Here is a 144,179-nt window from a genome sequence, read left to right as displayed (position 1 = left end):
TCTTTAACAAATCTGTGGATCCAGACTATAAGCCCCATCACTGCCAAAATCTGATCACTTGGTCCTTGTGTCATTTCTGACCTTCCCTGAAAATTTCATCCAAATCCGTTGGTCTGTTTTTGAGTAATGTTGTAAACAGACAGACAGACAGACAAACCAACGCCGATCGTCACAACGTTCCTTGGTGGAGTAATGATTCAGGGTCTCCGAAGGCAGCCCTAAATACAATACGAGCTTTACCAAAAAGGGATGTTTTAGGACTAATCTTAAAATCTTATCTGCCTCCTGAGGTAAAACTAGAAGCAGGTTCCACAGGAGAGGAACGTCTGGCCTGATTTGACTTTTCATTGATTTTTTTTATGATCTTGCTATCCACGTGAAAAAGGTCACATGTGGCCACTGGGTCAGCCTCTTTATACATAAAGGTTTTATATTCAAATGAAGACACGTGCTTGCAAAGCCACAAACACATTTTTTTATGCTCAGGGTTGGAAATATTATCACTTAAAGGAATTCCACCAATGCCAGTAAACGTTGTTATTATGTGTTGTAAATATCACAGTGTTCTTTTAAAAAATTCTCCACACCCGACCCTGTCTGGCAGGTCAAGAATCAGGTGTGGCCTGAGTATGTCTTCAATTTGTCTGGAAGGATTGTGTCCATCAGTATACACCAGCCTTGCAAATGAAGAAGAGGAATTGAAGTAGTGATTAGTTGTAGAAGGATATGCAGCTAAAAGTAGTATGTGTCAATGTCCACACGTCATCTGCTCAAATGTTTACTCAAGTGTTGCATTCTGTTTTCTTTGTTGATACTGTGAGGAGCAAAGATCAAACAAAGGAACACACTTATTGATTCGCTTTTAAGTAGGACCCCAGAACTTCAAACAAAGATACCATAGTTTATTATCAATATGGATAATATGTATTTGCATTCGAAGGTGTGAGAAAACAAAAAATATATTGATGATCAAATCCAAAATCGTTGTTTTTACGAGACCCATGAGTGCACTTGTGGTCTCACAGTGGAAGATAGTGGCTGTGTGAGAGTTTGGCATGCAAGACTAGGAGGTATTGCATCATGATCACTGGCATACTTATTGCCCTGGGCTGTGTGTGTCTTAGGTCCTTCATTACAAGTTCAGTATAAATGCAGTTCATTTTAAGACAGTTGCACTCACACATATTTCTGTGCTGCTTTGCTTCCTTCTGTGGAAGTGCACAGCTGCACAAAATCGTTTTCAAATGTCTACATTGGCAATGTTCCCAATGCATATTTTGTGTAACTGTATAAAAACCAGGAGAAAGTGAACTAAGCTGATGGTACGGCTACAGCTCAGTACAAGTTGAGGGAGTGCAAGTGTTAACCTGTTCTTTTAACATACCAGTGCAATGAAAGATGTTCGTGTTTTATGAGGAGCAGCTCAGATTTTGTTTGCCTTTCTTGATATTCCACAGCAAACAAAACTAAACAAAACAAAACACTTTTATCATGTCAAAGAACACCACGGACATTTTATTTTCTTTAGGAGATGGAAGTAGCCTGCATTACATGTCAGCACAATTTAACTAATTATACACAAGAACTTCCTTCATTAAAATATTTAGCTTTGTCTCAAAATAGTAATTTTATGTGTTCATGACAAAGTCCTCCTTCCATGTCTGTAGGCTCTGCTGGCTCCCTGGACTGTCCTATCACTTTCTAAACAATTCAAGTAAGTCAAAATCATCAACACATTAACACCAGCAGTACAAAGAGGATACCTCAGGGTTGTCAAACCAGTTTTAGTTCAGTGGCCACATACAGGCCATCTAAAGTGGGCCGGACCAGTAAAATCGCAGCATAATAACCTATTAATAATGATAAATCCAGATTATTCCTTTGTTTTAGTGTAAAAAAAGTGCATTCTGAAAATGATCACACTTAAAGAACTGTCTTCTTACAAAACATCATGAACAACCTGAAATTTCTTAAGAAAAAAAGGTGCAGTTTCAACAAAACTAGGGCTCAGTTTATCATTTACACATTACAAGTTGCAGATCACAGTGTCTACAAAGGAACAAAACATTTAGTCAAAGGTACCTAGAACTGAACAGTGCAGTATTTTACTTTATGATCAAAATAACAAAAACTTGACAAAAAAAGACAAAAAAACAACAAGACAAAATAGTACAAAATGGTACACAAAACGACAAAAACGAGAAACAAAATGACAGAAAATTTGACAAACGACACGAAACAAAACAAGAGACAAAAACTTTGACAAAAAAGTTACATGCAACAAAAAAATGGACTAATGACAAAAACGAGACAAAAAAATGACAAAAGCAAGAAACAAAATGACAAAAAAATAGACAAACAACACAAGCGAGAAAAAAAAACACACAAACTGACACAAACGATACACAAAACAACAAAAACAGCGAAACTGACAAAATGACATAAATAAGACAAAAACCACAAGTGAGCCAAAAAGTCAAACACAAAATGACAAAAACGAGAAACAAAACGACAAAAAACATGAGACAAACAACAGAAGTCAGACAAAAAAAACAACAGAAACAAGACAAAATATTACAAAAATAAGACACAAAATGAAAAGAGAACAACAAGCAATCTAGTATTTTACTTTATGATTGAAGCAACTTGTCATGGTGTAGAAATTATGTTAAACTTACAGTTTTATAAATTTACAATTTGCAGCTAATGTCTTCTCTGTAATTTTTATCCTTTGCAAAGTCATCCCATGGACCACATGGGATGCTCTGGTGGGCCGGTTTTGGCCCACGGGCCATATGTTTGACACCCCTGCCTTAAATCATTCAGATCTTCTTTTTTTTTTTTGCAGCTGTCACTACGTCAGTTTGATACGTATTTTTGATTTTTTCACCAGTTTTTTTGCTGTGTATAAAGCTTTACATGTATTTCAACCCTCGCTGAATGCGTGCAGTAAACTTGTAAAAACATGCTGCAGTGTAAAGAGAGAATCAAACTACAATCATGTAGCATCACACACAAAAAACAGACATCTGATGCAGCAAAAGGTGCCGAAACTGTCTGTATGATGAATGTGTAGCTGGACCTAGGACCGAGCAAAAATATGCGAAATCATGGGAAAATTAGATTTTTGTTGATTCATTTGTTTAAAGTCAAGCTTCAGTTTTCTTCAGTTTTCTCTTTGTAATAAATTGAAAACGTGCTGGGGGATTACCACAAGAACCAGTAAAAGGCACAAGGTGGAAGGCATTTTGTTAATCATTGGTTTAAATCTTGGGTCGGACACACTGCATAATGTACAATCTAAACAGCAGCCTTTGTGATTTGCTTATTGCACTGATTTAAATCTTGGTTTTGATTTTAATTGATTAGTTGTTCAGCCCAAGCTTGAGGCAGCAGGTTGCCAAAGCTTAACATAAAGCTGGCTCTGTCCAGAAAAAACAGCTACCAGCACTCGAAAGCAAACTAATGAGCGTGTTATGTGTTGTTTGCTTAATTCATACAAAAAACAATGTGGCAAAAAGAGATGTTGCTATATAACAGAGGGTTCCTTGTCTAGTACTGAGCTAAACGTGTGGTTAGCTGTTTTCGCATCATTCCAAGTTTTTTGCCAGAATCTTTGTAGGCAAGTGTTGCTGCTTGGAAACTTCTTGGTTTCCACGGGCAGGTATTTCAGTTTTCCAGTTTAATGAGGAGAGAGCAATAATGACAGTTTTAATGGTGACCTAGACATAAAAACCAAGTTTGGTGACTTAGTTCTAAGATAAGAGTAGAAAAAGCTTTTTCCCAAAGGTTATTCTGCAGTGTCATGACACAGTGTTTCTGTCTCTTAGCTGGATGGTTCTCGGTTCAGTTGTTATTTTGGTTTTTGGGGACAGGATGGCATTACATTATTATTCTGGGCATTACAAAATTCTCTCAGATTTCTATTGAGGACTCGTTAACCCTCGTGTCATCCTGCCGGTCAAAACTGATCCATTTTAAAGTTTGAAAATGTGGAAAAATGTATATTTTCACCGTGAAACTTCTGGTGTCCACATTTCAACATTTTTGGGAAATCTTTGAACATTTTTTGGTGGAAAAAAAGAAATGCTAAAAATGTTTCTTAAGAACATTCACATAAAAATCAATCAAAATCCAGCGAATTTTGCTGGATTTTGGTTGATTTTTCTGTGAATGTTCTTAAAGAAAATATTAGAAGTTTTACTGATATATATGGAATCACTTTAGATATTTTTAGGATTTTTTTGGAAGATTTTTACTAATTTTTGAAAATATTTCCAAGAATTTTCTTGCCAAATTAAAAAAAAAAAAAAACTTTCAAGGGAAACTTTTAAGGAATTATTGGAATTTTCTTCCTGAAGGTTTTGCAAATTTTCCGAAATTTGGGGAATTTTTTTTCTGAATTTTTGGATTTTTTTCAAACAAGGAAACTATATTTTCTGGTGCCCCTAAATGAAGACAACAGGAGGGTTAAGCGGTGAGTCTGTTGCTTAGCTAATCCAGCTGGTTTAACAGGCTGCTGGCTCCAGATCCGTGTTTATCTTTTCAACTAACTTTCGGCAAGAGAGCAAACAAGGACACTTCCCATATGTACTTCCCATACTTCCCCATGTGTAACTAGTCTATAAAACTTAAAAATATAACATGCTTTTTCAACACCAGTGTGCAACGTGGCATAACCAGATAAAATGCTCCTCCAGATCCATGCAAAAGCATGTGTTTTTTAAACCAGCTGACTCAGCGCCGTGGTGGTTTCAGGGCCACTGGAAGGCAGGTCTACCAGTGACAGAAATCAGAGATGAACAGAGACACTTCTGTATGTTACATAACAACCATTGTTTTTTTAGAAACTTGAAAACGTGACCTTTTTACCTGCACAGGGTAAATTCAAAACAGAAGGCACTGGAAAACTCTGACAAAACAAAAATCCATTCTGTATCATTTAGAAATAATTGTTTGGGTTAAGAAAAGAGTATTTCATTGAGCTCATAAGCGGTACTTCAGAAACAACAAAAACATTATCAGTCACATGGTATTTTGGAGTTTTTTCCATGTGAATCAGATTCAGATCATTTAACCATCTTAAGGAGTACAAGTTTTGTGTTTTCACCTGCCGCTATAAAAGTGGCGAGAAGAGATGAATCTATTATAAATAGTGGCCTTTTGGCTCTGTTGGGCTGTCAGTATGTGTAGGCAAAGCAACAGCAGATGTTCAGAAACATTACAGAGGGTATCAAACAGCTGGTGAAAGCCATCATGGTGGTCTCTGGTGAAAAGCCCTTTGGGAAACAGGAGGACTTCCTGGTGTTCCGGCAGTTCTGATAAGAGAAGAGCCTCATCAGATAACATCAGACACATCCACTGTGGATACATTAACACGTTTCATTTGGTGACCAAAAGACTGTCTTCATTAAGTTCACGGGTTATTTTCATCATTACAGAAAAATGGTCATTGTAAAGTGAAACTAAAATACTGAAGTGCTTCATATCAAAACCAAACTTATCTGCAGATTCTTTCTGGCATGCTTAGTCTTTTCTTGGCATCACTACATTATTTGTCATGCATAGATGTCTATTCTGAAGCAGGAAGATGTCGTCTTTTTTTCATAGAGAAACTTAGACTAGCCAAGACTGCAGCAGCAAAACAAGTCAAGCTGTGGAGGTCAAGTAGTAGAGGACTTAAAAATACACTTTAAAAGAATGAATTCACAATCAAAGAGTAGGAGACCCTGCTTTGGGTTTATGGCTAATAGAGGACGTTCTACTTTGGAGGTAATCGAGAAATTTCACCTGAACTCTGGCTGTATCAGCTAGTATATTTAGTACAGTAAAGTTTATCTTCATAACAAGGACCGGAGAAACAGGAAGGTATTGTTCATAATACAGAAAAAAAGCTCAGTGATGTTCAGTCTTTAAAATCACCTCATAAGTGAATGAAGGGAACTTTCTGTGTATTAACCCTCGTGTCGTCCTGCGGGTCAAAATTAACCCATTTTAAAGTTTGAAAATGTGGGGAAAAAAAATCTATTTTCACAGTCAAACTTCTGATGTCCACATTTTCTATACTTTTGGGAAATCTTTAAACATTTTTTGGTGGGAAAAAAGAAATGTTAAAAATGTTTCTAAAGAACATTCACAAAAAAATCTACCAAAATCCAGCGAATTTGTCATATGTCATATCAGAAAACAGGTCCAAAAACTGCCCCCAGCTTAAACTGAACGAGCCTTAGATCCAGTTCCTCAGAACCAGTCAGAGGTGGTCTGTGTCTACGGCCACATTTTTCAGCAGTGTGTACTCAAATGTGTTCTGGACCTCCATGATGAACCCACTGACGTCTCCTGTGCAAGCTGGTACACAGTTCCTCAAACACCTAGGGAAATTACATTTTCCTGAAACATGGAATGTAAGAGATACACTATATTGTTCTGATTTTCCTTTTTTTGGAAGTGACAGCAACAACACTGGCTTTTCCAAACAAATATGATGTATGTGTTTATTTCCCATATAGAGCAGTAAGTGAGGTCCTGCATGTGGAGATGCATTCTACTGCCAGGTGTGAACAGATGTGCTAAAAGCTGTCCACTGGTGATCAGAATACCCAAGACAAGTGGTAACGCCTGGTGTGAACACTGAAGATGCAAACACAGAGACTGCATCACTCCACAGTAGTTTATACGTTCCATAGCAGCTGCACACTGTACACTGGCTACCATCACTGAGGGAGCTTCCAGTTAGGCTTTTGGTTCATGACCTAACTGAAGTGTTAAAAGCCTCCCAGTATGGAACAATTATGTCCAATGGTTGCACAGTCAGGAAACAGAAACCTGCCAACATGTCTGGTTGTTAAACAAAACCAAGGACATCAGTCTGCTTTACTGCAAAGCATTACAGTAAATGGTTTCACAATTACAGTAAAACAAAAATGATTTACAAAACAAAACCTGCACTTTCCAGAGAGGTCCACTGACAGAACAGGTTAGCAATAACAAACTGAGTTTATTAAGTTTCACTCTAACTATGGGATCATTCAGAGGATTCATGATTTACAAGGTGAACTGGTTCTGTTCTGCTCTGGTTTTGTTTTCACATTGCAAAACTGCAGAAACCTCAGTAGTAACATCAGTGCAGCACCTTGCCTTGAAGCTATCTGTAATTTACATTAGACTTAATAGACGTCTCCTTCTAGCATTTTCTCAAACGCGCCTAATCTGCTGATAACAAGGTATTAGTGTAATAGGAATTATTAGTTATAGTTCTAATATAGGATATTGAAAGTTTAAAGTAAGGTAAGAAGAAAAGTATTAGTACTATAGATCAAATATCTTATGCTAGATTAGTGGCTGAATACTCTGAGGAAATGAATGCATTGTATTGAAATATTTAAACAAATGTTTCTGCTTTTGTCTTTTTAATAAGCGTCCTTAAAAGTGAGACACAATGTTCTTTCAAAGAGACTCATAACACATTAAGAATAAATGACAGAAATATAATTAATGATTATCTCTGTTTCCAACATAAACTGGATCAGTGTGTGCTCAGACTGTCTGCACGGCCGTCAGCTTCTGGTTTTCAGTCCTCTGAGTTTCTTGTTTGGGAAAGCATAAAGATGAACACTAAAGAAAAACCACATACTGACCTCAAGCAAATTAGCTGACTGATTGTGCAGGTTTCCTTCCCACCGAGGAGCTCGGAAATCCAGCGAATTTCACTGGATTTTGGTTGATTTTTTTTGTGAGTGTTCTTAAAAGAATATTAAAAGTTTTACTAATATATATGTTATCACTTTAGATATTTTTAGGATATTTTTGGAAGATTTTTACTCATTTTTTGAAAATATTTACAAGAATTTTCCTGCCAAATTTAGGGATTTTTTTTTTTTTTAAAATAATACTTTTAAGGGAAACTTTTAAGGAATTACTGGAATTTTCTTCCTGAAGGTTTTGCAAATTTTCTGAAATTTAGGGAATTTTTTTGCTGAATTTTTGGATTTTTTTCAGACAAGGAAACAATATTTTTTGGTGCCTGTAAATGAAGACAACAGGAGGGTTAAGTAAACAGGGTGAAATAATTTCACAATGCTTTTGTTATTTCTTATTCAGAGAAGCCTCATTTGGAGAAAACCCAGAGGGTGACGTCACTGAATCCAGACTGAGGATTTAGAAGGAAACAATATTTTTGGTGCTCGTAAATGAGGACAGCAGAGGGTTAATTCCACCTTAAAAAGTGATCATTGCCTTTAAATCCTGTCTCAGGTTACATATAAACATTGAGTTGTTTTTTTGAGAGGAGAGACTACCTGTTGTTTGCATCACTATATCTGCAGCATTTCTGGGGCAGTTAAGCATCAAGTTTGTTTAACAGACTATTGCATAATCAGGTTACTCACGTTCAACATGTTACCAAGCATCTGCTCGACTGAACTGAACTCCTCAAGCAAAAAGCCTAACCCTAACTGCCTCTGATCTCTGACCTTCACAGGTACAGGTAGCAGCACACTTTCACATCAGTACTATTAATATGGCAGTAAATAATCGAGGTTTACTACAGCTGAGTAGAAGTTCTGGTTTTAGTGATAATGCTAAATATTTAAAAAGCACTGACTTTTCTCTCAATCACAGAAATGTCTGTTAATACTACGTTCTTCCTGTTTGTTAGGTAATATGGTGTGCCAACCTTTTTTAAAGGCTTATTTTTAGCATGTATAGTTGTGTACAGAGATTTGTCCGTGTGAAATGGCTGAAGAACTGCAACTGTTTCCTCGTCCCTTTGTTTTATGTTTGCGTAGTGGGTATTTCCGAGCTCCTCGGTGGGAAGGAAACCTGCACAATCAGTCAGCTAATTTGCTTGAGGTCAGTATGTGGTTTTTCTTTAGTGTTCATCTTTATGCTTTCCCAAACAAGAAACTCAGAGGACTGAAAACCAGAAGCTGACGGCCGTGCAGACAGTCTGAGCACACACTGATCCAGTTTATGTTGGAAACAGAGATAATCATTAATTATATTTCTGTCATTTATTCTTAATGTGTTATGAGTCTCTTTGAAAGAACATTGTGTCTCACTTTTAAGGACGCTTATTAAAAAGACAAAAGCAGAAACATTTGTTTAAATATTTCAATACAATGCATTCATTTCCTCAGAGTATTCAGCCACTAATCTAGCATAAGATATTTGATCTATAGTACTAATACTTTTCTTCTTACCTTACTTTAAACTTTCAATATCCTATATTAGAACTATAACTAATAATTCCTATTACACTAATACCTTGTTATCAGCAGATTAGGCGCGTTTGAGAAAATGCTAGAAGGAGACGTCTATTAAGTCTAATGTAAATTACAGATAGCTTCAAGGCAAGGTGCTGCACTGATGTTACTACTGAGGTTTCTGCAGTTTTGCAATGTGAAAACAAAACCAGAGCAGAACAGAACCAGTTCACCTTGTAAATCATGAATCCTCTGAATGATCCCATAGTTAGAGTGAAACTTTATAAACTCAGTTTGTTATTGCTAACCTGTTCTGTCAGTGGACCTCTCTGGAAAGTGCAGGTTTTGTTTTGTAAATCATTTTTGTTTTACTGTAATTGTGAAACCATTTACTGTAATGCTTTGCAGTAAAGCAGACTGATGTCCTTGGTTTTGTTTAACAACCAGACATGTTGGCAGGTTTCTGTTTCCTGACTGTGCAACCATTGGACATAATTGTTCCATACTGGGAGGCTTTTAACACTTCAGTTAGGTCATGAACCAAAAGCCAAACTGGAAGCTCCCTCAGTGATGGTAGCCAGTGTACAGTGTGCAGCTGCTATGGAACGTATAAACTACTGTGGAGTGATGCAGTCTCTGTGTTTGCATCTTCAGTGTTCACACCAGGCGTTACCACTTGTCTTGGGTATTCTGATCACCAGTGGACAGCTTTTAGCACATCTGTTCACACCTGGCAGTAGAATGCATCTCCACATGCAGGACCTCACTTACTGCTCTATATGGGAAATAAACACATACATCATATTTGTTTGGAAAAGCCAGTGTTGTTGCTGTCACTTCCAAAAAAAGGAAAATAAGAACAATATAGTGTATCTCTTACATTCCATGTTTCAGGAAAATGTAATTTCCCTAGGTGTTTGAGGAACTGTGTACCAGCTTGCACAGGAGACGTCAGTGGGTTCATCATGGAGGTCCAGAACACATTTGAGTACACACTGCTGAAAAATGTGGCCGTAGACACAGACCACCTCTGACTGGTTCTGAGGAACTGGATCTAAGGCTCGTTCAGTTTAACCTGGGGGCAGTTTTTGGACCTGTTTTCTGATATGACATGAACAATCAGTACAACAGTACTAAGTGGCTGCACAACAGGAGAGATGGGGGCTTGAGGTAAAGATATTTACACACTGCACGCCACCAATTTACACATCATAATCCATGAATATATTTTTGTGGCAACTGGGGCGCTTTCTAAAGTTTAGGAAAAATAAAATATGGGGTTCATCTTAATTTGGTTTTAGGCAGTGTTTATTACAAACTAGTGGGTGGCAGCATTTGTGGAAGTTACCCATTGACTGTATATTAAGATGGACGAAGCCTCTGTGACGTCACCCATTGGTTATTTCTTTTTTTAAAGTTATTTTTTGGCCATTTTTGGCTTTGACAGGTTAGTGAAGAGGCAGACAGGAAAGTAGGGAGAAGAATGGAGGGGAAGACCTGCAGCAAAGGGCTGTGAGCTGGAATAGAACCCAGGCTGGGACTATAACCCCTGGTCATGGGTCGCCCGCTCAACCTGTAGAGCTGTCTGGGCACCCAACCCATAGGTTTCTTTAACAGACGTTTTTAAGATCAGTGTGGTGCCTCTGGCCATCACCATCTTGGCAGTGTCTGGCTCATCCTAGCTCCCAGTTAATCCAAAAATAGGCAGCGAGGTGGAGATCATGAGTGGAGCTGAGGCAGCAGATCATGCAAGTGTCTTTGAGCCATGGACTGTCCTATGAAGTCCTCCACCTGTGAATCAAAGTGACCAAGCTCTTATTTGTGCAGAATTTTAAGCCTCAAAACAAATTCGGTGGATGAGTTACAGAAAAATGTACTCCTTGTGAATTTGTCATGAATGTGGAAATTTGTGGACTAGAGCTGTTCCTTGTGGTGGTCTTTGAACATGTCTATTTCTGCTGTAAAGATGGTCATTTTAACATGGGGAGGTGTTGGGATTGATTCCCGTTTTGGAGACAGCCTCAAGAGGACATTTGACGAACTGCAGTTTTTGGCATTTCTGTGTTTGTCTCAGTCCTGGTGTCACCTAAGCTTGATCCATAGTATGGACTAACACTCTTGGCTTCTGCTTAGGTTTAAATCATTCTTTATCTTTTGAATTGTTCTTGCACAGTATCCCCAACTTTACACAATGCAAAAGCAAATACATGCGGGATGCCTGAATGACAACAATGCTGGGAAGATAGACTGAATAGACTGATTAAGTGATGTTCCAGAATATTAAACACAGTTTTCATATCACCTGATGAGACAATCACCAGAATCCCACTCGTGTCCACTCCTCATATAGGGTAGTAAAAGTAAAAGTAGGCTGACAGTTGTTTCACTATTTGTTTCAAGTTTTAGATCTAATTTATCCAAACCATAATTCCAAACCAGTATTCAATATACCATATTCACGTTTTGGAAATGCTATTAAGCTATTTCTTCCAATTTTGGTTTATGTTTTTATGTTGTTGTTATTTTTTTTAACACGCCTCGCAAAATAAAATGTTTTTTAAAAATGTAAAGTGCATACCTACTAAGTGTAAGCCTACTTTTAACAAACACCGATGGTTCACTCTCTAACTTGTTGAACGGTAGCTTTAGTGTCCCTCATAGCAAAGAGAAACGAATCTGGACAGGGTCCATGTGAACTGTTTGTGAGTCGTCAAGCCAAACACAAAAAAAGTCAAATAATGTTTCAATTGATGTCAGTGTGACTGGTGTTAGCTTTAGGTTTGTAATGCAGAGACAACAAAGTACAAGCTGTTTCAGTTACACCAAGTACCTCTGAGAGCAACTAGCTGCTTTTTGTACCAAATAAATCACTGTGTTAAATACCTATTCACCAAATAAAGTAATGGAACCCCTGGTCCTCCCACAAATGGCAAGGAAGAGGTCCATCTAAAGGAGTATTTTGGATCAAGGTGTATATCACATGACTCTAATTTTACTCCCTTGTATCCTTCAATTCTAGTCAGTTGAAGGACAAAAGTCGTGATTACATATCAGCACATAGAAGGTCAGTCTATGAAGCACTTACCAGAATACCAGGCACTGCTGTTTCCTATAACAATGGAAAAATCATGTTATTTCACTCTAGGAAAATCTAATACAGATAAAGATGCTTTGCAAACATCACTATGGACCTATTCCATTGTTTTTACTATAGTGAGGTCCCTTGTGATTAGTGTTACAAAGATCCTTTTTGCTGGTTATTTTTAAATGATTTAAATTGATTCATTGCCTAAAGTTGTAAGCATTCCCTCCAAACTGGTGGCTGGGGAAGATTACAACAGGAAAGCAGGGCTGCTGACTAAACACCACAGGTTGTTTATGTTGCTGCTCTCTTCTCATGTACAGGCTTGTCTGTGCCGTACAGCGGGTATAAGCCAGAGAGGAAATGCTGTGGGATGAGCGAAGGCACGCCATTGGCTGGCTGAACAATCTCCACTTTCATGGTACATCAGTGCCTTTACTAGATCAACTGTTCCTGAAACAAAGATTAGTGTTTCCAGTGTATGAGAGGAGCTGGAGTCCCGGAACAAGCTCACAAAATCAAAATAGACTTCAGATTATATCAGAGTTCAAAGTTTACTTTCATTATCAGGAAATTTTACCACCGGATTTTATCATGTATATCATTTAATGGCAAGATTACATGACTGATTGTTCAGCAGTAAACCAAACACTGTCTTCATATTACTTCATATTTATTTGAAGTGTATTAACTAACTTCTCTGACCTACTTGACTTTGACAACCTCATTTTGTAGTTCTAAAAATACATTTTCCATGCATCAAACCGTCCTTTATAGGTCAAAAAGTACAGTATAGTTGATACAAAGCTTTCATTCAACAGTGACAATAACCAAGTTATAAACACAGCCAGCATTTTATTACAGACCCATATGACAACAGTCACAAGTTTACAAGCTTAAGAACAGTAACCGTTGTTCAGTATGTAGACATTCTCACAAATCTTTGCCCTTTAGTCTGTAATAGGCATGAACATGTGAGCCAGCAGCCCGTGGAACACACCCTTTAAAGATATACTCAATCTGGCCTTTATTTTGGAGTGTTTTAGTGACGCAAATCTTCATCTTTTCATGGGCAGACTGTATTGAAAATTAAAAAAAACATAAACAGTTTTACTTAATGGCTTTAAAAAGTTTTGTGAAACTAGTTGAGTGAAGGCGAGACACACAGTACTATCTTCTGTTAACCATTAGCTGCTCTGTAGTTGATTTTGCTTTTGCATTTACCAGCAACTCCAATTAAACAGTTTGCGAGTGTTAAAACAATAAACTTACACTTATAAAAGTTTTTAATCAATCGTACGGGTTTTAGATTGTGTCTGTTAACCAGGGTGGGGATTTTCCTTTGGTTATTTAACAATTACATAAAGGAGCCTCTGCATAGAGTTAATACTATCATAGTGTCACGCTTTCCTTGTCCTACCTTTCCATTTCAAACGTATATTCATTTAAGAAGCTCTGTAGAGCAGTGAGGCTGCACTCCACCATTTGTTCTGCACTCTACTGACCAACGTGCAATTAGAATGGTTAAGGGTAGGCTCAGAAAGACAAAGGGTTTATGGATAAAAGCTTGAGCTGTTCTGCGCCTTATTTAGATCCTCTTGAGATTGAGGTTTATTACATGATTAATCTGTGACACTCAGTTCAATGACCTTGTCTTAGGTAGTCAGGAAAACATGTTTAAACTCTGGAGCTTTGACAGATACTTCAGCTGTGTGGACTGTCAACAAGAATACACCCATTTGTGTTCAGTCAGGACTGGTGAGTAACATTTCAGGACAACTCAGTTTACAGTAACACACAGGAGCTAAATTTAGTACGTTATTTCTGAAACTTTTGACATGATTATAATTAGAGCTTGAAATGACCTCTCTATTAAATAAACTTTGATTTCAGAGACTATTAATGCAGCAACATATTTCACATTACTGCGTTTTTGTGTTCTAATTGTCGCTCTACTATGATTACACTTCCAGTTATATGTAATCTATTGTGCATTCTTTAGTAAGTCAAACACATCATGCAAACACGCTCACAGGTTCGCTGTGACACAGACAAACTCAGACAGACACTCTAAACACACAGGCTGAGATAAAAGTCATTTCTGTGTCCCTGCAACAGCACCCTATAGTGAATGACATGGAGTCTGTAGTTATCTGCTTTATCAGGGAGTGTGTAAACAGGCCACTGTTTCAGCCCAGTTAACCCCGAAAAATGAAGAAATTTATGGTTTTTGTTGAGGAGGTCAAGTCAAGGTTAACTTTTATGTTCTGTAATCCACAAATTATAGTCTTTTGTGTGTGTCGCAAACATGTCTCTGTTCTGTAATGTTCACTTAAGGGTGGTAGTAACAGACATAGGCCAATTTTCTCCATAGTGAGTGATAGAAAAGGCTTGTGTTTTAGAAGAATTCATCCATCCATCCATTATCCAGACACTGCTAAATCCTCATTAGGGTCACTAGCTGCAAGTAGTAAGGGACATATATGAATATCTGCCAACTAAATCGTTACCAAACAATTTCTTTACCAATATGTTTATACAGGTGTGTAATAACATTGTTTAAAATGTTGAATTTCAACTCCCGTGGGAAACCCTGATAAAATCTGCTCAAGTTCAGGTATCGAAAAGTGATTGTCGAAAGATTGATTTCAAGTCATGTTTTTTTCATGATTCTTTTTTAAAGTTATTTTTTTTTGGCCTTTTTGTCAGCTTTATTAGATAGGCGCAGTGAGAGAGAGACAGGAAACAGGGGAGAAGAGTCGGGGGAAGACATGCAGCAAAGGGCCACTAGCAGGAATCGAACCCGGGCCAGCTGCATCGGGGACCAGCCCTGTACATGGGTCGCCCGCTCAACGCATTGAGCTATATGGGCGCCCTTTTTTCATGATTCTGAGTTGATTGTCAGCATTTATATTTCACCACAAACACTCCTTTGTGGAGAAATAATTTCTAAATATATCTCACATTCTACTTTGCAGGAAATTGGAGCCTAGTATTATGGATGAAGATGTTACTCCACCTACGCTCAATTGCTTCATCTGTGCAGGCCCAGATACAACAGCTCAGAGGCTCATACAGGCAACTCCAAAGGGCTACTCTACTTTTTTGAAACATGCAAAAGCTGTCAAAAAATGCTACAGCTGTGGAACGTATGGAGGAGACTCAAAACGAAATAAAATTGAAGCACCACATGAAATGTAAAAATTATCTGTACAACTTTGTTGAGATCAGAAAGAAGTAAGCTCAAGCATCAAAGGCAGAGAAAGAGTCATCAAAGTTGAAGAGAAGACGCACTAGCTCTGAGTTCAGTGTATCTGCTGGCTGTAGTTCTAGAAGTTCACAGTCAGTTCACCTCCTCTATCAGGATCTATGCCTTCTTTGCAACCAACCCGCTCAGCTCTACAAAAATAATAAAGATTTGTGAAATATCTCATAAAATGCCCTTACTAAAGGCAACAGTGCTAACCACCAAGCCATTATTCATCCCTTTATAAGTATTTATTACAGTGTAAATTAATACCATGGTCTGTAGAAAGGTCTTGATTTCTACAGACATGCAAACTCCATGCAGAAAGATCCAAGGAAAGCAGGACGCGTACCGGGATTTTCTAGCTGCAAGTCGACGGTGCTAACCACCAAGCCACTGTGCAGCCCCAGTCCAGAAACATGCTGAGGTTAACAACTGGTGATTCTAAATTGTCCGTAGGTGTGAATGTGAGTGTGATTGTTTGTCTCTATGTGTAGCCCTGTGATAGACTGTTACCTGTCCAGGTGAACCTGTGATAGACTGTTACCTGTCCAGGTGAACCTGTGATAGACTGTTACCTGTCCAGGTGAACCTGTAATAGACTGTTACCTGTCCAGGTGAACCCGTGATAGACTGTTACCTGTCCAGGTGAACCTGTGATAGACTGTTACCTGTCCAGGTGAACCCGTGATAGACTGTTACCTGTCCAGGTGAACCTGTGATAGACTGTTACCTGTCCAGGTGAACCTGTGATAGACTGTTACCTGTCCAGGTGAACCTGTGATAGACTGTTACCTGTCCAGGTGTCCCCTACCTTCACCCTCAGTCAGCTGGGACAGACTCCAGCCCCTCAGCGACCCTAATGAGGACTAAGTGGTGTGTAGATGGATGGATGGAAGTTTCTGGACTATGGGAGGAAGCCGGAGTACCCAAACTCCATGCAGAGAGATCCCAGGCCCAGCCCAGGATGCAAACCGGGGATCTTCTAGCTGCAAGGTGACGGTGCTAACCACCGTCCACTGTGCAGCCCCTTATAAGAAATTATTACAGTGTAAATCAATGCCATGGTCTGAAGAAAGTTCTTGATTTAGCCATGTTGACATAGCTCTGTTGCTCTGCACTGTCATCTGTCACACCAACTTTGATCCAGACTAAAATATTTGATCAAGTTGTGGATGATTTGTCGTGGATTTTAGTACAGATAGTTATGGTCTTTAAATGAGGAATTTTACGATTCCTTAACTTTTTAAGTAGCGTATCATCAACAGTATGATAGCTGTGTACCATAGGCTTGCTAGGATTTGAATAATGGATGTATATTAAAGTCCTTGAAGAATATTCTTCTTTGTTGATGGCTTAAAAACTTCATGTAGAGAAAGTGATTATATGTCTGAGATCATTTCCACTCGTCCTTACTTTCACCATAACTTGCCCTTTTTAATATAATGTAAGGACATGTTTTGTGAAGACCTCCTCTAGTAAAAATCGCTCCTTTTAACCTTGTAAACACCAGTATTAGATCTTGCCATTGTGTAGAGGAGAGTGGTTTAAATAGAGTTGTAGGTGAGCTGGTGTGCTTGAGCTGCAGTTAATGGGGACGAACGTAGAACAACGTAGAAAGAAAGCAACAGTGAGACTTTCATTTAAGCCATTTGAGACATGCAGAAACCTCTAGATGTAGAACTGTGACACACAGAGATGAGTTTGTATGGGTTTGATCGGTGACTGGAGAAGGACATTGAACAAAACGACACCAAATGACTCAGCTTTTTACATTTATTGCTTTGACATACAAACTTATTGATGGAAGATTACTCATCATTTAGTTATGTAATACAACAACATCAAATGATTCTGCTTTTTACAAAGAGCAATAAATTCTTCTATCTCTAAGTAGTGTGTCAGGTGATCAGAAGATGTCAGAAACCCTGCCTCTGCTTGTCTGATGCCAGATATGGAGTCTCTGATTTGACCGTTCTAAGTTTGTGAGACTTTTACAGAAATCACAAATCCAGGATTCACACTTTTCTCATGATGGGATTGATCATCTGTGAGGCAGTGTGCCTTTTCTAAAAGCTCTTAATGACTCTTACCACAACTGTACAGGGACAATTCCTCATGTAAATCACCTGTTTAAATTGTATTAAGTTATGTATAATCACCACAGGATGGTTTATGACCCAGAGATGTTTAAATCGACCGCCTCAGCTCCACTTACACTCCACCTGTTTGCTCATTTTTGGATCAGCTGGGTGTCAGAATCAGACACAACCAAGGAAGTGAGGGCTGGAGCCACACTGAGCTCGAAAACTGGTCTTCAGGAAACCTATAGATGATGTCATGGAGGCTTCATCCATCTCTATATGTAGTGAGTGGGCTTCATGCTTTTTCCTTATTTTCTTTGATATCATGTCTTTCACCTCACTATGTTGACCAGCTTTTCACTCTTGACTGATGAAAGCTGACAGTTCTTAGAGAACGGATGTTAAATCTTTAGTTAAAAATGATCCTAGACTGCACTATGAGACATATTCACAGATGGAAATTTAGACAGTAATAGAAGTTTAGCACCAAATCCTCCCAGTGTAACAGCTGCTATGTCCAGCATCTACAAACCAACCAATAAGATAGTGACAAAAAAGTTTGTAAAGAGACTTTGAGGAGTTGCATTTTCCAAACAGTGGAAGCTCACATGGACGACATGAGCTGATGATGTGATCCTGCTTTCATATGCTTTTCCTTCTACTTGTATTAAAGCGCTTCAGTTCATTGCACATTCTGACATGTTTCAAATTTATATTGCTAAGTCAGACACAGATTGACATCAGCATAGCGTGATATTACACACACAGGATGACATATAATAAAGTTATATTATCACTGTTGTTGTGTATCCTAAAGGCACCTTTAAGAAGTCAGAGGCTGTGACATAACCCTTTAATATCTTCACCTGTTTTGTTCACTACTTTCACTTTAATTTATGCTAATAAACTGTCTATATAGTATATACTTTTTTTTTTTTTTTTTTTTTTTTTTTTTGTCTGCATTTGTTCTCATTGTTTAACTCCACAAAAGGGGAGTCAACATTTTATGAGATTGATGCATATTTTAGTCTTGCAGCCAAATATTTTAATATTTAGTGCATGTGTGTGACCATCACCGGCCCTCCCTGAAAGCTAAGCAGATATTCTTTATTAGAATTCCCTATTATGAGCCAGGGAGGGCAGTGCTACACCTCAGTGATGTGTGGGGGAAACAAAGACTGGACAGGACGAACAGGACGAACAGGATGAACAGGGATAGAAAATAACAGGCGTTGCTATTGCAATTAAAGATTGTAAGGTGGTGTGTTATGCCCAACTACTAATTGCCCATCAATAAAAAAAAATAAATAAATAAATAAATAAAAATTTGAAAAAAGAAAAGAAAACCAAACCAACACAAAAGAAAAAGAGATTCAATAATAAATGAACAAATGGTACTGAGCACCATAATTGTGGGTGTCTTGATAGTATAGAATAGAATAGAATAGGCCAGAAAAGGATACTAGTGCGAGAGAGAATGAGTTTAGGGTAGAGACTGGAGAAATTCTCAGCACATTCTGGCGGGACCCATCAATCGCTGAAATGGGACTCGGCAGTAGCTGGCAAGACCTGATCAAACATGCAAGTGTGAAGAACCCCGAAGCCCAGAACAGCAGTCACGGCAAGGCAGGGCCAAGTCAACAGGGCATCCCTCCCCCCAGGCAGTAGGAGCCACAGGGCGGCACCCCCAGAGAGCCACCGGGGCCACCGTGAACGACGCGAACCCGGAGAACAAGAGGGAGCAGCTACTGACACCCCCTGCGCGCCCAGACCGACCCAGGTGGCCCGGGGCACGAGGACCCACCCGCCACCCAAACCCTAACCCCGCCCACCACAGTCCCCACCAAACCCCCCACCCCACCACCCGACCCGCCCACCCCCACCCCCTCTCCCCCCCCCAAGGGGGCCAACGGCCCCACACAGCCAGGAAGCCAGACACAGGGGCCGAGCGGCCCACCGAAGGGATGGCAACCAGCCCATCACAAGGCAGGCCGCCACCGGGAGCCGGCCAGAGGAAATCGGAGCCGGGACCCGATGTGAGTCCAGAGGGTAAAAATGGACAGTGTGGTGGGGCCCGGCGACGCTGACAGGGAGGCACCCCGCATACCCGCCGCACCAGGCCCCAGGTGAGCGCAGTACACCCAGGGCCCCCACTCCCCGCAATGCGCCCTGACAACCCACCAGGACAGAGTCACCACATGCCACCAGCCCGCAGTACAGCCACAGTGCCCACCAGGACGGCCAATCCAGCCCCCGCAGCCCACCAAGAGCCATCGCACCTGCCCGGACCCGTCGGGCACGCAGGAGAACCCCCCCCGACCACAGCCCCCAGGTCCCGGGGACCCCCCAGCCACAGCAACACGGATGATGGTCCACCCCCGCCACCCCATAGCTATAAGGGGGCCGGGTCCCACCAGTGAGGCCATATTAGTGAGATCCCCCCATTACTCCCTGTTAATATGTCTCCCGATCCCAGACTGGAGACATTATCCCTGCACCGTGATAGTGTAACCCTGAGTGTCATGTGGTGCATTAAAAGTGGGGAGGCTGGGCGAGGCGTCCAGGGGGCGGGCCAGAGGACCACAGAGGATGGCTACTCTGCAGCCTACCCTGGCCCAAGTTCCCCGAGCCGTCCCAGACCTACCCCCAAGGTGTGAGTGTATGTGGTGCATTAAAAAGAAATTAGAGAGCAGGGGAGGCAAGCAAGAGGGTGATGGGGAAGAGACAAGGCCGTAGAGCCCTGCCATCCGCCCCACCACAGAGCCCATCATTCCTGCCCCCACCTGCTCTCGGGGCCCTAGCTGTTGTGTCCCTATATGTGCCTAAGACTAACTATATACAGTGACGTGTGGAGTGTGTGAAGTGCACAGTAAGAGGCAGTCTGGTGTGGATCCGGCCCATGAGGAGAGAGCAGCGGGGGAGACAGGTAGTAAGACCACCGGTACTGATGCAGAGGGCCCCCAGAGCCCAGAGGCAAGAGGCCAAGGTGAGCCCACACGAACCCGACCGGCCCGGCCAGCACCGAAACCCCCAGAAGTCGCAGCGCTAGAGCAGCGCCCCGGTAGGCGCCACAGCCCCACCACGGGCCAGCCGCATGCAGCACCCTGCCCCGGAGGGAGGACCAGGCCGCACCACTAGGAAGCAAGGGCCATGAGCCCCCACGCCCACCCCGGAGCCGGCACGTCCAGGATGCAGGGCGCCCACTCCGCAGCACCACCGAGACCCCACCCACCCCACTACTCCCCAGGACAGCACCGGGCCCGGACAGAAGCCCCCAGCCAGCAGAAATTTATCTCCAGTGGCGGCACACAGGCAAGTACCAAGGCCTGTGCCCGGATGAGCCAGAGCCACCCCCCCAGAGAGACCACCCGGCCCCCATGCCAGACCCCCAGGCAGCGGAGGGCCCCCAGCCCCCCCAGGGGAGGGAGAGGGACGAGGACGAGCGGCCAGGCAGGAGAGGAGGGAGGAGGAGGGAAGCAGAGCAGGAAAGGACAGGGGAGCGACCGGAGGGCCGACCCACCCCAAACCCCAGGGCCAGCCAGGGCGCCCCAGAAGAGACCAGCCGCCGCCACCCCCAAGGCCCCGGGAGAGCGCACAGACCCAGCAGACCCAGGGCTCAAAGGGAGAGACACCGGGGACACCCACCCCCAGGCAGAGGGGCCCGAGCCACGCTGGCCCCGCAGAGCCAGAGAGCAACCCCAAGAGCAATAGGGAAGGGACACCACCAGTGTATGCACACAGCCTTGAAGTCCATGGTGCCATCCTACTTAAAAAGGTAGAGGGTTAATAAGCTGAAATAAAGCAGAGAGAAGTCAGACCATACACACAGACAGAATAATAATTACAATTTTATGAGGGAAATGGCATACGCCCACATACAAGCGGAGGCTATAGATTAATATTTATTGATTTAATAAATGGAGACCATTTTTCTTTGAAGGAGTCCAAATGGTTTTTTCTGATAGCAGATATTCTCTCTAGTGAAATGTGTTCTGTGAGGAGGTTCAGCCAATGGGTGATGTTGAGGGCTTTCTTATCTTTCCAGTTAACTAAAATTGTCTTTTTGGCAATGGCGATAGCTGCAAGTGTGGGTTGGATATGAATGTCTGGAAGGGCTGTTTGCGTTAGATCACCAATTAGGCAAACGTTCGGGGAATGTGGAATCCCGCAGTCCAAAATATTGGAGAGTTTCTGCGTGATTGTTACCCAGAATTGATAGACGGGTGTACAAAGCCACAGAGCGTGAAAGTAAGTGTCAGTCATGTTTTGGGTGCATTGCGTACATGTGTCTGAGCGTGAGAAGCCCATTTTATACAGTTTATATTGCGTTATATGCGTTCTGTGAAGCACCTTAAATTGGATCAATTGTAAGTTGGTGTTTTTAGTCATTTTAAATGTGTTTTCACAGATTTGGGTCCAAAAATCAGAGTCAAAAGATTTGGATACGTCTTTTTCCCATTTTTGAGTTGGTAGGTGTATAGAGTGTGTCTTTGAGAGTAAACCATAAATTTTTGAGAGATTCTTCTTATTTCTTGGAGAGAGTTTCACAATGTAGTCGACAAATTCAGGTGGCTGTAAATCCGTTGGCTGTAAAGTAGTCTGAAGCGATGGAATTCTACTTGTAATAGTCTTCTTTACCTGTAGGTACTGAAGAAAATTTCCATTTCTTATTTCAAATGTTTGGAATAAGTTTATATATGTCCTAAATGTGTTATCATCCAGAAGGTGATGGAGGTGAGTGACTCCTCTCTCTGCCCATGTGCTGAAATAAAGAGCTATTTTGTTGTTTGCAAAATCAGGGTTGTGCCAGATTGGGGAGAGTATACTGGGTTTTAATTGGGAGCCTGTGGTTTCCAGTGCTTTCCACCAAGCAGACAAGGTGGAAGCGATCATAGGGTTCTTGAAGCAGGAGTGATGTTTAAGGGCAGAAGTGATAAAGGGAAGGTCAGAGATTTTGATCTGGTTACAATCTAACTGTTCTAGTTCCAGCCAGGAGTTATATTCTTCATGAGGATGTATCCATTTGGTGAGATATTGTATTTGGTTGGATAAATAATAATACATGAAGTTGGGAGCCTCCAGTCCCCCTTCGGATTTATTCTTCTGGAGGGTAGTCAAACTGATTTTAGCCTTTTTATTCTTTGAGTAGAATTTACCAATAGCGGAGTCTTATATAGTATATACTTTATGTTCTTCTCTGTTTTTTCTGATTTCCTTGGTAAGTAAAAATCCACCTTTTGAGGATTTAAACTTTATGTCCTACTTGATTCAAGACAAAATAACAAAATAAAATGTATCCTGGTAACGTGGTTTGTTGAAATCGAAATGTGATGTTAAATCACACTATGGATTATATTTATATACACTACTGTTCAAAAGTTTGGGGTCACCCAGTCAATTTCATGTTTTTCATGAAAACTCCCACTTTTATTCACGTGCTAACATAACTGCACAAGGGTTTTCTAATCATCAATGAGCCTTTCAACACCATTAGCTAACACAATGTAGCATTAGAACACAGGAGTGATGGTTGCTGGAAATGTTCCTCTGTACCTCTATGGAGATATTCCATTAAAAATCAGCTGTTTCCAGCTACAATAGTCATTTACCACATTAACAATGTCTACACTGGATTTATCATTCATTTAATGTTATCTTCATTGAAAAAACTGCTTTTCTTTCAAAAATAATGACATTTCTAAGGGACCCCAAACTTTTGAACAGCGGTGTTTGTGGTTCAAATATGAAACATTATGGAGCCCAAAGGATCTCTTACAGTATTCTACTGTAGCTGGGTGTGGACAGACATACGCTGCATGGCTTTGACCTCATCATGTGTACATATAGTCCTGTTTTGGCACAAGTGTCGTTAATAAGTACTGAGGCTAAGGTGAACTTTTGCAGTGTTTTGTGCAGGTCACCATGGCCGGGAATTGTTATTTACCTTCTGTTGTTGGACAGTTTGAGTGTGACCTTGCTGCTTGGTCCTCTGTTTGTTATAGCTGGCAAACATCCTGTCCTCATATGTTCACCATCGCATGTTTTGCATATCCTTGTAAAGCGATGCTGACGTAAGTGCATAGACAGAAACACAGGTGACCCCCAGCAGACAGTCACATGTGGGCAGACACATGTATGACCCAGCACTCAGACTCGTGTTTTTCAGTTCAATTCTGCTTCCTCATAAACTCTAGACATTTACTTGAGTGACCTGACAGAAGTTGGTGACGCAGTTTGTGGTGGAAGAATTCGGAATGATGCAAGTGAATGAAATATTGGACTTTAGAATTTCTCTGCCTTCTCTTCTGTTTGGCTAATGTGCTCTCCCTGCTAACTTCATCTGCGTGTTCCACTTTGTGACAGCATATGTTGTCAGCTCAGCACAAGTCTATCTGTCCGCCCACCTGATACAGTAATTAGTGGGATTTCTGTGAAGTGCAGTCGATGCTGCGTAAGGGAAAGCAAACAAGAAGGCTGGACGGTAAGTCAGGTTCAAAAATGCACACAAACAGAGGTTAAGCTGTGAGTCAGAGACGGGGGAGGTGGAGGAGAGTTAATGCTGAGCAGAAATTGTGTCATCCAAAGGCAGATCTGGGTGAGGAGGAGGCAAGAGGAAAATAAAGCCTGCGGGAGTTTCGAGGCATAATGTGCATGTTGTCCTCTCATTGGCTCAGAACACCAAGTTAAGGTCCAATGAGTGGGATGGAGAAGGACACGCATCAGGCAAACATATCAGTTGACTAATACTACAGCTGAAAGAGAGAATTTGACAGAAACCTTGAATAAAAAGAGTGCAAAGATGCATGCAGCAAAGTGTTCTCCCTGTTTGTTACATGCAGCATAAATGGTTGTCAAGACATGCCCCCAGAATTCCCCCAGTGAGCTGCATTTACTGTCTTTATCACTCATAACTTTATCATTGAAGCATTAGTCCTTTACAGCAGTAACATTTGAAATTGCAGTCCGAGTTCAGCTTTATTGTCCAGTTATCTCAGAGTAACTGTTTCTCTTTCAGCAGTGTGATCAGAGCATATGTTGTGCTTGTCAATGATTAATAACTGCTGGAATGTGGGGATGAAACTAGCTGCTGCTGATAAGGCGTTAATGAGGCAAGATATTTGAATTCTGACCTCAAGTGACCATAGTGTTGCATTTCTTTCATCATTCATGGTGTCACACAAAAGACAGAGTTTTGGGAACGTCCAACAGCCACTAATTGAATCTTTATGTAGAGCGGATGTGAACTGAATCCTCAGACCTGATCAATAGAGCTGCAATGTTGTTTTTTCATTGAAAACTGTCAGACATTACCAGAGCTACTGTAGTAGTAACTTTCCTGCAGTGAGTTCCTGTGTGCCACCAAAGTTCCGTCGATTGTACGTGTTACATAAAGCTTCAGGATCTGAGCAGCAGTTTGTGTGGAATGAAAAAAAATGCTTTGGGGTCACTTAGAAATGTCCTTATTTTTTAAAGAAAAGCATTTTTTTCAGTGAAGATAACATTAAATGAATGATAAATCCAGTCTAGACATCACTGACCCTCAGATGCTCCAGAGATTGGACCCTACACTCTTCCACAAGTGGGTCAAAAATGACCCGTATAAGAATCAATGTGTTTTTATGTCATTTTTTGTCATTTTGGTCAAGAATGATCATTTCTATTATTGTTTGTATTCTATTTTTGTCCACACAAGAATGATTTCATGTTTGAAATATGTTTCTTTTTCACTTGATAACAGATTTTGAACATTTTGATAACTGAAAAAGAAGATTATTACACAGAACAGCAGTAGAAGAATGTCAGCATCCATTTTCTTTTCCTCCAGCTGTTGCTGCTCTCCGTCCCTCCATCACCTCTGGATGATATCATCAGTAATATCATAAAAGAGGTGGGGTAGTAATACAAATATTATTGTTTCTTTAAAAGTATAAAAGGGGGGTTTAAAAATTGAAATGGAAAGATATGAAAAGCATATTTTTTGAAGAATAGCTGGAATATGAAATGTTACAAAACTTTTCATTACAAAGATATTGCAGGAAAACGACCTCATTTTCATTTTTGCCCCACTGATGCATCTCAGGGTTAATGTGGTAAATGACTATTGTAGCTGGAAACAGCTGATTTTTAATGGAATATCTCCATAGAGGTACAGAGGAACATTTCCAGCAACCATCACTCCTGTGTTCTAATGCTACATTGTGTTAGCTAATGGTGTTGAAAGGCTCATTGATGATTAGAAAACCCTGCAGTTATGTTAGCACATGGAGAAAAGTGGGAGTTTTCATGGAGAACATGGAATTGTCTGAGTGACCCCAAACTCTTGAACGTTAGTGTACATGTTTAATGTTAAATCCATGTGGTTTTTAATTTATTACAACACAGAGCCTCGATGTCAGTAATGGTGATTATGGTTCCATATTTGCACCCATAGAATGATTCATACGTGAAGACACAGGTCAAGTTACTTATGCTGAAGCATATAATACAATATTTATATAACAGTAAAATCTGCACCATATGGAGAGTCTGTCCAAAGCTTTAGTTGCCTGGCAGGTTTCCTATTTAAACAAAGAAGGCACGCTGCAAAAATCACTTCTTCCCTTTTAAAAAACAACATCCTCCAATGCTGTTTTCTGTTCTGGCATAAAAAGTCAGAGTTCACTAAACTGGTCGCACATAAGACTTTAAACACATGATGAGCAGACCAGCTAAGATGTCATGTGTGCTGCTCCTGGGTGCACAGAGGAGATCATGCACAGATGTCTGTATGAAAGACAGACAGTTAGCCCTAGCAGTGGCCTGCTGTTCCCTGCAGGGTTAGGGCTCTGATAGGCTGCTGTGCTGATTAGATAGATGATTAATCATCCAAAGCATCTCCCGAAAACAATAGAACACACTAAGTTGCTGGAAGGCAGTATGTAGCAGACACAACTACATGTTTCAAATATTCTTCTTGGAATTTACGATGTGTTATGTAAGTTAAAAACCACACGGTGATGAACCCTGTGGTGCATATGGCTGAAATTAAAGCTTTTGCAATGGTTTAAAATGTTACTCTTAACCCTCGTGTCGTCCTGCGGGTCAAAATTGACTCATTTTAAAGTTTGAAAATGTGGACAAAATATATATTTTCACAGTGAAACTTCTGATGTCCACATTTTCAACAAAATTTCAAAAATATTAGAAGTTTTACTGACATATATATAATCACTATAGATATTTTTAGGATTTTTGGGAAGATTTTTACTCATTTTTTTGAAAATATTTACAAGAATTTTCTTGCCAAATTTGGGGGATTTTTTTTTTTGAAAATAAAACTTTTAAGGGAAGCTTTTAAGTAATTATTGGAATTTTCTTCCTGAAGGTTTTGCAAATTTTCCAAAATGTGGGGAATTTTTTTGCTGAATTTTTGGATTTTTTTCAGACAAGGAAACAATATTTTTTGGTGCCTGTAAATGAAGACAACAGGAGAGTTAAGTAAACAGTGTGAAATAATTTCACAATGCTTTTGTTATTTCTTATTCAGAGAAGCCTCATTTGGAGAAAACACAGAGGGTGACGTCACTGAATCCAGACTGAGGATTTAGAAGGACATCCACTATTTACTAATCATTCATCCACTGCGCTCAACTAAAGAGCACCTTTTAGACAGAAACTGAAAGACTAAGGCTGCAAGGATTAGTTGATTAATACACACCACCAGTTAAAAGTTTGGACACACCTTCTCATTCGATGGTTCTTCTTCATGCTCCTGAGACCATTCATTTATGTCCTCTGTACTGGACATTTGTTTTTGATCTTTAACGCATTTCAGCTACCTTACTAATTCCCGATGTGCTGAATAGAGGACATCCTGGCCTTTCCAATCATATCTCCAGTGATTGGGTGGGATGAGGGGAATTTTGTTTTCATGCTGAGACAAAATGGAGACAGCAGCAAAATGTGGCTGCCAGGAAAGAGAAAAGTTAAGTCAAAAATAGTTAAGATATCATTGTTTTACCGATGCTAATCATTTATTTTCTTGGTTATGAATATGTAGGGAATTATAAATTGGGGTCAGAGTTCAGTTACAAGTTTTGTCAGGAAAAAGAATCTCCTCTGTTATGGACATGAGAATGATTTAATGGGGCTAGCTAACAGCTAACTAGCTGGCTAGTTCTTAGTTAATGTTCAAATTTCTGCTCAAAACACATTTGTTTGTGGGGTACTAAACACACTAAATGTAAAGTAATTAATGTAATAAATAAATAGTTATTTATTGCTATGTTAGATTCAACCTCTTCATTTTTTACACTATTGTTATTTAATTCAGTTTCTTAAAGTTTTATTAGAAAATGGATTGACATTCTTGTTTTCTTGTCTAAGTGTTGCTGTTTTGGTTTTTTATGGTAAAATTGTTCTGTTGTCTCTAAAATAAAAAAATATTTGTATAAAATTCTAAATTGTGAGTTGTTGTTTTAGTTCCAAAAAGGCAAGAAATCATAAAAAAGTTACATTGAAAGCTGTTTTTTCCCCCCTCAGTTCTCAGGAGGATATTTTCATTGTAGATTCTCACTGAAGGCATCAGAACTATGAATGAACAAATGTGGAATTATATAGCAAACAAAAAATAAGTGAAATAAGTCAAAACATGTTTTTTAGATTCTTTGCTTTGATTCCTGCTTTGCACACGCTTGGCATTCTCTGGATGAGCTTCATGAGGTCGTCAGCTGAAGCCACCTGGTAGTGTAGGTCTGTTGATTAAAAAAAAAAAAATGGATCAGTAACTGCTGTGGTAACAGATTAATGGTTTAGTGATGTCTGGCTTTGTTCAAGCAAAATGCCCACATGTGGTGCTCAGCTGCTTCTCTTTGGTAAATATGGCAGCGAATTTGAACATCTTTTGGACTGTTAGTTAAAGGAAAATGCTGTGGTGGAAGAACCTCTCTGGCATCAGCCGAAGTTTGCCTGAACTGTAGTTTTGAAGTTCAGTTTTTCTAGCCGTTACCATCATGGCAGGCCTGACACCCAGCTAAACCTAAAATAGAGGCGGAGCTGAGGAGGGCTATGCAGACGTCTCTGTGGCATAGACTGTCCTGTGACTGTACCACCTGCCACTCAAAGCAGCCACGCCCTTAAATCTGCATAATCTTAAGGCTTAATCTATAAAAAATTCACCCTCTGCACTGTTGTCATGAAGGGGAAATTTTGGTTAAATTTGATAAATAACTATCAAGACCAAATCCATTTTGTGTGACAGGCTGTAAACATGTTTATTTCTCCTCTCAAGTTGGGGATTTTCACAGGAGGGTCTATGAGGACTGATTTGAGATTTGAAGACACTTCAATGGGCTTGAAACTGAAATGTTTAAATGTGTTAGAATATAATGTATTACATACGCTACATGGTCACCCAGACAATTTCATGTTTCCCATAAAAACTCCCACTTTTATCCATGTGCTAACATAACTGCACAAGGGTTTTCTAATCATCAATGAGCCTTTCAACACCATTAGCTAACACAATTAGGACAATATTAAAACATTTTATGCTTCTTTACAGCTATTTTATGTGTCTTTGTACTTATTTTGTGTAACTGCATCTGTTGGAAGTCAATTTGTGTCTCTTTGTGGTAGTTTATAATAATAATAATAATAATAATAATAATAATAATAATAATAATAATAATAATAATAATAATAATAATAATAATAATAATAAATTTTATTTATAAAGCGCTTTTCCAAAAACTCAAAGACGCTGTACATAAAATACAATAAGATAAAACAAAACTGTTAATTAAAATCAGTAGATAGTAAAACAAGTTCAAGATAAAATACAGAATCACTTAAGGAAAGCAGATCTAAAAAGGTGAGTCTTTAAAAGGGATTTAAATGTGGTGAAGTTGGTGCAGTCACGGAGGGCATGGGGGAGTGGGGGAGTTTATCATCTAGTTATTGATATTTTAGGACAATGATAAGCCATTTTATGTTTCTTTGCAATCGTTTTGTGCCTCTTTGTGGTAGTTTTATCATAGATATTGTTATTTTAAGTCCCTTTTTAAGGTATTGTATACACCTTTGTAGTTATTTTCTGTAACTGCATCTACTGGAAGTCAATTTGCGTCTCTTTGTGACAGTTTTTCATCTAGTTAGACATTCCATTAAAAATCAGCCTTTTCCAGCTAGAACAGTTATTTACCACATTAACAATGTCTACAGTGGATTTATCATTCATTCAAGGTCATCTTCATTGGAAAAAGATGCTTTTCTTTTAAAAATAAGGACATTTCTAATTGAACTTTTGAATGGTTGTGTATGCATGCGTATTCAGCACCTTACTTTCAGAATCTTGTCCCTCTATGGACATCATGCACACAAAACCATTAGTTGATCAGACAGCGAGAGGCACCAGTCTCCTCACACATACTCAGTCCTCATTGAAGCGTGGTCAAACAGGTATGTGGCATTATATTGTACAGCAGTCACAGTCCTGTCACTCTCACTCTATTTCCCCTTCATTATTTCCACTACCCTCATAGAGAAAAAATCTTTACTGCCTTCCTCTGCTGTCTGGAATTTTGCACTTTCCCTCAAATATCTGCCTTTTTTTCACTAACTTCATTCTTCTGTCTTGCAATTCATCTCTCCAGCGCTTTCTCATTTTCCATCTTCTCATCCCTGCTGTGTGCCGTCTGTCTTTGTCATTCACTCCTCCTCAGTGATGCCAGACTTTCTCTATCTGAACCTCTAGAGGCATTTCTACCTCTGACTGTGTACAAATACTGTCTTCATCTAGTACTGTGAAGAGAAATACACAGAAAAAGTGCAGAAACAAACTTAAATCAGCACTGTACACATTTATTTGATGATTTAAAAAGAAACCACATCAGACAGAAACTGCTTTGTCGCTGAAGACTGTGCAAGGGTTTGTTTATATTCATTTGGATGAAGATGGAAATATGTATCAGTGTAGTTAGTTTGGCCTACTCAGTGTACAGCGTGTTCAGAATTTGCTACTTTGCTTCTAGTTTGAATAGATCATTTCTCCAGTGTTGGTACAGTCACTCCACCTAGTGGATTTCTACTGAGAATTCACCACAATACTCTACATAAGCTATAGATAGAACTAGATCACATTAAATCTGTAATATAAATATAAACAAAGCGGAAGCATTCAATAATGTACCAGTGTATAAACATTTGTAAATAAAATGATGTTAAAAGCAAGTGTTTACTGTCATTTATCAACATGAATTTTAGTTCATTCAGTGTTTTGTGTATTCAGATATTATTTTTTTCCTCACTTCAGACAGTGGAGCTGAAACACACACAGTCACAGTTCATCAGTTACAGTAAATCATTTGTTATCTTGTAGCTGTTATCATTACACAAAACATGAAGTGTTTAGGAAATCAAAAATAATCTAGGCCAGGGGTGTCAAACGTAAAGATGACTTTGCAAAGTGTAAAAAGTGTCTGAGGTGAAAATGAATCCTGACTGTGGAAATATTTAAAGACATTGAACATTGTGTGATATTATATGAGTCAGCAGCTTCAGTAGACAGAGTCTGGTTTGGTTGAACCCTATTGTTGATGTACTGCCACAACTTTTATATATTTGTATGTATAAATTTACAAAGCAGGGGGACAACTCAGCCTTCTTCCTTAATAGTTCCCACTTCAGTGTGTGTGGTGTGGTGTGTCAGGGTTACTACACAGATGTGGAAATAATTTCTAGATCTTGACAAGTTGTAAAATATTATATCATTCATTTCCAGATATCTGACTGAATGTTTTGTGTCTTTGCAGACATTCTGTGATCTGTAGGTTGTAATACACAAATGACAAACTGAGACTTAATATTGTTGAAATTTCACTTCTTTTTCTTCAGAAATTTAAGTTTGTTCATAATGTTTTGTATAAATATAGTTTATTAAATGTGAACATTGTCAGAATGTACTTTTTTGCACTAAAACAAAGTGAAAAATTTGGAGGTATTTATTTGTTATTATGTTGTGATTTTAGTGGCTAAATGTGGCCCCTGAACTAAAATGAGTTTGACACCCCTGATCTAGGCTGTTAGTTATTTGGACATAAAAAACATGATAAATTTGCTATCAGGGTAGAATTATTCTTTTGCATATTATTACATTAGACATCACTTGACGTTCTGTTCAGTCTCGAGAGAAAGACAAATGTCGTGCACACTGTGACTGTCTGAATGAAGACGTGAGGAACAGGACACAGAAAAGCCTGTCTGAATCATGGAATGCCGTCACTTTAATAAATTGATGAAGCAGCAATGGAATGAATCACGTGTCTGCACTTGCCTGTTCTTTGCCTAAGATTTTCAGGCCATTTAACTTGCAAATTCTTGCATTAAATGAAAATCACATTTTTACTGGATTCATGAAATATTTCCACTCCTCTAAATATTTCTCTGAGTCTAGTGTTTATGAATGCACATTTTTCCTAACAAGGCATGACAAACTACATCATTTTCCACAAAAAAAATCAACCTTTGAAGGTTTTTTAAGTACTTACATTATGCAAAGCAAATTATATTATTTACATACATTCTTAACTGACTGAAGCTAACTGACATCAGACATTTGGCAAAGGATTTGTTTTTTGGTCAGCAGAGTGAGCTATACTCCGAGAGGTCGAAGAGCAGCAGACACACTCAGTTTTCCACCATCCACTAAACAATGGACGGATACAAGGAACAAAATAAGTGCTGAAGCTGTATCTTTTCCTAAACTATACGGGGGGGGGGGTTTACGACGTCCTCAACCTATGGCGTTTCGTCATTATGTCAGAACTGGCTACGTGGAACTAGTTGGCGAGCGGTGTGGATGAATACGTCGTCACGCGGCACTGTCAGACAGCTTTGTTTACATTTGCTGATTGTGCTACATTCGCTAACCTTTTGCCCTTCATTATGGCTCCCAAGCGTAAGTCAGAGTCTTCTGACTTACGACAAAAATCGACTTCGGGCCGTTGGAACAAAACTCCAGCGTAAGTCGAGGACCAGCTGTAATCTCAGTGTTTTCTTTTACTATGTAAATTAACAAGAATCACTTCAAGCTACGGTTTTGGAAGCAGATTAACAGCATTTGGATACTGAATGCTGTCAAACAAACAAACCTGACTCAACAAAAATGAGTCATTTTAGTGGCAGGACAGAGGATAGTAAAACTATGGCACATCTTAAACCATCACAGACTGTCAGCATTGACAGTCTGGTAACACACACAGATATACAGCCTACCCAGATTTTCCAGATGCTGATCTAGACAGATAATCCATACCTACACTGACTCAGAGAAATCTTCTCCTCACTTTGCTGGTTACTGAGACAGTGGAGGTTTCTTGATCTCATCTTCCTTCTCCATCTGTGTCTCAGGGTTGCTTCCCTCTGGACTGCCCGAGTCGTCCCCATGCTTCTGACGTTCTTTGAAGTGGGCATTGAGTCTCTCCAGGATGTCAATAGAGTGGTTGATAACCAGGGCCAGCCAGGCCAGACCAAAGAAGATCCACATGGCCATGAGGACGCTGTACCAATCAGGGTATTTTTTGTCTGGATTGTTGTCTGAAAAGCACCAGATACTATTGGTAAGATGCATGCAAGAAAGTACAATTCTGACACTGACTATAAAGAATGGGTTTTCAGGCAGCTACTCTACCTGCCACAAAGTCTCCAAAGCCGATGGTGCTGAGGGTGATGAAGCAGTAGTAGATGGCCTGGGCGTGGGTCCAACCCTCATGCTGCTGGAACACAATCATGGGTACAACGAAGAAGAGGACTGATCCAGAGAGGTAAGAGACCAGATGGACAAAGAAGCGCATACACCTCTGCAGTAAGACATGGGAAGGAGGAGTGATATTAGTTATGTTTCACTGAAAAACGTTCCCACTTGAACAGGGACAAAAGTTAAGTTGATCCTATAAATACGTAGATTATGTGATCTCCTTACCCTTCGCCCAGTCTTCTCCTCAAGGAAGAGAGAGATGTTCCTCTCTATGGCTAGCATGTACTTGCCCACTCTGTTGAGTACCACCATATTGAGTGGGATTCCAAACAGTGCGAAGAACACGCAGAAGATCTGGCCAGCTGTAGAACTGGGACTCATGTTCCCGTAACCTGCAAAACTGTAAACTGTTAGTATGTCGTCTCCCTGTGATGGAAGGAAAACAGGCTCTCTGGAGGAGGAGCTATTCTTTAGTCAAGTGTCGCCAAGTGAGTTGTCTCTCTGTGAGAGCTTCAAATCTGTCCAATGAAAGGCATTCCTCTGGGGTTCTACTGAAGATTAAATGATAGACTTAGAGAAAATATTCAATTGCACTGAAATATTCAGCTATTTGACTGATGTCATGGGGCTGCACAGTGACTCGGGGGTTAGCACTTAGAAGATCCCCGGTTCTGGTCCCCGCCTTCCTGTGATCTTTCTGCATGCAGTTTCCATGTTCCAGGTTAATCCAGGTGAATTGGTAAGTCTAAATTGTACGTATGAATGTGGGTGTGATTGTTTGTCTCTATGTGTAGCCCTGTGATAGACTGTTACCTGTCCAGGTGTCCCCTGCCTTCACCCTAAAGGTACATGTTCACTAGATCTGGCAATTTCCCGCATCCCATTCATTGTCTATGTGAAACGCACCGCTTTGCGTGCTGGACCGGTTGCGGTGCGTTTTGAGCTGTGATCTGGTGCGTCTTCCTGGAGCGGGCAGCAGCTCATTTGCATAAAGTTGACTCGACTCCTACTTTATGCAAATTCAATGCGGCGTGCGGAGGCCCGATGCATCGCAAAACTTTGGTCAAACATCCAAACTAGTCGTCGGGGAACTAAAACCAGGACAGATTCAGCTGCTGCACAGCTTATTTTTTGCCTCAAATGCTTTCAGAAATACTTTTCGCTGAACTGTTTTCGTAATAAAAGAGAAAGTTTGTGACCAAGCCGCCATGTCGGTCCGGCTTGAAATCCAGGAGCAGACAGCTCCAGAGTCTATGCGTTAGTCCAATGAAGGGCCGGATAGTTGGAGAAGAAGGTCAACAGGAGTTAAACACCAGCTACTGGCCTCAAGTACACGCCCACCAAGCGATTTTCAGATGCAGCGCGTTTACATGCGGAAAAAACGCATCTAGTGGACACCTAGCATAAATCAGCTGGGATAGACTCCAGCTCCCCATGACCCTAATAATGGATGGATGGATGGACGGACTGTTGTCATTATGACAAGGGCAGGTAGAGGCAGGCGTTAACATAAGAAGCATGAAAGTAGGATGTGTTGGTACAGTGGTTACATGGAGGACTTTCAGGAGAGTGGAGTTTGAATTCGGGATGAAGCCACAAGTATCGACTTTTTGCTTGTTTTTCTTTGTGCATTTGAAGCTTGTGCTCATCTGATGGGATTGGCTTAGAACAGAGAGGAGAGGAAGAAGAGCTGCAAGTGAAGCTAATAATAAAGCTAACCTTCTATTTCACATCTCTTCACCCACAGATTTGAAAGTAGTAGTGTCCAATAACACACAAAGTCAGAATCTTTTTAACTTGGACAGATACAATTTTGACATAAATGCTGGTTTTGACTATTAATCACCACCAAACACAGCGGTACCATTATTCCAGGGCAAAATAAAAACTGGTCATATGACTGCTGGGTGAAAGTCTAATATTATCCAATTATACCAAAATCCAGGTACTTGTTTAAAAAATATTTCAGGTTCACCCAGTACTAGGTTACCTTTACCTTTACCCAGTAACAGGGGGGCAGTATTATTTTCATATTACTGTTGGGTTCCTGGACAGCAACATGAGCTCCTGAGCTCTGGGTAAACTGAATCTGTTGTTCAGTGCTACAGTTCATTGACCCTACTGTAGGCTGGAACATAGTTAAAATGTCTGGTGCTTAATTCCCAGATGTCTAACCTATAGTTGTGACCACAGTTGCAGCGAACACGGCTGAGCTGGTGAATTTCCAGAAGCCATCTGTGGTGTAGTTTCCTTTCAAGCTGAGGCCCACCTTTGCTGTATCTTGAATAACCTGAAATGAAAAAATTACAAAAACTTCTCACAAGTCATTTTAAAAATTGAAATAAAAGACTCTTATCGAACATGGAGTTGGGCCAGACTATGTGGGTCAATTCATGTAATTACCAAACATAGTGATCCACATTTTTTCAGGTTATTTAAACACCTTGAGGCTCTTCTGCTCAGTAAATTACAGCTGTCAGCATGACAACCTCAGCACTGTGTTCAGAACTCAGCACCACTGGGAGGAATGAGACCTAAAAAATACATAACGGCCTGAGACTGGTGGTTATCTAAGACTTAGTCTGTTATGATCAAGGTCTCCTATTTCTACTCAGATGTATTTAGTCTCATAGCCTACTCCCTCTGACTTCCATTCCTCTGCAAATTTTTCTTCTGTTTTTAAATTTGTTGAATTTCCTTCTTTTAAAAGTCTCTTACATCTTAAAATTTTATATTGTTAATGTCTTTTAACTTTGTTTAACTTTGTACGGTGCCCTAGGGTGTTTTGAAAGGCGTCTATGAATAAACTAGATTATTATTATTATTATTATTATTATTATTACAAGAAAACAGGCAGGGAATGAATAAAAACATTGTGTCTTAATGCTGCTTGACTGTGCTCAGACCTACACCAACCATTCCACCTCCACTGGCAGCTTGGATTTGTTTTAATAAAATACAAATCCAAGGAGTTTCTTTCAGACTACAACATTACAGAACAGAATAACAGATTACAGAATAAATATTATTTTCAAGTAACTGAAAATACAGTGCAACATAACGTACATTTTTTGAAGAATGAATTTCAAGGTGTAAATAAATCTTTTCCGTTTCTATGAGGAAGCTGCGTATCTTTGCTGCTCTGCGACCCGTAGGCAAAGTAGAACGTACAGCGCTGAAAGGCTGCTATTTGCATTTAAGAAGCTCAGTCTTTGCTACGTGAACATCAGTCAAGATTTTAAATAAGATCCAACAGTGCAAAAGACCTTTAAACATGTCCCACACCTGTTGATTTCTTCTCTGATTTATTGGCTAAAGATAAAAAGATGTTAAAATTGTTTTGTTAGCCACTATGGATGAATAAAGAATAAATTCAAATAGTGATTTATTAAGTGCACAATGTAAATACATCAGTGGACGTATTCACATCTATTTAACAGCTTTGTGTAGCCCTGCAGTGACGGACTCTTAAATGTGTGTTGCTGTAAACTCATAGTAATCCAATCTAAAACTGTTAAACCTTCACATGAAACTTAAACTTATTTTTCAAGCCACTTTATATTGTGTTGTTTCCAGTGTGGCAATACTGTATTTATTCATTTTACTTCTCATCCTTGTACAGATTGTTAATATTATTACTATTTTATTATTTTATTACTGTTACTATGTTTATTTGCTAAATGTGCTTGCTGTAATAATGTGAATTTCCCATGGCATGGGGAGCAATAAAGGATTATCTCATCTTATCTTATTGTGTGAACATGAAGGGCAGCTGAGTTTTCTTACCTGAGCCACAGTCTCCAGGCCTTGTTGGTTCAGACAGGGGTACATCGTCAGCAGCTTCTTTTTGTTCATCAGCAACGCACTGATGTCCTTCTCTCCGAGTTCTCCTTCCAACTTCCAAAAAACCACCCCCCCGATCAGCACATAGGCAACATAAACCACGCCGAGCATGAGGATGGAAGGAACCCGCGCCAAGTTGAACATTTCCTTTAGTCCCATTTTGGCTCCCGAGTCTCAGCTTCGGAATCCAGGGAAGGCCAAAAGCTCAACCTCAGACCGGGTCCGAGACGAGTGAAGGTTTTCCTCCTGGGTTTCTCGTCTTGTATTGCAGGCAAATAAGCCTCCTCCTGCACTACTCTTTACATCACCCCAATGGCCTGACATGCAAATCCAAAGGAGCAGAATAATGTGAGGGAGAGACAGTAGCACAGGCTGTATGTGGTCACTATAGCTAAGTCAAATGTTGGTATATTGTGTTCAAAATGAAGTACTTATAGAGCTTTCCAAGGTGTTTTTTGCTGAAGATACAGAAAATAGCATAGTAGACAGTACATATAAGAAGGATGAAAAACAAACTACAAAAACTTAAGCAACACACTGAAAGCAATGTTGAAGTGTGGATTTTGTCAGTTTTAAACAAGCAGTACAAACATGACAAAGAGATCCTCATTTTTTCCAGCACATCACACATCTTGATTCCTGTGTTTGTTTCAGATAACGGGCTCATGAACACACACAATATCCATATGTGACAAAAGAAATAATGCAAATCTGTGATTTCTGTCTGAACATCTAATTATGAGGATGAGTATTAAAAGTACATAAACAAGAGTACAAAAAAACACAATTCACAGCAAGTGTTCACAACAGTTTTTGGAGAGTGGAAAAAGTACACAATACCTACCCCACACAAGACTTTATTAAACATGTTATCAAGATTCTAACTCTTTGGCTTCATTGAGGTAGAACTGGAAAACAAAAGCCTTTAATGTTATTCAAATTTCAGAATCACAGAATGAATATACAGTATGTACATGGACACATATCATACAAAAACTGTATTTGCTAACAAACTAATAGCTGCTCCATCCATTTATGTTACTTTGCTGCCATTTTAATACAGCAAGTACAGAAAACAACCACAAAATATCTTCTAGCCAGTCAGTATTACTGGTAGATGTCTATCTACAGTCCAGCGTCAGATCTTGGATGAGTCTTCTAGTTTAGTGGATGGCACGTTCTCTTCCTCCTCGTGCTTCTTGATGCCTGGATGGGTCAGGAGAAACACATGCTCCATTATTCTGGCTCCCACACTGAAGATGAGAGCGAGCCAGGCGAGGGCGAAGATGATCCAAATCCCTGCCAGGCTGCGGTACACAGAGATGTAGTCCTTGTGGGGGTCGGTTCCTACAGGGATGGACAATGCTCTGTCAGAACATGTAGTCCCAGCTGGGTTTGTTTTTTCAGGCCTTTTAATTTGACTGAGGTGACGGCTGTGGTTTTTCCACAACATTAGTGCTTGTTTGCTCTCTCTACTCACCCACCACATAATCTCCAAAGCCAATGGTGCTGAGGGTAATGAAGGCGAAATAGAAGCCCTCTCCAAACGACCAGCCTTCTGCGTAACTGAACAGCAGAGGAGGGACGACCAGGAACAGCAGGCTTCCAGTGATGAAGAACAAACCCACCGCTATGACCTCGACTGCTTGCTAGAAACGACCAGCAGGTTAGACTACATATGGGTTACATAGTTACCACAGCAATGAGGCATTTTTAAAGCTAAAAAGAAAAAATCCTGAATCTGTGTGAGGCTCATTCCAGAACTGGAGGACATTTGGGATTCAAAATGGAAAAATAAACCTTCTCTTTTCCAGTTTTCTGCTCCATATTCATCAATAATAGGTATTGATTGGCTCAGCTTCCACATCAATGGTAGCATTTTTATTCCATGTTTTCTGTGTTGTTTGCTAACCCTACTCTAATCACAGTAACAGGGTTGCTAATCCATGCTAATGTGATCTTTTTCTCAGCAGTAGAAGCTAGATATTTAGCTGCTGTTACTGCTGACCAAGAGGACAAACTGACTGATGGAAAACAGTCCAAAGAATTAGTCTGATCCTGATAATATGAGGTAGAGTGAGACATTCAATCAAGGCTGACGATGTTATGAAAACATGAAAAATAGAAGAGAGGACATAGCTTTGCTCTACCTATTCTTTAGGAAAACTGTTTGAGGATGTAAATGACAAAAACAAGACACAAAATCACAAAAGCGAAATAGAAAACAACAGAAACGAAACACAAAATGACAAAAACAAGACACAAAAGACAAAAACAAGAGACAAAAATGACAGAATCGAGACAGCAAATGTCATTAACAGGAATGGGTCCATGTTGTTGGACATACGTTCCATGCAAAATAATTTTTATTTAAAATATTGTGTTGATTAAAAAAATGTTCTCACAATTACAAGAGACATCAATGAACAACATAATACAAAAAGGAGATTTAAATGTCATTTCAACTGTTTTATTAGAGATCCAGTTTGGACATCAGAGGGATGGGACAAGAGAAAAATGACATTTTAGGGGGAACTCCAGACTTATTTGGTATTTTAAATTATTTTCCAACATTCTTTTCTCCTATTTTTTTCAGATTTGATCTCAGGATAAGAACATTTACACAACAACTGCATGTTTTAGTATTTTCTACATGGATTATTTGAAATTTAAGGGGTGGGACGTTAAATGTCCTCCAATTCTGGGATGACCAAAAGAAAAATATGCCTGATACTTCCATCCTGGGGGTAAGAATGGACATTTGTCAGTACCTTATGGGGAACGACTGAGACCATCCCCCTCTCGAGTCGACCGAGGTGGACGGTGAGACACTTCCCCAGCTGTTTGAGGAACGCCAGGTTCAGTGGAATCCCACAGAGGGCATAAAACACACAGAACACTTGACCAGACACAGTGCTTGGGGAGAGGTTACCATAGCCTGTAAATCAGATGAGCAGAAGCTATCAGCATGCAGGTCACACTGCCTGATAATACATGTTGTCATGTTCTAAATGACACATGCTCACCTATGGTTGTGACTACTGTTCCTGCAAAAAAGAAGGAGCTGCTAAAATCCCAGTTGCTGGGATTCGTTGAGTTGCCTGAGGGATTCACTCCCGTTTCCCAGGCATGTAAAATCACCTGCACACACACACACACACACACACACACACACACACACACACACACACACACACACACACACACACACACACACACACACACTCTCAAATATTAAAAGTAGGTCACACTCAACTTTTACACATTCGACAGACAAAATCAACCCACTTCTGTCAATCATCTGAATCACCAGTTGCTCTGGAAAGTTCTGTGGATCACGTCACACTTATTGATTGATTGATTGATTTATTAGGTCAAGTTACTGTTGTACCATTTACTGTTCTGTGCCTGACCTCATTCAGAAACAGATTTTTGAGTTCCTCAGTGTTTAATGAGCCCTTTTCCCCAACATGTTTGCTCAGTGATTAGACCACTTCAGTATAAGTAGAGTCTATAACCAGGGGCTTTTAGCTGCTAATGCGTTTTATCATGTTACCATTTAGATCATAAAAGCATGCTGAGAAATTTAGCCAAATGAATGCCAGGAATTCCTTTAAAACAGTGTGGAAAAATGAAACCAGACCTGAACAAATTTCTCCAAGGCTTCTCCATCCAGACACGTGTAATTAGCCAAGAAGTAGAGTTTCTCCAGCTGGAAGTGGTTTCGGTTGTTGCTCTCAGCCTCTCGCTCCAGTATCTGGAAGACGATCGCCCCCACCAGCAGGTACGTCAAGTGGGCCAGAGCCAAAAGTGCCGTCCAGCTCAATCTGACGGGGACCAACTGGAACCTCGCCATCAACCTCCCCCACAACCAGAAAGGACACAACAGCTGATGCTCAAACTCACGACGGCGGTTACTCACTTCAGAAAGACAAAAGAATCAGAGCTGGGATCCAACACACAGAGCTCATGTGGTCTCCTGAGAAAATGTTCGTCACTGTGAACTGTGGCATTCTTTTCAGAGAAGGGCAGGAAACCGTCACAAATGGATTTGAAGTGAACAAGAGGCTGCTATAGGGTGGCCTTCCACCAGCTGTACATGGAGAGGCTGATGCTAAAGGTGTATCTCACTCTGACTGGAGAGGTAACATCCTTACTCTGATTGGTCACAGCACCATAGATGTTGATTTATGGGTTGCTTGGGTAACGATCAAACTCCTCTCCTCCATTAGCAGGACATCTGGACACACATACACTTTCGACTGTTTCCACTAATAAGGAAGCAGTGGCAGCATCTTGTCAGCAGAACAAAAGTTAATGTTTTACCCGACTGCTGCTTGTTTGAGTGCTGATGCCAGAGTGTGCAGAAGGATCTGCATTGTGGTGCTGGTTTATTCTTTTAATTGGAAACCTGTGGAAATATACTGTTGTTTAACCACAAAATATTAGATGCCGAAAGAGGCAGAAATAGCAGGAAAAACACTAAGTGTGCCACAATCTGAGCCATGTCAGAGGACATCCATTTTATTTCATCCAGTATGGACATCTCATCATTCTGAAAAGTCCATTTTTCTGACCCACAGAGATCTGCTAGAACAATTATCACATGCTTTCCTCCACATTCAGGAGCCAAGCCTGTTTCTAGTCAGATGGAGAGGAAGGAGATGACATTCTGGAGAGGTGCAGAGAGCACTGCTTGACTGTGAGCCATAAAGCAAAGTGTTGAAAGAAGCCTTCAGAGAGAACCTAATGGAGTTTCATGGCTTCAGTGTTTATACAGCTAGCATGTTAAACATGCCAAAGGATAAAAGAAAAGCATCAACCGTGGAGCAGATGGCAACAACTACAGCAACAGTCAACATAGAAATCTGCATTTCTGACCTGGTAAATTGGAATCTCAAAGAAAATGCTTGTCTGTTTGAAAAAAAACCTTCAACTACGGTTCAGTGTGGAGAACTAGAGTAACAACACGGTCAACACTGACAATCTGTAACGGTCACATAGAATAGAATAGAATAGAATAGAATAGAATAGAATAGAACAGAATGCTTTTAATTGTCATTATACACACACAATGTACAACAAAACCGAAGACAACTCTTATGGCGCAAACTACAAATAAGACCAAATAGACAAAAGTATAACTATATATACAAAAAGAGCCGATAAGACAGAAGAACAAGCATGACAACAAATGGCAGAGATAAATTGCACTGTTGACAAGTTCACTTCCCGTATTGCACTCAGGTAAAACGTGGTGGTGAATCTGGAAGTGCCGGCTTGAATGGATCTGTACTTCTTTCCTGAGGGCAGCAGTGAGAACAGGTTGTGTCCCGAGTGTGAACTGTCAGACGTGATGCTTCTGGTGTTCTAGATGTCTGACAGAGAGGACAGCTGTGCTCCTATGATGCTCTGTCCTGACTTCCTGACTCTTTCCAGAGCCTTCCTGTCAGCCTGAGAGCTGCTCCTGCACCACACTAAGATGTTGTGGGTGAGGATGCTTTCTATGGAACATCTGTAGAAGGACAACAGCAGCTCCTGGGACAGGTTGACCTTCCTCAGTGCCCTTAAAAAGTACAGATGCTGCCGTGCCTTTTTCACAAGGTTTTTTTATAGAGATGTTCAAGTTGACGCCCTGTTGCCTTTAGTGGACGGAGTTCAGGGCTGAACCAGGGGGAAGATGAGGTGAATGGAGTGTTGACAGGCTCTGCTCCTCAGCTCTGGAACTCACTTCCCCCGGATATCAGGAACTGTGACACCCTCCCAATTTTCAAATCCAAAATCAAAACTCACCTGTTCAGGGCTGCATACTCCCTCAAACCCTAACCTCACTGTGTCACACCTCTTTGTTGTTCTTTGTTTTATTCTTGTTATTGATTTTTTTATTGTATAGTTTTGAATTATTGTTGTTGATTTTTATTCCTCTGAAAAGTGTCCTTGAGTTCTTTGAAAGGTGCTTTATATAAAATGTATTATTATTATTATTTTATATTGTGGATTTTCTGGTATATCATGAGATTTTAGGTTATGTAGGTATTTTTGTGGATTTATTATTTTAATTATTTTGTGGTAAAATAAGCATTTTGTAGCCTAAAAAATTGAGAACGACATAAAAAATAGAAGAAAAAATAATCAAAACATATTAAAAGAATAATAAATCGACCGTAGCATCTGTTTCCTCTGTCTCCGTCTATAGCAGCATTCACCATCTTGTCTATTTCACACAGCCCTCTGATCGCTGCGCATAGTGTTGCTCTGTGGTGTTTTTGTGAAATTTTTATTAAATTTTCAATTTATTTCAAGCCCCACGACGTCGATCAAACGTTCTGCGCCTTCTAAGGCTTCTGGCACCGAACCCAAGCGCCAGAGAAGATGCTTACCATCGCAGAAAATTAGAAAATGATTAGAAAACATACCTTTAAGACTCTTGGAATACAGTGTGATGTTCATTTTGTAAATTGTGATTCCATTTAGAGGAAAACAGACAATGAAGCAGGACATGTTTTTAGGCAGGGTTACCTGAAGTTTGACCAGCCATTAACATGTCACCATGCATGGTCTGGAGTCCTCAGTCAGACCTGCTCCTCGCTCAATACATTCAGTTTCAAAATAACAAGATTTGATAGATGTTAACAAACTGACATCACATTTGTTACAGCCATCAGAATCAATTTCCAGTTCAAACATTTATGACTGAATTTTTCAGACACTGAAATAAACAAGAAAAGCACTCAGAGCATTCAGTACTCCGCCAAGGCTGCTCATTCCTCAATGTGTGAATTCAGAAATCACGGCAACATAGAATCTGGCTATTTAATATAGATTTACCCAAAAACTGAATGAATAAATAAAAATGTCCTTGTGCTGAGCACAGGTGTGTGTTATGCATGCATACATTATGTAATAATAGCTTTATTTCTATAGCACTTTTCATACAAGAAAATGTAGCACAAAGTGCTTTAGACTCAAAGATAAAACTCACAAACTCACAATCCAAACTCACAATCATTAGTTACGTTTAAAACAAAAACAAATAAAACTGAACTAATTAAAAACAATAACATAAATAAAAATACCTAAAATAGATGAAATTGAAAATTCAGTTTAAAGCCAGACTAAAAAGGTAGATCTTAAGTTTGCTTTTAAAATTATTAATATTACGAGTCACCCTCAGACCTTCAGGCAGGCTAGTCCATAATCGCAGGGCATAGTAATAAAAAGATGCTTCACCATATGTTTTGGTTTGTACTTTGGGTTCTGTTAAAAGGCCACTTCCGGAAGACCTGAGGGCTCTACTGCGTTGATATGGTAAAAGCAAGTTATATAAATACAGAGGAGCAAGACCATTAAGAGCGTTATAAACCAATAAAATAATTTTAAAATCAATTCTAAAAGGCACAGGGAGCCAATGCAGAGACTTTAAAATCGGTGTAATGTGGGCTCTCTTTCTGGTCTTTGATAGCATTGGAGCAGCTGAGTTTTGAAGTAATTGTAGTTGGAATATATTCTTTCTAGAGAGACCAGAAAGAAGAGCATTGCAGTAATCAATCCTGCAAGTAATAAAAGCATGAATGAGTGTCTCTGCATTGGCCTGAGAGAGACATGACGTACTCTGGCAATGTTCTTTAAATGATAAAATGCCTTTCTTGTGACATCCTTTATATGAGCCTCAAAATTCAATTCTATGTCAAATATTACACCAAGATTTTTGGCTTTTTGGCATGGGCTAAAAGAAAAGGCTTGTGGTTTGCTAGCCAGTTTCTCTCTCTGTTCCCCTGTACCAATAATTAAAACCTGAGTTTTGTCCTGTTGAGTTGAAGAAAGTTGTCTGCCATCCAGGATTTAATGTCTGAAATACAGTTAAAAAGGACATCAAGCGGTCCTGTGTCATCAGAAGACACGGCGGGATGTAGGGATACCGAATGATGTAGGAATTATGTAGTGGTTGGTGGGAATTGATGCAGGCAGCTGACAGCATAGCATAGCATAGTCATGGTTACAGTGACACTATGCCGCTATCTCACAATGATACAGAAATCTTTAACCAATCCAGACTATAAGCTGCATCACTGCCAAAATCTAATCACTTGGGCCTTGTGTCATTTCTGACCTTCTCTGAAAATTTCATCCAAATCTGTTGGTCTGTTTTTGAGTAATGTTGCTAACAGACAGACAGACAGACAGACGCCGATTGTCACAAAATTAATTATGTGGCGGAGTAATTCTAGAAGTTTTGCCAAGTTTGAGCAATAGTGTACTGTTTTTCAAAAAATACTGTCGATTTCAATAAAGACACATTGGGATTTATGTTACATGTCTACAGCTTACAGTTCATAGATTTTAAAAGAAGAATTTGTAAGAGACAGGTAACTACAGTTGTAGTTAATATTAATCACAAGGGAAACACTATAAATATAACATTTTTGGAAAGTCTAGTTACAGTGTTAGTCCTGACTTCTCCAAATTAACGCTCAGAGTTGTCTCTCAAGTCAAAGTTTTACTTGCGAAAGGAATCAATATGCACAAAACACAGTCTGAGCAAGTGACTGATAAAGGCGAGAAACAGCACAGCTTTTCTACAGGCACACAAGCATGACTTTCACATCTTGGTATGTGTTATCTCGAGTTGGCTGCCAGTTAGGCCCTGGTTCCTCTTTACAGCGTTTCATAGAAAATTACTGAGCACAGTTTCATGAGTTACACACCACACAGTTATATAGTATTACAATCAATAAGAACATTTAATCATAAAATACAATCATTTTCGTAACAACTGTCCTGGGTTCAGCATCACCCAGTATGACTTGAACAAATATGAACAATCCAGTGTTTTTTTCCTCTGACAGCAGAATGAGAATGAGGTGCAGTCACACTATTCTCCAGCATTAACACAGCATTGAGGCCAGGTCTGGTGTGAGACGAAGTTTCTATCAACTCCTGAGGAACATACGTGTCTCCTTAGCTGCTAAATGCTTCACTATGCTCACCAGCTAGTCGCTAACTGTGTCTGTCTTTTATTTGGTGGAACTTTAATCAAGCAAATCCTGCTGGAGCCACAATGGCGAGAGTGATAAGAGTGAATCAAAAGAGTGCAGCTGTCAACCAGAAAGTGAATGAGTGAGCTTAAACATGCTTCCTAAAGTTCAGTAAAGCTGACCAGAGCTGCAGATGAAGGTGATAATTCTCTGTAGACAAATATCCAACAGGAATCTCTTGTTAGAAGCAACCTCTTTCACAGTTACATCATTTTAACGTTGACATTTTTAGAATAACATTGCTTAAAATGAGTCAAAACTGCTTTAAAAGGTTATAGGTTTAAATATGAAACGTTTGATTCTGAGAAGGTGCACAAATATAATAGAATGAATGAAGTGCGCTGCTGTTTAGAATGATGAGACGTCACTGATGATGACTTGCTCAAAGAAGGATCTTTCTCCAAGGCAACTCAGCCTGGATGCAAAGTGTGCAGCTGCTTGTCATCTGTCAAACAAATCAATGCAAAGACATGCAAACAGGTCGACAGGATGTCTGTGATTGGGTGGACATGTAGCTGATGGATGCACTCATTGTCAGGGACTAAGTGTTGCTCATACCTGTGAGTCTCACACAAAGATGACAGAGGATTAAAATGCTACATTACAAGCCTCGTTTGAATTGTCCAGTTCATTGTTATTAACCAACTTCATGTACCTTAGTGCGACTGATGTTTTATACGCAGAACTATCAAATAAAATCTTACCAACAGTGACTGCATTCATAAATGGCTATTCACCACAATAATCACGTTTGTTGCAGTATCTGATGATGAAATACAGTATAGAAAAGAAGCTCTGCACAGACTGCAGGCCTCCAGAGGGGCTTCCCTTGTCTGGCCCAGTGCATGCTGGGAGAATCTCCACCTCCATGTGATGTTCACAAGCAGTGAGCTCAGATGGAGATGTTAGAATCATATGATCATTTGTAAATCTGCCGTAAAATAACTGATTTGGTTTATATAATATATACAAATATTTCAGGAGAGCAGAGAGATACAGTCAAGTCATCATCACAGCTTTCAGAAATGTTCCAGGTGTGGTTTCCCACTAATGCGGACTACATTTGACTGCTAATGGACTGTAATACCAGTATTTTTACTACTGATGCAACCAGGGCTTTGACTCGTCCTAATGGCCTTCATGGCATGACAGAGACCAAGAAAGAAAGAAAGAAAGAAAGAAAGAAAGAAAGAAAGAAGTCCATTTTGCTTGGTAATTTTCCAGTTGAATTCTACTGGAAAACAAAACACAGTAACAGCCATAGCACAGATACAAGAAAGTAGCTGTGAAGAAAGAGATTTGAGAAAGGAAATCGTTATTGGGTTAATATATAATTGCGTGACTTTTTGTATCATAGTTGACATTTTTGCTGTTTTCAGTCCTAAAATCAACATGGCTGCCTATAACCAAACACCACATGGCATTTTTAGAGAAAGATTATTCTAAATATTATATGTACAATTGAGTAGTAAACGTGTTGACACTTGACTCACACACTACTTTATATTAATTAACTCAGAAAGCCTTGGAGTCTGGCCAGTCTTTTCTTCAGGAGGAAATGACATCATGTGGAGCAGGTCATGTGATCTGGAATTAACACACTTCCTGGAGAGGTGTTTTTGTAATGGGGAACTTAGTGGAAAGTGATTTCTCAGACACAGATACAATTTGTTATTTTCCATATAAAATTTGATATATTGCCAAAAAAGAAATATCTGTCATGATTATCTCAACTTAATAAAAAGAAAACAATCAAACTATTTCTGAATCAGCTCATTTTTATTATTGTTTAGCTCATTAGGAGGTGGTTGGTATTAAATTGGGACGGTTATTTAGTTGACATTTTAGTGATATTCAGTCATTTTTTATTAATAAGTGATTGTTGCCATAATAAATAATTATGGAATTTGTACAGACATGATCATAATAAACATAAAAAACATTCTTTTTGTCACTTTTATTAAAAATGTATTTAAGATATATCCCATGGACTTCAAAAGTCCCTCAATTATAGATTGACCCTATTAATGACAAAAGGAAACAGATGTTGTGCACCAGCTGTAGACAGAATGGACACTATGTGAAGAAACTAAGAAATAACTTTAGCTATAAGAACAAAACACAGTAATAACGTGTGTTAAAGCATCTCACAGTTAGTTTATTTTTGGTTTGATATTTAGTGTAAATTTAATAATGATAATAATAATAAAAGAATACTCCTGTACAAACAAAATATGACACATTTACAACATTTTATATGTCAGAATGAAGTGAATCCAGATTAAAACATCAAATGCATTTGCTGACCGTTTCCAAAGTTCTGATTTATTACATTGAAACACGTACTGGAGCCGACTGGTTTCTGGTTGCACGCTCCTTCCTCTGATATCTTGAGAAAACATTTGTTCAGATCAAATGGCCGGCGCTGGCTGTGATTTACAATGATGCCCGTAATATCACTGGCATCCTCTCCAGGAAGTCAATAAGTGTGTGCATGTGCGGTGTGCGGTGTGTGTGTGTGTGTGTGTGTGTGTGTGCGTGTGCATGTGCATGTGTGGTGTGTGTGTGTGTGTGTGTGTGTGTGTGTGTGTGTGTGTGTGCGTGTGTGTGTGTGTGTGAGTGTGTGTGTGTGTGTGTGTGAGACACAGAGAGAGAGAACAGCACTGCATGTATGGAGTCCTTCTGGCACAAATCTAATGCACATTTGGATCATTCTTTCACCTGGCAGGTATGGAGGTTGAACAAGCAGTCACATGTTAGAAGCTTCCTCAGAACTGAGGATCACTGTTAAGGAGGGCCTGAAACACATGGAAGCACAAAGCTGATTGGTCATCCAGTATGTAGAAAACAAGAAAGAACATATACAAGTGAAGGCACGTTTCCTCAAAGAACTTTATATTTAGTAACAACCCTTGAAAATAATATAATCTATGATTTTAAATACAATAACAGCCTGCACTTTGAAATGATGTTGTCCACTTATTTGTGCCAGGTTTCTATTAGTTCCCAGCATTCATCATGGATTTAACAGCTGTTTAGGTGGGACGGAGAGCACCGTACAGGAGTTAGCAAACAACCAGGGAGGAGGCTTTCCTGTTAAACACACTCACTATCCAGCTTCATAGTGCCAAGAAAGAAAGAAAGAAAGAAAGAAAGAAAGGAAGAAGGTGTACTTCAGCTGGACTATTTTCTCTCTGGTGTCTGCAGATTTGACCATCACTCTGTCTGTTCACATGACCTCAGCTGCGCTGGAGATCTAGTGGCAAACCACCGGACAGCCGAGTCCACTTTACTGTCTGCCAAAGGAAGCAGCTAAAGAAAGGTCAAAGGAGGAAGAAAGAAGAAAAGACAGAAAGTGTGTGTGGTTGAGAGAGAAAAACCACGCAGGAATTACTACTATCTGACACTTTCTCTCCACTGGAATCATTTTCTGAAAATCATCTCATATCAGATATCTGGCACATAGCTTTTGAACAGGAGTACATCTTTAAAAAGTAAAACCTTTATCCCTCCTCTGGTGCTATGTGTCATCACAACACCAGAGGGCAGTGTTGAATGCACGGGACACCGATCATTCACAGCATTCTGACCACTGACAGGTGAAGTGAAAAACATCCATCATCTTGTTTTAATGCAGCGTTCTGCTGGGAAACCTTGAGTCCTGACACTCCTGTGGATGTTTGACATGAACCATCCACCTAAACCCTGCAGGTCAGCAACCCCCCCATAGCAACAGTAGTCCTCCATGCCAGCTGTCACCCTCAGCAGGACAATGCACCCCGACACACCACAAAAACTGCTCAGGAGTGTTCAATTTCAACAATATTATGCCTCAGTTTATCATTTACACATCACAACTTCCAGATTACAGAGTGTCTACAAAGGAACACAACATTTAGTCACAGCTATCTGGAACTGCATCTGAGCTAAGCAACAAAAGTCAGACAAAAAAAGAAAAAAAAACAACAAAAACAAGACAAAATATTACAAAAGTGAGACACAAAATGACAAAAATGAGACAAACGGCATAAAGCAAAACAAAAAAAGAGACAAAAAAATTAGACAAAAAAGTTACAAAGCAACAAAAAACGACAAATGACAAATTTCAAAAACAAAAAAATTAGACAAATGACACAAACGAGACAAGAAATGACAAAAGAGAGAAACAAAATGCCAATAAAATAAACAACACAAGCAGGACAAAAAAACCCCCACAAAACAACAAAAATGATGCACAAAACAACGAATAAAGCGAAACACAAAATGACAAAAAAGGGCAAAAAACACAAGCAAGACAAAAAGGAAACACAACATGACAAAAACGAGAAACAAAACGACAAAAACATGAGACAAACGACAAGTCAGGCAAAAAAAAAGACAAAAGTGAGAAACAAAATGACAAAAAATGAGACAAATGACACGAAAAAAACAAAAAAGAGAAAAAATTTGACAATAAAGCTACAAAGCAACAAAAAAATGGACAAACGACAAAAACGACAAAAAATGACAAAAGAACGACAAAAAAATAGACAAACAACACAAATGAGACAAAAATGAGAAACAAAATGACAAAAGAACAATGAACAATCTAGTATTTTACTTTATGATCAAAACAATTTAAATTTATTGTTTTACTAATTTAGAATCTGCAGTTAATGTCTTCTCTGAAATTTTAACTCTTTACAAAGTCGTCCTGTGGGCCGGATTAGATCCTCTGGAGGGCCAGTTTTGGCCCGCAGACAGCATGTTTGACACCCCTGATCTAACGTCCTGCTGGGAATAAAGTTTACTTTGACATGTCCCATTCACATAAACTATGTTGTAGACCAAGCACATGGCTTCCCCAAGTCCAGTGGTCTCCCTCAGCAGGACAGTGTATCCTGCCACACCACGAAAATTACACCGGAATGGCTCAAGAAACACAGCAAAGAGCCCAAAGTGTCGACCGCTAGCTACCAGGTCCCAGTCTGCTCAAGTGTTCTTGTCCCGATGAGTCCGAGGTGTTTAGGCAGCATGAGAGGACCGACATAAGGCAGGTGCTTTTATAGTTCTCATTGATTTGTGTAACTGCTAACCAATTCATCACTGAGTACATTAAGTTGGTTTCAGGATTTTATATTGGACTGCAATGAACAATCACTTTTTGCTGAACAGTTTGAATATCAAGTCTTCATTTAGTTGATAAATGTCAGAAAATGGTGACAAATACACGTTGCATCTTCAAATGACTAATTTTATGTAAGGTTGAAGCTTAGTTCCTTAGCTTTAATGTAAATGCTTGGAAGGATCTGGCTCATATGCATTCAGGATTACAGTTAAACATTACACCTTGCATCTCTGCTGCCAAAACAGCATGAGGAGGTCCTGCACAGTATTAGAGAGGTGGTGCTGATCAGTGTATTTCTTGCTCTGTGTGTGTCTTACCTGCCCTGCTAAAGAGATTTTGCCTGGCCCTGATGAAAGCCAGAATGTCAGCATCAGTTTGCTGGTCTCCAGTCAGTGGAAAAGAGGAGGATGAGATTGTGGAGGTGGCAATGGCCCTGAAATGGAGAAACAGTTACTGTAGCATGAAAACCTGAGCATGAACTGAGACACAGATATGATAGAAAAGCACCTGCAGCTGTTTAGTGTTTGTGTCAGGATGTTGGGGAGGTACCACTGTGAGCACCACTGCTGTGAAATGTCCCCAAAGTTTCAAGCAAATACACTAAAAACTCTAATAGGTAACAGCCTTTCACATGATAGAGCATCTGTATGAAACAATATAGTGTCTGTACTAGTGGCTGTAGGAGAGGAACAAAAGCAAACATGTAATACACTGAGTGTTTTACTGTGGCTGGAAAAAGCTAGTTTCAGCAGCGGTGTTCAAGTGAGACCCAGAGTCTTTGATTTGTTAACAGAGTTTGTAGACATTACTTCACAAAGGTATAAAAATTTATGGCTGTGTTCATAAGTGGAGAGAAAACACTTCACAGCTATAAACTCTGCAGGTCCAGACTGTATGTATAGATTTAAGAGCTAGAGCAAACATATGGAATAGGCTACTGTACTGTGTGCATTTCTACATGCCTTTAAAAATGAGGTAAACACAGATGAGGTACCTGGGTAGTTGAACAGGTTGAGCAGATGACCCCTAAACTGGGGCTATAGTACCCAGTCTAGTGCCCAGTTAGTCTGTTTTAAGTTTTTGGTGCCATGTTCAGAGGTAATAAATCCTCCAACGCCTCACAGACCTGATCTTATTGAACAGAAAAGACTGATTTCTCAGGTTCAGTATCAACCACAGCGTTTTCCTATGAGGATGTTTACAAAATACTTCTTCCAAGACCACTGTTAATCTTCAGAAGTGTTTGTCAGGGTCTTAGGTGATTGTGTGCCGTCTTGCTTCGGTGGTGGATTTTTTGGGTCTTTGTATGGGGAGATGTTCTGTGTAGGCTTGGCTGGTTTGAGAGCCTCTCCAGAACCAGTCATCTCAGCTGATGAGTCCGGAGCTGAAAACTCCAGTCTTTGTTCTACCCGCCTCCTGACCCGTCTGATTGGACCACCACCCAGTTCCCTCCACCTTCATCCAACCGGCCGCAGCCATCATCACACCTGGAGATAAATCCACAACCAAACTCTCAGTGGAGGCGGCTGGGATTTAACGTGACCAGTTTATCCTGGTGCCTCTTGAGTTGTTGTGTTCTGTATGTGTTCCAGGTGGGTGATCGGAATAAAGCTTCTGTTAGTGAGGAGTTACATGTCTTGGTGAAGACTGTAGCTTCTGTTAGCAGCTGGTTAATCTAGTGAGAAGTTACCTGTCTCTTGTGTGTGTCCTGTAGCCACTGAGGGTGAGTTATGTGTTATGTTTTGTTGGAAATGTGTGTTGTGAGGCAGCAGTTTTATTTAGTTAATTCTGCACACTTGACACTCATTTGTATTGTAATAGTTTCTGATGTCTGTGGTGGGTGTTGCTACTGTGTTTAGGTTTGGTTAAGGAGTTTAGTTGTTTTGCTTTTGTTTAGCTAGTTTAAGAACTCTGTTAGCCTGTGGGTTTATTTGGTTCTTGGATTTAGGGACATCCACCAGCTCTGTTTTCCTGTATTTGTGTTACTTCTGTCACTGAGCAATAAATTGTTTTACCTGACCAATGACAGCTGGTTGTTTTTGATAAACCCAGTTGACCCTAGCGGCTGGGTCGTAACAGTGTTGAATTATTTATATTTATTAAATCCATTTATTAAAGAGTCTTGATGCTCCCTGGAACCCCGTTAGTTGCCAGGCCAGTGTTTCACATACCTCCACTCAGACAAAGGAGTGCAGTCGGTCACTTTTCCATCCAGGGAAATGTTATTCCAGGCTGGTACACTTCTGGGGGTGATGCTTCTGAAATTCACAGAAATGTCACACTTTTCATTTTATGTTGACCAGGACATATAATGACACACAGTATGAACCAGTAGTAGACAAGCAGAAGATCAGATGGAACTTTGCTGACCTGATCTCTTGACCAGAGGAACCGGGACGGTCTGGATTTGGGTCTCCTGCTGGAGAGCCTCTCATAGTACTGCTCAGAGCAGGAGCACTGTGTGAGTTACGACAGAATTACATGAAGAATAATGCATTTAGAGAGCACTTTTAAATTCAAAGGTTAACACAGTGTTTTGACAGACAAAGCAAAAGGATGATACCCAGAAGGCAACACAACAATTATGTTAAAATGAAAAAAAAGAAGACATCCAATGCAAAAACATATCTAAATGCAAATAAGATAACAGCAATAAAGCCTTAATAAACAAGGAACACCTCTATATGCAGGGAAAAAAGAAACTGCATCACAGATTATGTCTATAAATTTGGGTTTTAAGAACGTTTGTGAGCCTGATCTCCTCAGGAAGGTCGTTTCAAAGCTAAGGGTCCTGATGGCAAAAGCTCGGTCACCTTTAGATCTCAGCCTTGACTTTTGAACAGCAAGAAGGCCCCACTCGAGGATTTACGCCCATGAACTGACTCATATAGGGTCAAGATATCTGGAATGTAACTTGGAGCCAGAACATCAGCTTTAAAAGTCACAAGTAAAGGACCAAATCTAAAACAAACAAGGAGCCAATAGATGGATGCCACAACTGGACTGATGTTGTCTGTTATACTCTGATAATATAATCTCACAGAACTAGACCTTCATACACTACTGTTCAAACATTTACATGTACCCCTATGTAGATATTCCATTAAAAATCAGCCGTTTCCAGCTAGAATAGTCATTTACCACATTAACAATGTCTACACTGGATTTATCATTCATTTAATGTTATCTTCATTGAAAAAAACTGTTTTTCTTTCTTTAATAAGGACATTTCTGAGTGTCCCCAGACTTGAACGGTAGTGTTTGTAGGTTCAAAACAGCATCAAGTCCACATGGAGCAGTTCTTCAGTATAAACATGGTCTCACGCTGGTCTCAACCACTAGAGGGAGCAACAATACAAGGTAGTTTGCATTGCAACATTTTCTGCACACAGTTTCTGCAGTTTGCCAGGTGAAACTTGTGACTTTTAAGACATTTTAAATACAGCATAGACTGATGTATAAAACAGTTTTTATGATCATTCCATACTGGCTGAAGTGTGACAGTAAACTGATGTAATTATGTTTACTAAATACACCCAGGTTTGTCATTATGTGAAGACTTTTTTTTTTCAAAATGCTCCTTCTGTGAAGGCCAGTAAGGTAGTAAGATCTGGAACAGTCTTCTACTCTCCATCAGCGAGTGTTCCAAGATACCAACCTTCAAAAGTCACCTTAAATAGTAGCTGGAAGTCAACCAGTCTGGTGACCACTGACCTTTAACTTCTTCGTGGACTTTTTGTAGTGTGCTTTTATTGTGACCTATTGTGCATTGTTGGTATAATCTGCTATATTTACATGTATTGCTGCCTAAACAGACATTCATTTATGTGCGCTGTCCCTATCAAATAAAGAAATTAGCTAATTAACATGCAGTGATGTTTGTGTTAACATCAGACAGTACTGCAGCAGGCAACAGAAATAAAATAAAACTAAAAAGACTTCTGTAAACTAAATGTATGACTTTGTTTTTACTGTAGTCTGGCCTGTGGTCATTCTTTCTGTGAAAGTGGGTGAAATATTTCTGTCATAAAAGTCTCTGTCATGGCAGATTGTGGCAGGTAAACGATGTCATATGCCTCCTGTATTATCGATAAATGGAAAATTATGGCATGAGCCACTTTGCAAACAGAACCACAGATGGTGCAGCAAACAAACGCGTGACATTAAATTTGAACATTTATTCGATACTTGTTCCATGGAAACGGTCACTGAGGAGCTGCAGGTTGTTGGCCGGTAATCAAGAGTTATTCAAGCACAGATGGTGAAAGGGTAAAAATAACGTTAATGAACTGAACAGAAATGAGTCAGTAAGGAGAAGGTGTTTCTCCTCGAAGCATGGCTAGGTTCTCTATGTAACCAATGAACTCAGCAGAGACTCACAATCTATGTGTAATGACATGTCCACACTTCCATAGGGGTGCATTTACATCTGCTGCCAGCTTGGACGGATGGAATGAGACAAAAAAAAGGCACCTCTCAGACAAAATAGCTCACCGAAATCCTGGAGTGCCAGGTGAGGATGGCTGCAAGGCTCCATTTGGGGACCCCACTGGACATCTGGCTGTGGCCCCTGACTCAGATTCCTAGTCACAATTATAGAGAAATTACTGAAATATTTATAGACACTTCCCAGTAAAAACACACCATAATGTGCTCACAATCAGCAAACACACTGAGGCCATATGTCTCTTATATGGACCGAACAGAGGACCTCAGATATTCTTGTCATACATCTTATTCAGAGCTGAAGTGATTACACGTGTGCTGTGCAAAAACAGAACAATAAATGTGTGAATAAAACCGTTGGATGTGCAGTATACAGGCTAAAAAAAAAAGGATCTGCTTCCTGCTTTGAGGGCCAAAACTGCTCATGTAAGGCCCGTCTGTCAGACTTCCTTCTCATTTGTCATTCAGTGAGACATTCCCAGACCTTGCTCAGATGTGAGAGAAATATTCTTCTCCATTCATAGGATCAAAACCAAAGAGCAGAAGGCAGCGGAGTCTGTTCGTCAGATGTTGTTGCTGAACATCTTCTTTGTGGTTGGTTTCGGAAATGAGCACAACAGCCATCAAGACCAGGAAAAAGAGAACGTAAGTCAGTATTAAACCAGAATTTCCAAGTAATCTTTTTCTCCCAGCTTTTACAAGCATCGCCTTACATCATACTGTAAAGCTTCCTTAAGCACAAACTTATTATTTCCAACTGAAATAGACACTGACTCACATCTTACCCCCACTGTGTTACTGTGAAACCACTTGGACTTTTTTTTTTCTTTTCTCAGTAAGACCAACTGCTGAGACTATATATTGATGCTCTTGCTATCTTGCCTCTAAACTGCCCTCCAGGCTCTTGTTTAAGTCACATGGAGTTCTATAGAAATGGGTTTCTGTGTATTTGCCTGCTACATATCTTCCCACCAGGGCCCATTCAACATGATGTTGAACAGAGGCTGCAAGGGTCACACTGGTGCCATAAAAGCCTCCAAAGTCAGAGACATGTGCACATCAGCTTACACACACACAGTAACATGCCCAAAGAGGCCGGTATTCAGAAAACATACAAAAAACATGCATAAATACTGAAACAAAAAAGAAGACGCATGGCTAATGTCAGAAACATACCTTTGACACGCTAGACAGGCTGTTACATCACAGAAGCTTTATGTGCTGTTGTCACATAGATAGGCAGGGAAGGTGAGGTCAGTCACCTGTAAACTAGAGGCCTCCTGGCTCCACCACTGATGGAAGTCCTTGTGGATCTTGATCTTTGCCCTTTCCAACAGCAGCTGCAGATGTTCCATCTCTGTCCTCAGTGCTTTAAGATGGTCAATGGTGCTCTTGTAGCTGACAGGAGATATTAGCAACACCAAATTCATCTTTAGTCCATGTTACACAGCATCTGCTGTGTCCAATCAATCTAAGCAGGCTCTTGGGAGAAAGTAGGAAAACATTTGGTATGGTAATTCATTAAAACGCACTACAACTCACGCCAGCTTTTCTTGCTCAATGTGTTTGCGCAGGTTTTCTTCCACAGGGTCGTCCTCCTCCTCAGAGTCTTTGTGATTCCCCATGACACCTATGGCACAGTTAGACAGGAGAAGGACAAAGGATTTAAAAACAGGGAGGAATGTGGGCATATTTTATATAAAATGGCAAATACAGTCATTATTATACTACAGTTCAAAAGTTTGGGGTCACCCAGACAATTCCATGTTTTCCATGAAAACTCCCACTTTTATCCATGTGCTAACATAACTGCACAAGGGTTTTCTAATCATCAATTAGCCTTTCAACACCATTAGCTAACACAATGTAGCATTAGAACACAGGAGTGATGGATGCTGGAAATGTTCCTCTGTACCTCTATGGAGATATTCCATTAAAAATCAGCTGTTTCCAGCTAGAATAGTCATTTACCACATTAACAATGTCTACACTAATGTAGTCTTCAGTGAAAAAAAACTGCTTTTCTTTCAGAAACAAGGACATTTCTAAGTGACCTCATACCTTTGAACGGTAGTGTATGCTTTTTAAGTTCAGAAACTAGTGAGTGCACTTCCTCCAAAGACAGCATCTAAACTTTTGGCCCTGGATAATAAAAACCAGGCTGCAGTGAAACATTCTCTGATGCGGGACTCAAAATAACAAGAAAAGCCTTTGACGCCTGAATTGGAGGGAGACGTTTGTCTGCTTTACAACCAGATTTCCCCATCAAAGCATTTATGTCACTGATCAAAACAGTCAGAATAGAGTAAATGAAGGAGTTTTGGAGTTGCACCGCCCAGTTTTTGGTCACTAAGCCTTCAGTCAGGGATGCCTACAGAGAGAGCTTTGAAGTGGCCACGGATTCCTATACAGTATGAGAGCAAACACAATGTCTTCAGTGTTTATCAGCCCATTCTGAGAGGAGTTTAATATTAAAAACATGATAAGAAAAGGTGAAATTAAGGAGTCAACCGTCAGAGTATAAAATCTAAATCTCAGTCATTCCAAGCAACTAATGTGGAGTTATTTGTACATGTGATGTCTTTCATTGCGTCGTTGATGTGGGCAGACAGAGTTGAAAATGATGCTACTCTTCTATAAATATGTGCTTACAGTTTTGATCTTACCGTGAGCTGCCCTCTGTCTCCTCCGCATCTCTAGCTGCTTCTTCAACTCAGCTAAAGGAGAGGGGAAAAGGGAGATCGTGTAGGACAGATGTTTAAACATTTTCCCCGAGAAACATATGTAACAAAAATACAAAGTAAAGATACAGTTTTGTTTTAAAAGGTGTTACTCATTTAACTCTCTGCCGCAATCCTAAAAGAAACCTAAAAACAGTTAAGTTTACATCAACCACCTCTTCAGCTTTATACTAGTGCCTGCACGTCTTTTTTCTTTTTTCTCCATATTTTATTTATAAGTTTTCTTGTTACAAAGACAGAAAACAAGGGCAAAATAAGCAACAGTGAACACATATGTCCATCGATCCACTGAGCCCGAAAGAAGACAATAACCATAGTGGGGCAAAATTAAAAAGATTGCATTTAACATTACAAAAGCAAATTTGTGCAAAAAAAAAATCTAAATAAAAATGCATCTTAAAAGAGCATTTCCTATTTCAGTGACAGAAATGTTGCACAAATATTGACCAGTCTGTCAAAAACTAACACTGTTTAAGGAGGTTATTCATCACATTGTGATTAAATTGGTAACCCAGATTCTTCCTCGTCTGTGGTCATTGCAAAAAGGAACATTTTATCCCTCTGGAAAAACGAAGATGTCTCCTCATTTAAGACTTGGTTATAAGAGATCACCAACTTGTTAAGTATGGAAAAGATCAGATATACAAGTTCTCTCAAATCAGCAGTCTTTGATATAATGTTTGGATATTATTTATCTAAAACCAGCTGATTCTTGTGGTGCAGTTCTGTGTTCATATCTCTGGAATGTAAAACTGTGTGTATACAGACTGTATTGACCAATGTTATATGATCCCAGTGCTTGCACATCTTTGCCTGTCCAATGTTGACATTAAAAGATGATATCGTAAACCAAAATGTACATCTACTGTAAACCTGCTTTGAAGAAAAAGGCCTTAACAATTTTTCCAACAAAGCATTTATCTGAGAGAAACATGCAGACATTCATTGCTGATTTAATATTAAAATTTAAGCTTTGGAAAGGTGAGTTCAACCAGAACAAAAAACAACCTCTCCTTTTGATCCTGCTCATCTATGTGTTTAACATGCTGTGTTTTGCCCAAAGTGGATCATATTAACAACCTCTACACCATAATCCAACCCAAGAACCTTTTTTGAGACTGACAGCAGTATCAGTGTTTGGAAGTTTAAAAAAAAAAAAAAATCTGATAACAAACTTCTAGCTGAAATTATTTATTGTGAGAAAACACTGAGGAAGAAATTGACACGGATGCTTTTTGTTCTTTCAGAAATTGTGTCAAAAAAGAAGCGGCATGGTGGAGAAGTGGTTAGAACTGTCGCTGTACAGCAACAAGGTTCTGTTTATACCTGCTGGTCAGCTGGGTTTTTCTGTGTGGATTCTACAGTCCAAAGACACACATTGTAACTCTTCAAAAGACTGTCATTTTTGAGACTTTTAGTTTTAAGTTAGTTATTATTTTCTGTCATTATTTCATAAATATTTGAATTCATGTGGTCATTAAAACTAATAAAAGCACAATAAATAAGATGCCAAGAAAGGTAACTTTGACAATGTACACCTTTAAAACTGATGTTTGCTCTAAAATGTAATGTTGTTTCCGGGTCACACCTGTGGGATTGTGGGTAATGCAGTATGGCTGCAGAGGGAAAATGCCAACATTGCCAGAGAGGAAACAATTTGGCCTACAAAGCAGAACTATTCTTCACGGTCTAATTGTGACTTTTAAGTTCTGTTTCATGTTTGTTAGCACTATTTGTTAAAGTGCTGTGTATGGCCGGTTTTACTATAATGACAGAAAGCTAGTCTCACAGACTTACTTTTGGAATCTGTCTAATTAGAGATACCTCAAATGTTTCTATGTCCTTTATTTTCATAGTTTTCATGGTGCTGGCTGACTGGGGAGAAAATAAATGTTAAAAAACATCTGTATGATGCGTGGCCTTCATTGTCGGACTGGAGTCATTTCAAATTTACTTTAGTAGTTCAGTTTCTTGTCAGCCAGCATACGGCATATATAATACAGATACACTACTGTTCAAAAGTTTGGGGTCACCCAGACAATTCCATGTTTTCCATGAAAACTCCCACTTTTATCCATGTGCTAACAAACTGCACAAGGGTTTTCTAATCATCAATGAGCCTTTCAACACCAGTAGCTAACACAATGTAGCATTAGAACACAGGAGTGATGGTTGCTGGAAATGTTCCTCTGTATCCCTATGGAGATATTCCATTAAAAATCAGCTGTTTCCAGCTATAATAGTCATTTACCACATTAGCAATGTCTACACTGGATTTATCATTCATTTAATGTTATCTTCATTGAAAAAAATGCTTTTCTTTCTTAAATAAGGACATTTGTCAGTGACCCCAAACTTTTGAATGGTAGTGTATGTCTGCAATAAATAAATATCAGTTGATACACTAGCCTGGATTAGATCTATTCCACCTTAGCATCAAATATGCAAATGAAACTTCTCACAGGAGCCCTTTAAGCCTCATTATTGTCATGGCTGGTGCACCAGCTGCACTTCACTCAGAAACCAGTGCATGAGAACCACTGTATGTCTGTATGCCTTAATCTTCCTGGTTTAGAGATGTTTGAAGTGTGATGTTTTATGGTTAGCAGTCGTGAGTTATTGAGTGTGGAAGGGATGAAACCCTGTAGAGACTGACCTGGGTCAAGATATTTGTGTCTAATCCACACAAAAGGCATATTAGAGTGATTTAGAATTACACTTCTGTAAAAGATATCCTCATTAGTACAGGTCAAGCTCCAAACAAACTGGATTCTACAATTCCAATGATGCAATTCGACAATGTTTTTGATTAGACACCCTTGCTGCATGAAAGCCTGCTTCTTTCAAACCTCACATTTTGCCTTTGTAATGCAGACTTTGTGTCAAAAGCTCATGTGTTCCTCTAAAGGGACAGGAGACATCATACAAGCGTTTAAACAGGCTGAATCCCTCACGATGAGTAAACAGGACTTTGTGTATTAAATGGGGATGTTACAGAACACACATCCACTGTCTTCACATGATTCTTTTAGTTCACAAAATTCAAGCTTTTTCCACTGATTAACTTGTCATTGACTTCTTTGCTGAAAATCCTCTTCAGATAGGACATACTGCTGTGTTACACACTTCCACAGTCCTGAGAATGAACTCTTGTGACTCCAGAGAGCCAGGAAGCAACATAAGGGAGTTTTCTGGGTCACTGCCTTTCTTGTGGCAGTAATACCGGGCTAACACATGGCTAAGTAATTTATGTCTGTTCTCCTGTTTTCACTGTCTTTTTTCCCATACTTGAAATAGTTAATTACCCCATTGACATTGAATTTGTGAAATGCCTCAGTGGCAAAGACCAGTTGTAAAGTAAATGGACTAAAACATATTCTGTCAGGCAGTTTGAGGCCATTTCTATCTACAGCAAATGATCACAGTAGATGGTGAAGGAACATTCAGGGATATGTTTTCCATGAGACAAAAAAAACAGGATATTATTTCACGCTGAGATCGAAGATCAAAACGCCAGATAGTGAATTCAGTGACCAGGGTAATTACGAGGCAGACTAAAAGACAAAAGAGGCAGTGAATGGCAGTATCATCTGTGGTGAGTTTCCATTACAATCCCTCAGGTCTCATACACATAGACGGTGCTGTGCTGCAGCGCTCTCTGTAACACAATCTTATCACCAATCCAAAAGCTGAGGTCGAAGCTCTAAAAACGAGAAATCCAGATGAAGTATTCGCTCACAAAAAAAGTTGGTGTGGGGAACTACCTTTTCATGCAACATCTCTCATGGTGCCGTAAAACAGTTGGATTTGAGTATGTGCTTTGTCGAAGCACTTGGATTTACTCAGCCTTCTTCTGCAGAACGCTCTAACATTACTTGCAAAGTGCCCGTGCAACCAGCTCACCTTTCACAACTCTTTACAAACACTTTTTTCAAAGCAGACCACTAGTTAGGGTTTCAGTAGACAGTGCAGACATGAATGGATGATGTGAAACATTATCAGTGTCACACACAGACATATTGTGCCCATGACAACAGTGTTTTTCCAAATTCCTTTGGAGAGTGAACCACTGTTTTGGGAACCCCTCACAAAGTGATGTGTTTGGGTAGCAGAGAATGTAAATGAACTGAGACGCCCTGTGGCTTGACTTTGTGGTCAGGTAGGCAGCCTGAGTCTTCTCCAACAGACACTGTTCTCTAAAACATGACCCACAACTAACTGATGCAGACTCTAGCTCTTTTATAACAAATACACATTAAAATTATTTATGCCATGAGGATGCCATGATGACAGGGTGAAAAAGTGCACAGGGAGCACTTGAAGGCAACATAAAGAGCACATGGGGCAAACACCATCCATGTGGCTTACATCAGTCATAGCATGCACTGTAGCTTCTCAAAACCCTAAGGCTCAGCTACAGAGCACAAATGTCATGGTGGGAGTTTTTTCTCATCTCCTTTTGTGTTTCTTCTCAGTAACTACTGCATTCCCTCTGATTCATGCAGAAAAACTCAGCTGTATTATAATACAGTATCATTGTGGCCACAGCATTTTTTGGTACATCCTCAGCTATGTCAGCCTCAGTCATGAGTCTATTCTGTACTGTTGTTTATTAACTAAAGGAGCCAGTTCACCCAGCTCTCTTTGTGTCAACACGTAGCTGTGAAAGTTGAGACAGCTGATTGTGACTCTAGTCATTAGATGGCAAAGTTATTGCTGTAACTGTAGCTAAAGTCATGTCTGTGCTTTGGTTGTGATGATTATGACTGTGACACACGGGCTGGCTAAGTGCTGTAGTCACATCATAATATTCTTAACAGATTTATTACATCTGATAGCAGTGCCACAGTTGGCTTTCATTAGGGTAGAGTAGAGTAGAGTAGAGTAGAGTAGAGTAGAGTAGAGTAGAGTAGAGTAGAGTAGAGTAGCTACAGGACAGCATGCAATGTGGATGTCAACCATCAGTGCAGGTAAAGTTCGATCAGTGACTGTTTTAACAACCACAGCTTCACCCACACAACCAGGCAGAGTAGTTCTGAAAACATTTTCATCGTGTCTCTAAAGCTATCAAGCATTTCCACACAATAATCAGTCCCTCCATGAACTTGCGATGTTGCAATCGCAACAATGAACACAAATTCAACCAATCTCTGTGAATTCTGCGCGATCTTGCAATTTGGTCCAATAATCACAACTTTTCCGCAATTTTGGCCCGTGAGTTCCACCAATCATAGCAGTCCCCAGCGCAAACATAATGCATGTACGTCACCAAATTCACTTCCTTGTTTATGGTTTGAAGATGAAGACGTGTCCAATTCTAATGTCTCTCATTTACCAACAAAAATGACTGCTGAAGACCGTGAAAAACAATTCACTGATGTTCTTCACGAAAGTGGAAGCAAACTGTTTTGCTCTTGTGCAAAATTGTGGAATACAAACAAAAATCATCGATTGACAAACACTTTTATACCATGAAACATATCAGGAGAATGGCTAAAATGAGCGGACCACAGACCAGACAGATCACTGTGATGGAAGCTGCTGCATCCAGATCTGTTGGAGCTCTGAAAGAATGAAGGGAAGTTAGACTAATTAATTGACATGACAAGCCGTGAGCGTGTTTGTGTGAACACATATGTACCAGGATGTGAAATCAACTTTTTAAGCCACTGACAGATATGTCCAAATATGATTCATTCAATAGAAAATGATCAGTTAGTGCCTTAAATCTACCAACCACTTGATGTTAAGCCAGTATCTGGCTGCTGCTAATTTCCCACCATGGTGTGTCAGCTCATGTAGATGGGTTGGCGCGTGTTAAAGAATTAGTTTAAGAATAACTATTGTCAATTAAAATGTTGAAACACGTAAAAGCTGAAAAAAATGCAACTTTTTAGCAATTGTCACTGTCTTCCGCAATTTTATTGCAACAAATACGCTTAAAACATCACAACTTACATCGCACTTTTTTGGAAAAGCTGCCTCAAATTCAGGGCCACAACAATCTCGAACAAAGCCCAGGAAATCCTGGAGGGACCGAATAAATAATTTGTCACGTCCACAGAACAATAACTGGATGCACTTCATGCCTGTGATGTACTACTGATTCTAGATGCAGACGTCTCAGTATTCTGGTCATGCAATCTTAAATACAGTGTAAGAATAAACTTTGTTGCTTTGGCCAGACTACTAGCAATACAGATAAACCAGTGGTGACTAAAGAGTCAAACATTACAGACTTTTAAACAAGACAGCCTGCTGTAGGACCAAGACTAACTACGAATTTAACTGTGCTTTTAACTGCAGCTGACAGAAAATTCCAAAAATATTAACGTGCATACGTGTCAAGTAATAACGGGCTGTGGTGTGCTTGCTGCAATGCTTCATCACACTTCAATGCTTCCCAAGACAGGACTGTAGGCTCGACACCATCCACTTCCAAACCGCACAGGCTTCCCCCCCCCCACACTGTCAAGAGACGTGCCATCTTCTTTAAGGACCGGTTTCAAGCTACAAGCCTCAATAAATATTTGGTGCTTTTTGTGGCCTGGAGGTTAAACGTGATATACCGCATAAATACCGAAGTGAGCTCAAAACTCAAGCATCATACATGCAATCCAGCTTCTTAATGTCTGAGCGAATGTCAGCTTAAGTTTATGTGAAGAATTAATACATCAATAAATCCACAAAGTAATATGAAAAATCTATAGGAGAAAGTTCACTAAAATCATTAGACTGATGAAGTGAAACTACCAGTCTTACAAATTGCAAAACTAAAAGAAACACAAGAGGTTGTTTAAACTAAGAGTTCTACTGAACATTCTACATTTTTATTGCATAGCTGTGTTCGTGACAGTGTTGTCTGAAGCCATAACTTCAACCATGGACTTTATATAAATCACTTTAATGAGCAGCTGATAACATTAGCACTGCAAGTAAATCATAGCAACAGTTATGTAAGATCTACCTTACGGCTTCACAGACCATGTGTCGTGTGTGATGCACAAATCACGTTGCATTCTTTGGCCATATTTCTTCTCGAGAGCTTTGGAACAGTCTTCTTGATAATGGCATACAGTTAAAGGCTCCAGCACACTTTCATTGCAACCTATCACAGAATCCTTGGGTCTTTGGGTCATTTCTGGATAGGTGAGTAGAGGATGAAAATGGGATACCTACCAGATGCTTTACCTAAGACTGTACTGCATAAATCCCCCGACATCTGGCAGAGTAATCAAGACATGCCGTTTATTTCCAGCTGCCATGCACCTTTCAAACTGTAGAGGATGTGCATCACTGATCCTTCTGAATAAATATATATCCTTGCACTTTTTGGACCTAAGGGCTCAGAACGTATGCTCCTCCAGTGGGACTACATTCCAGAGCCATACGCTTTGGCCAAGAACAATAGTGTAAAGCAGGCAAATGTTTAGACCCTGATGTTTCCTCGGGCTACCACCTCTCCCCTGCTACTGACCCTCATGCAGGGTGCGTCCGTCAGAAGAAGCAGCACAAAGCTTTTGTCTGTCTTATGCTGACTGTTTCCATGTTCTACATTATCCACGAGACACAGGTGGTGTAAAATTTCCAAGCAGGGCCTCCAAGATGGCAAGAATTTGCAGTGAGCTAAATATTATGGTACCACTTTCCAGCCAGAAGAGGCAACCACCTTCCACTAAAAACACTGCCTCTCATCCAGGAAGAATGCAGCTCCATGTACCGAACAATGTAATAAGATTTGACAGCATCAAGATGTGTTTTGGGAATATTTCCAAATTTAAATAAGATGAGGAATTTGGCTGCTAAATCTTAACCAAAAAAGAAGAAAGAAAGAAAAAAGAAGTTAAATCCAGTTTTTCTTCACTTTATCCACACAGTGTGGGCCACACAGTGCTGACGTCTGCAGAACACATTCGAAGGGTTAATATTCTACATGCTGTCATAGCTGATTTCTGTGTGATGTATGACATACACAGCTGTGTCAGCACCTCGTGGAGCAAATGGTGAAAAAAAGTTAAATTCCAAGGGTGATAAGTGTGTTCTGGCACGTATGAGGGTAACGGTCAAATCCTACCAAACCACCAAGCGTGATCAGAAGCAGCAATGATGCAAGGCTCTGGTGTAAACCTATCCATTTCAACGGCATGAGAAATAAGCCACAAACTCACAGTCCAGGGAAATTCATAAATAAGGCTTGCAGTAGTAAATGCAAAACAGATAGAGCCATAATAACATATTTTTAACTGCTCTGCGTTTACTGGAAAATCCAACCAAAATACCATAATATCATTTAAACCTATTGCCACCGGTGACAGGACTTGTCTTTTAGTGTCCTCATGAAACGCAATGGATTATGAGACATTACTGGACTTCAAATTAATATATATGCATTTCCAACTCATTTCTAACTAGCCAATTTGAATGATTTATCTTAATAAATTAAAAAAAAAGCTTAAATTGAATTTGATTACTTGTTTTATAAAAATTGAAAAAAAAAATGGAATCATTAAATAATATCATTATGTCCTGTCCCCCCCAAAAAAGTCGCCACTTGGATTTAACTAAACAAATAGGTAGGAGCCTTCCATTGGATAATTACTGCAGTGATGACATCTTCTTTAACCCTAGCTGATGCAGTGAGGAGCTTCTCATTTCTGAAACAACCATGGTGGAAGACATATCCTGTGGTCATAGAAAGGATGTTAATCTGTCTCAGAAGGGTCAAATTATTAGCCTGCATCAAGCAAAGAAAACAACTAAGGAGATGAAACTACTAATATCAGGTTAAGAATCGTCCAATGCTTTATTAAAGCCTGAAGGATAGTGGAGAACCATCATCTTCAAGGAACAAATGTGGTCTGATGAGTCCAGATTGACCCTGTTCCAGAGTGATGGGGGCATCAGGGTAAGAAGAGAGGCAGATGAAGTGATGCCCTCATCATGGCTAGTGTCTACCAGCCTGTGGGGGTTAGAGTTATGATCTGGGGTTGGTCAGGTTCAGCAACGTTATGTTCCCAAAGAATGAGGTCAGCTGATACCTGAAGATACTGAAGGACCAGGTCTTTCCTGGTTTCTCTTCTGGGTATGTTCTAAGATGATGATGTCAAGATTCATGGGCTCACATTGAGAATGAGTGGATCAGGGAGCAGGAGATGGATTGTCCTCTACAGAGTCCAGACCTCAGCCCCACTGAAAATCTTTGGGATGTTCTGGAGAAGACTTTGTGCAGCAGTCCGACTCTCCCATCATCAATGTAAGATCTTGGTAGAAAGTGAATGCATCTCTGGACAGAAATAAATGCTGTGACTAGGGTTACTGCGACTTTTTTTTTTGGACGGGGAGTGCATTTTCTTTTCTTTTCGGCTTTTCCCTTCAGGGGTCGCCACAGTGAATCATCTGCTTCCATCTAAGCCTATCCTCTGCATCCTCTTCTCTCACACCAACTAACTTCATGTCCTCTTTCACTACATCCATAAACCTCCTCTTTAGTGTTCCTCTAGGCCTCCTGCCTGGCGGTTCAATACTCAGCATCCTTCCACTGATATATTCACTATTCCTCCTCTGTCCACATCCAGTCCATCTCAGTCTGGCCTCTCTGGCTTCGTCTCCCAAACATCTAACATTCTGTCCCTCTGATGTAGTCATTCCTGATCCTATCACTCCCAAAGAGAACCCCAATTTTTTATTCTCTGCTACCTCCAGCTCTGCCTCCTGTCTTTTCCTCAGTCTCCCTCTGTCTCTAAACCAGACAACATCTCTGGTCTCACCACCATTTTCTACACCTTTCCTTTCCATCTTGCTGATACTCTTTTATCACACCAGACACTTTCCTCCACCTGTTCCAACTTGCTTGCACAGAGTTCTTCATCTCTTTTCCCCACTCTCCATTGCTCTGGACTGTTGACTCTAAGTACTTAAAATCCTCAACCTTCTTTTTCTCTGCTCCCTGTAATCTCACCCTTCCACTTGGGTCCCTTTCATTCATCACAGTGTCATCTGCAAACATCATAGTCCATGGAGGTTCCTGTCTAACCTCATGTATCAGCCTGTCCATCACCATAGTGAACAAGAAGAGACTCAGAGCTGATCCTTGATGTAGTCCCACCTCCACCTTCATCTCCTCAGTCACACCTACAGCACACCTCACCACTGTCCTACAGCCCTCATACATGTCCTGAACCACTCTAAAACACTTCTCTGCCACTCCAGACTTCCTCATGCAACACCACAGTTCCTCTCTTGGCACCCTGTCATGCTTTCTCTAGATCTACAAAAACACAATGCAGCGCCATTGATCTTCTCTGTACTTCTCTATGAACCTCCTCAGAGCAAATACTGCATCTCTAGTACTCTTTCCTGCCATGAAACCATTCTGCTGCTCACAAATGCTCACATCTGCTCTTACTCTAGCTTCCACTACTCTTTCCCATAACTTCATTGTGTGGCTCATCAACTATATTCCTCTGTAGTGGCCACAGCTCTGCACATCTCCCTTCTTAAAAATTGGCACCAGCACACTTAGTCAGAAACTCTACTGCCTCCTCTCCTAGACACTTCCATACCTCCACAAGTACAGTATCTTCCAACAACTTTCTGGCAGCTTGCTCCTTGTATACTGTCTTTGATCAAGTGTGTTTTATTTACCTCATAATCTCACCTGCCTCCCTTCTCTGCTCAGTGTAAACACAGCCTTTGTCACTTGGCTGTTGACCACAGCTGAGTCCGTCATTGTCAGTTGCTCTAAGATGTGTAGATTAAAGTGATTTTGATGAAATGTCACAATTGTAAGCTTCTTTTGCTTATTTTTACTGTCAAATGCTTGGTCATGTTATGTTCTTGGATTGTTGGGAAACTGAAAATCTGATGATTCTGTTTTTACAATTTGCTGCTATGATAAAGGGTGTAATGTTAGGGAGAAATAACATACTTTCACACCTGCATGCTAGTTTTGGGATTCAAAGGGTTAACAGAGTAATATACTTTCGCTGGTGTCGAAACAATGACACACTGTACTATTTACATGTAGCAGAGAAACTCTGGACAAAAGATGTACGGTTTGGAATCACACAGCATTGAATAAAGCCAGCCTTTATGCCAGGCCTCATTTTGGCATAGTAAGGATATTACCCAGAAGAACACAGTGGTGTGCTGACAGAGGTGTTATAAAACAGTCAGAGACAGCCTAGTAAAAAGCACAGGTTAGTGGAAATCAGAACACCTCTTGGTCCTGGCAAAGTTCAGGAAAGTGTTGAACAGCATTCCTACACTCCAGGGAAACGAAATCCTAACAATGATGTGTTCATTAACATTTTCAGGGGACGGTTGTCTTTGGGATAGAAGCAAACATAAGCAGCAAACATAAACTGCGACAGTGAAAAGTGAAATGTGTTTACACCTCCTAAATCTAATGGGATTTCTGGAAGGTAGTTGCACTTGAGACAACTTACTGATTCTGTCTCTGGATTCATTCAGTTGCTCTCTCAGTCTTCTGGTCTCAGCGGATCTGTTTAAAAGGATCTACATGTTAATGAGAACACATAGATACAACAATATTCCTGGTTCTTTCTGCGTGGAGTTTGCATGTTCTCCGTGTGCCTGCATGGATTCTCACTGGGTGCTTCCTCCCACAGTCCAAAAAGACATGCTGAGGTTAATTGGTGATTCTACCTGGCTCCCTGCTGGAGTCTCCACCCCCTCAACACACCTGGATTACACTTCACAGATTCCTGACTGCTCTTGCCAGACCCTGACCTGCCAGGTAAGTTTTGGCCTCGCTGCTAGCTTTGCATTTTGCTCATTGTACCTCATTGCTAGCTCAGTTTGTTCCAGTTGTTCTGTAGCATCTAGTATTTCCTGAAATTGTTATTTATTACAATATATCAATGACACCATCATCAGAGGTGATACTTTAACAATCTGATCTCTACAAAAAAAGAAGAACTCTGATTCTTTGAAGTGCTTTAGTTTAATAATTACTGGGCATTTCACCCTTCTATGATTTGAAAAAACATGTTCTAAATATCTTTAATATATCTGTGAATACTGTATGTTTGTATTTATTTTTTATGCTTAAAAGACAACTGAAAATGGAAGAGAATATGTATTTTATTTTGAGCAATATGATGATGTGAATTTATCAAAGCCACAACAACTGGTCACTAACCTCTGTTTGAGTAGGCTCTTGTTGTCTTCAATGGTCAGATTGTCCTTGTGGTCCCTTATGAAGGTCTCAAAGGCCTCTTTCTTTCCCATAGACAGCTGTGGACCTGAGAAAAAAAAGCATCTGCACTGAGACTAACAATCAGAATTACTATTCATGCCACCAGATCTGTGAAACATTTGCTAAATCAAGCCCACCATACAAACAGCCTTCCTTAATAAAGAGCATGCTTGTCATACCGCTGCAACAGATCTAACTACGGGAAATTATGTCAAGTCCTGCTGAGCTGTACATGTTCCCACATCCACAGGTACTCAACTGCAATCTGGCAGCCAGATGCGAGCTAGAGCCCCACTGATATCACTGACCTCCCCCCTGTTAGGAAATGCACAGTTGAGGAACATTAACCTTCCATTCAGTGATTAGAGAGAGCATAAACACAACTGTAAACAGCAGTTCTGAACATGTCAGCGTTACACAGCGGCTCCCCCCAACTGCTTAACTTTGGAAACTAGCCACATGTGGAAACTACATAATTTTGACATAAAATCCAGCTGACTGTGCTTTTAATATGCTTGTAATATTATTTAACAAGCATTTTTATTAAAGCTTCATACATATGCTTCAAACACTATATTTTCACCAGAGAAATAAACCAAAACACAACACGTTCTGTTCATCTGTGAAAACCTGAACTGATTACAAATGACCGTATTTGTCAATGACTGAACTTTCAAATACTGTAAAAAAAAAAAAAAAAAAAAAAGGAACTGCATAATGCAATATTGTACTCTTCTGCTATGGAGAAACTTAATTAGTATTATTACATTTTGAAGGACCGTATTTTTTCAGACTGCTGAATACATTAAAAATGAGTACAGATCGTTTACACAGCACGCATTTTGTCGACACGTATAGTCGACAAAATGTGTACTGATAGAAACAGACTATCAGTATTGACAGTGATAGTCTGTTTCAGGGGTGTCAAACTCATCTTAGTTCAGGGGCCACCAGTAAAACCACAGCATAATAACCTATAAATAACCACAACTCCAAATTGTTCCTTTGTTTTAGTGAAAAAAGTACATTCTGAACATATTCACACTTAAATAACCCTCTTTTTTTACAAAACATTATGAACAACCTGAATATAAATTCAATTTCAACAACATTAAGCCTCAGTTTATCATTTGCACATTACAACTTACAGATCACAGAGTGTCTACAAAAAGGCACAAAACTTTTAGTCTCTGGTATCTGGAACTGAATGATGTAGTATTTTACTTTATGATCAAAAAACAACAAAAAAAAGACAAATAACAACAAGACAAGACAAAATATTACTAAAATGAGACACAAAATAACAAAAAATTAACCAATGACACAAAACAAAACACAAAAGATACAAAAAATTAAAGAAAAAAGTTACAAAATGACAAAAATGGATAAAAACGAGACAAAAAATTACACAAATGACAAAAACGAGACAAAAAAGAAACAAAATGACAAAATAATTGACAAACAACATGAGCAAGACAAAAAAAGCACAAAACAACAAAAATGACACATAAAACAACGAATAAAGCGAAACACAAAATGACAAAAATAAGACAAAAAACACAAGCGAGACAAAAAGGAAAGAAAAAAACGACAAAAACTAGAAACAAAACGACAAAAGTCAGACAACAAAAGACAAAAAAAACCCAACAAAAACAAGACAAAATATTACAAAAAAATATTTTACTTTATGATCAAACAACGTGTTTTGGTCTAGAAATTATTTTAAATTCAGTTTTACAAATTTACAATCTGCAGTTAATGTCGTCTCTGTAATTTTACAAAGCCATCCCGTGGGCCGGATTGGACCCTCTGGCGGGCCGGTTTTGGCCCACGGGCCGCATGTTTGACACCCCTGGTCTATTTCCCTTAAGTATCCAATTCCAATGAGAGCTTCCACAATACCAAGGTCTTACTGTGGACTTATTTCCACTACAAAGGAAGGTATTGAATATTATTATTCATTACACCTGTGGTTTTCATGCCATTACATCTCATTATATCTGCAACAAATAGGAATTTATATCGAAAGAAGGCCAAAATTATATGCAGACACTAAATCATGCTGGCAAGCAGTCATTCAGAAGTCCCATATGCAGCAAAATCAGTTTGTGTTGTCATTTGTTTTTCCCGTACACAAGACTGCACTGAAGTGGCTATTACCAAACTTACAGAATACAACAAGTATGTTTTGTTGCTGGAGTCTCCTAAATGTCACAATAAAGCCCAGTAAATTCCAACCTTAGGCAATGTGACATGACTGTTTTTACCAAAGACGTGCACAGATCAGCAACTCGTCTGAGATTAATTGTGGGACAGTTTGGAATTTTGTTTCTTTATTTTTGGAAAGTCCTAATTAAAACCAGCAGGAATCTCACAGACTTGTGTATGCTGAAAGAGCCAACCTCAACAAATCAGTGTGAGGGTTTCTTGAGGGAAATGCACTCCATTCGACTCTTGTAAAAAGCAACATTCCAAGAATATCTCGGAGTGATATGACATCATATTATGCTGTACTAACATAATTTGTGGGGTAATGAGATCGCATCGACCTAAGGCCAACTTTCCTAATTTTACTTTTCCATGCTTCGAGGGCTGACAAGCCACTGAGGTTTTACAGGAGAGGACTATTGTTGAATCGATGTTAAAAATGAAACACAAGCAAAGTGAAGCACCACTGTACTGTATAACATTTTAGATAAAAATGTTAAAAAAAAAAAAAAAAAAAATCAGCTGCTGTTTGCAGATGCTGTCAGATGTGTTTCAAGAAAACTGATCTCTGGTGCATTTTCTGTCCAGTTTGCTGGCTCCTACAGAACTGAGGCTTCTGTTTAGATGACAGATATGTGTGGAAGGCCTGCTGGAGTCATCAGTGTCTCATTACATGCTAGCAGGATTTACGTTAAGATCTAACTGTCTGTGTAAGTCTCAAATCTCCCTTCAGCTCTGGTATGCTTCACACAAGTCATCAGCAGTCTAAATTACAACAGAAACACCTTGTCCATTCATTAGCCATCTTTTTGCACTATAAAAACAATTCTGAAACGCACAGGAAAAAGACACTGTCCATCTGCGCCTACACAAGACAATAAATCAACCCCAGGAAAACTCATAGACTCAGAGTAGCCCTGTCTGCAATCTACAGCGCACACGGCAGAAATCCAGCTCTATGAGCAAATCAAAGTCCTGTAATGTGTGCAGACTGCTTCTGCAGAGACGGTGGTCATCAGAAAACACTCGCTAATGTCCATGTTTCATTCTGTGCTGCCAAAGCTCAGAGCCCAGTACAGAAGGATGTATTATGGAAAGAGTAGAGTCGATTATATGCCATTCAATCAGTACAAATGGTTTCCATGGAAAGTTAATCATCATTATATTTACAGTTAATCTTCGGGGGACAGCAATTACCATCAATGTAACCATAGAGGCTGCTGGCTACAGCACCAGAACCCTCAGATTAAACCTAAATTAAAACATACATAAACATTCAGTGACCCATTGAGCATGAGGAAAGGATAAGTGGAGGGCATTTGTTTTGAATTAGAACAGAGTAAAGAACAATGATCTAATGTGTGTATAGTTTGGTTATGAGTCTCCAAGTGGGTCATGGAAAATAGGCACTCCAGATGTGAAGCATACACTATATGCTGCAGTGTACTGTATTAAAAAACACATTCTGTGTATTTAACCCTCCTGTTGTCTTCATTTACGGGCACCAAAAAATATTGTTTCCTTGTCTGAAAAAAATCCAAAAATTCAGCAAAAAAAATCCCCAAATTTCCGAAAATTTGCAAAAACTTCAGGAAGAAAATTCCAATAATTCTTGAAAAGTTTCCCTTAAAAGTTTAATATACAAAAAATCCCCCAATTTGGCAAAAAAAAAATGCATGTAAATATTTTCAAAAAATGAGTAAAAATCTTCCAAAAAATCCTAAAAATATCTAAAGTGATTCCATATATATCAGTAAAACGTCTCATATTTTCTTTAAGAACATTCACATAAAAATCAACCAAAATCCAGCGAAATTTGCTGGATTTTGGTTGATTTTTATGTGAATGTTCTTAAAGAAATTTTTTAAACATTTTTTTTCCCACCATAAAATTTTAAAAATTTCCCAAAAAATGTTGAAAATGTGGACATCAGAAGTTTCACTGTGAAAATATATTTTTTTCTATATTTTCAAACTTTTAAACGGGTCAATTTGACCCTCAGGACGACACGAGGGTTAAGGGAAATGTAACATATAACTGTCAGAACTTTTTGACACCACAGTTTTAACTAAGATTTTAAAGAAATCATTGACAGCTACTGAAAGTCAAATACTACAAGCATAAGAAGTGTTTCCTGTGATGCTCCTGGAACTACTTAGTGTGCTCTTAAAAGCTTTTGTTTCCCAAAGCGCAGAGTCTCTCTGGACAACGTCAAGGTTTGTCTGCTGACTAACAGCTGATGGAGTGTGTTCTGCTCAGAGTGTCGGTTGCAACCAGAGCAGAAAGAGACTGAAATTTCTCATGAAAAAGTGTGAGAAAAGTGGATGAACATTCCAAAGTGGACATGTAACTGCTAGCAAGGGACTGCAGGATCTGGGAATTTTTGAGAGGATAGCAACTTTTTTAAAAAAGAATGGACAGTACCATATTTTTTTGGCAAAATAACCTAATTTAGTCATTGTATAGTCTGACTTCAGAGTGATGTCATATGTTAACACCATCTAAGTTCACGACTCCAACGCAATGTTGCAATTAGTCTTACATTCTTCTCAAGGACCCACAGTATGACCTGGTCCAGTCATAATTGCTTTGTTACTGTCACGTTTCGGAGCTATTCCAACGTAGCACTTTCACATTAGCCCCAACACAAACAGTACAGCTGCAGTGCTGACGTGTCTGCTTTAGCTGAGAAGAGAGAGGAGACACAGTTGAACATGTAAAGGATAGAAATGTATTTGTGGGTCAGTCAGTCAGAATGTGTAACTGTGGCTGGTTTGCTGGCACCATTTCAAGCAGTGCAATGAGAGAAATTTATTTAGTCTTTTATGTCTAATAAAGGAGAGAGATCCAGCATAGTACCAGCCTGATTCCCAATATAGACTGGAATGCATCATCTCTATCAGTTCCTATTATAAGTTAAATACTGTAAACTGATGCCTCTCCAGAACTATAACAATGCCTTCGAGAACAATACCTTTTCAGTCCTTTCAGACAAGCATCCCTCTGACTGCCTACACCAGTAATGACTTTATGATCCCTCACAGATGGAACTGGTTTATTTAAAAGCTCCAATGGTATTTTCTGTTCCTTTGACCAACTTTTTGAAAAGAATGTAATTCCTAAATCCCATGTCTTTTGAATGCCAACAGTTTACTTTCTTGATAAATTCTTCATTAATGAATATTTTCAGGATTATTTAACCCTCGTGTCGTCCTGCGGGTCAAAATTGACCCGTTTAAAAGTTTGAAAATGTGGAGGAAAAAACATTCACACTGAAACTTCTGATGTCCACATTTTCAACATTTTTGGGAAATCTTTGAACATTTTTTGGTGGAAAAAAAATATTTAAAATGTTTCTTAAGAACATTCACAAAAAAAATCAACCAAAATCCACCAAAATTCGCTGGATTTTGGTTGATTTTTTTGTGAATGTTCTTAAATATAATATTAGAAGTTTTACTGACATATATATAATCACTTTAGACATTTTTAGGATTTTTTTGGAAGATTTTTACTCATTTTTTGAAAAAACTTACAAGAATTTCTTGCCAAATTTGGGGGATTTTTTCAAAATAAAACTTTTAAGGGAAACTTTGAATTAATTATTGGAATTTTCTTCCTAAAGGTTTTGCAAATTTTCAGAAATTTGGGGAATTTTTTGCTGAATTTTTGGATTTTATTCAGACAAAGAAACAATATTTTTTGGTGCACATAAATGAAGACAACAGGAGGGTTAATGCACCTCCCTCTTTGTGTAACAAGAGTATTTTTCAGTCTGTCAAGATGAAATGTATGGAAAGTACATAATGAGGTGGTTAATTATTACATTATCTCCACTGGATCAAGTCTCAAGTGTCACAAAATCTGATTTGAACCCAATTTTTGTAAACTAGCAGCTGCTACAATAAACTACTGATGTGGAAACTAAGTCCCACATCAGGGGCCGGAGTCTAAGACTTGACCGTGTTCAAATGTCTAAAAAGCTTCTTTGATGATCTTCAAAGAATCACCAGGAGAAGTCAGCATTCAGAGGCAGCAGGATTTACTGTTGACAGCAAGTCCAGGAGTAAATTCTTAACAGTGATCAACACCACAAGAAAAACTGAAGATACTGAGCTGTGCATTGACGTTTATGCTGTGACAGTTGGTCAGGGCGTATTATTGGAGAGACAGTTCTGACACCATTACACTTTTCTAAATCCATTGGTCAGATCTTGACATCAGGTTATCATATTTCACCACTAGATCACTCCTTGCAGTGGACATTAGGTTATCATCAGGTCATGTTTTACAGAGAACATGTTCAGACTCTGCCTCAGCCCCCCTGCACATTATACCCCTATTATTTTGTGACAGATTTCATACATATTATGCCTTCATGTATTGTTATGTTTATGTTTCTGATACGCCTCTTTTAAAAGTTATATTGCCTTAAGTTTACACCATGATGTTTATATTATCTCCTAAAAAACATATGATTTATCTTCACATCAAAGTTACAGGCTATATTTTATGATCTTCACAATATCATCAAAACATCATTCATTACTAGAATATTCATCCCTATCTATTTCAGATGTGTATTTCCAGTCTAATAGCATTTGCCATAATTATATAATCTTTTACACAAAAATATTACACTCCACTACATTCTTTGGGACAGACACAAATTTCATATGCACTGGCACACATCAGTAACAAGGAAATACATTCACTGAATCATGAAACAAATCATCAAATTACTACGTAATTAAACCTCGTTAAACTTTTTTTTAAATTGCAAATTTCTCCTTAGAGTGAGCTTTTGGCAGACAGTTTAGCTCACTAATGTCCTGTCAGATGCTCTGGAGTTGTGCTGCTACCAGCTGCTTCGGAGACGGTTGGATGTAGGTCAGAAATGCTGAGGACTCGGGTGCCCGTATAGCTCAACGCGTTGAGCGGGTGACCCATGTACAGGGGCTGGTCCCTGATGCAGCTGGCCCGGGTTCGATTCCCGCTCGCGGCCCTTTGCTGCATGTCTTCCCCCGCCTCTTTTCCCCTGTTTCCTGTCTCTCTCTCTCACTGCGCCTATCTAATAAAGCCCACAAAAAGGCCAAAAAGATAACTTAAAAAAAAAAAAAAAAAAAAAAGAAATGCTGAGGACTGAATGGACTATTATATGCAGCTGTGCTTTCACAATAAATTCACTGACATAGAAGACATGCTTGCTACTATGTTAAGTGAAAGAAAAGAAGTTCTGCAAATATTTAAACACAATCATTTATGAAACATATATAAGATATAATGTGTAATCTGTATATCAACACCCACTATAGTCATATCTCCTGTAGCTCTGTACTGTCACTGTTGCTCATCATTCATGTATGAAATGTTGAGGATTGTGTATGACGTGGACTTGTCCTTATACTTATTTTCTACTGGGTCAACGCTTAATTTTTTTAATTTTGAAGGATCACTCAGTATGGGAGGGCAGCAGTATTGTTGACCTTTTGGGGATCCTAACTTTGTGAAACATTTGTTCAGGAACTCAAGGAGGTTAAAAAAAAAAAAAAAAGGTATTTCATCATCACCTGTGTTTGTGAGTCTGGAATAAATAACCTCTCTGAAATAACTTGTGTTGTCTCATTTGGTCATAAAGCAGTTGTTCGGATTTAGCGTATTCTTAAAACTGCATTTGACAGAAAGCAGAAAAAAGGCAAAATCCATAAAAACAAAAAATGCAAAAAATAGTCAAGCTAAAATTCATTCATGCATTCATTTGTTGCTTCATCTTTAACTCCTGTCATCCCAATTGAAAGTCCTCTGTCTAATCCCTCGCACCACCATATCCTACATTCATCATTTTGATGCTTATTCAACTATATTACCTGCCCTCTGCGATGTCAACAAAATGTTATGTCATGGGCTAGACTTTCTAGAGCCTGAAAACAGAGCCAAGAGAAGATGCAGAAGTCTAGTTTCCTCTCAGACTACTTGAATTAGAATACGCTGGAAGGTTTCAGTGTTAAATCTTTGCCTGATGATGTCAAAAAAAGACTGCATGCCCCAATTTTAAATTATGTTGGTTGCATTCAAAGCCTCCAACTAAAACGCTGATGGTCAAGTAGGTAATTTACCTGTCTAGTCACAATGGAAACTGTGGCCATTGTGAATAAATACATATTAAATGTGGAAATTCTGGAAAATTGTTGAAAAATATGTATATATGTCGAGTAAATATTTGTGATTATACACTATACTACAACATATAAAAATACACACTGACACCTGTATCAAAAAGTGCCCTTTATCTGTGTGGGGTTATAAAGCATGAGATCCCACTCTGCTATGGGTCAAGTGGTACAAATGGAGGTCATCACACATGATACACTTGGAGAAAGAAGGAGAAAAGAGGATTTAAGTTGCTGGATGAAAACAAATCTTGTGGTGGGATGATAATATTAGCTCCATATATGACTGCATACCTCACTACCAGACAAATACATACGACACGTCATTTATCAGTGATGTTATAAACTCCTCATAGTGCTGCACTTTATTCTTTCCATAGATGGGTGATTTGCTTTCTAATCCTGACTGGACAGAGTTGAATCATATCTGGTATATGCTCTTCTGTCAGAGACCCTGATTTGCTGGCCTTATTACTGCAGTGGGCAGCATTACACAAAAATGTCAGCGAGGAAGAGGGAGCTGTGGTCAGGACAGACAGGAGCGCAGCCTGAGTTTGATGAGTTTCTGGCTCGGACCCATGTGCCCGATGGCTATGACCGAGCTCGTTATAAGAGCTCACGTTTATCATCACACTTAAAGCTCTACTTAACCAAAATCAAACTAGAAAAGCCAAACAAATGCTGCCTCTGGTCAGGGAGCATGTCTGACAGCTTGATTAGCCTGACTTTTGTCAAATCAAGTTCACGTTTAGAAATGTTAGAAGATTACTATCAGAGAGAAGCTGCAGTCTGAACTTACTCTGTGATCTTTGGGCCATCATTATAAGTTTTCTTCAAAGGTTAAGATAACCTAATCAACTGCAACACAGTGGATGAGTCTCAATTCAGGAAGAGTAAGTAAGGGTAGCCTGCAGGTACACAAGCAAAACACTTAATTAGGTAATTTTTTCAAGACTTCCCTGTACTTATTTTCCAAAAAGAAAAGTAGTAAATATCCTCTGGCATGTTTACCTATATGATACACGTACATATTATTGCATTAGAATGAAAGAATATAAACAACGTATTTAGCAGTTCTTTTTAAAAGACACAGAGATGCTCTCTAAACAAACCTTTCTCACATGGAGCAGCTCCAGCTCTTCTATCCCGGTCACGTCTCTTGTGTTTACACTGCAACATTCTTGGCCTCTGTTCTCTGCTTCGTGTTCCAGTCAGTATTACAGGTTTTAAACTCATCAGCTTTTCACCAGCAACAAATTACAGGTTTAATAGACTGCACTGTCTAATGTTGTTTTGCTGACAGGACTAGATCGGGCCACTTGACTGACCTCTAAAAGGAAACTCTTAAGTACATGCAATCCCACTGATGCCGCTATGTAGAAAGAAGCAGCATATGAAGTTCTGGGATGTCATCCTCTTCTCCCTGCAATAAAATCTAGAAATCAAGAATATGTTATGGCCCACGGGCACCCACAACAGGCACACTGAAAATCCACTCGACCACAGAAAAACTGCCCACATTCCAACTGAGAGACATCACCTGTCTGTAGGCTTAGCACCTAATTTATCACAAGCTTAGAAAGACTGACTGTCACATTTAATGGAGTCAACATCTGTGAAAAATTTATTTAATTTATACTGTTCTTTATTAGTCCCTGTGGGATGGGACCCACTCTTAGCATTTAGTAGCAGTGAGCAGCCACGGGCCAACTCCACTGCTGAGGATATTAGCTTATACCTAGCACGTGTGCATTTTGGGGTGAGAGGAAACTGCACACAGAATGCTCAAAACTGTTCCTGATAGGGTTAAAACCCTGGACTTCTTATCAAAGGTGAATAATATGACCAAAAAATGACATTATGGTTATCTTGACAGATACTGTGATGGCAATATAAACCATAATATTAGTGGGAATGGTATTTTTGCATTTTCGTTCTGCCTGAAACAAATCCAAAAATGCAAATATGATTTTTGCTGCAGTGTGTACCAAGCAATCATTGTATCCTTACATCTGGAGAATATGACTTGTAGGCCAGAGCATCTCCATAGAACCACATACTTCATTTATTACTCCACCAAGGAATGCGGCAGAGTTACGTGATGATTGGTGTATGTTTGTCTGTCTCTTCGCAACATTACTCAAAAACAGACTAACGGATTTGGATGATATTTTCAGGGAAGGTCAGAAATGACAAAAGGACCAAGTGATTAGATTTTGACAGTGATGCAGCTTATAGTCTGGATCCACGGATTTGTTAAAGGCGTCACTGTAACCATAACAACAAGTGAACACTACGTCAGCTGCCTGCTGACGATCACATGATTGTGATCCTACTACAAATCCACTGCTGAGGACTTATCAGGACTTATCCATTGGAAATGATACAAAGAACAACTTATTAAATTATGGAGGTGTTTCTGAGTCCCTTCAGTTCCCACCACCTGCTACATATTTGGGTCACGTGATTCGGTATCCGTACATAACATACACATGCAAAAGATATGGCTGTGCTCAGCACAAGGTCCTTTTCTTTTGTGGGTACATCTATATTAAATGGACACATTCTATGTTGTCATGATTTCTGACAAATTTTTTTCAAGATTTCATCTGTCGGAAATGATACAGCAACTGAACAGCCTTGGCGGAGTGCTGCACTCTCTAGGTGTTTTTTTTTTGCATTTATATGTTATGACACATTTTACCTTAATCAAAAAGATGCACCTTCTACAGTTTGGACGATGAAAACCCATTGAGCCATCATGCTTTGTAAATATTGCAATTAGAAAGACTGGTTCAATCAAATTTCAAACTACAACAGACAAAACATTAAATAAAATACTGATAGGTTTGGTTTTACGTGTTATTCTCTTGAAATGGGTGTGATGTTGTTTGTAGAGTTTGTAGTGTAAGAAAAATACATATAAAAAACTCAGCAGCGACATCTTTTTTTCCAGAAACAGTGAATAGTCGACATTGCTGTGCATTTCTACTAAAAGATAGTCCTGATTGTTTTAGTTGGAGGCAAAATCTGACATCTCAAAACCAAGAAAACAAAACAAGACTATCTGGTTAGATAGCCCTAACTTTAAGTTGAAGGAAATATGTTTGTTGTGGTTTGGTTAAACCAACCATTTATGAGCTGCCCTCATTATACGGCCATAAATTGCTAGGTTAACAATGTTATCTGGAAATGTCTAACAGAGAGTAACAGAGACGCAAATGGCAGTACCACTCAGTTCAAGCTGGACTCCATTTGTGCTTAGAGTCTCAGTCTCCGTCACAGCAGACTTTTCAAGATCATTTTAAATGTTCAAAATGCAAAAGGTTTTTTTGAAGTACCTCTCTTCATGTGCTGTGCAGCTCGTCCACCATGGTTTTCTGAGGCAGCGTCCACGCTTCCTTCTTTCAGCAGTGGCATCGTGGACGCCCTCTGGTCAGTGGGGATGCTAGTGAGCTGAGCAGCAGCATCCTGGGCCCTTTTCTTCTCCTTCTTCAACATCTTAACTAGGATACCTGCATCGCCACGTTAAGGACTAGAACTGTGCTGTCTTTGGACAGAGTGCTGGAGGGAAAAGAGAGATTTCACTCAATTGCAGATGCACATCAAACAGCCTATTTTAAGAGAGGTTGACTGCAAGACTTTGATGCACAGATAAACAACAACAGCATCAACCTGAATATCACCTCAGACATCTTTCAGAGCACGAGGACAGCTAGACAGTCCTATTCAGTCCTATTCAGAACTATTCCTCTGAATAGTTCAATTCAAACAGAGTTTATTTTGGCACTTAATTGTCATTACTATAAGCTGAAAAGTGACAAGAGTAAGTACAGGAGTAGCCACTAAAGTAATTTCCTGAGTGCTGACATGTGCTCAGCATCTGACCTTAGAGGCTCGGGAAGGTGTCGTGGTCTGGGATGAATCAGTGGAGGGAAGAGGAGCCAGACAGGCTGCAGAGACACTGCCAAGATTCCACAAAATCCTCTCCCGCTGATGAGGTCGTATGTATGTGCTTGTCTACTTGAGTCCAAGTGTAGATGTGTCGGTGAGTGTGACAGGGAATAGCTGAGCAGTTACAAGAGGAGAATGTGAAAAACTGTCTGCTCAGATCCTGTTCACACTTTCATTGCCATGACACGTTTCACTTGTCCATATGCAATGTCTCTGTGCATTCAGACAATTTACTATAATCCTTTCCTTCACTCCATCGCATGCCGTTTGCTTTTACCTCTACAGTACCATTTTGTATTTAATGGGTTCGTCCTACTTAAACTGCTTTCAGCTGGCTTCACATATTTTTTTAACAATAATGCAGCAGAGCACAATAGCAGTCAGCACTTTTAAATTGTATTACCAAATTGACGCCTGGTTGCTAAGCTTCTGGACGCCATTTGCAGACTTGTAGAGCAATTTTTACTGTACAACAGCAGCACACTACTTTTCCACTGCTGGAGAGAGAGGAAAAGATGGTGCTAGCAGAGGCAATTTTTTGCAATCAGAACTTCTGACAGATGGAAACTTGTTTATTTTATGAACATCAATTGCATGGGAAAACTGTATAAAGCAGCACATCCTGAAGACATTTTATAAAAACATTGCATTTTGTCAAAGCTCATCAGGGAGTAGCAGGTAAATGGAAAAAAGCTTAGCCAAAGTTATTCCTACATGAAGGATGGTTGTGAAAAAGAGCATTCAACCTCTAATCCTGATCTTTATATACATTGCTTGTATATGAATAAAACATTACAGTCTTATAAAACATTCATTTACCTCCTGCCCCGTGTGCCTGTTTTCCACTATACAGTAAATGGAAGTGTCTCTGATGGCCTAATCACAACCCATAATTTAGAGTCACACAACACATTAGCCTGTTCCTCAAGCACTTTCCTAACATGAGATTAGCAGACATTTACTTGTGGTCAGACTGTAACTGTGGTGGTCATCAGATAATTTGGGATGTTCAAAAAAAAAAACAATTCGAATGTCACTATTTGGATGACGAATGGACGTTTTTCTGAAGGAGCTGGAGAAGTTAATTCATACTCTGTCAGCCAATACAAAAGGGATGTCATTGGGAACAATAACATGGAAGAACCATGTCTCCAATTACACTTTCCAATGAAAACGACCATGTAGTCTTCCCAAAACTGCCAAAATCTAAACCAAACACAATTCCAAATGACCTATAGAAGCCAAGTTTTACAGAAAAAAATGACTGTTTTTGTGGGTCCTATGTCATTGTTTCATACAAGTCATTACTCCAGACTGCTGTTCACCAGGTTTTTCCATTACTGAAATCTCAAGCATCTGATATCTTCATTTATGCTCAACACTACCATAGACCTAGAGTATATGTTAAAAACGTCTCCAGGGGTGTTGTACGTGAGACCTGTGGGCTGCTTCACATGCCATGCACTCAGAATGGTGTGGTGAGACTCAACTTAAAATGTGCTCACTTCCTCATCTTTCTTGTCATTCGCTATTATACTGTCCAGCAAAGCAGACATCACAGGAAATAAAGAAAATGCCTTTAAAATTATTAGCCGGCAAAGATGTGGTGTCACTCTCAATGGTGCCACAAAAGGCTCCGACTTCAATGCGCCGTACAAAGTACAAAAAGTAATACACATTTTAAGAAACAGCATGTCCTGCTCTAGGAATAGTCACTACAATTAGAGCGTGGGATGAAAGTTTGTAAAAAGAATTAAAACCAGAACCTATCGCTTCGTTTTGTCCTAAGGCAGGACGAAGGATGTTGGCAAATGATTCCCTGCCATTCTGTGGCTTAGTGCAGGCCAGCTTCTGCTTTCTACCTAAAGTCAGCAGGGATCATTCTCTGAAGTACTTCACAAAGATTGTTAACCCCTGATAACACTGATATTTCTCCAACACTACCCAGTCCTTTTTGTACCTGAACCTAAGCAAGTCTTAACTCCTTCAACTCCAGGAAATTATACACAATTTTGCCTGAAAAACATCCCAAAATTCAATCAGTAACAGCTCCACAGGTGTAACTCTAAGATCATCAAGCAGGTGCTCTATGGACATGAGACACTTGGGAGAATTTTAAATTACAACAAGAAAAGATAAGATAAAGATAAGATAAGATAAAGTTCTTTATTTTTCCCCACTCCAGGGGAAATTTACATTGTTACAGCAGCTTATGTAACAGTAGACATAGTGATAAGAATAAAATAATAAATAAATAATAATAGAACAATAGTAATAATATGTACAATATATACAAGGGTGAAAGCACTCAGAGAGAGCAGTGTTCCGCCAAAGCTGCTCAGTCATTGAATGATTTCCGACAGATAAAATCTTTAAACAAACAATTCGTGGTTGGCAGCAGTCAATTTTTAGCAGGCAGCGGACGTAGCATTTACTTGTTGTCATAGTTACAGTGACGCTGTGCCGCTATCTTGCAATGATACAGAAATCTTTAACAAATCCGTGGATCCAGACTATAAGCTGCATAACTGCCAAAATCTAATCATTTGGTCCTTGTGTCATTGCTGACCTTCCCTGAAAATTCCATCCAAATCCATTTGTCTGTTTTTGAGTAATGTTGCTAACAGACAGACAGACAGACAGACAGACAGCTAGGCAAACCAAGAAAACTCCACCACGTTCTTTGGCAGGGTAATAATTTGGCCCTGCTTGAGCATTTCAATCATTTGGATGGTTTTAACTGTGTCCTCACCAAGTTCCATTGCTATGAGTTATATTTTTGGTGAATCTGTAAAATGACTTTCCAGATAACACTGAGGTGTAGGTCTCAAATAACAAATAAACTCTGAATAAAACCTGAGATAGTGCAGCACCACCGCTATTTGAAATGATCCCGAGGGACCCCAGTGTTACAATCAGCTCTTCTGTGTTGCTTCTGCAAACAGAGACTAGATCATGAGTGGCTTTATAACTGCAGCAATATTTACATGTCATCAATACGATCCAACATCAGGAAAACATTCACAATCTGCAAAAGGACTCATTTAGGCAATTTCATTCAATCACCACTCATTTGCATATATGCAAATGCTGTGCAGCTGGTAGCAAACCTAAACTGTTGGCTGCATCTATGTTTGACAATTTAAAATTGTGGACAATGCTCATAAATACAGAGTTCTCACAAAACCCAGTCTGGCTGAGCTATGCAGCTGACTCGCACTGCAACAATTAAATGTCAGAAACCAGCAAACAATAAAACCCTCCCAACTCTGATTTGACTGTTGCACTGGATGACAAATTTGCATATTCATCAACACTACAATACGCTTTGATAATTACATATCAAGCTTGTTGAGCCCCTGTTTCATCAGACTCATAACTGTCAAGTTAGGTTTCCTGTCTCAGAAATGATTAAATATACTTAATGTTGCTTTTAGTAAGCAATAAAGCACAACTTGAATCAAGATTACTATCCCTGCTGGGGGTAAATCAGAAAATGTTCATCTCCTGGTGGTACTGTATGAAATGCCGTGGTATCACCAAATTCAGTAGGAGGAATCTGTGATGATTTTTGTGCCAATCCATCTGCTGTATGTTCGCACATTTTACCGGGGAACCAAACTTGGCATCCCAGAACAGGGAGCTTAAGCATCTCCAGTCAAGCACATAAACTACTGCATTTATGAAATCCAGGGATTTTTTCAGTAGAGGAAACAATCTTCAAGCAGTAAATTTCATGGTATTTTTTTTTGACTGAGGGGAATTTTGAGCATTAATGCCTTGATGTAAGAAATCATAATGAACAATGGCCAGAGTTGTTCAGGGAATCCAGCAAACCCTGAAGAATGCAGTAAACACAGAGTGTAATAAATTATGTGCCTTATCAATTATATTAGCTAAATCCTTCTTGGAAACAATCAGCACATGCTGTCCAAGAGAACATAAAAAAGATGCTAGCGGAGAATGCTAACCATTCACATTTTCTACCTGAAAATTGAGTTTTTCCACTTTATATCCTGGAACATTGCTGTAAGAGTATATTTTCACCCATGTTCCACTTTAGTTAAAATTAATTTGATAAATGAAAGGTTTACTTCAGTCAAACATGTTCCCCTAAGCTAAAGATGAATCCCCTAAGCTAAAGAATAGGTAGATCTTAGGTAAGAAGGTAGTAGGTAAGAATTTTATAAGTAAATTCTACATCTCGCACACTGTTGTATGTTATAGCAATGTTTGAAAGCATTCTGTAACAGAGATGCTTGTGTAATTGCATACAATACAAAGCATTGATGCATCAAGTCTAATCAAACCACCAAGCAGCTGAATGCCAGGAGTCTCAGCCGGCAGACGTGATGAATCTCTGCAGCTCCACTTTACAGAATGTGGACGAGTCTAAATACTACCTGCTATTTTTATGTGGCCTTACAAATGTGTGTGCTATGTTACTCTTAAAAGTCTGCAATGTTTGTTGGTTGTCCTTGTTGCTCTCTCATCATGTCAGTGGTGGATTTATCATCACTCTAGCAGAGTCAGCTAAACATTACCAGGTGCCCTATAGCTTCTATGTAGAGTCAGCCATGCACAGACACACACAGGGGTAGTGGGTACGGGTACACAATTTGTTTTACAGGGAACTTTAATATAATTAACCCTGTGAGAAAGCAGTCACACTCAGTGTCAGTGGTGGGAACAGTAGGCACAGGAACCAGTGGCTCCTGGAAGCAGTTTTAACAGCGTAGAGTTGAGGAGGTGGGACAGGAGCTGTGTACAGACAGCGTGGTGATTAGTTAGCGGATATAAGTTAGAATCTAGACAGTTATTAGGACTCTGGCTGGGAATGATGTCACCCCTACAGGCTTGGTCAACCCAGGCTATAGTGTTACAGACTACAGACAGACCACCCCGACTGAAGGATTGACAGTTTAGGCTACTGAAACTTTATATACAAACTTCAGCATGAAAGAACAAAGAGACGACATGGCCAGCAGAGCGTGTGCATTACTGGCAGAAATACGTGCTTAGAAACACGCACAGCGGCAACTTTGGCAATTACATTTGCATCATATGAAAACCACGGTATGAAAAGTTGAGGGAAATCTATGGAGAAGAGAGGAATTCACATTATACATACATGGTCCAAGAAATACTACAGTGAAACATCTGCATGATAATAGGGTATTTACTTTGGAGAGCAGAGTTTTTATGGTGAAATAATCAACCAGACATCTCAATTTTCCAACTAATGTGCAGTGATCTAATGACAAGCCACAGCAAGAGGAGCTGAGGGAAGAATAATTGCATAAAGCCATTAGAAATATCATATTCAAACACAAATACCATAATTATGATTAATAGTAATTATGATGAACAGCAGTCATTAGCTGAAGATATACCATAATATACAGTTAAACAAGACTTTCCCAGTTTTGTGGGGCACTGGTGATGAATGTAAAACTACTCACATTTCAGCACTGTAATCCAACCATGTAAAAACACAGACAATACTTTAAAGACCTTTCTGCTAATGCTGCTTCTATTTTAATCAGGAAGTGTGAATAAATTGTGAGGGAGGATGCAGACACTTAAATTCAAACTGAAACCTGCCATATTCAATGTGTTTTCAGAGATTGTTTCAAATGATCTACCAATCAGGAATGCCAGAGCATCTCTTTTTCTTGCTGTCAACAGCAGAGATGAATAACCTTAGCATTAGGTGTTAATGTTCATGCTACTCCTTTTTTTGTTGATGCTATACAGTTAAGCCCAAAAGTATTCATATCCATGCCAAATTTTGATTTATAGAGAATTTTTATTTGACCAATATGCTTCCTCTGGCTGGAAATGACATAAACAATTGACAAAAGACAGCAAGGTGTTGTGTTAGAGATGTAATGAAGTCAAACTATTTCTATGCTTTTCTTTAGCTTTTTTTTTACTAAAAATGTCATGACTGAAATTATTCATATCCAATGAAATTGTCACTAGTTTTTGAGAGAGTGCAGCTTCTTCATCACCCAAATGGTAATTTCTACCATGTTCAAAAGTACTCTAATACACTAAAAATTCAAAACAGCTGATGCAGTAGTTCTCTAGTCACTTACTAATTGCAAGTTAAAACTAAAGAGCATAATGAGCTGCTATGATGGTCCATCACTGAGACAGAGCTGTACATTCTGACTGCTCACAAGATGGGGAAAAGAATATAAAACCATAGCCAAGCGTTTTCAAGTGCCAGTGGCCACAATGTAAAGTATCATCAGAAAGTACCAGGGCATCTACACCATGAAAAATCTCAAAGGTCATGGTAAGAAACCTAAAGTGCCCCTTCACTGCTAAAAATGGTAGTACAAGAGGTCAGCAACAATCAAAGGATTCCTATCCTAATGAAGCTGATCTATTCTGGTGGCAACATGTCAAGACAGACCTCAAGCAGAGAAAGAAACTCGGCCTTGGGCAGCATTGGACCTTCCAACAAGGCAATGATCAGAAACATACAGCCAAAGTGGTGAATAAGTGGTATAAGAAAACAATTTTGGAGCAGATCATTCAGAGTCCAGACCTAAAACCCACTGAGAATCTGCAGAGAAACCGAAGACCAGAGTGATGGCAAGGAAACTTTCAACCTCCAGGATCTGGAGATCATCACAAAGCAGAACAAAATCTCAGTGAAGACATGCAGAAAACCTGTTAGCAGTTCTAACAACTGTTTGATTGATGTGGCAAATGCAGGTGTTGCCATTCATTACTGGTATGAATAATTCTGAACATGGCATTTTTAGAAAAAAGGTAAAAATCAAACAAACATAAGAATCATTAAAAAAGGAGCTTTAACATCTTTATCACACAGGTTTACTGTCTTATGTTACTTGTTTATGTCATTTGTTTGAATAATTTGAGGCTTAACTGTGTATTCAGTTGTCCATACCAATGCATTCATAGCAGCGATTGCTGATGGTGAAAAACAAGAGCTAAGTTCTGCAACCGGGATTTGAATACAGGGTCTCTGTAGTGGGAATCAGGAACCTTACAGCTGCATCCCCTGTCCATCTAACCGTACCTGTACACGAGACAACAAAGGAGATCTGGCCAAGCCCAGAAAAGGTTGAACAAATGAATACGTCAACTGAATCTGTTACAGTTTATCTCCAAATGGCACTGGAAAGAAGGCGTTGCCACAAGTTTTAGGCCCTCAGTTGTATTAGTGTTCAGAGGAGTGTTTGGCCAATCAATTCATTTAAAAAAAAGCCAAAACAAGTTATGAATCCATGAACCACAGAAGAAAATACCACATCTGATTTTAATAAAAAATGGAAGTCTGCAACAGAACGCATCCTGAAACACAATCACACAAACTGTTTATGTTGAGCAGAAGAGCCATCACCAAGAAACTCACTGTAGGTCTTTAAACTGGAACTAAACTTAGCTGGCTGCATCAAAGGATACTGATCTCGTTATCCCGCTGCTGAAGCATCTCCTTTAATTTGTCCACTTCTGCTGCACTGTGGTGGCTGTTTTCTTCTTTTTCTTCTTGCATCCCTGTTGCCGCTGGTGACTCTTGTCCATCACTGTGCCTATTTCTTCTAACTTGTTTGTCCAGAATCATAGTCTGGAAAAAAAAAGAAGAAAGAAAAGAAAAGAAAAAAAAAACAGAGTTACAAGCAAGGCTTCAGATTTTTAAAAAAATTTGAACCATATTTGTATAAACTCAACATCTTGTTTGTCAAAACCAATTGCCAGGTCTACCAATTCAATCAAATGATGTAATTGATTGAAATGGTGACGTAATAAATCAGTGACCTCTCCATGATTTTCCATAACTTCAATGCAAGTTAGTGGGTTTCCATGACCTAAGTTTGCTGCTTTAGTGTTCCCCAACAGGAGAAAGTCGGCTTTCTGCTGCAGGATTCATGAGGAAAACATGACAGTATAAACAAACATGTAATGCCATGAAATAGAAAGAAGAGAAAAAACCTCAAAAATACAATGTGGCATCATCCATTCAAAGTAATGCTCTTCTAAATTCCATGATAGTCACTCAACATCATCTTTTCCCTGCATGCTGGAAGCACACTGAAGAAGACATTGGAGTTGGGCTGAGGTGAACTTTTCAGTTTCACGTCTAAAATGTCTAAATATACACTTCACATCTCAGCTCACAGTCCTGAAAATATGCACATCTGCACTCTGGTGTTTGAACATCAACCTGAAACAAAGACAAGCAGGGAGTTTCGCCTGGGAGAACTACCCAGCATAGAACACAAAGAAGACAGAACTCAAATTCAAACCAGACAGTTCCTACAGGATCACTGGAGTGTGACTATGGTGATGCTCAGAGGAATGTAAACTGAACAGGAGATAGAGTTTGCAGATCATAACAAACTGAAGGACAGATAAACAGTCATTCAAGTGGGATCTGGAACTGCTTCTGGTGGTTGATTCAACTCCAACCAAACCAGAGCCCTGGAGCAGTGTGAGGGCTGCAGTGTTTTCCTTTTGCCCATTAGCAGCAGTGGGCCATCCGCTACTGCGTGAGAAATGATGAATGAAATCTAGAACTAATCTAACCTTCTCCAAAAACTAAAACTTTTTTTAAAAAAATATGTTTTCTACCAGCATTCTACACACAATGTGCAAGTGTAAACTTTTTCCATGGCAGTCTCCATGACAAACTGGGTAGAGTGCCAAACCAAAGTGATGTTCAGGGCCCACTACCATAAAAATATGCTGGAATGCAAATGTGACTGTAATCATATACACAAACAACAAAATTCTTTTAATCATTTAATAAAATGTACATAGTGTTGAATGTTATGTCTAAACACACTAATGTACCATAATGAGTATATGAAAATGTACACCTAGTAGCCATATTTTAAGCATATTTAACCCTCTTGATGTCTTCATTTACGAGCACCAAAAAATATTGTTTCCTTGTCTGAAAAAAATCCAAAAAATCTGCAAAAAAATTCCACAAATTTCACAAAATTTGCAAAACCTTCAGGAAGAAAATTCCAATAATTCCTTAAAAGTTTACTTAAAAATTTTATTTAAAAAAAAAAAAATCCCCCAAATTTGGCAAGAAAATTCTAGTAAATATTTTCAAAAAGTGAGTAAAAATCTTCCAAAAAAATATCCTAAAAATATCCAAAGTGATTCCATATATATCAGTAAAACTTCTATTTTCTTTAAGAACATTTTAAAAAAAAAACAAAAAAAAACAACCAAAATCCAAGGAAATTTGCTAGATTTTGGTTGAGTTTTTTTTGTGAACGTTCTTAAGAAACATTTTTAACATTTCTTTTTTTCCACCAAAAAATGTTCAAAGATTTCCCAAAAATGTTGAAAATGTGGACATCAGAAGTTTCACTGTGAGAGTATACATTTTTTCCCCACATTTTCAAACTTTAAAATGGGTCAATTTTGACCCGCAGGACGACACGAGGGTTAAAGCACTGACAGGTGAAGTGAATGAAGTTGATGATCTTGGTAAAATGCCAGTTTTTACCAAGGCAATAGCACTCCCCAATGGTAGCAGCCTCCAATGTGCCCCACCACACTGCAAACAACTGCTCAGGAATGGCCTGAGGAACACGACAACGAGCTCAAACTCTTCAGCCTTTAATTTAGGATGCACCAGCGCAAGCATGGAGGCCCCAAGCCACAATTCACAGGACCTAAAGGATGTGCTTCCAGTGTCCCAGTGCCATGATGTTGGCTGATCAGTGTGTCATAACTGATTTCATCAAGTACATTAAGTTCATATTCAGCACTTATTTTTTGGCTGCAATTTTTTGCATTTTTTAACATCTTTTTTTCATTATTGATTATTATGACTTTTGAATATTGATTCATGATTTAGTTTACAAATGTTATGAGAAAACTGACGAATCCAAGTCACACATTCAAATGGCTGATTTTTAAAGTTGAGGCTTAGTTTCTTAGCTGTAATGCAAATTCTTGAGAAGATGTGGTTAACACCGACTGTAAGAACGACATGTCAACATCACACCTTGCATCTAGTTGAATGGCAAACAACTGCAAAACATCAAGTGTCTAGACCTAAGTCACACTAAGGGGAAAATCTGTACATGTTTTCCATCAGTGCTGCCCAAAAACTGCAGGAAGTTCTGAATTTTCCCAAAATATTACGCTATGTCGACCCACCGGTACGGTGTGCAGTGACTAGCACTGTTGCTAGCAGCTAGAAGGTCCTGGGATCTTTCTGTGTGGAGTCTGCATGTTCTCTCTGTGCAGTGTGGGTTCTCACACCTCTGGCTTCCTCTCACAGTCCAAAAACATGCTGAGGTTAATTGGTGATTCTAAATTGTCCGTAGGTGTGAATGTGAGTATGCTTGGTTGTCCTGGATGTGCCCTGCCTTCAACCCCGAGTCGGCTGAGATAGGCTCCTCTGTAGGATGATTATAGATGGCTGAGGACTACGTGGTGTATAGAAGATGGACCAATCATAATATCACTGAAATCAGCTATTTCTGTGACAAGGTGATAACATTCTATTTATGCAAAGTGATTACACAGCAACATTCTGCAGAAGTGTTAAGAATATTAAAACAAGAAATGCATTCAGAGAGTGCAGTACTCCGCCAAGGCTCCTCAGTCATTGTATCATTTCCAACGGTTGAAAATCGTTGACAAAAAATGACCTTTCGTTGAGTACAGGCGTGTATTATACATTTATACGTTATGTACGGATACCAAATCACGTGACCTAAATATGTAGCGGGCGGCGGGAATTGATGGGACTCAGAAAGACCCCCACAATTTAATCAGTTGTTCCTTGGATCATTTCTGACAGATAAGTCCTGATAATTCCTCAGCGGTGGATTTGTAGTAGGATCACAATCATGTGATCGTCAGCAGGCAGCTGATGTAGTGTTCACTTCTTGTCATGGTTACAGTGACGCTGTGCCGCTATCTCGAAATGATCCAGAAATCTTTAACAAATCCGTGGATCCAGACTTTAAGCCGCATCACTACCAAAATCTAATCACTTGGTCCTTGAGTCGTTTCTGACCTTCCCTGAAAATTTCATCAAAATCTGTTTGTCCGTTTTTGAGTAATGTTGCTAACAGACAGACGGACAAACATATGTAGATCATGACATAATTCCGCCGAGGAAGAAAACTTAATTTAAGAGCAAAACATCTCTTAGGAGAAGACAGTAGGGGGGGAGCTATTTAGAGGAAGTGATCGATCAGCAGGTCGCTGTTGAGCTGCTGGATGCAGAGAAATTATCAGTTCATACATTTACTTTTTCTCTGACTCTGCACTGTGACCATGGATACAAAACTCAGGCACTAACAAAACAATTAAAACTACTTTTAATGAAACAACTGAAACTGCAATTATCCTCTGGTGTCACACTCTCATGATGATGGCATGTGGATCTTGTCATGGAGATAGTGAAGTAAAACAAACATATGGAAGGATACAGAGAACAGCAACGAATAGTGAGTTAAACAAGAAGACGTATGCAGATACTCGCCACAAAGAGGTTACTGTGATTACATTACCTTCAACAGGGAGAAACAGTACTGGATTTTTCTCATGTCTGGTCCTAATGACAGAGTGAAGTCTGGATCAGTGTCATCTAGAAAAGCCTTGACTTGCTTTTCCAACCTAAACACACAGACATAAACACAAAGATTTGTTAATAACTTACCAAAGGTTTAACCAGTGGTTCATGTTATAAACCGTCTTCATCACACTTGGTCAACAGGCACTCAAACAGTTAAGATCTACATTTGAGCAGTTTAAAATGTGGGTCTGGTCAAAGAAAACTATTTACTTGAACGTGTGTTCTAGCTCCCCTGAGCTAGCCTGTATATAAACTATCACTAAATGATCGTCCAAATATTGGTTCTTCAAGATCTGGAAGCGGCCACTGGAAAAGACCAAGAGGCAACTATCCAAATGGATCTAATGTAGGCACGACAGTGTGTGTTTTTTATTTTCTGTTTCGTGTTCAACATAAACGCACGCAAGGTTGACATAATGAAGGACTGAAAAATGTAGCGGTCTGATTGCAGGGCCCGGCGAGACATCAGTGGTTTCATGATACAAAGTCTGATTCTGAAGAATTCCCTTTGATGTCATGGACAATATTTTATAAGACAATAAAAACACATCAATATTCAAGTTAAAACTAGAATTTGAAATTTTCCATAATGTCATTCCAAGGTGTGAGATGATCCATTATCTAACAAATGAATTACATTGCTTCTAAAAAACTAAATATTGAACTTGAGCTTGTATGGGGACAGATTAATGATGAATCTTGTAAAGTACAGCTACAGTCTTCTGGGAATATGTTTGAGGATGTATGTGCATTTAAACTGAGATAGGAGCAATCATTAAAAAGAGAGGATGAGTCAAGGCTGGAGAGGAAGCAGCCACAAAGAAGTCAGCATGTCCAGTGAATGTGGTCAGAACAGACATCATTAAAGGATCCCGGTGTGAGTTGGACCACAAACATGGGCAAATCGAGGATAATCACCCACTTAGAGGAAATAATAAAAAGACAAATTGAAGGGGGAAAGGCAGGGGAAATACATCAGCACTGGAGGGGAAAAGAGCCAAGTCCTCGCTGAAACCCCTGGTCTGAACTCTGGCCCTGACTCGCACGGTCCTCTGCCACTTGATTATGACAGCAGAGATAAAGCAGCCCTGGCTAAGACAGAGTCCTGGGAAACAGCATTAGATCTGGTTAAGCCTCAGTGAATGAGGCTTCAACTTAACATCGAACGCATAGCCAACAGCATAAGTTATGCAGGCACTTTAGGCAAACCCCAAATACTTATAAATCATGAGACATGTTTGCTAAAGAATCTGTGGGTTGGAGCTTTACAAATACAACTTTGAGTCCAAAAATTACTTTTTGTTCTTTTCTCTGGGACTGAAGCACACTGTAAACAGCTGAGGGCCCAGTACAGCACTATCTACACCATCCAGTATGTGCGTCATGATATGACCAGCACATGTACGGACAAACACTGTACAACCCAGGATTGCATGACAAAAGGCTCGCTATAAGTTCTTCTACAACATCGTCATTCTACTAAAGACTTTGGGTTTATTAGCTTCCCTCATGTGTGCGTGGAAATAGCATCACACACTATAATATCTTGATAAGATTAAGAGGCTGACTGGATTGAAAGAATGATCAATAAAATTTGAACCCCAAAACCTGCCACAAGCTAAAAAATTTGTACTGTTTCATCAGTATCATCTTATTCTCTATGTGTCGTTGCCACAAAAAAAAAAATCCCCAGAAAAGGATTTGCCATAACCAGATTCTGTAAAACAACAGACTCCAACACCTTAGTTGGTCCATGGCAACAGTCATGTGACAAAGATTCAGGGACTTCTCATCTGATCTGCAGGCTGTGTTTACACTGAGCAGAGAGGAGGCAAATATGGAAATTAAAAATGTAAACAGTAAAATATCTACAGCATTTTCCAATATTGCTAACATCTGTAGGTACCTGGAATAATATTGTACATGTTAACTCCATTGGTTTTCAATTCCTGTAATAAATAATAACACAGATTTAATGTATTTTTTATATATATAACTTAGGTCACTATAACTTTATTATACAGCACAAAATACATGTTTGAGTTCTCTTTCTTTTTAGCCATGGTTGTGCTGTTCTAATAAAGGTGTATGGATTTATTAGTCCACCAAGGAATGCGGCGGAGTTATGTGACGATCAGCGTTGGTTTGTCTGTCTGTCTGCCTGTCTGTTCACAACATTACTCAAAAATGAAATAACAGATTTGAGTGAAATTTTCAGGGAAGGTCAGAAATGACACAAGGACCAAGTGATTAGATTTTGATGCGGCTTATAGTCTGGATCCATGGATTTGTTAAAGATTTCTGTCTCACGGCGAGATAGGGGCTCAATGGGAATGTAACCATGACAACAAGTGAACGCAACATCAGCTGCCTGCTGATGATCACATGATTGTGATCCTACTACAAACCCACTGCTGTGGACTTATCAGGATTTATCCATCAGAAATGATCCAAGGAACAACTGATTAAATTGTGGGGGTGTTTCTGAGTCCCATCAATTCCTGCCACGCGCTACATATTTATGTCACGTGATTCGGTATCCGTACATAACGTACACATGCATAACACACGCCTGTACTCAGCTCAAGGTCATTTTGTCCGTGGGTACATCTATATTAAATGGCCACATTCTATGTTGCTGTGATTTCTGATTATCAATAACTAATAAAGACATGCTGCATTTCTGACAATGCCATATGGGGAATGAACAGCCTTGGAGGAGTACTGCTCTCTCTGAGTACTTTTCTAGTATTGAAGTAAACAATGGGCCCACAGTGAGTAAAAAAGGAGGAGGGTTAAGGAAGTGGAGGTGGCATACTTCTGGATCTCCTCCACAGTTAGCTGGTCATCTCTCTGCTCTCCTGTTACCATGGCCAGCTCTTCCTTCAGTGACAGGACCTCCCTCTTCAAACGTGCTATCAGCTGAAATAAACACATATAAGGCAGGGTCAGAGGTCTACTGTATGTTCTCATACACACAACATAAAAATACACATACATGCAGAACTAAACAAAGATGGGCACACACAAGAACAAGCAGACGGAGGCTGTTTTGCTGTTGCCAGCTGATGAGACATTCCTGCTGAAAATGATCTTGAGGCTTATCTTGCTTTTTCAGGACAAACGTAAATGATTCCAGACAACTGGATACTCAAGAAAAGGCAGGAAGCAAGACTAAAATAGCAGTAAACAGTTACAGTGGCAAAAAAAAGAACACATAAAGCCTTCTGCTGCTGTCTGTGCTTGTGTGTTTGGTGGAGGCTTTAAACAATGAGCCAACAGGCTGGTTGCTGTTAGTAACCGCTGTCCAGGTCTGGTGACTCTATATATAAAACTCTCTATATATAAAAAAGCAAACTATCTTACCAAAATGTAATAAAAATTCTGCACAAGTCACACCACAAAACAACATACCAAACCAACTACAAAGACAAGTAGCAATTGTTTTTTCTCACATGACCTGACCTCTCCTTTAGTATAAATCCTTCTTTAATATCCTAGAGTACGTACCACACAGAAAAAAAACCACTAAAGCCAAGTGAAAGACCGAGGTTTTCTCAGCAGCAAAGAGCAAATACAATAGAAAACAGCGACTATGTGCGAGAGTCACACAGCAACACTCCTCACACTACGCTGCTAGGGAGCCAAAGGTCAGTGAGAACCACATCAAGGTCAGAGGTCAGACTAAGTGATCTAACCCTAACAACCCACTGCCATTTCTAGCACAAACATCTTCTAACTGGAAGGCCAAAACTAGTCATGCAGTCAGACACTGTCAACTCAAGATGCTTCTGAGAAGAAACAGACCTGTTGTGTGGTTTTGGGAAGGTGCCACTTAGCTAAACTGAAATTTCGTCTCTAATCCACCCGATATTGTGTGTTTTAACATGGAATATCCTAGCTGACCATTCCTCTCCAGAGCCGCTCCCTGTATCTCTTTTTTGGAAACCTGATGTAATTCTCCCAGCTGCATCCTCAAAAGCTGACCACCAGTTGTTGGTCAGCGGAATTATGCAGTCTATTTCAGAGCACCAAGCCCACACTGGCACCACAGCACCACAGCAGGCTTCCACACTGAATAAAAACTCACTCTGACCATGTGACTGATTAGGTCAGCAAATCCTATGGAAACCCATAACTAATGGGTTAGGACATATGATAAGGGTAGAAGAAACATTTCAGATGTAAATTCTGAGATTTATATTTGTTCTTTCCATCTACACGTACACTACTATTTAAAAGTTTGGGGTCACTGAGAAATGTCCTTATTCTTAAAAGAAAAGACAAGGATATTTCAATGAAGATAACATTAAATGAATGATAAATCCAGTGTAGACATTGTTAATGTGGTAAATGACTATTGTAGCTGGAAACAGCTGATTTTTAATGGAATATCTCCATAGAGGTACAGAGGAACATTTCCAGCAACCATCACTCCTGTGTTCTAATGCTACATTGTGTTAGCTAATGGTGTTGAAAGGCTCATTGATGATTAGAAAACCCTTGTGCAGTTATGTTAGCACATGGATAAAAGTGGGAGTTTTCATGGGAAAGATGAAATTGTCTGGGTGACCCCAAACCTTTGAACAGTAGTGTAGATCTGTTCTTTCCATCTACATGTATGTCTGTCACTGTGCTGTCAACATGTTACACAAGTAACTTTAAAACATTTAACTGACTCGGACAAACAATTCTAACTTTAAATTACACCTCCTCTTCCCCATGTAGAAAACCACCCACAGAAAAACTGTAAGCACTGCAGTTTAACCACAGGTTGCATTTTAAATGCATATGTACAGTATTATGCAGTATGCCACTTACAAACATGCTGCTATTATGGGGCCTCTTACGAAGGAAGAGGAGGCAGAGTTTCCCATTACACATAAACGTGGGCTAGGTTTATATCCTCCACAACAAAATGATAACACATGGGGCCATGGCATTGTTTAGCTAACGCAGAGCAAGGAAAGAAACACTTCACTGCACTACACCATGACACATGATTTAAATTCTGTCCTTACAAATGTGAGTTGATTTAACTAATGATAAGCAACCCAGGGAGAACAAACACCTGCAAGAATTTTCACACCTGCTTCTCAAGCATGTCTCTCTGGTTGGCGATAAACAGCCTTCTGTTTGATTCACAGGTATGCGCTAATAAGACCTGTCTCTTCAAGCGAGATGTTGTTTGTATCTCTGTGGAGAGACACTTTACATTTAGGAGGGCCACCCAGTTATACATGCAGTTAATCCCCACTTCACTGCAAAACCTCAAGATAAACTTTTTGACCCTTACAGGAATTACAGCAAGAGGTTTTCTGACAATTGAACCCATTTTATTGTAAGCACTACTGCACATGTTGCTCAGGTTTCACTTAAGAACACAAAATAAATGCAGCAATGAGATATGGAAGCATCTTCAAAGATCCAGTGACAACCTCTGACTAAACCAGAGCAGGATCGGCCTGGTCTAAATGAAGGATTAAGACTGACCTCAGTGCTCTTAGCAGAACTAACAGAGGCAGCCTTATATTGCTCGGCCACTGTAGCTGACTTCATTATGATCACAGGTCACTTTCAACACCTCATTTTTTCCCTGTCTATGACAGACTTGTTCAGTGTTTTGTCTGGTCTGGCTGGTTTCCTGCTGTTTAGGCTTTGAAGAAGTGCATTTATCAGCCTGTAGGCTACAGTATAGGACCATTGAGATAGTATGTGCTCTGACCAACGTACCAAACATAATTGTGAAACGTAAACTCCAGGTTTCAAATCCATTACCACAGCCAGCAAGTCCAACAGACAGTGTGCCTTCAGATGGGGCAGGCCAAAAATGGGAGTCAGGAGTGTCACCCCAAACCACAATATATGACATCATTCTAATCTGCAAACTGCACTGCTGGCTTTTCTTTTTTCCCAGTAAACCAGGGTGAGAGATAGAAGGAGAGACAGAGAGACGGGAGCAACGAACAAAATGAGAAATACACTAAAAATCCATAAACAGAGACAAGAAGTTTGCCCACTGAGTTTGGGTTTGCCTGGAGCCGTAACTGTGCCGGATCCAGTTGGGAGCAGCCAGACACTGTCACAATTACTGGGCCAGCCGCAGACTCTCTTAAAAATACCTCTGTAGGGTTTGAAAGTGGCCAGCCAAGTCTCAGTAGCAGTAATACAGTAGCAGTTGATTCTGAGGCAAATCTGGGTGGGAGCAGAGGAAGTGGATATAGCTGTGATAACTTACATCCCCTGAGGGCCTTTTTAACAACTACCAGCTCTGTTTCCTGGCACACTACAAGAGAAAAGGTGTGACGAATATTGTAAAGAGAGTGAAGGAGGGAAATCATTGTCAAGAGTTTACCTGGTTAAACTGCTCCAACATTCTCTGATATGATTTCCTATTACTCATGTATAACAATGTGTTACAAAAAACAGCTACACAATCGTTCAAAAGTTTGGGGTCACTTAGAAATGCGCTTATTTTTGAAAGAAAGGCAGCTTATTTTTCAATGAAGATAACATTAAATGAATGATAAATCCAGTCTAGACATTGTTAATGTGGTAAATGACTATTCTAGCTGGAAACAGCTGATTTTTAATGGAATATCTCCATAGAGGTACAGAGGAACATTTCCAGCAACCATCACTCCTGTGTTCTAATGCTACATTGTGTAGGCTAATGGTGTTGAAAGGCTCATTGATGATTAGAAAACCCTTGTGCAGTTATGTTAGCACATGGATAAAAGTGGGAGTTTTCATGGAAAACATGAAATTGCCTGGATGACCCCAAACTTTTGAACAGTAGTGTATTGAAGTATGTGTAAGGTCTATATGTAGAAAACTGCTGAGTGGCTTCAGTAACCACATATGTTACAAAAGGAATTCATTCTTGCCGTCTCCTACTCTGGCCTCTTCTCCAACTCGTTAAAATAGAAATGCAACCCTAGCATATAGATACCGAATAGCATTACTGACCGTAGTCTCACTGCCCACTGTATTTTTAAAATGCTACCCCGTGTCCTCAGATGTACATCTGGCCAGGAAATGCTGTACGTGGTCACGTGTCCAATTTGTGCTTGAATAAATGTGTGTAAAGACATATATACACACCAGCATCCAGCTGGATGCTTTCTCAAGAGGCTGTAAAGTATTGGGATAGGATATGCCATAACTGAATTGGAGGCATGTAAACAAAACAGTACGAGAATGCAAACAGAGCCTGTGAGCAGTCTAAATATCACAAGACGGACAGACATCCATGTGCTGAAGGTGGAAACTTCTTTCAGAATGACTGTGTCACACTGGAAAAACTAATTTGGAATTGGAAACCTAAAGAGGACATGGTGGGTTACATTAAGTTTCATTCCGAAGCTGGATTCTCACTGCAGTTCATTTGCTGATCAATTTAAGGCCTGGAAGCTATGAGGAGGGTCTGGCTGTGATAAAACACCACATTAAGTCATGTGTCTGTGGTGTGATTGTGTGGCTAAGCTTTGGTATTTGTAGTGACGGGTGAAGTGCAGTGAGTGTCTGGCTGTCTCACCAGGGCAGGATCCAGTTCTTCATTCAATATCGCCTCATTCTTGATGAGAGCCACACGCTGAGCAAAGCGGCAAGTAGAGATGGACTCCTGAGGAAAACGGTTTCAAAAATGTGTCAGAGTGTCTCTGAAGGAGGGAGATAAAACTATAACTCTCAATTTATCCATAATTTAGTAATCAACTGACACATTTAGTCAAGTGAATATCTGCAAGGACTCAACAAAGTTAATAAAATGTTCATGATCTACACTTTCTTTACAAAGCACAACTTTTCCTTATTGTTTCTGAGTCAGAACATACTATAAGACTAAAGTATCTAATGTGTTATAAATGTATATGACGTGCCAGAAGAGTTTTGAGGTGATAATTTTAATATCTCTTCTGGAAGAACTAGCCAGGAGCTGGATGTTGTTCATCCTGACTTTTTTGGAACTCGAACAGTATTGTGTCTGTTCATGGCCTTGGGGTGCCCATCCTTACATCAAGGTTTCTTCTGTCAACGGCCAAAGTGGCAATCATGGTGGTCATGCAATTGCCCCCGAGACTGTCCCTCAGAACAGACGTCAACGTGGAATTTCTGTAGGGAATATGGGAGCGATTCTTCTCTGACAATGCTATGATCACCTGAGGGAGTGAGCAATGAAAAGAGTGGACATGTAAAATAAGACATACCCGTCAAACATTTGGACACTCTTTGTCATTTGAAGGATTTTCATCATTTTTTTCTAGCCTTCAAAACTGTAAAACAATTATAGAGACATCGTATATATGAAACATCTCATTCTCTAAGCCAGCTTCATGAGGGCATCCCCTGACTTGAAGGAGTTCCCACATACACCGATCAGCCACAGCATTACGACCACTGACAGGTGACGTGAATAACACCAATCATCTTGTAATCCAACATTCTGCTGGGAAACCTTGAGTCCTGACATTCATGTGGATGTTTGACATGTACCGCTGACATGTACCCCCCACCTAAACACTGCAGGTCAAGCAACCCCCCACCTGCCATTGCAACAGCAGTCCTTGATGCCAGTTGCCACCCTCAGCAGGACAAAAACTGCTCAGGAGTGTCAGAAACACAACAGAGCTAAGCTATTCACCTGGGTTCAACATACTCCCCAGATCCAGATCTTAACGAGCATCCGTGGGGTGTCCCAGGATAAGCCTGATCTAGGGAGGTCCCACCCTGCAACCCACAGAACCCACAGAATTCACTGCCACCATCCCGGGGCCACAGGACATCCCCAGAGGCCTTGAGTCCACGAACCGCTGGGTCAGAGGAGTTTTAACAGCATAAAGGAGACCAACACAATATTAGGTAGGTGGTCATAATGCTATGCCTGATGGGTGTATACTACACACTTGCTGGCTGCTTCTCCGTCCCTCTGTGGTCCAACTTTTTGCAAACCACCTCTGCTGGGTTTAGGTTGGTGATTGCAGAGAATAGGTCATCAGATGCAGCACTCTATCACTCTGCTTCTTGGTCAAACAGTCCTTACAGAGCTAGGAGGTGTGTTTTTAGCTCATCATTTAAAAAAAAAAAAAAAAAAAGGTGTCCCCACTCAGCTCAAACCAGATGGGATGGTGTGTTACTGCAGGATGTTGTGGGAACCATGCTGATTAAGCGTTGCCTTGAATTCTGCATACATTTCTAACAATGCTCCCATTACAGCTCCCTCAGAATGTAATGGCTCCTCCTCCATGCTTGACAGAAGGAACCACACCTGCCTCACCTTCTCTGCATCTCTCAGCTAGAACCAAAGATCTCATATTTGCACTGCAAAAACCGAGTCTATTTGTCTTATTTTTAGTCAAAATGTTGTATCCCACTTGACTTAAGAAAAATTTACTTAACAAGTGACATTTCAGCGAGATGGACGGACTTGTTTTAAGACAACGCATCTTAAATATCTTGTTAAGTCAAACAATCTTGAAATTATCTTGTTTTAAGTTGAATTTTACAAGAAAAGTCAAAATAAGTTTAACCCTGGTGTCGTCCTGCGGGTCAAAATTAACCCGTTTTAAAGTTTGAAAATATGGGGAAAAAAAATAATTTTCACACTGAAACTTCTGATGTCCACATTTTCAACATTTTTGGGAAATCTTTGAACATTTTTTGGTGGAAAAAAAAGAAAAGAAATGTTTGAAATGTTTCTTAAGAATAGTCACAAAAAATCAACCAAAATCCAACAAATTTCGCTGGATTTTGGTTGATTTTTATGTGAATGTTCTTATAGAAAATATTAGAAGTTTTACTGATATATATGGAATCACTTTAGATACTTTTAGGAGTTTTTGGAAGATTTTTACTCATTTTTTTTATTTACAAGAGTTTTCTTGCCAAATTTGGGGGATTTTTTTTAAAAATAAAACTTTTAAGGTAAACTTTAAAGGAATTATTGGAATTTTCTTCCTGAAGGTTTTGCAAATTTTCAGAAATTTGGGGAATTTTTTTTTTTTTTTTTTTCAGACAAGGAAACACTATTTTTTGGTGCCCGTTAATGAAGACAGCAGGAGGGTTAATACATCTCAAATGAGGAGGTTAACATGAAAGCAAAAATCTATTTTTGAGTGAAAAACTGCTTTTATTTTTAGCATGTCTGGCTTATTTTAAGACACCTAAGCTTGACAATCCTGGTAAAACACAGCTTAAAATCAGTTTTTCCAGCTAATTTTGAGATCTCAAGATTCTAAATATCATATCTTATTTCAAGAAATCTTACCAAGCCATTTTTCACTTGTTCTATTGACAGATATTTCATTTATTTCAAGGTAAAAGTTCCTTGAAATAAGCTTTTTTTCTTGTTTTGAGAGGGGCATTTTTTCCAGTGTGTCCTCATCAGATCAAAGCCTAGATTTAATTCCTTGTGTTTATTGGTCCAAGTAATTCTCTTCTTCTTCTTGGTCTACCTTAGCATTGTTATCTACACAAGATCATGAAGTCCTGATTCACACAGACTCCAAAGAAGAATTGGTGTTGAGATGTATCTCCCACTTGAACACTAGGAAGCACTGATGTGGGTTCTAATCTGAGGGGCTGTTAGTTGTTGATTTCTGGGGTAGTTTCTCTTCTGCAGCAGAGGGAATTATTAGTCTTTTGATGGTTATTGAGACTGCACAAATGATGCTCTCAAACATTTTGTGAATGAAGAAATGCCACTGCTTGACTTTGGAAAAGGCTTGTCTGTCAAATGAAACCATTCCAGGTGATGAAGCATGGAGATGGTGAAGATTTTACCAGTAGTGTGCAAAGTCATAGAAGTATCTGAAATATGGAACATATAGTTTTAATATCTTCAATTTGTTTCACAGTACCAAAAAATGAGCAGGTGTGTCTGCACGTTTGACTGATGCTGTAGGTAGAGGTGGTATATGAAGTGCCTGATTGTCACATAATGTGTGCAGAAAAAGCAATAACTTCCTCTAACAGGATACAGGATCATGAATATCTGCGCAGTAAGTATCACTTCGATAATGCCCATTAATCAAAGAGAAAAGTGACATAAAATGAATTAACGCCATTGCAAGTAGAACAAATGAGGAAGCTTCAGTCAGCAGGACATACAGTCTGTCCTCCATGCCAAATCATTTACAGTAAAGGAGACAAACATTCAAACAAAATCTATTCTGCTAAGATGTATTTCAAAGCTTACATCAAATATTTTCAAAAAATGACAATCTTTATGCAGTGTATTAGTTTAAACAAAGAGGTGTTAGTAGTGGCTACCTGCTCTAAGTAGTGGAGGGACAGGTTGATATACTTGGCCTCTGTAAGCAGTTGCCCGTTTAGACCAGTCTTGCTAACTCTGTCCGAGCCAGCCAGGTCCACTAGGTGGAGCTTGGATCGCCGCACGGTGGCTGAGCCGGGCTCACGTCTGCATAAGTGCACAGTGAAAATACAGTGCGAGCGAGTGGAAGCCTGGTTCATGGGAGTCTGAGGATGACAACAAGAACAAGAAAATGATGAGAGAACGTTCTGCAAATACTGCAATATTGTGTTTCTTAAAATAAGGTTTGTGTGAGAGTATTCTGAAAACTGAAACACTGGTACAGATGGTGGATACAAAGAAAAGGGTTTTTATTCTCCATCTGTGGTACTTTTCATATTCAAACAACAAACAACATGTTTCCTTTGATTCTTATTTTTTCTTGCTCCCACTGGTTAGGATCAAAGACACACCATGTGTAACCGATGAGCAGTAAACATATGGTGGTGGCTTTACAAAAGCTGAGGCTTGATTTTCAGAAATTCACTGGAACAGCAGAAGTCAGGTTGAGACCAGGAGGAGACAGAAATAGAGCATGAGTCACTGTGCACAAACAAGCTTTATTAACTCAAGGAGGATAGGTTACTCACGGGGTCCTCACTGAGAGAATAAACAGAGGAAATGGACATCCACTGACATAGTGCTGATCATGGACTTTTTTGTTTTTGCCATAGGCAGCTTGAACACATGATGGTTGTAAAAAACAGCTTTTCGTCAGAATGGATGGGCTGATATACATATGATGTACAGGCACATCTTGTCTAGGATTAGATTTTGACCATTTTTTACTTTAGTGGAATTGCCATTGATTGAAAATATGGACATAACTCACTTCTTCTCTCTGCCTGAAAACACCATCATAGACATTCCAGATCATTCATTCTTAAAGGTTCTCTGACCTTAACTTGTTTTTGCCCTAAATGTGCCAACACCTGCTTGTTAGGGTCATGACAGCTCATGACAGATCTTTCACAATCTTAAACCAGGGCTGTCATCTCTTTCCTCAGTCCAAATTCCCTTCACTCTGCACATGTCCATGTTGCAGCATAGGTTATGCCTTAAAGTTATGCAACTGCATCCCATGTAACTAGAATATGGTGGAAAAAGTTCAATATTTTTCATCAGACATTGCTTAAAATAGAAACTGAATAGTATATTCTACACTCATTATGCCTGAATTGAAATATTTCAAGTTTTTATTTGTTTTAACTTTGATGATAACAGTTTACAGAAACACTGCAGCATTTAGAGAATGTGCTCCAACTTCAACTTAGGTAGATGTTAAGTTTGTGTGCACAAAGCCAGGGAAAGATCTGCACACTATGGATACAGTAAAGTATAAAGGACCAAGACCCCAACAGTCACCATCATACATCATCATACCAGCTCTCCATCAGTCAGGCCTCTACAGTGGGGTGGCTTGTCAGAAGCCACTCTTGAGTAAAACTCTTTTGAGCAAAAGAAGGCTGCCAGCCTTCTTGGAGTTGTAAAAGGGTATTACAGAACTCTGAAGACGTGAAAGAAAGATAAACTGGTCTGATGAGACAAAAATATAACTCTTTGAGCCAAAATACAAGCAAGACACTGCTCATCATGTATTAAATACGTGCCGACAGTGAAGCATGGTGGTGGCAGCATCATGCTATGGGGTGCTTCTCAGCAACTGGGACAGTGAAAATGGTCATAACTCCAGAGAATGAAACCAAACAGAGAAAGGTCCTTGAAGAAAATAAGCTCCAGAGGGCAGGCACATTAGACTGGGGCAACAGTTCACCTTTCAGCACAACACTGATCCAGGGCAAGCAGCCAAGACAAAACTAGAGAGGCCTCAGGACAAGTCTTTGGCTGTCCTTGAGTGGCCCAGACTTAAATCCCACAGAAAATCAATGGAAAAATGGCAAATGGCGATTGACAAACATTTCCAATCTGACAGGAATTTTGAGGATCTGCCAGAAAGAATAGGACAAACTGCCCAAATAAGCAAAACTTTGAGAAACTTACCCAAGGAGACTCTAAGCTGTAATTGCTGCTAAACCTGCATCTACAAACTACATAAGAACAGGTCTGAATGCCTAGCTAAATGAGATTTTAGTGTCTGATTTTAAATACATTTTCAAAAAAATTTCTAAAACCATGCTTTTTCTTTGTCAATGTGGGTTTTTTTTTTTTAGCATAAATTGATGGAGAAAATGTAAATGAAATTACATTAATTAACAATTAAATTGACAGCAGAACAAAGTGTGTCAAAAGTAGGATTCTGAATAACTTCTAAAGCAACTGTATATATATACACATGATGACACATATTTACATACAGGTAAACAAGACAGTGGCCCACACTCCAGAGGAGGAAGCAGGTAAAAGTGACTCATTTTCAAAACAGATCTGGCCAATACTACCTATAAATTAAAATTTAAAAAAAAATTTAAAGTAGATGTTTATTTTAACACATACACCAACTAAATAGAGTGACATGTAAGTGACAGTTAATGAAACTATGATAGTGTAATCTAGACCCGCACTCATGGATGACAGTTAAAAGTCTGTAAACACACTGGCAGCTGCCCATAGATAAGAAATGACTGTTTGCTTATCTCTGACTGTAATTCTTTCTGTTTCACCAAGACATTTATCAAGACTAAGTTCTTGCAGAGTTTGAAAGGTTCCTGGAATGTTCACGAGCAAATCTTGATTTTAATATAGACCGTGACGATATCGTGCTTTTTTTATGAGTCCTAGAATAACTCAGCATTGAACCATGCAGGCAAGAGCACATCAGTTACAGTATGTATGTTTAAACGGTCATGAACTGTGTGCATGTCCACAGAGGAAAGAGTCCACACAGGAGGATCAGCTGTGAAGAAACATCTGGACAATGCAACCTCGCTGGAGTCACTTCCTTTACTCTCCTGTGTTCTAAATTGATCACATGTTGATCTTACAAGCACCACATACTGACCACACACAGCGCTGTGATGGATCAGCAGAAAGGGGTGATCCGGTGCTATACAAAGAACAAAACATGAAGAGTGAAATTTAAATTCTGACTGCCTGTTATGTACCGTATTTACCCTCCATGAGTTCAGGTAGCAGGTGTGTAGAAAGTAGAATGAGGGGGGAGGTCCAGGCCCAGCATCCATATGAAGGGCAGTAAACAGATGCAGGGAAAAGAGCAGATGAGAAGAACTATTTCCTGATGAAGTTGAAGGAAGGGTGAGGAGTTGAGAAGGTGTATTTTATTTCCTGTCCAATAAAACTGTGGAGGAGATTGCCAAGTCTCAAAGCGAGTGAGCTCATGGTCTGCTGAGCGTAGCGTGAATGGATGTGTCATCTTTTATCCACATGGCTGAGAGCAAAAGAAGAAAGAAAGCATTGCTGTTGGCCTTATTGGAAGTCTACGTGGAGCAACGACTGCTGGGATGAGTCTGGAACTGATAAATTATTATGTTGACAGTTCTTTGTTTGTTTCAGGCTCAAGAGGAACTTTCTTAGGAAGTCCCAGAGAGGACAACTCAACAAAGGTTTCTGTGTGGGTGGAGCATGCTGAGGTCTCCCTGTTGCACTGTATCAACTCCTTCAATGTTTGATAATGTCACATGTGTTTCCACAGATGTATCCCCCAAGGTCTGATAGCTGTGGACACAAGCAGTGTGTCCTCAGGTACATGCAAAACAAATGTCATATTGTTTTGGTTATGGGCTTAGTTCAGTGAAAAATCGAGTATTACTTGGTAGACAGTTTACAATACATTATTATAGTGATGTGAAAAGTAGCTACTAAACTTATGTCAAAGATCCAGAGAAATTCCATCTTGGATCCCACAACTACCATATTTTTTCACATTGGTTTTGTTTCATGGAAGAATCCCTGCCACATCAAAAACTGACTTCAACATACTCATCAAAAATGAAGCAAGTCTCTGATTGAACCCTGATTATCTGGGTCACTTTTACTGTCTGTTATTTACTTACAAACTAGCAACAAGAGTAAACAAGGTGAGATCAGCCCTATGCTCCAAACCTCAGGTTGCAGAGCAATAGCTGACCCACTACATGTCTCATCAGCGTGGGGAGTCTGGGCGTCTAAGTGTAGAAAAAACACACCACAACATAAACAGAAATTACAGAGAGAATGTTTGGTTTTACAGGGAAAAACATGGTAAAAGGGACCACAGGGGACCAAAATAATATTTTAGAAGGGTCTTAAGGTAGCTTTTAAAATGCATAATGCATTTGTAGACAAAAAATACCCTTTATGCTATTTATCCTGGGAGTGGTCAGTGGTATTTTTGGCATTCTGTGTGCAATCATCACTACGAACTCTGCATGCATGGAGTGTGAATTACAAAGCGGAAGTAATATTATGTATTTCTGTTATGAGGAATTCCTTTGGAAGCATGACTTCTCATTTTTTCTTACTTCTGCAATCATACGATTGGTGTCCCCCAAGAAGAGCAGATTCAAAGCCTCCTCCTCGTTTGCTGACTGCTGCATTGACAGGTTCCTGAGATGGATGTTCTGATCTGGATCCTCCATGATCATTACTTTTCTGAAACAAAGACATTTTAGGTAAATTCTTGAATAATTGTTTAACTTCAAATGAACTTCAAATTATGAACATGACAAAAGAGGAAAAATCCAGTCAAAACCTAAATAATCCAACATTGAAGCAATTACGAGTAACAAATGATATCAGTTATTTCATCCATTTCCCTCCTATCACCTCGGCGTCACTCAGCTCTGAATCCAAACAAACCACATATGCAGGTTTGTGTGGGCTGCAGCACAGTTTGACACATGTTCTTTATCTATCTGGGGGTTCATAGCTTGATAACAGACAGTGCTTTCTTTGAAAAACAAACAGGTGATTGGTTGTTGGCCACATCAGACACACTGTTAAACAGATGGGGTTGAAATGACTTCTGTGATCTTACCACATCATTTCTAACCAGCCACCAGGGTTGTGACAGTACGGCTACTGGACTGACATGTCAAAGAGGAAGACTAGAGAACATATGTAGATAATTATGTTAACATGTGTAGGTCATTGAGGTTAGTTTGATAAAACAGCATTAATCTTATTGTGATTAAAAGAGGTGTCATGGCAGAGTTATTTTCCTGAACAGCCCCACTAACCCAACATCTCATTTGATTATAACATTTGAAAAAAAGAAATGCTATAGACATGGAAAGAATTAGGGTAATTTACAGACTTTCCAGCATTTACAGGGTAAAAAAACAAAGGCATGGCTGAAATCATGCACAGATGGAGAGAAGAAAAAATAAACCAGAAAACAGTGCAAGAATGTCAGAAAAAGTAAACGGGTGATGTAGGCAGTGAAAGAGAGAAGCAGAGCAACAGTGGAAGGCAGAAATCTGTCAGTGCCACAGCTTCTCCTTGAATCAGCAAGTGTGGCCACAGAATGGTTGACGATGGGCACTGTCTATTTCCAGAAGACTGTGATTTGTGGGTATCTAAACTTTAAGCTGGATCCTTTGCAAAAGGACAGAAGGAACTTAAATTTAAACAAACACCAATATGATGTACTAAGATGATGTCGTGCCTGGAAGTCCTGTTTTAAGATAAATATGTATTGAGCGTGACAAAAACAGGCAAATAAAAACAAATAATAATAAGAGCATTGACGGGCAAATCTCTGCACAGATAGAATTTATAGTTACAAAAAACGATGGATGCAAAGTAAGAAAAATTTCAGCTGAGTGAAAAAGGGTCAACAGTGATTATTACAGGCAATTACAAGGAAAAGCAAGGCACAGAAGGACGCAACAGCAGACACAAAGAGCCAGCAGCGACCAACTACGAAAAACCATTTCTTCACAGGACCCTGTTACTCTCCACTCCAGTGCTGGAGTCTGCCACCAGGTTGACCACATCCACTGCTGTCCCAAAGTCTCATTAGTCAGCTGGCAGTTCATAGTGGGTTGGTAAATACTGTAGTCTCCATATTTCACCACACAGTAACTGAGCCAAGCTGACAAATAGCTGCTCAGGAATAGGGCTTGGCCAAGACCACAAGAGCTTTTACAAAAATAATGAAGCCAGTGGTTATTGGTTTTAACAACTTTAAAATAAGTGTTGTAATCATCCATTACTGCATACCTTCAACACTGCAAAAACTCAAAATCTTACCAAGTCTGTTTGTCTTATTTTCAGTCAAAATGTCTCATCCCACTTGATTTAAGATAAATTCACTTAACAAGTGACATTTCAGCAGATGGAGGGACTTGTTTTAAGACAATGCATCTGAAATATCTTGTTAAGTCAAACAATATTTAAATTATCTTGTTTTGAGTTCAAAATAAGTTTAACCCTTGTGTCGTCATGCAGGTCAAAATTGACTCATTTTAAAGTTTGAAAATGTGGGAAAAAAAATCTATTTTCACTGTGAAACTTTTGATGTCAACATTTTTGGGAAATCTTTGAACATTTGTTGATGGAAAAAAAGAAATGTTAAAAATGTTCAGCGAATTTCGCTGAATTTTGGTTGATTTTTTTTTAATGTTCTTATAGAAAATATTAGAAGTTTTACAGATATATATGTAATCATTTTAGATATTTTTTATGTAAATTATTTTTTTTGGAAGATTTTTACTCATTTTTTGAAAATATATAATATTTGAAAATTTTGCCAAATTTAAGGATTTTTTTTTTTTTTTTTTTTTTTTAAATAAAACTTTTTAGGGAAATTTTTAAGGAATTATTGGAATTTTCTTCCTGAAGGTTTTGCAAATTTTCAGAAATTTGGGGAATTTTTTGCAGATTTTTTTGATTTTTGTCAGACAAGGAAACAATATTTTTTGGTGCCCGTAAATGGAGACAGCAGGAGGGTTAATACATCTCAAAGCAGGAGGTTACATGAAAGCAAAAACATATTTTTGAGTAAAAAACTGCTTTTTTTTAAGCATGTCTGACTTATTTTAAGACACATAAGCTTGACAATCCTGGTAAAATAGAGCTTAAAATAAGTTTTCACAGCTAATTTTAAGATTTCAAGATTCTAAATATCATATATTATTTCAAAAAATCTTAGCAAGCCATTTCTCACTTGTTCTATTGGCAGATTTTTCACTTATTTCAAGGTAAAATTTCCTTGAAATAAGATTTTTTTTTCTTGTTTTGAGACGGGCTTTTTTTTCCAGTGAAGGTGAAATACACTGTATGATCGTAGCTGTTGACATTTTCAGAAGCATAGAAGCATACCAAAAAATATAGCAAATGCAAAAAAAGGGAACACTGACGGTAGGTCCTCCAGTCGAGATGCTTCATGTCGGGAATCCAGAAGGTCATATCCCACCTCATTGTAGATCTCCAGGTAGGAGATGTTCGTGGTATAAACCATGTTGCTGTCCTATGGAGCAAAAATGTATTATCTAAAACTGGACTGGATGCAAAAAGATGTTTAATATTCTAAACATGTATTTCGGACATTTGGCAGAAGCGTGTATAGAAGTAAATAAATACATTCAGGTGCTATGCAGTGGAGAAGAGAATGAATGGAGGTAACGACAGGCAAAAAGGGTTCTAATTTACCTTTTCTGCCATGTAATAATGTGTGTTGTCTGTAGGTATTAATCAATTAAGTGAAAAGCAGACAGATGTCACTGTGCTGACCTGGCTGAAGCGTTCGTACAGGTAGGACAGGGTCCGAGGAACAATTCCCCGATCATTGTAACGCTGGGCACCTCCTGTGATGGTAAAGGTCTTCCCACTGCCTGTCTGGCCATAGGCAAATATGGTGCCATTATAGCCAGCCAATACACTGTACAGACACAGAAACATACAACAAACACTGTGAAAGCCCTCAATATTTGATCTTTACAGTATAATTTAAGCAAACTATCTGATATTGTTGACAATTAATGACTTGTTTGACATATTTCCTCTCAGTCAAAATATGTTTTCAGCATTGTTCCCCCATTTGTCTTTCGCCAACCAGCTAACAGGCCGAATTTTCTGAAACTCCGTAGAGACGGAGCAGGGGCAAAGGATGAAACCATTCAAATTTGGTGTGGATTTGGATCACTTTCTTTAAAATTTCTAGACAGGGCATTGGCCTTAGTGGTTGACAGCTCTTCAATTGTACAACAGTAATTAAGGTCTATATTTATTAGAGTCCTACCAGTACCAAACCAATTTTAGGGAGTCAAAAAGTGTTGATATTGCTTATATATATTAGAGTTAAGTTGGTGTATTTGTTTCTTAACCTTTAAGCAATGTATTTCACAGACTAGTTAGCAACTTACCCTGAAGAAACCATTATCTGCTGAGCTGCGATGCATACTCTGCTATATGTGATGCAGACAGTGCTAAGACTATTGGAAACACAGGAGTTGAAGTTGCTCTGCTAGTCAAATTGTGATGACACAATTTCCAAATTACCCCAAAAATGTTTTTCTGCTTTATGTTGTGAGAAAAAATTAAGTGAAAGTTTCCTATTGCCATATCAGACAACATATTTGCCTGAAAACTGGATCTGCCGAGGATCTACTTGTATTTTCCTGCAAAAGATGCTTGTACTGTTAAATATCTATTTGTGGTGTCAGTTTCATTCCAGGACTTTTCCTGTTGTCTACCTGCTTTCCACAAGCTTCTTACGCAGAGCTCTTCAAAGAATGCAACAAACTTTATGATGGGTTGTTAAAGTTATTACTCTTAGAGGTAAGTCTGTGTGCAAAGACATATATACATTTAATTAGCCAAGAAGTTCAAATACACCAAGGACAAAACGTCTATGATATTACCAAGGACAACAACAGCTGACACTGTATAGTACTCACTTTTCATATTTTGTGACAAGGCAATTAGCACATAATACACAGGTTCACTGAAATATCTAATTTTCTTTCATTATTCTGTCATCATTTTTGTAACAGTGTTTTCCAACAGACAGATGATAGCAAGATGGGTGGCAGAACAAGCATATTTTACTGTACATGTTCTCTAACAGTGATATGACAAATGATCTTATATTAAGTCCATGAGAACATAGGAACAAATTAGAGCAGACAAAATGCATGTTCACTTCTGTGCTCTTTTTGAAAGAAGTCCTAAAAATAGACACCCAAACAAATAACTGGACTCAAAGAGAACTGATTGCTGATAGCTATTTTTTTTCTGAAATATAGTCTCGTGTTGTTCATTTGAATTAATCCGATGACATCACCATCTTAACTAGCAAAACTGCAAGAGAGTGTCCAACATATTCCAAGGCAGACACCAAGAGTCTCAGTGAATTGAACCTGACACTTTAAATCCACAGGAAAGCATGGCAGTGAGTAGAGAGCTGCTATGGCGACAGACATCTGCTGGTGAACGAGGAATGTCTCAGAGCGTAAGTGACAGAAAGGGCCCAAACCCACTTAACAAGGCAGAGTCCGGTAAATGTTGGTCTGGCACAGAACTGGCCCTCTGCACGTGCACAGGGCCATGGAAACCAAGGGTATCTAGTTCTGTTTGAATGACATAAACTTTCAAAATGACAGAACTCATAGGAGATACAAAATATAGGCATAAAAACTTCTGTTTTGCAGATTTGGAGATAAACCAGCTAGAAAATACCAAAATGACAGAGGGGCCTCTGACACATGAGCTTAGATCAAAGGTGTGGATAAATTCTGTACTCTCTGACTTGCCAGTTGTGAGGAAGAGGATATCTTTACACTGTATTTTAAAAGATGAATTATAAACGAACTTAAGCCTCTCACTTATTCTAATGGAACTGCAGACCCAGTATTTGAGCAGTGTGTGGGTTTCCTTTCCTGTGTGCTGTACAATTCCACACCCTGCATGAGAAGGGTATGGGAAAAACTGCATGTCAGTTTATATAAAACCCTACGGCCACTCATGAGAATGGTGGTTGGTTAGTCTGACTTGGACGGCCATTGAGCGGTCATTTATTCTGAGTCATGGAAGTGATTGGCAGTGGGGAGAGAAGACACAGTCTCAGTGTTTAGCTTAATGTCAGTACTAATGATGCGGACTGGGCCCTTCCACTGAGGCTTGGGCATTTCCCAATGCTTGTTCCTGTTTACACCTCAGCTTTCCTGGAGATTGGCAACTCATCATGCAACAGATCCTTGTTGTTCCTGTTGTTTTTATGAGAAGTTCTATGTTGAATCTTTTGAGGTACTACAGTCAGGGATAAAACTGAGCAGCCCACACTTCTTCTTTGATCTTGGGTTGCAGGTTTTGCAGCCCTCTGAATTGGGATTAGAATGCAGATAGAGGGTTTGCCTTGCCAGCCCACCATCATTACACTGGCTCTTCCTCTCTTGGAGCTATTAATGCTGGTTTGTTTTTAAACTACTGTGTTGGAGTTCAAATGACTGGTTTCGGTTACACCACAGCAGAGACAGAGACTTGTGTGCAAGTAAACGAGTTAGAGCTGTTGGCTAAACTTGAAGTGAGCCAAGTGTGACAGAGTACCAACCAAAACAGCAACCTGACCGTTATTGCTAGTGAGAGGAGAGGCATTCGTGTGCGTCAGTTTTAGTGCGGTGACAGCAAAACTGCTGCAAATCAAAGTGACTCCTGACTAAACCTGAATAAATATTTCCTAACTATTGAGGCTTTAGGAAAATAAGGAGTCAAGCCAAAATGTGACTCTGCTTGTGATTAGTGTGACCAGTTGTGTTTCTGTAGCTGTATTTATGTCCATGTCAACGTACGCTACATAGTTATCAGCACACCGACAGGTTGTCACATGGCATAGTCTATATCAGTCCAAACTGAAATGCCTCTCATAATTTCTGTCATTACCCTTTGTTGGAAGAGTGTGAGGCCTAAATTATGGACTGTTCCTGTGACTGTCTTTGAAAGCAACATATTCAAACTAGAAATGGGGTTTAACAGGCAGATTTATTTACTCCATTCAATCCTGTGTTTTTGCCACAAAGGTGAGATTTGATTAAAAAGGTTTTAACTTGTTGGAATTCTGAACATTCTGTGTGCAAATGGGCATCCATTAGAGAGGGAAAGGAACTGACAGTGGACTAAGAAATGCCTGATGGGGGAGACAGATTGGTCATGGATAGACAGGATGACTGCTGTCCTCTAGACTGCAGGCATTATGCTCATATCAAAGACTAAAGGACGCCAAGCTCAAATCAATAGTACAAGACATAGCCTAGTTGTGACTGCAACTTTTTAACCTGATGTTTACCATCTGCCACAACAAAGAGAGAGCTGTTAAGACATTGGCTGGGGAGGGCAACCTAATACCGAACTCAGTGAACTCGTGTGAGTCAGGTCAAAGATGTCCAAGTCCTTAGTCAGCCAGTCCAGACATCCCACTGTGTTGTTTATATGTCTCCCAATAGCAAAGATAATGCAAAGCATTTGTGGGATTCCACAAATAGCCCCTATTGTGACTAAGAAGACAGGGTGGAATGTTGAGGAGATGTTAGGGCTAAACCAGGAGAGACACATCTTGGCGAGAAGAAGGAGAGGAAAAACCTTGTTCACATAACAACAACACAACCAACATTTGATCACAGGAAATTCCAAGTAAATTCTCTCTCTGGCTGGATATTTTCTCTTTTGGAAGTGAGTCTGGGCAGGGGGCAATACTCTGTCACACATAAGAAGAGCTTTCCTTAGTTAAAATAAAGTGGAAATTTTGTAGAGGCATCTTAGCAGAGCAAGAAACTGAATTTCATCCACTTATCTAAGGATGGTGGATTCCTAAAAACTGTAGTTGCCTGATGCTCACACTGTTGCCAAATAAATTAAATATGCCAAATATTTGTTCTATTATATATATGTTCTATTATATATATAATAAATGACATGCATGCTCTTGCACTTGTACTTAACAAATCAAACCAGTCTAAAGGGCATATCAATATTTAAAAGACTGCTCATGTTTTACATTTAAAAGTAAACTGAATTGGATCAAACCGAATAGTTCTGATGATTACTTGCCTTATTAATATTTAGAACCACATATTTCAGCATGTCAATCTGACTAATGTTGTCCTAATACATTACAAATTTCCCAACAGTTAAAATAAATGAGCAGCTACTGTATATAGTGTACTCATAGCTCTGTGTTGTGGCTAGAAAATGTTCTTACACTCACGATGGCACAGTGTGCCATCTTGCCTGCCAGCTCTGTCCACTTAGTGGTTTAAGTTTGTAAAATATGCCAAAAATCACAGACACCCTCCATTTCCATGTTAAAGAAAGCCGAGCTTTACTGACTTCCTGTCAACAAGCCTGGCTAAAGCCTGTGTGGCCCTCAATGAGGACAGATGAACACTTTTCAAAAAGTATGTTAGTAAGATTTTACCTGTCTGCTACTGGTTTGGCAATGTGTTCAAATATCTCTTCTTGTTTGGTGGCTTGATCAAACACCTTTTGGAACCTGGAGACAAGTGAAAAGAACAGACGCTGTGATACATTTAGCAAAACAGAACAAGACAGACAATCTATTATTCCATTCACCACCATAGTGTAAAAATATATGTTGCTGGTTCTCAATCATCCAAGGCTCAGCACTATTACCCACAGCAGAACCAAATAAGCACATAAAGCAATAAGTTTGGTCTCAACCCATCATGTTTTGTTCCACAGAAAGATGAGAGAGATGTGAGAGGAATCCGCCCAGGAAGATTGTTAAATGTGGAAATTTTATTTCTATAAGGGCACAAGGGAACCTCCACAAGCTATTATAAGACTGTGGTTTTCAAAAGCTCTCAATGTCCACTGCTGTCTGACTCCCTAACTGTGAATTTAGGGCTTGGAAGCGTGGCATGGGCCCTACCCAGAGGGCATATAAGACTGCAGCTTTCACTACCAGCATTAAACAGATGTTTTAGCTCTTCACTGACAGAACTGCTGGATGAATTATTTATGGGAAAAGTGCTTATGCAACCTTGAGAGCTTAGATTCTGGATGTTGCCTTCATTCCCTCTAGCGTGTTTTTACAGTTATACTATTCTTGCAAATTTTAGCTGGGATAGAATTCAAATTAAGAGTGATGAGGATCATCTCTCATATTCTCACTCCTCCCAGTTCTCCCAGTATGCATGATTTCACATACTATTGTAGCTAATTTTAACTTATACGGACATAACAGATGACTGCATGCAATTATACTTCATGTGAATCAAATCTATATTCCTAGAACCAAGCCTTTGCTTTTTTTATAAAGAAAAAATTAAAATAGAACAACTGCAAAAACTTTGAGTTCAGTCGCTGCTCTACAGCATCAATAATGATATATAGCCCTTTGCACATGCAACATGAAACAGAAGTGAGTACACCTCCATGAGTCACTGACAGTAACTCAATGCAACAAAATCCATAAATCTTTCATTACTGAGATTCAAACCTTTCACTTTTTAAGTACTTCATATGTCCACCTTTATTTTCTTTTAGGACAGATTCAGTCCTCCTCTGCATGGAACAGTGTTGCACACATTTCTGGAGAAATGTTCTGCCATTCTTCAGAGATTATTTATTCAGCTGCTCTTTGCTGCATGGATTGTGTTACTCTACTGTTCTCTTTAAAATACCCCAAAGGTGTTCTGTTGGATTCAAGTTGGGCGACATACTTGGCCAGGTGGTATTTTTCGCTTTTTTCTTCTTTAGAAAGTCTTGTGTGATTTTGCCAGTGTGCTTTGGATGGTTATCATGTTGGAATATTCCTCTTCTGCCAAGCTTTTTGCAGACTGGGAGTCATCCTGTCGGCCAGTATTTTGGTCTATCCACAGGCATTTCTGATAGCATCTATACGTGGAATATCTCCAACACCTTTTGCTTTCATGCAGCCCCTTATCGTCACACTCCCACCTCTGTGCTTCACTGTCAGGATTCTGCACTCACTGTGGTAGTCCTTGACAGGGTCAGCCTAACATGTTGGACCCCATGTGAGCTATACAAATTTATCTTGGTTTCACCTGATGAAAAAATATGATCCTAATTTTCATCAGGCTTTTTTCATATTATATAAGTCCAATCTTACAGTTTAGTGCCAAAGAACAAGCAAGTTGTTTCATTTACCTGGATGTTGTGCATAGAAGGTCACGTTATGAAGTGTCTTTCTACTTAAAACCACTGTGCCACTTCATACACAACATATAGGTCCAAAACAGAACATTCTGGTGTTCACACCTCATTTTATAACCACATTCATGCAGTCAGGCTGATTGGAAATCACAGGTGTACTCAGGCTAGTTTCAGTAATCATACGTTTTCTAACAAGTGCTTTAGTGATCACGGCTTTATTCAATTTTGTTGCATTGAATTTCTACTTTGGGGACTGCATTTTCAGCATAGTCTCTCAAGAGCATTTGTTTTTGATGTTTTACAAGAGTATGTACTCTACTTGTAATGAAATTACTTTAATTTGGAATCATTTGGCATTTAAATGATGTTGCACAGGGGGTTAATCACTTGTGCTGTTTACTGTAGAAGTAGATTATTATGGTGAACTTTAAAGATCTCACCAACCGAATTTGCTCTGGATAAATTCAGTGGCTGATTTAAAGAGAAGTTTTAAAGATACAAACATAGCTCTAGGATGCTTTACCTGAATTTGTAGCATTCCCTCTTGTTGTTAACAAAGCCATCAGCCAAGTCCCTGGGCACCACAAACTCCAGAGAAGCACCTGTCTGTTCCTCATTGTCCACGGAGTACACCTGAGGGAGCCAGAGACAACAGCTGAGTCCGTCCCACCGTCAAACAATGGCTACAGTACCACACTATTACCACAGGATAGTGTGGATGGCTAATAAGTGTATCCTATTTGGTTAATTTACCATACGATAAAGTGTGGGGAGTATCTTACAGTAGCTATACAGGTATCCATCTACATGTTTTCAGTTTGTGTACTGCTATGTTGTGTGAGTCATACATGTAACCCAATTAAAACACAAAGGCAATATGTGATATTTAAGGCTAAAATATAAGTCTGGACACTTGTGATTTTGGTACACTGGAAAAAATGTCCCTCTCAAAACAAGAAAAAAATATATTTCAAGAAACTTTTACAATGAAATAAGTGAAAAAATCTGCTAATAGAACAAGTGAAAAATGGCTCGGTAAGATTTCTTGAAATAAGACATGATATTTAGAATATTGAGATCTTAAAATTAGCTGGGAAACTCATTTTAAGCTATATTTTACCAGGACTGTCAAGCTTAGGTGTCTTAAAATAAGCCAGACATGCTAAAAAAAAAAAAAAAAGTAGTTTTTCACTCAGAAATAGATTTTTGCTTTCATGTAACCTCCTAATTTGAGATGTATTAAATTTATTTTGAGTTGCATTTGAGTGGCACTTCTCTAGATTTAAGACCATCTTGTACTTGAAATAAGATTACAAAGATTAATTGAAGCATTTTGAGATGTCTTCTCACAGTTAGCTAGAAATCCTAATATTTAGTCGTGTTTTGACAGCATTTGTTGTGTTTTAGGGGAAGCCAGCTATGCCCAAAAGCAGCTGTTTTTAACTCAAAAATAGACATTTGCTTTATAACATTCATATTGAGTACACAATTTAAGATGTATTTTACTTATTTTAGGTTGGATAACAGCGACATGACTCTAGATTTAAGACCACCTTGTCCTTGAAACAAGATTAAAAAGTGTGATTTAAGCATTTTAAGATATCCGTCTGCAAACAGTTGATTGAAAATACATTTGTTGCAAATATGACCACGGTTCTTACTCCCTCATTTAAAAATAACTCTACACCATGTAAACAAGTCTACTATTGAAATAATTTATTTTTGAATTTGCATGCAAGGCATTAGCAAACTTGACGATATGAACTAATTGGTGATTTTCTGATAAAATGCATTTACTTGACTCAAGTGAAGTTTATTTCTTAAATCAAGATTGTGTGTAGCTTCTACAAATAACACCTCAGCTTGAAAAATGTATAAAAAGTAAAATGAACCTTGTTTCTTGTAAAATACAATTCAAAACAAGAAAATTTCAAGATTGTTTGACTTAAGATATTTAATATGCATTGTCTTAAAACAAGTCCCTCCTGTTAAGTGAATGTATCTTAAATCAAGTGGGATGAGATGTTTTGACTGAAAATGAGACAAATAGACTTGGTAAGATTTTGAGTTTTTGCAGTGTATTGCAAGCCCCAAAATGAAAAGATGGACTTTATGGGGCACGTGTCCTGTAGAAAGCAATAGAAGTGAACAAGCAATCACGGTTACAGTGCGGGCAACTCTATAAACTCATCTCCACTAGCCCAAGCCGAAGCTATGCCTCAGGGGAGACAAGAAAAACTGTGGAACATTAAACCAATAAAGGCTGAGCTCTAGCAGTGGAGGACATTCAAAGTGAGGTGAGCTGGGTCATTCTGAACACCCCCACCCTCTATTTTTGAGCTTCAACATATGTTCTGGCATATGTTTCCAATGGACACTGATGCAATTACAAGTCCCCAGGGTTTCAGGAATAAAAGATAAGACCTAAATGATTGGATTGTTTTTCACTGCTGCTCTGGCTGCAGGGTGCCCTCTGACCACCACTGGTTTTCGTCTTCCCTCAAACATGTACCAAACATCAAAGAGCCCCAGGGAAGTAGACGTGCTCATTTCATTTCAGTGGATATTGTAAGTGCCACAGAAACCCTCACTGTAATATGATTTTTTTTTTCCCAGATTCTTTGCACAAACAATTAACTCGGCTTTAGGAAGAAAAAAATACTTTGCCAGTGGTGTTTCTGATGGGAATAGTCTTTTTATTACATGTACGTCTAATAAAAAGGGCCTTTATCTGATAGCAGGTGAACATGAGTGCACACGTGTACTTCATTGCAAAATACTCACTAGTAAGATGGTGGATAATGTTGTATAAAACTGTCACAGTCTGATGCAACTAATCCAAAATTTAATGCGTCGCTGTGATGAGTGAAATGTTTGCAGAATGCAGGGGCAGTGTATAACATATGAGACTGCATTATTACTGCTACGGCTCTGATATAATGGTTTTAAGTATGACACTGGGGCCGGGGAAATGGTTTCAGCACTGGCAGGTAGTAACACCTCAGGGGCAGTCGAAAGACTTGCTGACAGCTAAGATGGGGCCAAATTTCCTGGTTGGAATTCACAACAGGTCAGCAGGAGTGAGCCTGTTTTAGGATGGATGTTGAGCAACCAGTCCCTATTTTTTACACTTTTATTTACATTATTGTCAGCTGACTTACAGACACATCGTCAATATTTACTCACTTATGTCAGAGTCAGAACACAAGATGCCACCAGAGTGCAGCAAATCTTTGTGCCACAGACTCAGGTGTCACTACCTGAGAGTGATTCTTGGAGGATCTTGGCTTGAAAACCACCTCTCCACTGCAGCATAAATACACAAGTAAAGGGAAAATGACCTTAACTTGTGATAGTTTTGCAGTCTGTGCACAGAAGAGGTAACATACACTCAGTTACACCTGTGAGACGTGATGCAATCTAGTACTACAGCTCTTCCATAAATTCTACTCTAACAGCACTTCTTCATTTCAGGTTGTACTGATATGAAAAAGGATATGATTCTCCTTTATGTTAATTATTTAAGGCATGATTGGTGGCAAAGGTGTACTGCAATGGAAAATGTTGCCCTCCTCATGTTCATGGGTTAAACATGTGGAACATCAGGACAAAATACTGGTTTTTAAAACAGCAAGGAGACAAAACCACTACTGGAGAGAAGAATTATCACTGAAATGATCAGAACTGAAGAGATACAGTATATAAAACAGATAACACATGTTAGGTTGTATGCAGTAACACAGACCTTTTTCACGGCACATTTTTTTAACAAGTCAGCAAGAACAGCGTTCCTTCTTGCAGGGTGGATGTCTCAGTCTGCTGCTGAAGGAGCTGCTTAAAGACCCCACAGTGTCATGCAGTGGGTGAGAGGGATTGTCCATGATGGATGTGAGCTTTGCCAACATCCTCCTCTCACCCACCTCCTCTATGGAGTCCAGGGAACAGTCCAGGACAGAACCTCCTCCTGACCTTCTGTTTAGTCTCTTTCTGTCCCTTTCAGTGCTCCCTGCTCCCCAGCAGACCACTGCATAGAAGATAGCAGACGCTACCACAGAGTCATAGAATGTCTGGAGCAGAGTCCTGCACACTCCAAAGGACCTCAGTCTCCTCAGCAGGTGGAGACCACTTCTTGTACAGGACCTCTGTATTGTGTGTCCAGTCCACTTTATTGTTGAGGCGAACACCCAGGTATTTGTATGAGTCCACCATCTCAATGTCCAATTAGAAGGTGGTTGTTGTTATTATAATAATAATAATAATAATAATAATAATAATAATAATAATAATAATAATAATAATTATAATAATAATAATAATGGAATTTGTAAAGGCATGATCATAATGAACTTAAAAAACATTCGGGCTTTTTTTTTTTTTTTTTTTAACTTTTAATAAAAGTCTATGCAAGATATATCCCATGGACTTGAAAAGTCCCTCAGTTATATATTGACCCAGCTCTTGTTTCTAAATAAAACTGGAAAAATTATCGTGGCAGGAATATAAACCAGTAGATTCCCAAAGGCCTCGTTGACAAGCTACTTCCAAAAGTAGCTAGCTCAAACAAACACTACCTAGCATTAATTTTAACACGCACAGAGTTGTGTTTAACCAAAAATTGAGAGTTCCTCACTTACCGCCGTAGTTTTCTTATTGGGTTTAATGCGACCGAATATCTGTATCGTCTGTTTCACCATTTTCCCCCTCGTTAAAAACCAGATAGTTCAGTCTGGTTCGTTTGCAGGTCGTTAGCTCGCAGGCTAACTTTAGCCTGGTTAGTCGTAGCTGGTTGCTAGGAGACGGTGCGTCCCTCCACAAAGATCGTCTATCAATGTGAAGATGAGTCCTCTGAGTCAGATTTACAAAACCCATCTTCTACTGTGTGTTCCCTAAATGCCTCAGAGGCAGTACTGAAGTGTGTGTGCATGTGTGAGTGTAAGAGGGATATATGAATATATTAAACGCACTGTCAGATGTAAAAATAAATCAGGGATTCATAGCTGTTCTATTTAGTCCGGATGTTTGCTTTTCTCCACAAAGAAAGTATTTTGTGTGTACATGAAAGGTCACCACAGGTTCAGTGACTCATTCAGTTGCATGTTGACAGAAGTGTATTCATCACTGTAGACACTCCCCACACATTAGTCTAATGACTCTTACTCATAAGACAAATAGGTGCGACCACAACTGCCTGATTAGTTACAAAAAAAAGGGGAAAAAAAGGAAACGGCATCTTGGTAAATCACATTTGCAGAAAATCAGTTTAAGAGACTATTCTTTGATCCACCACAAACCAAACTCTGTTTTTGAAATGAAAGACTGGAGAAACCAGTGTCCTGGAATGAGAAATGAGATGTATGAGAATGAGAATAGTGCCTTTTTTTCTCCTTTGTGTGTTTTGCACACAATGTGGGGCTTAGAGGGGCACAAACACAAACCCAGTGGAGTTGTTTAGAGAGCAGCCAATTCAGGCACAAGCTCACACACATGCATGGACATATCATGTTGCACCAGCTGAAGTGCAGTTTACAGGTAAACATTTATTGTTGTGGCTGAATATTACTTGTCCAGTTTCATTTATACTGTTTTTATTATCAGAGGCTATAAACACAGGGGCTAAATCCACCAGAGCATATTCTCTTGTATATAACCCAACCCAGATTCACCGATCAGCTGATTTACACAGCACCACATGTCTGGTGTTGGGAGGGTGTGGGTGAGGTGGGGGATGCTGGCTTTGACCCTGTCTCCAATTTCATGTCTGTGTGTGTCGTTCTGTTTCTGGTATTTCACCTGAACCCTGGATGTCCCCCAAATATATGCCCCTACCAGGAGAGCTGCCCCCAGCTGAAGATCTGGTCTCAGGGTGGCATCCAGGAGAATGGATCACGTTTGTTCCAGTGCATTCCTCGGTGCCGCAGAAAATGCTTCTTGTGTGGTTCTACCTAAGAGATGTGTTTATCATGCATACATGCTGCTGCACAGAAGACTTTAAGAGGGCGTTTTGGCCTAAATGTGTAGATAATCATACACCTTGTTTGCCGTTTTACAGGAGCGTGGCTCAACAATAAAACTCTGTGGCTGCTGTGCTATGGACACTGGGTAGGAAAAAATAAAATAACACACAGTGACTTGATATTAATTATAGGCTAAAATTAAAACCAACCAAGGAAACCATTTCACAAAAAATAAATACCTGTTTCTCTACTTCCTGTTCAAAAACATTGTAAACACTCAAATTAAATCCATTGTCTGTCAGCCTCACTGGGCCAATATAAAACTGAGGGACTTTTGAAGTCCATGGGATATATCTTGCATACGTTTTTATTAAAACTAAAACAAGAACTAATATATTTTATGTTCATTATGATCATGTCTTTACAAATTCCATAATTATTTATTATGGGAACAATCACTTATTAATAAAAAATGACTGGATATCACTAAAATTTGTCATTTCGTGTCTTATTTTTGTCATTTTGTATCTGGGTTTTGTCCTTTCGTGTCTCGTTTTGTCATTTTGTGTCTCAGTTTTTAATAAGAAATGACTGGATATCACTAAAATGTCAACTAAATAACCGTCTGAATTTAATACCAACCACCTTCTAATTAGCTAAACAATAATAAAATGAGCTGATTCAGAAATAGTTTTGATTGTGTTCTTTTTATTAAGTTGAGATAATCATGACAGATATTTCTATTTTGGCAATGTATCAAATTTTATATGGAAAATATCAAACTGTATCTGTGTCTGAGAAATCACTTTCCACTAAGTTCCCCATTACAAAAACACCTCTCCAGGAAGTGTGTTAATTCCAGATCACATGACTTGCTGCACATGATGTCATTTCCTCCTGAAGAAAAGACTGGCCAGACTCCAAGGCTTTCTGAGTTATTTAATATAAAGTAGTCAACAGGTTTACTACAATATCTTTAACTTATAACTTATATCTTTCAATTTCAACTTTACTCAGTTGTATATATAATATTTAGAAGAATCTTTCTCTAAAAATACCATGTGGTGTTTGGTTATAGGTGGTCATGTTGATTTTAGGCCTGAAAACAGCAAAAATGTCAACTGTGATACAAAAAGCCCTGCATTTTTTTGACCCTACTGCAGTTATGTGTCCTGTAATAACGACCAGTCCTTGTTTCTAAACCGAACATTTTTATAACTTATGACATTAGCAAAAAATTCCACACATAGCTACACAGTTATTCCCCTCACACAGGCAGGAACATCAATAACAGGACCGCATGAGGACAACCAACTGGACCGGATGTGTTTCACATGTGCTCCAAATGGTCTAACATGCATTCCCTAAGGTTAGACTGTGTGCGTTGGGGATATTTCAGGTCATGCAACAGGCCAGTGTAGCCTTTCAGGAGACTGTTCCTCACATGTTGGTGGTTAAGTGAAGCGGTGTGCGATGTGCTCCCAGTGATCTGGCTCAAGCAGCCATCAAGCAGGTACTACTAGCCATGCATGAAGAAAACAGCAGCTGTGTTCGTGGAACCCTGCAGCAGTAAGACGACTTCAAAGAGGAAAGTTTACTGACGGGGCTTTCAGGCGGTGCAACACACCCTGTAGCAGCAGCCATACTGGAGCTCTGAAGCTCTCCTGGAGCACAATACAGTACAAAATATACTGTGATCACTTTGCCAAATAAGCTCAGAGAATAAAGCTGGTGTTTGTTCAGGTTACCTTAGATGACTTTTCAAAATATAACTGCCAGCACTGTGTAGCCAGGAGCAAAGGTGTTGTTTTTGTCACTTCTTATCACTTTGTCTTTTTAGCTTTTCATTTTGTCAGTGTGTTATATAGCAAGTCCTAAGAAAGTAGTTCACTAGAAGATCCAATCAGACTGTACAGCTGGCTGTTTCTTTAACATGAGTGACAGTATGGAGTGTAAATATCACAGTGAACCCTGCCGACAACAACACATCGCTCCTGAAATTATCCAGTTGTGATCTTTGTTTTATCAGTATTTTTCACAGTCTATGACACAAAACAAACAGTGATTCTTTGTAGAACTCCTGTTGACTCATTTGTCATTCTCTTTCACTTTCATTATTTCTGTACGATGAAAAGCAAGAGGCACTATTTCCTTTCCCATGAAGGCAATGACAACCCTTATCAGCAGAGATCTGATAGATTAAATCACATGATACCAGCTTCAACCCTTTGCATACTTTCTACAAAACAGTTCCACAGTGTAGTTAAATCTGACAGAAAAGTGCATGCAGTAAACAGCAGCTAAAGGCCGGACTGGACTTGTTAGGGAGCTGTGAACTCTTTTTTTAATATCCTGTTTTGGTCCAAGTGTTGTCTTTAGCTTAAGCTGACATAGCTGTGGTTTCACCCCAAAGGAGCAACCGCTGCATGTCTGACGCACGGAAACGGACTTCAAATTCGGATGCGAGACATTTTTACTCTCAGCAAATAAGTGACACTCTCTTTCTGTCTGAAACTGTTGGAGGTTTTGCATGCATGCACACTGAATTCCTCCTCTCAGCAACGTGGAGCAGTCAGAAACAATATGTCAAGTTCTTATCCATGACTTCCAGTAATCTGACACTGCTTTCATCTTTTTCATTTCCTGTATTCGGTTCACAGGAAGATCAGGTGACAATTAAAAGTATGTAGGTGTCACAATGGCATCGTTGCCATGGATGATGATTATACATGTTGACGTGTGTAAGCATGCACGCACAAACACACACACACACACACACACACACACACACACACACACACACACACACACACACACACACACACACACACACACACACACACAAGCACTTGCACTAATATACGCTTCATCTGCTCTGAAAGGACTCAGGAACAGTAAAGACTGTTGTTTTGATACAGATAAAGGTTCAGGCTACTTGTGTCAGCCAAGCACATTTCAAAACTTGCAGATCCTTAAAGGCAAAAGCAAGCAAAGAAGAAAACCAGTTTTTTCAGTCATGTTTGCCAGCATTCGACACCTTTGTCTCTGAGCACTGTACTGGCAGCCTATGAAAAAGGTGTGCTCAGAGGATATCAGTCAGTCTGGGAGTGCAGCACTCTCCTAACAAGCTGTCTGGTTTGTGGTTGTGATTTTGTTCGGTTGTGGGCAACATGACCTGGTACCATTTCCATGTATGCATTAGCTCAACAGGATAAAATGTGTTGCAGTGTGCCAAGGCACAGACTGAAGAAACAGTTGACATTCTTTCAAATAAACAGATGACTTTCAACAAGATGTCACGTGCTCTGCCCTCATGTCTCCCAACTTTCTTTTCAGTAGAAACTAACGTGAAATTTTACTTTTCATTTCCTGTAAACTACTGTAAAAACAGTCAAGCAGAATATTTGTTTCTTTTGCCTGAGGTTCTTCTTCTAAAAGCCAATCCCATTCGTTAAAAGCACAGAAGTGGATCAGACTTTATCAGTACTTGCCACTGCTTGCTCTCAGCACCAACAGTAGCCTGAAAATTAAGCACAGGGAGGATTTCTGCTTCTCTGCATCTCTGTGTGGACATGTACATTTATATGCATGGAGACATACTGTAACTGTGAACTTTTGTGATAGCACACACCCAATCTACAGAGCTGTAAACACTGTACCTTCCACAGCTCCTGGCTAATCAGTTCCTTACGAAGGCATCTTTCCCTCAGAGTGGTTTAGATTTGGCTTGGCCATTATTACAGAGTGTAGGAGAGGAGGATGCTACAGTTAAGTAGCTGCCTCTCAGTGGCTTAGTGGTTGAGGTTAGATAGATTCCATAGGATGATATGTTGCTCTGTGACTGTGTGTTTGTGAATGCGTGTTCTGTCTGAGGGTGGCCACAGAGGTTTAGTGGTCAAATGCCAGGATGCTCCTTTAACCAAAAGGACGATTAGAGACAAGCGTCTGCTGCTATTCTACCTTATTTATACTACGAGCCACTGAGTGTCGTCATGCGGACATGAAATATACACACATATGCTAACATACACGGTGGTGAATGGAAAATGTTGTGAACACCAGGAACATGGCGTTCATTGGGAGAACCCTTCAAATAGAGAGGTACCATCAAAAAGAAGCTGTAAGAGAAGTTCTTCCTGTCTCAGCTACATTTGATGTGGATTCAGTAACATCTGTACACACCACATTTTACTGCTATATTGAGCCAGCCTGGGAAAAGGTTGATTTTTAACACCAGTGTATTCACAGAGTGACTGAGCTCTGATGGAAACACAGTTTTATTCAGGGTGGTGCTGCGGTGACACGGGTCAGCCCATGAAGTGACCTACACATGTAAGTTTGCATGTAGGGTGTATGTTTCCTATTTTTACCACGTCACCGCTGCTCTTAAAAAATGTCAGCATGTTGGAAGCATTAACTTACAGTATCCACGCTTGCCAGCAGTACAGAGTGTAACAAGTTGTGACAGCCAGTGGAACTTTTCAGAACGCAACAAAACATGATGTGTCCATGAGCTCATCCAGTAAAAATTTCAAATTTGCTCCATCTTTAGAGTAAAAGGCAAGTTTTATACCTTGTTAACACATCCACATGGTGTGTTTTTTTTATTCTGAAAGACATATTTCGAGTGAACTAAACAATCAACAACTATAATGAGTATTTCCACCTTGAAACTACGATGACAGTCTCAAAAGCATGAATTCAGACTTTGTAATAAACAGAAAGAACAAAGGCAAAAAGCCAGTCAACTTGCAGGGTGGGGCTTTCTGTATAATTCTTCCTTCTCAGAATCAGTTTCTGGTTCAAACACGTACATGTTTAACCCTGTAAAACCCACTGTTGCAAAAATACAACATCAGTTTTATTTTTTTAATAATTGTTTTATATTATTTATGCATATATGTATTTATGTATATTATTTTTACAGATTTTTTCTATATTTGGGTTCATGTACGTATTTTTTTTCTTTATTTTTCTTAGTTTATTTTTTGCATTTTTTATATTTGGCTTTCTATATATGTGTATATAATTTTTTTTGTTTGTTTTATTTATTTTTAGATTTGTGTTTCTAAATATGATTTTTTGGTTTTATTTCATTTCATTTTTTTCTAATTTTTTCTATATTTGGGTGTACATATTTTCTATATTTATTTTATTATTTCTATTTTTTCTAATTTTTTCTGTATTTTGGTTTTACAGGGTTAAACAATACTATACGGTGTAATCATTTCACAGTGGTAGAGCAGAGTTGCAGGTGAGCTGGTGTGCTGGAGCTGAAGCGAGTGGGCATCATGGATGGAGTGAGAGGTGAACACTTCATAGATGTGCACATTCTGGAGAAAGCGATGGCGTAGACTTACATCTAAGACATTTAAACACAGGAAGGGATTGTGCAACTTTGAAACACAGAGACGAAAAGGACTTTAAAAATGGCCTTTTACATACACTGATGTTCAAAAGTTTGGAGTCACCCAGACAATTTCATGTTTTCCATGAAAGCTCCCACTTTTATCCATGTGCTAACATAACTGCACAAGGGTTTTCTAATCATCAATGAGCCTTTCAACACCATTAGCTAACACAATGTAGCATTAGAACACAGGAGTGATGGTTGCTGGAAATGTTCCTCTGTACCCCTATGGAGATATTCCATTAAAAATCAGCTGTTTCCAGCTAGAATAGTCATTTACCACATTAACAATGTCTAGACTGGATTTATCATTCATTTAATGTTATCTTCATTGAAAAACATGACACCAAACCTTTGAATGATAGTGTGTGTGGTAAACTGAAGGTAGGTTTGTTTTCTTTTCAATTCACAGATCCCCCACACAGGTCACAATAAGAGACACTTTAAATGATGTAATGGTATAGACGACAAATACGGTGCCCAGACAAAATGAGAGTCTGCTCTTGATTTTTTTTTCTTACTAACTAGAAACAAGGCACAACACCAAGCAAGAAAGCAGAAAGTTGGTATACTCTCTACAACTGAATGACAGAAAAGCAGCGGTTTTGAACGGTCAGATCTTCCACATGAAGTCTAATCATTATGAACGTCTCCTGCTGACACTGAGTTTACATTCCCTGACAGTTTTCCATTAATTACTTTCCCACATTCAGTCACTGCTTCAATACAGTCCCCTTTAATTGCTCCTCGTTGATGGGTGTATTGACAAAGTAAATGTGTTAGCATTTCCTCATTGAGAAATGGAGCAGACATGGAGTAACATTAACATTCATTTGAAGCCACAGAACAAACCAAGAACCTTTTAGCTGTTTGACTCAGCACCATCACTGAAGGGAAATTTATAGCTTTTTGCAGCACTAAATTTACCAGTTAGCTATCAACTTTGTTGGTCTGTTGTATGATGATGGGACTGTCACTTATGGAGGGTTTATCTGAAAACAGCTGTGTGTTGTGGCTGGATGCAAGCCTAATGAGAGTAGTGAGCAGAAACAGTGAGCTGAATAACGTTGATATTCACTGTAGAGATGAAATGGGGAGCTGGAGAGTCAGGTGATCATTTTGTGGCAGGTTCATCCCCTCACATTGTACATATAGGTGTTTAATTCTTTGTCAGTATCAAATTCTTACATCAGCTTTAGAAACAAAATATTCATCCATCATCTATACACCGCTTAATCCTCATTAGGGTCATGAAGGCTGGAGTCTATCCCAGCTGACACCTGGACAGGTAACAGTCTATCACAGGGCTACACAGAGAGACAAACAATCACATTCACACCTACAGACAATTTAGAATCACCAGTTAACCTCAGCATGTTTTTAGACTGTGGGAGGAAGCTGGAGAACCTGGAGAAAACCCACACATGTACAGGAGAACATGGAGACTCCATGCAGAAAGATCCCAGGAAGGCTGGACGTGAACCGAGTATCTTCTAGCTGCAAGACAAAAATGCTAACCACCAAGCAACTGTGCAGACAAAACATCATCAGGGCTGAATTGCAAGTCTGCTTTTTTTTTTCAATTTAGACACCCTATGACCCAGCTGTGTGTGCATAGTATGTACATTTGGATGAATGCTCGACACTAGAAAGGATAAAAAGAAGAATGTAAGAAGAATAATATTCGATGCAAAAGTTTTAAATATGGTTTTCTGCATGAAGACGTTATAAATATAAACTTTAATCTAATTTCAGCTATGGCCAGAAGCAGCACAAACCAGAGAGCTGAGTGTCTATCTCAGGCACTCACCAGCAGTGCAGTTGGTGCTATTTAAGTTTGGGGTTTCAGCAGCTCTCCTGCCTTTCTTTCCAGTGCACCGTTTTCTGGTCAGTAGCCGTGTCCAAGGGAATTCTTTAGGGCTTTGGTTATGTGTTATTCTCTGAGGCTTCTGCCCTCTGTTATGCTCACTAGGTCCAGGCATATCAGACTTCAGTCTGCATTCCTGACATACTGTATATGAACCTCCAAGACAAAAAGAGCAGAAATATTGTGGGATGAGCAAGAAGTCATGGACAGGGTGACATTTAGCTTTTCTGGGGGATCCGTCAGCATGTTTGTTTTACTGTCAGTATGAAGAACAGTCAAAGAAATATGAAACAGAGAAGTGTATGCTTTAAATGATTTGTTTAGGAATGTTTTTGTTGAGTTTTGTTTGGTTGCAGGAAGATTATCACGTACTCTTTCCATGAGGTAAACTAAATATAAAATACAGCTCAGAGGAGGAAGAGAACATCCTTCTGCACCTTTGCTTTAGTGACCTACTCAACCTATAAAGATGATCTTTACAGATTTTCTCCTGTCTGTAAATTCTCTTCTGTCACTCAAATCTGTCTGATGGCTCACGGATAACAGCTTGGTAAATACTTATCAAAGTACTGAAGCAATTAGGGGCATGTTCAGCTGCTCTGTTTGTCTGGAAAATCTGATGCATACCTTTTCCTTATATAGCAGATCTCGTGCTTGGCACTTTTAGCAAAGGGGAATTTGTAGGCCATTGTTGCATAATGGATATTATGTCCAGAGTTTTCATTGACTGTAGCCCAGCAAACCTCTCCTTTCTCTTCCTTTAGACCACTGGAATCCATCTTGAGCCATCTGTATAAATACCAGCTTAGCATTTTTCTTAAGCCATTATTTTCTCCTTCCTCAATCTCCTCATCTTTTGGAGAAGAAAGTCTGAATTTCACTTACATGTAAATAAATGAGTGGACACACATCGTTTTGGTTGTTAGTTTTTCATACACCTCATCCAGTACATGCTTGTCTAGCAACTCTCCAGTCCCACTCCCCTTTTCTGTCCTTTCCTTCCACCCACTCCACCTCTCCACCCCAGCTGTATGCGGTCAGGAGTTTGGACAGTGTGCAGGCACAGGGCTGGGCGGTCCTGCCGGCCTGCCGGTGCTTGGCAGTGGGGAAAGTGTGTGGATTTAATCCCTCCCTCTAAGGCCTGGAGCTCTGAAAGCAAAGCTAACCGCTCTAACTGCACAGTATAAATAGAACAAACTTGGGCTGGACAGAGCCCACATCTTGACTTCTCAACTGTCAAGCAAAAAGGAGAGGAAGCAAGAGGCTGAAGGACAGAGAGCAACAGGGAGAATGCATGTATAATGAAAACATCAGTAATTTTATTGAGAAGAGGAATTTCCTTATGACCTTTTGATGGTAGCAGGAGAAGAAGGAAGGGGAGTGCAGGAATGGAGAGAAAATAAATGGATATGAAATGAGAGACAGGGTGAAGAGAGCACAAGAGGAATATTTGCAGCTGGAATGAGAAGCATCGCTGCTAAAAGAATTGTTAGGTATTGGAAATACTGGCAGAACTTCTACAGTAAATCTACTTTCTCCACCTTTTTTAAGTGATGATGGGCTAGAGCCAGCAACTTTCTGTCCAAATCCACTTCCCAGCACAAAACCAAGTCCAGGTGATGCTTCAGCACAGTGTTATGTAAGAATAGTGGGAATGCTTTCCGGCTAACTGTAATGAGCTGAGTGGGAATTTGACATGAGAGCCCCCGTAGCTCCACCGAATTCCTGCTGCTGTGGAAGATTCTAGGATCCAAATTCCTCTCCTCTGCGGTATGGTGGAGGTACAATGAAATACCTTTCAGTGCTGAACTTTGAAGTCCTATTGAGGACGGTGCGTAGGGCTACTGTTGCTGCATGCCATTCCTCTCACAATAAGCTGTGTTATGTCACTGTTACCTCTGGCCAACCCCGTCATGTGTTGCACCAGAGTGGGCCGATCCATGCTGGCATCAGAGCTGCCAAAAGATTTCTGCTTGTGAAAAAGCGCAGCAGAGATAGATTGGATGCAGGGTGAAAGCCACAAAGTGGTTTTGAATACTTTACCATGCAGATAATGTGCTTTGATAAAAACATTCTAGGTTTGTGCTATTGATTATTTAGTTACATAATGCTGTAAAATCCAGCAGACTCTACGTCTCATGAGATCATTTAACATCTGCAGCACAAAGAGGAATGGGGACAGTTCATTGAGGATGTTTCCATAGCAACAATGGGTTTGTGTATTGATTAGCAGCAAAGTGTCACAATCAATTACACCACAGTGGAGAGATTGGAGAGTGTGGGTGCGGATGCTCCTTTACTTTGTTTTGTTTTCCAGCAGCCCAGAGGGCAATGCAAATTCCATTTCTTCTGTAGCGTTGTCAGGAATCGATAGTTCTGCCAACATCAGTGTTTATGCAATGGCTTTGCAGTGATATTGCTTTTAAAATCACACATGAGGGCACACACACACACACACACACACACACACACACAAACACAATCTGTTTCACCATAAACTGGACGAGATAATAGCTGCAGCCAAGAGAAAAAGACAAATGTAGAGCGACTTTGATGACAGCCAGGAAATGAAAGGGAACGTATCACGAGGCAGAAATAGAACAGAGTGGTGTCTTATTGATCCTCAGATTTTTTTACAGACGTCATTGCAGTGCTTGAAGGGAAGAGCAGAAAGAGAGGAAAAGCAGAAGTTGAAAGATAGAGGAAGGAGGTGCTAGAGAGTGAAGGATAACACATGCAGACGACTTTGCATCATTCCAGGGTGTAAGCTAATCTCAAAGCTTGGTTGGAGGACTGATTGAGCTGCACTTCCTTCTCCTGCATTTCACCTTCCATCAGAGGGAAGCTACGGAGCGGATGAAAAAGCTCAAATATTGTGTGTGTGCCAGCAGTATATGTCTTTCTGGTCCTCTGTTGTGTTCGACGGCACAACTGAGTCTTGTCAGGTGAGGAGAAGCAGGGATGTGATGGTGTTATTCAGCCTGTCAGTGTTTTAAATTGTTAACCTGGATGTCCTCTACACTGAACCACATGAAGTCATATCACTGCCTTCCCAGTGTCTTTTTAACTTTACAGCTAAATGTGAAGCTGAATGCAGCTTGAGATCAGGTGACCCGCTCAGCCAGTCAAAGGTGTTCCACCTCTTCACCCTGAAAAGCTCTGTGGTTGTAGGACTGCTGCTTTAACCAATGATGAAATGCTTTGATGTGTTTGAATCATTGCACACTAAATGTTCCTGTAAATGTCAACAAATGCCAGTGTGCCAGTTCCATTGGCAGCCATACATGACAAAGTCATAACAGTAGCTCCTCTGCTTTCTTTCTTCCTTTCATCATTTCGATACAGGTTTTGTTTCATTGGTCCTTGGAACCGTTTTTTGGATGGTTTTAGCTGTGAACTGCAGTCTGGACCTCCCATTGCTGGAGCTTGCCAGCAGTGTACACCTTCAGGTGAATCCTCTGAGACTCTGCTCAGGAAGCCTCCTTGTGATTTTAGACGATAAATCATGTTCAGATACATCTGGGAGAACATTTCTGACGTCCTCTGCAGTCATGACTTCTTCGCCGTTATTTTCCTTGGTGCACCTGCTTTTTCTGAATGACTAAACTACTGATTTTGACAAAGCAGTTAAATATTTCATCTCTGAGACACAGCGTTCAATTACTTTTGAACCCCTACATTGTGCACAATCAGTTTAAATGGTTTAATATAAACTTACTCAAATTAGAGCTTAGACTTTGTGATTTAATGTGCACCACCGTTCAAAAGTTTGGGGTCACCCAGACAATTTCCTGTTTTCCATGAAAACTCCCACTTTTATCCATCTGCTAACATAACTGCACAAGAGTTTTCTAATCATCAACTAGCCTTTCAACACCATTAGCTAACACAATGTAGCATTAGAACACAGGAGTGATGGTTGCTGGAAATGTTCCTCTGTACCCCTATGGAGATATTCCATTAAAAATCAGCTGTTTCCAGCTACAATAGTCATTTACCACATTAACAATGTCTACACTGGATTTATCATTCATTTAATGGTGTCTGCATTGAAAATAACTGCTTTTCTTTAAAAAATAAAGACATTTCTATGGGACCCCAGACTTTTGAATGGTAGTGTATTTATTATTTTATCTTAAATTTAGTGTTTCTAAGAACAAAGAATGTACAACTGTCCAAATCCTGACAGTCTGTACTGCATATTTTTTCTACACTTTACTGTTGTGCCATGCTAGTTTTTACATTAGATGGTTTGCAAGCTTGTAAACTATATACTACTGTTTACTTTGATGCTACTCAAACAAGTGTAAAACCATGTTAAATTACACCGTTTCTGGTGAATATCATTATCTAAAAGTCTGCATTTATGTACAGCACACTGTAGAGCATTTTATTCCTTTAGGGAAGTTTCACTGAGCTTTCCTACTCAGTATTGTGCTTCTCAAACTCACACATCTGCACACATTCACACATAGATGCTGCCCCAGTATAGTCCCAGTTTGATCTCTGTCAGTGAGCAGCTCCATAAGAGCAGTTGGGGGATAAGTGCCTTGCTTAAGGCATTCAGCAATGGTAATGCAGCAATTAGCCTGCTGACCCACTTCTCTAAACTGTGTGTACCCTAAAAGGTCACTGGTAAGTGGTGACCTTTACGCTGGTATTGTTCATGTTTAGAAAAGAGGTTGGAGCTCTAAAACCTTGCCGAAGGTTTAGCTTGCAGCAACCACTAGCTACTGCTAATACGAAGCTGCCATGTGGAGACTGAGACTTATTGATCTGCATGAACTCCCTGTGATTTCTCTCACATTTTTGAAACAAGAAAAGCACTCAGAGAGCGCAGTACTTCGCTAAGGCTGCTCAGTCATTGTATCATCTTCTGACAGAAGAAATCTTAAAAAAAAAAAAGACCTTGCATTGAGGCAAGGCGTGTGTTGTGTATGTGTACCCTACGTACAGATACCGAATCACATGACTTAAATATGTAGCGGGGGACTCAGAAACACCCCACAATTTAATCAGTTGTTCCTTGGATCATTTCTGACGGATAATTTCTCATAAGTCCTCAACAGTGGATTTGTAGTAGGATCACAATCATGTGATCATCAGCAGGCAGCTGATGTAGTGTTCAGTTGTTGTCATGGTTACAGTGACGCTGTGCTGCTATCTGGCAATGATACAGAAATCTTTAACTAATCTGTGGATCCAGACTATAAGCTGCATCACTGTCAAAATCTAATCACTTGGTCCTTGTGTCATTTCTGACCTTCCCTGAAAATTTCCTCCAAATCTGTTAGTCTGTTTTTGAGTAATGTTGCGACAGACAGATAGACAGACAGACAGACAGACAGACAGACAGACAGACAGACAGACACACAGACAGACGTACAACGATCATCACGTAACCCTACTGCGTTCCTTGGTGAAGTAATTAGGAGCAGAATTCTCATATTTGTAATGACACACAGCAGATCTTGTTCCCATCAGTTCATCACAATACAACCCACACATTATGATCCATACATGATAGTAGAGACAACAACAAGAGCACTACATCAAAATCCACATCTACTGGGGGAAAATGTGCTCACTTTTCTTGGAGCAGAATAATCACAGCTATTCACTGATTATATGTAGTATTATGTTGCTTGTTTCCAATGTTTTTATGCATTTTTTATGTCTAACATCCTTGTTTAGGCCTTGTATATTTAAAAACTATGCTGTAATTAACATGATTTAAATACGGCTTGTGTCTAAAAAAAAACACCAACAATGTGATGAAAATAGTGTGTTATGATGAAAAGATTATGCTGGAACAAAGCTGGAAAGGGTTGTAAACACTAAACAGCAGTAAATGAATACAGTGTGAGTCAGAACGACACCTCAAGCTGTGAGCCCAGCCTGAAGTGGTGAATGTAACATCTGTGTTACCATCTCACCCAGAATGTGTACAGACTTAGCAAAGTATACTGTAGCATTGTTTCTGCAAACATATTATTTCCATGTTCTGTTTTTAAAGCACAAGACTAACACCTTACCCCACTGTACAGATGGATGGGGATATTTTCTGACACACCTGCACAAGGCCTTCTTCACCATAGGTCTCTGGCACTTGTCCAAGTTGCAGGCCGAGGTGTGAGGATTACTCAGGTGGTGGGAGTCAGGTAGCGGCTGTTACGACCCAGCTGTCTAGGGAAACCGGACAGCAACAAAAAGAAACCTAAGCAATGCTGAATTCCAGAATGATAGCAGGATGACAAAACACAGAAAGCGAAGGGGTTAAAAGCAAACGGGTGCTACTGAAATGAAACGAAATATACAGAAGGCGAACTTTGCTCAGAAGTTGATATTATGAAAACCCAGTGAAAGTGAAAGATAATCACTACAAAGCAAACTCTTAACCAAACTACACTGAAGTAGCACCCCTAACTGAAACCGGCTGTAGGCGGGATGAACGAAGGTGTTTGACAGGCACACTGCTGTTCACAACACCAATCATAACAGAGAAGGAGGAGCGCAGCGCCCAGGGCTGTAACAGTGGTATTAAATGCTAAATCTGAGATAAATGTCAGCTCCATCCATTTTCCAGGGTTGTGTTGCAGTGGTGAAGGAGCAGTGACTCTACTCTGGGCTCGCCCCGAGTGTCCAAACTCCTCACCCTATTTTCAAAGGTGAGTCCAGCCACCCTGTAGAGGAAACTTATTCTGTCACTTGTGTCCAGCAGTGTTTCAGTCACTACCCAGTGTTCTTGCCTGTAGGTACCAGTCTGAACGTAGGTCGACTGGTAAACAAGGTTTTTCTGCCGTTCATGAAGAAGATCCCGAGTTACTTATCCTCCTTCTCTTTGGAGAGCTATCCCCAGTTCTGTCCAGAGGGAAAAATCCACCGGTTTCCAGTGACCATGTCCTCTAACTTTCATCCTGGCTGCTTTGCACTCCTGCAGAAAACTCCAGTGTGTGCTGAAGGTCACAGCCTGATGAAACACACAGAACCACATCATCTGCAAAAAGCAGAGGTGCAACTCTGGGGTGCCCAAACCGAACACCCTCCTCACCCTGGCCACACCTTGAACTTCTGTCTAAGAATATCACAAACAGAACTGGAGACAAATGAGGATGCAAGGTATGCTGATAGAACCAGGCCTGGATCTCCTAAATCCTGTATATGGCCCTGTTGACAATACAACACAAGCTTTTGAAAGTTGAAGGTGTCACCAAGTAAAACAAGCTCAGGTATTTTGCTCTGGAGTGACTTGAATTCTGTCTTTTGTTTTTCAAAACAGAACAAGCTGCCTCTGGTTTTAATTGTAGCACCGCCTGATAAGAATTCAGACATGACTCATACCAGAATACCTTTTCTAGTAAAACAAGGTTGTGACTTGCATGTTTGTTGGCCAATGGACCATACCATGTGGCATTTTAACACATTTCATCCTTGATTCTGTTGATCTCCTCCACAGGTGTTTTGCCATCTTCTTAAGTTTTTGATTAAATCTTGAGAAAAACTGACGAACACAGATAGACTCAGGAATATTCAGTTTTAGGTACAAATTTGTCATTCAGGACACATGAAGTCCGTCTGCTTGTCGAGACTCCCTTCAGTTTTCAATCATCACTCACACAACTGAGTGGTTTCACCTACTGGACATCTTTTTTTTTTTTTTTTTTTACCATGGATGTTTCAGTCATTTATTCAGACAGTTTGTTACTCAGGCATTTTGAGGTAAGTGTCCTGGTCCAAGGGCACCAAGTCATTCCATCCCAGGAGGTAGATGTGACGAGCAATCGTGCACTGCATCATTTAGCTGCAACCCACAGTGTGAATGTAGATGCTCCGTGAGGATGTTTTAAAGCTTGTGTGCCATGGTAAAAATATTTATTTTAATTTTTATCCCTATAGGTACTCAAAAGTAAGTCCAGAACATGATGCAATCTTTGCTACAGAGCTTGGTAAAGGTTAAGTTACCTAAAGCTGCAGGTGTACAGCAGCCGATCATTGTTCTTTAATTAGATTGGTAGACACACAGGGGGTGATAAAAAATAAAATGATTGAATAAAAGCAGCAGAGGCAGAGATAGTTTGGCTTTTAGTCTATAATGTGGGTAACGTTCCAAAAAACACTTCCTATGATGCAACTCAGAAGTGTTTTATCAAACCCTCCCAGTAGCCTGTGCCTCTGAAACCGTGATGACAGACAGGCTTTGACAAAACACTTTTTAAGAGGCACATAGGACACTCTGCTGCTGTTTCCACAAGCTAAATTGTCAAAGAATGAAACCTAGAGAATCCACCTTAAAGTTTTTTTGTTTTTTCTTAAATGCAATACTGGATATAAATACTTCTATACTGGCTACTTTTTAACCACTTTTGAGTAGCTCCAAGCTGAGAACTTATAGAAGGACCTGTTTGTACATGTGTAGTATATGCATGTGGACTTCTGCAAGTTATACTGTAAATAAATACATGCACATGAATATACATGAATGTATGTGCATACCTAAATGGACATGTGTTGATTCAGTTAAGGCCACTTCTGTTCTTCCAGACACCCCTGAGATCTCCAAGTGTCGACTGGACCTTTTCACATCAGTCAAGTCAAGAGTGTCTACAGTTTTTCTCCTGTCTGACAGGTGCTCAAAGAATCCTTCCGCAACTAAATCTGTTAGTTTTGGCTTTCTGCACCAGACCAAAAAGCAGCTTCACATTATCTGAATGCTTTGTGCTGAGCTTGATTTGTCTGTTTGGACACTATAGCAGCCTGAAAAATGTCCTTTTACTTGTGAGACGTGCAGCAGTTTTCATGTCTCCTAGACTGATACTTCAAATGCACTTCAGTGATGACTTTCCTTAGAGCTGTTCTCTGTCCTCGCTGAGGTCTGTGTAAAGCCTGGAGCTGCTCACTCAGGGCCTTGGACAGACATCCTCGCTCAATGAGCTTACTGGAAAAATACTTAATTTGTGGTGGCATCACTAAAGGCACTGCTCACTGTTACACTGTGGGCTAATTATATAATATTATATGCCATATATTTGAGTTCCAAACAATGGAATGGTAAGGATAGGTCCAGTCTGACTCCTGGCACCATATAAAGCTAAATGTGTGTCCACATGTGGCCAAGTCTACTCACTGACTCTGGGGGTTGAGCTGAGAGGCTAAGGTTAAAGTAACTGGCTGCATGTCATTATCTGACATGAATCTAACTCCCCTATGATATACTATCCACTCTGGATTATGGATTCACCCCCAACTCGCAGTTTTGCCAAACTGAAGAGATTAATCGAGGCCACTTGCTTGCTTTTCTCTCAGGGGCTGAATCACTTGCTTCCACTGGATAATGTCATCCCGCTGTTGACACGCCAAGCCGTGGAGCTACTGAACAGCTCCACTCTGCTTTTCTACTCCTGAAAGACATCAGAAAGACATCCACCCTCTTACAACTATGACACTAACAGTAGCTGACATAGTTTTATACTGGAAACGAGGTGAAGCCACGCACAGACAAATGCTGAGCTCACAAACTATCTTTAAATATTTAAAGCCCAGGTATGGAGGACAGAACCTTAATGTTCAACAAATACTGCAGGGTTTTCATTTAAAAGGGAAGCACAATGGCCACAAAGCAACAACCCTAACTACCACATCAATCTGCATGGCAATGTTAAAATACGCCAAAAGCTTTGGAAGACTAATAATATAGTATAGTGTAACATAGCATAGCATAGCATAGCATAGCATAGCACAGCATAACATAGCACAGCATAACATAGCACAGCATAGCATAGCACAGCATAACATAGCACAGCATAGCATAGCACAGCACAGCATAGCATAGTATAGTATAGTATAGCATAGTACAGTATAGTATCATAAAGTAGCAAGAAGTTTTTCTGAAGTTTTTCTTTCTCTTCAGAATCAGTTTCTGGTTTAAACATCCATTTGCCCTGGACAGGTAACAGTCTATCACAGGCCTACATATAGAGAAAACAATCCCACTCACATTCACACCTACGGATAATTTAGGGTCACCAATTAACCCCACCGTGTCTTTGGACTGTGGGAGGAAGCTAGAGAACCTGCATAGGGAGAACATGAAAACTCCACACAGAAAGATCCCAGAACCTTCTAGCCAGTAGGCGACAGGGCTAGCCACAGTAAAGTTCCTGCTGCCTCAGCAACACAGCATTTCTGGAGAATTCAGAACTTCCTGCAGCGTTTGGGCACTGATGGAAAACATGTACAAATCAAAGCACTCCAAAGTTCAGTAGTGAGTCTTTAATATATGATTATAAAGGTATGGAAGCCTTTGTTTCAAGCACAGTATGTTTTCTCGGTGCGTTAGTGGTTGGTTCACTTGCTGTGCAGACAGACTGCGCACTCACAAATTTTGGGCTGTAGACGTTCACAGAGAGGCCCATGAAGATGATGTTGAAATTTTCATGCACAGCTTCTAGCTGTGAGACGACGATGCTAACAAAGGAGCCACCGTGCAGCCTTATGATGGAGCAGGAAACTTGAAATACAATGCATACATAGTACTATCCGTAACAGTCAATAAAAACATGCTTTGTCTTTACAAGATTTCAAAGACATTACACTGTCTCACTGTAGTTTGGGCTGAAAATGAAAATATAAGATCCAATGATGCCCAATTTTACCCACAGCTGTTGATTTTTATTACTGCAATTCCATGGGGTAAGAGGAGTCCCAATTTAAATGCATAGACAAAAATTTAAAAACAGTGGTTAGAATCAAAGCAGCAGAGGCCAAGATATCCAGACTTTTGGTCCTTTTTGTGACTGAAACTCTAAAAACACTGGAAAGTACATTTTCCACTCTGCATCTCAGCATCACTGTGGTTCTTTTCTCTGACTCTAAGAAGCTGCCTGCAGAGACACAGAAGATGCTTTGACAGGTGTTCTACTTCTCATGAAGAGCAGACTGAA

At 39.6% G+C, this 144,179-nt stretch overlaps 3 protein-coding genes across 4 annotated transcripts; all 3 read right to left on the bottom strand.

The window, feature by feature from the left end:
• Positions 1 to 25,959: 25,959 nt before the first annotated feature.
• kcnk17 (potassium channel, subfamily K, member 17) lies at positions 25,960 to 37,429 on the bottom strand. Of its 2 annotated transcripts, XM_035941812.2 has the most exons (6): positions 37,136 to 37,429; positions 35,525 to 35,639; positions 33,575 to 33,741; positions 33,284 to 33,452; positions 32,913 to 33,189; positions 25,960 to 28,349 (listed from the first exon to the last, which is right to left on the bottom strand). In XM_035941812.2, the coding sequence occupies exons 1-5, from the start codon at positions 37,349 to 37,351 to the stop codon at positions 32,948 to 32,950; spliced, it is 909 nt and encodes a 302-aa protein (XP_035797705.2). In that variant the 5' UTR covers positions 37,352 to 37,429; the 3' UTR covers positions 25,960 to 28,349; positions 32,913 to 32,947. The 2 variants fall into 2 exon arrangements, with proteins under 2 accessions (XP_035797705.2, XP_023151618.2); XM_023295850.3 differs by lacking the exon at positions 25,960 to 28,349 and having other exon boundaries at positions 30,448 to 33,189.
• A 307-nt stretch (positions 37,430 to 37,736) lies between these two features.
• LOC111586161 (potassium channel subfamily K member 16-like) lies at positions 37,737 to 41,304 on the bottom strand. Its single transcript, XM_023295852.3, has 5 exons — positions 40,836 to 41,304; positions 40,219 to 40,333; positions 39,964 to 40,130; positions 38,673 to 38,841; positions 37,737 to 38,539 (listed from the first exon to the last, which is right to left on the bottom strand). Exons 1-5 carry the CDS (start codon positions 41,046 to 41,048, stop codon positions 38,331 to 38,333), a joined length of 873 nt encoding a protein of 290 aa, XP_023151620.2. The 5' UTR covers positions 41,049 to 41,304; the 3' UTR covers positions 37,737 to 38,330.
• Positions 41,305 to 48,364: 7,060 nt separating this feature from the next.
• kif6 (kinesin family member 6) lies at positions 48,365 to 124,795 on the bottom strand. The gene is made up of 23 exons (XM_055005545.1): positions 124,643 to 124,795; positions 120,532 to 120,641; positions 118,288 to 118,362; positions 113,610 to 113,757; positions 113,237 to 113,346; positions 110,396 to 110,525; positions 105,938 to 106,144; positions 102,685 to 102,828; positions 102,207 to 102,293; positions 97,488 to 97,591; positions 94,605 to 94,710; positions 90,517 to 90,679; positions 82,461 to 82,634; positions 70,685 to 70,787; positions 69,969 to 70,024; positions 58,447 to 58,497; positions 57,323 to 57,410; positions 57,043 to 57,178; positions 55,829 to 55,917; positions 53,705 to 53,791; positions 53,506 to 53,592; positions 51,652 to 51,767; positions 48,365 to 49,025 (listed from the first exon to the last, which is right to left on the bottom strand). The coding sequence occupies exons 1-23, from the start codon at positions 124,700 to 124,702 to the stop codon at positions 49,015 to 49,017; spliced, it is 2,442 nt and encodes an 813-aa protein (XP_054861520.1). The 5' UTR covers positions 124,703 to 124,795; the 3' UTR covers positions 48,365 to 49,014.
• Between the last annotated feature and the right edge of the window lie 19,384 nt (positions 124,796 to 144,179).

This window comes from Amphiprion ocellaris, chromosome 20 (genome assembly GCF_022539595.1).
Source record: "Amphiprion ocellaris isolate individual 3 ecotype Okinawa chromosome 20, ASM2253959v1, whole genome shotgun sequence".
Lineage (NCBI taxonomy): Eukaryota > Metazoa > Chordata > Actinopteri > Pomacentridae > Amphiprion > Amphiprion ocellaris.
The sequence above is the reverse complement of the archived record's forward strand: the minus strand, read 5'-3'. Positions and strand labels throughout refer to the sequence as shown.

What these genes read in the sequence shown, in the direction of transcription:
- kcnk17 (XM_035941812.2), bottom strand. Translation starts at nt 37,351, where the DNA reads ATGGGACTAAAGGAAATGTTCAACTTGGCGCGGGTTCCTTCCATCCTC. An exon ending in AGGAGAAGACTGGGCGAAGG is followed by an intron (nt 33,453 to 33,574) that starts GTAAGGAGATCA and finishes GTCTTACTGCAG; the next exon opens with AGGTGTATGCGCTTCTTTGT. An exon ending in CTTTGGAGACTTTGTGGCAG is followed by an intron (nt 33,190 to 33,283) that starts GTAGAGTAGCTG and finishes GGTGCTTTTCAG; the next exon opens with ACAACAATCCAGACAAAAAA.
- kif6 (XM_055005545.1), bottom strand. Translation starts at nt 124,702, where the DNA reads ATGGTGAAACAGACGATACAGATATTCGGTCGCATTAAACCCAATAAG. An exon ending in AGGGAATGCTACAAATTCAG is followed by an intron (nt 118,363 to 120,531) that starts GTAAAGCATCCT and finishes ACTTGTCTCCAG; the next exon opens with GTTCCAAAAGGTGTTTGATC. An exon ending in CCCTCCACTACTTAGAGCAG is followed by an intron (nt 102,829 to 105,937) that starts GTAGCCACTACT and finishes TCACTCCCTCAG; the next exon opens with GTGATCATAGCATTGTCAGA.
- LOC111586161 (XM_023295852.3), bottom strand. Translation starts at nt 41,048, where the DNA reads ATGGCGAGGTTCCAGTTGGTCCCCGTCAGATTGAGCTGGACGGCACTT. An exon ending in AACAGTAGTCACAACCATAG is followed by an intron (nt 40,131 to 40,218) that starts GTGAGCATGTGT and finishes TCTGATTTACAG; the next exon opens with GCTATGGTAACCTCTCCCCA. An exon ending in TCTCAGTCGTTCCCCATAAG is followed by an intron (nt 38,842 to 39,963) that starts GTACTGACAAAT and finishes GGTCGTTTCTAG; the next exon opens with CAAGCAGTCGAGGTCATAGC.